A 135,640-nucleotide genomic window follows, 5' to 3' on the forward strand; every position below is an offset into this window, starting at 1 on the left:
CACGTAACGCCAACCAGAGTAGAGAGGGGCATACAGAAGAGCTTACGGTGCTCCTCCATGCAGTGGAGTAGCAGCAGCCACCACCCCTGGAGTCTTGGCCAACTCGAACAAAGGATACTGTCATGAGAAATCCCCCGAAGAGAAACATGAAGACAAAGTCGGCCGTCCTTCCCCGAAAGGAGCCTTCCTCAAGCATTCGGCAATATCTGTACCTGAGAGTGGGAAATGAGAGGGTTTGCAGTATAGGAAAATTAACAGCTGGCTACCCTGCGTCACCGACTAAGCCACAGGGTTTGCTGGCAAGTAGTTTCAGGGGAGGAAGCTGGCAGCCAGCAGCTGTCCAAGCCCAAAGCCAGAGCAGTGAGAGTCATCTTGTGCTACCAGACTTGAGGAGATTGGGTCACCTGCTCAGCTCTGCCCAGCATGGCTGCAGAAGCCACACAGCAGTGTAGTTTCAGGTCAGAGCTCTGTCGTCAGCTAACACTGCCTGTCTCACTGATACCACCCCAAGGCTTTCCTCCAGGGGAGCTGCCCCCACCAGACAGGTCTTTTAGACAGCCCAGCAAATGAGTTATGGACTAAGCTGGAGCTCTGCAGCCGCAAGCTTGGTCATCTCCCATCTAAGACACCAGCAGGCTCTGGAGCAGTGTTTCTTAAACTGTGTTCCATGGCACACCAGTGTGCCACAGAGAACAGAATTAAAAATGGCCACCCTTAAAGGGGCACACGACTTTTTTTTTGGCTCGCTCAACCAAAAATCCCTGGTGTTCATCATTAAAAAAAATTGGTGTTCCTTAGTCTTAAAAAGTTTAAGGAACATTGATCTGGAGTGACCACGTCTGGGAAGTGACTTTTCCGTTCTGACTGGCAGAGACTGGACGAAGGGAAACGTTACAGCCTGGCACTGAAGATGAGACAAGCCAGCTAGATGAGGAAGGTGGGTGTGTGAAGAGTCCAATTTAAAACGAAAAGGGACCAAAGAGTGCTGCTGAGACCAAAGGATACAAAAATATCATGTTGAAAAAGAAACTGAATCCCAAGGGCCCAAAAAAGAGGAAGTTGGTGATGAGCCTCCAAATCTGTAAGAGAAGAGACAGGAAAAGAGCAAGATGGACAGTCATATCTCTTCTCCAATTTGAAAGCTCCCACACACACATCTTCCTATCCCGTATTGCCATTTTGCCCTGTTAATCACCTGCAGGAAGCCAGATGCTTGTATGACATGTCTCCTGTGGTTCCAGCTACCCTCTCAGCACCCCGGTGACAAGGGACATTTCCACACCTTCCCAAAGAGAAGGGACAATTTCTGATCCCAGCTCCCAAGTCAAGACACCTTCCTCTGAAGGCGAGCGTCCCCTCTGCAGCCCCCAAGAGACTTAAATCTCACCCAGCCTTCTTGAAAGGGACTGGAGTAAACAGTCTTAGGGTCTGAGTAGAACAGGAACGGGACCTAGAGAACCCACTCCGGTGTGAGGCAAAGGGAATGGGAAACGAGCTTGGTAACTGTAGCCACACCTCCACAGCTTCTGCTGAGAAAGTGCCCTACAAGGCCCAGCAGCCACGTTCACAGAGGACAAGAGACTATGGGGAGTAAAGAAACTCCTCTCCGGAAGTAGGGCAAGTAACTAGGGAAGCTGGGTTGGCCGGCTACTGGCTCCAACTCCAGATCAGGGAATCTCTGGGCTATCAGGCTAGGAAGAGAGCGAGGGACTGGGCAGAAAAAGGACTCTCACCTGGAACTTCCTGAAGATCAGGTCGGGGTTGAAGTACAGCTGGAAGGGGGTGATGAATTCCAGCTGCTGCAAGGAAGCGAGAGGGGCCAGTTAACCCTGGAGCGAGACACGGAACAGGCCACGCGCACGTTGTGGTCTGTGCAGCGCCCCAAGACACAGCCTGGCCGGCCCACGCGGGGCCACGCGCACGGCACGAGCACTCAGAGCGGGGGCTCTTATGGGGGGCAGGGCACCCGGCCGGGCGGGGCAGGGGGTGGGCTCCGTGTTGGGCCCCCGGGGGCCAGCCCCCCCCTTACCATGACGGCGGTGATGACGCAGGGTCCGGGGGGGGCAGGACCCGGGGGGTTCGGGGCCGGGGCGGGGTTCGGGGGGGCGGGGCAGGGAGGTCCGGGGGGGTTCGGAGGGGCCCGGGGGGGCTCGGAGGGGCCCGGGGGGGCGGGGCAGGGGGGGCCCGGGGGGGTTCGGGGTCCCAGCCCCCTCACCACGGCGGCGGCGGTGATGACGCAGGGTCCGGGGGGGGCCCGGGGGGGTTCGGAGGGGGCGGGGCCCGGGGGGGTGATGACGCAGGGTCCGGGGGGGGCTCGGGGGGGGCCCGGGGGGGTGATGACGCAGGGTCCGGGGGGGCCCGGGGGGGTTCGGAGGGGGCGGGGCCCGGGGGGGTGATGACGCAGGGTCCGGGGGGGTCCCAGCCCCTCACCACGGCGGCGGTGGTGATGACGCAGGCCGAGGTGTAGGCGCGCGTGACGGCCGGCACGCCCAGGAACTCGTGCGCCAGGCCCTGGTAGGCCATGGCCGCGCGGACCCGCACGCGCCGCCGCTCCCGGAACGGACCCTGATGTACGGGGCGGAGGGAGCGCGCGCCGGCAGAGGGAACCAATCGCGGGGAAGCGCGGCAGCCAAGGGCGGGGCGGAGCGGAGAGTGAGGCGCCCCCGGACCAATGAGCGCGCGGGGAGGTCGGTTACAAGATTGGAAGGGGGAGTGTTGTTGTGGCGGGAGACGAGAGGGCCACGTGTCTCTAGGAGGCGACCAATCCGCGCACAGGAGGGCGGTGCAGGATCACATTCGGCCAATAGGAAGCGTCCGTGCCCACGGGGGGGGTATGTGTAGAGGTGGGGATGCAGCAGCCAGGTGCTCGGGGGGCGGGGCTCTGGGCCATCCTGAGGGGCGGGGCCCGGCTGAGACCCCGCCCCCATGGAACAGCTGGGACCCGCCCCACCGCGCAGGGAGGAGACAAGAAGGGGGGGCGGGTCCATGGAGGTTGGGAGGGGGTACGGGTGCAGGGGGGGTTGGGAGGGGTACAGGTGCAGGGGGGGTTGGGAGGGGGTACGGGTGCAGGAGGGGGGTTGGGAGGGGTACGGGTGCAGGAGGGGGGTTGGGAGGGGTACAGGTGCAGGGGGGGTTGGGAGGGTGTACGGGTGCAGGAGGGGGGTTGGGAGGGGTATGTGTCCATGGGGGTTGGGAGGGGGTACGGGTGCAGGAGGGGGGTTGGGAGGGGGTACGGGTGCAGGGGGGGTTGGGAGGGGTACGGGTGCAGGAGGGGGGTTGGGAGGGGTACAGGTGCAGGGGGGGTTGGGAGGGGGTACGGGTGCAGGAGGGGTTGGGAGGGGTACGGGTGCAGGAGGGGGGTTGGGAGGGGTACAGGTGCAGGGGGGGTTGGGAGGGGGTACGGGTGCAGGGGGGGTTGGGAGGGGTACGGGTGCAGGAGGGGGGTTGGGAGGGGTACAGGTGCAGGGGGGGTTGGGAGGGGGTACGGGTGCAGGGGGGGTTGGGAGGGGTACGGGTGCAGGAGGGGGGTTGGGAGGGGTACAGGTGCAGGGGGGGTTGGGAGGGGGTACGGGTGCAGGGGGGGTTGGGAGGGGTACGGGTGCAGGAGGGGGGTTGGGAGGGGTACAGGTGCAGGGGGGGTTGGGAGGGTGTACGGGTGCAGGAGGGGGGTTGGGAGGGGTACAGGTTCAGGGGAGGATTCTGACCTGAAGGCAGACTGCAGGAGGGGTGTGGTGTCTGGAGGGGTGTGTTGTGACCTGGAGCAGAGATGCTTGAGGAAATGCAGAGGTTTGGGTTGTGATCTCGGGCAGGAGGGTTGGAGGGGGAACATAGGGTTGTGGGGGAGGAAGGGATTTGGTTACCTAGGCGCTTCTGGACAGCATCCCATCAGGACCCTCAGGCAGGCTGTCTGCCTGCCACACCCCCACACGCTGCTCAAAGTGGACAGCTGCAGGGACCATGTGCTCTCTGGTGCCATGAGCCTGGGGCAGAAGTACTTTGCACACTGCCTGCACCATAGGTACAGGCCAGGCGGATCCCCGTGGCCTTTTTCCGACCAATTGGGAGCGGCGAGTCTGTTGGCGGATAGAGGTGGGGACAGGGCCTCCCCCCACTCATGGTACTCAGAGATGGACAGGGCCCCCTGTGAGTAGGCTGTGTTTTTGCCTTTGCACAGAGGAGAATGTCACTCTCCGTTCCTATGTCAAAGTAGGTCAATGTAGATAAGCTAAAAAATAGCACACTGGACAACACGTAGGTTTGAGCAACTCACAGAATTGTGTCGTGGAAGCTCAAAGTACATTCAATCTGGAAAATTCAGCAGATGCAATTCCTGCTTTTTATCTCACTACAGGACAACACTCTATCCACTTGTCACTCGCTGGGATCTAAAATAGTCTTTGTGTGGCATTTATATCCTTTTTTTCAAATGCCAGCAGCTGTTTTTTTTACTGTGTTCTCTCTTGACATTTTGCAAGGGAGTTCTCATTGCCACCCTCGAAGGGTATATTAGTAATGTTAGTATTCATGCTAACCTGCTCTTAAATATCTCCAGAGCTGAAGATCCCACAACCTCCCTGGGCAATTTAATCCAGTGTTTAACCACCCTGACAGTTAGGAACATTTTCTTAATGTCCAACCTAAACCTCCCTTGCTGCAGTTTAAGCCCATTGCTGCTTGTCCTGTCCTCGGAGGCCAGGATGAACAAGTTTTCTCCCTCCTCCTTATGACACCCTTTTAGATACCTGAAAACTGCTCTCATGTCCCCCCTCAGTCTTCTCTTTTCTAAACTAAACAAACCCAATTCCTTCAGTCTTCCCTCATAGTTCATGTTCTCTAGACATTTAATCATTCTCGTTGCTCTTCTCTGGACCCTCTCCAATTTCTCCACATCCTTCTTGAAATGTGGTGCCCAGTACTGGACACAATACTCCTACTGAGGCCTAATCAGAGCAGAGCGAAAGAATGAGTTATAGTGTCTTGCTCACAACTCACCTGTTAATGCATCCCAGAATCATGTTTGCTTGTTTTGCAACAGCATTACACTGTTGACTCATATTCAGCTTGTGGTCCACTATAACCCCTAGATCCCTTTCTGCCGGACTCCTTTCTAGACAGTCACTTCCCATTCTGAGGGTACGTCTAGACTACATGCCTCCGGCGACAGAGGCATGTAGATTAGGTTACCAGGCATAGGAAAATGAAGCGGCGATTTAAATAATCGCCGCTTCATTTAAATTTACATGGCTGCCGCACTGAGCCAATCAGCTGTTTGTTGGCTCAGCGCGGTAGTCTAGATGCACGGGGGTCGACATCAAAGGCATTTGTCGACCTCCCAGGTATGCCTCCTGGGATGAGGAGGCAGCCATGTAAATTTAAATGAAGCAGCGATTATTTAAATCGCCGCTTCATTTTCCTATGCCTGGTAGCCTGGAGAGTAAACTTCTGCACCTAGGTCCTTTTTTTTAGCCATGATACACTGAAAGTCTAGTCCTAAATCAGAAGAGCTGAGTAAACTTGTATAGGAACTCCTTATCTATCCCACCCAATTTACAGGAGAGGGTTCATGTGAGGGTTACTTGTTGTGTTCTCTCCCTCTGGGACACCTGGCATTGGCCACTGTCTGCAGACAGAGTACTAGGCTGGATGGATCCTTGGTCTGACCCAGTCTGGCCGTTCTTATGTTCACCCCCAAAATGTACTGTCTATAGTGTAGCACCTGTGAAGCTGGCTTTAATGAAAAGTTCTACCTGCCTTTGCTTTATTTCTTAGATTAGCAGAGGGGCCAGGAATGACACATGCATCTTTGCCCCTTTCTATCCAGGCAGTGGCTTTTGAAAGCTACCCAAAGGCATTCCACGGCAGACAGGCAGAGACTCGCAGCAAGTCAGTGATTCACGGAGGAGACGAAAAGCACTTTCAAAGTTTCCTGACTAGGATGCTCTGTTGCAGGTGAACTTTGCACAAGATCTGAAAGGCCCCCAGGGAGCGCACAGACCATCATTAATCACACTGGAACTGGAATGTGGGAGCCAGAGAGTCTTTTGAAGGGATTCCTGCAACAGGAGAACAGCAGGGCTGTTCCTCGGATAGATTCATAGAACACTAGAATGGGAAGGGACCTTGAAAAATCATCAAGTCCAGTCCCCGGCCCTCACAGCAGGATCAAACTCCATCTAGATCATCCCTGACTGGTGTCTGTCCAACCTGCTCTTCAATATCTCCAGAGATGGAGATTCCACAACCTCTCCAGACAATTTATTCCAGTGTTTCACCACCTGGTCAGGTAGGAAGTTTTTCCTAATGTCCAACCTAAACCTCCCTTGCTGCAGTTTAAGCCCATTGCTTCTTCTATCATCAGAGGCCAAGGAGAACAATTTTTCTCCCTCTTCCTTGTGACACCCTTTTAGGTACTTGAAAACCGCTATCATGTCCCCTCTCAGTCTTCTCTTTTCCAAACTAAACTAGGCCAATTCTTTCAGTTTTCCTTCATAGCTCATGTTCTCTAGACCTTTCGTCCTTCTTGTTGCTCTTTGTTGGACCTTCTCTGATTTTTCCACATCTTTCTTGAAATGTGATGCTCAGAGCTGGACACAATACAGGAGGCCCCTGACTTGCGATGTGATTCGTTCCAGAGGAAGCGTTGCAAGTTGGGGGAATTGTAATTTGAACCCACATTTACGGTAGGCACCATGCACCGTCGTAAATGCGGGCCAAGGTTGTAAGTTGGGGGTTTTGGGCCCCTTTTGTACTTACAAATATGGTTATAGGTGCGGGGACGGGGGGAATCGGAACTCAGACGGTCGCATCTTCGGGGCCTCCTGTACTCTAAGGGTACATCTAGACTACAGGGTTTGTCGACAGAAGCTTCTGTCGACAAAGAGCGTCTAGACTACATCTAGTTCTGTCGACAAAGCAAGCCGCTTTGTCAACATAACAGTGTGGACGCAAAGGACAGTGTAGATGCAATAATGCCTTCTAGCGACAGAACTCTGTCAACAAAAGGCGTTTTTCCTCGTAGAATGAAGTTTATATACGTCGTCAAAACTGCTGAGTTTTGTCGATGTTATGTCGACATAACTCAAAGGCAGTGTGGACACAGGTATAGTTTTGTCGACAAAAGTCCACTTTTGTTGACAAAACCCTGTAGTCTAGACACACCCTAATTGAGGCCTAATCAGCACAGAGGAGAGCGGAAGAATGACTTCTTGTGTCTTGCTCACAACACTTCTGTTCATACAGCCCAGAATCAGGTTGGCTTTTTTTACAACAGTATCACACTGTTGACTCATATTTAGCTTGTGGTCCACTCTGACCCCTAGATCCCTTTCTACAGAACTCCTTCCTAGACAGTCGCTTCCCATTCTGTGTGTGTGAGACAGATTGTTCCTTCCTAAGTGGAGCACTTTGCATTTGTCCTTATTCAACTTCATCCTATTTACCTCAAACCATTTCTCCAATTTGTCCAGATCATTTTGACCCTATCCTCCAAAGCGCTTGCAACCCCTCCCAGCTTGGGATCATCTGCAAACTTAATAAGCATCCTCTCTATGCTGATATCTAAATCATTGATGAAGATATTGACCAGAACCGGTCCCAAAACAGACTCCTGTGGAATCCCACTGGTTATACCTTTCCAGCAGGATTGTGAACCATTAATAACTACTCTCTGAGTACGGTTATCCAGCCAGTTATACACCCACTTTATAGTAGCCTCATCTAAGTTGTACTTGCCTAGTTTATTGATAAGGTCATGTGAGACCGTATCAAATGCCTTACTAAAGTCCAGATATACCACGTCCATTGCTTCTCCCTTATCCACAAGACTCGTTATCCTATCAAAGAAAGCTGTCAGATTGGTTTGACATGATTTGTTCTATACAAATCCAAGCTGGCTGTTACCTATCAGTTTATTTTCTTAAAGATGTTTGCAGATGATTTCCTTAATTACCTGCTCCATTATCTTCCCTGGCACAGACGTTAAACTGACTGGTCTGTAGTTTCCTGGGTTGTTCTTATTTCCCTTTTTATAGATGGGCACTAGATTTGCACTTTTCCAGTCTTCTGGAATCTCTCCAGACTTCCATGACTTTCCAAAGATGATAGCTAGAAGCTCAGACACCTCCTCTATCAGCTCCTTGAGTATTCTAGGATGCATTTCATCAGGCCCCGGTGACTTGCAGACATCTCACTTTTCTAAGAGATTTTAACTTGTTCTTTTCTTATTTTATCTTCTAAACTTACCCCCTTCCCACTAGCATTCACTGTGTGAGACATCCTTTCATCATCACACTTCTTGGTGAAGACCAAGAAGACCAAGGATGTAGTGTGCTTTCATGAATGCCAAACCACAAAAATAACTTAAAAAACAACAAATGGTCTGGTAGCACTTTATAGACTAACTTTAAAGAGCCACCAGACCATTTGTTGTTTTTTAAGTTTATCCTGTACAGACTAACTCGGCTATCCCCTGAAGCTTCTGAACATACCACAAGAAAAGAGGTTACAAACGGTCAACTTCAGTAGATTTGTGAACAGTGCAACCACTTTGGCCTTATAAAAAGCTGGCAAAAAAACCCAAACTGCATGACGCACAATGATTTTGCTCTTGGTAAAGCATTTGGGGGTATATCGCAGAGTGTACTTGCAGGTGCTCAGTGTGCCCACAGTCTGGCCTGCATCTGTCACGGGCACACACAAGCTGTTCTTCATTCACCCCATGTACCTTTTATTCCTCTGCATTTCTACCCAGGCAACACAGCACAGGCGCCTCGTACAAGGAGCTATTCATACCGTTTCCCTCCTCAGCATCTCTCAACCTCAAAGCTTGCCCTTTGCTTTCTCTTCCTTTTACTTGTCTCCTCCAAGTTACATCGTTAGCCCAGTGATTACTATCTGGGTGCTTATAATCTGAGAGAAAGTGTCATTGCTCCCAAGGGAGCCAGCTGCAGCAATGTCGGTGCTCAGGGTGGTGCTTAGCACTGCCATATGGAGGCTTTTTTTTTTTTAAACCATTTCTTACTGAAGGGGAAAAATACCATTTCCTCTTGTGGTGCAGAGGGAAGGCCTCTCACCCAGCTCAAAGGGAAATACGTGGTATGTGTAAGTGGGAAAAAGTTCACTGGAAAAATAACAATCAGACATTTCTACAGCCCTATACTCAGCCCGTGCATTTGTGTGACTTGCTCCAGCACCGCTCTTGGGGATTACCTGAGGATGGTAACAGAGATTAGCAATCACTGCTTGAGGAGGGGGCAGAGACCCTCAGCTCTCTGCATCTCTGTGTCAAATATATCATGAAATGCCCTTGGAAGGAAGATCTGATAAAGGTACAAGCAAACCTCTTGATATCCATTTATGCTGCCACCTGATCCTGCTTTCCAGCAGTCCCCAGCAGAGTGAGAACTAACACTGCAGCCGTGCTGGCTTGAGACACAGGGGAATTGGTCTGGTGTAAAGTTTCTGCGTAAGAAGGTAAAGCTGTCATCGGGTTCTTAAGGAGCCCTGAGATTTCTTTTTAAATCTTCATTAATGGGGAATGAAGTTGTCAGTGGGGAGAGAGAGCCTCTCCTTTTTATCTTCCCCACCCGGATCAGCTGTTTGGAAAAGAACAAAACTCCCTGGGAAATGAGGGGACCATGAGGTGAAACATGCCAGGGCAGGAAACAACCACAAGATGAGTGGGGGACACGTGAAACCGAAGCAGTTTGGTGACACAAGGCCCCTTGATCCAAAGAGGTGAGGAAGCTGTCAGGGGCCGTAGACAGAGAGTGGGGGAAGGGTGAACGTGGACCTGAATTTAACCTGTGTCCATGCACTTTTGTTTCGTTGAGATAGCCACGTGAGTGGGAGTTCAGAGGGGCGTGAGTCTCCTGGTAGGTAACAGCAGCCAAGCCCACTGGAAGACCAGTCCTGGTGAAAGACTTGTTGGGCGCTGGGGAGTGTGAAAACACTGCACCTGGTGCACCTCATACCCGACCTTGCTCCTGCAAAACAGTGACCAAACTCTTCCCAGCCTCATACAAGCAGAATCAGGCCGTCTGCACTGCGGTCGCTCTACGGCACGGTTGCTGATAGCAGTCACGCCGTTAGGTCCAGCGAGCACCAGGAGTGCAGGGTAGGGACAGCGGAACTGGGAGGGCTTCCCTAGAGAACTCTTCATTGTCACGCCGAGGCCACAATGCACAGACTCTCCTAGTACGGGGGGGGGGGGGGTGTAAGAGAGCCACGGGGGGATACCGACAGAGGAGGGCTCTCTGGATAAGTGCTCCTGCACTCCAGCCATTCCTTGGCTGCCACAAGGCTCACGGGCCATGTCAACTCAGCACTGTTCATGGCAGCCCTTAGAGTGAAGCTGTCCTGCACCTAGGGGCAAGCTAGCCCCTGGGAACTCCGGAAGAGCTGCAAGGCACACACCACCCTCTTGCTGACCCTAGGAATTAAGTCTCCCTATTTTATCCCCCAATGTTCATTCTCGTCGGTCTCTCAGCTGCCTATTGACGTCTCCTACCAGTATCCAGACTCTGGGGCAGCATCTTCCTCCAAATGAGAGGGTGCTGTCAGTCACTACGGTGGCCATCTTCCAGCTTTGCCCACAGTGCAGTGTGGCTGGTTGAAGGATGGAGAGACAGCGAGCGGTGGAGGTAGGGGGAATGCATGTTATCAGCTCCGCACAGCACAAAACACAAAGGCTACGCCTGTCTATACTACTTCTTTCTTGCACAAAAGCCTATGCAAATGAAATGTGGATTAGTATATTGCCATGCTTCATTTGCATAATTAATTAGGTACCGCTTTTGCACAAGAGACTCCTTTTTGTGCAAAAGCCCCCTCTTGCACAAGAGCCATTCTTCCCCATTTTTTCAGGAGACTTGTTCTTGCGCAAGGGGGGGGGTTGTGCAAAAAGGAGCTATCTACACAGTCCCTTTTTTGCGCAAAAGCCTCTTGTGCAAAAACGAACCCTAATTAATAGCAAATGTAGTGTGGCAATATGCTAATCTGCACTTCATTTGCATAGGCTTTGCGCAAGAAGGAAGCAGTATAGACATAGCGTGAGAGTCAGTGCAGGTTGTTTCCGTTTTTCTGAGGGGCAACCCCGGCTTGCTTTGAAAAAGGGCGACTGCAATAGGCAGGAGAGGGCTGCATGGAGCTGGAGCCAGTGCAGAATCTGTCCTGCTCTTGGAGTTTGAGACAGGGCTGTGCCCCATGAGGGGCAGGAATGCAAACCTTGCCAACCACCTTCAGAGTAAGGCGGGAGAAAATTGGCACAGCAATCCCCGTGGGGTTTGCCTGCATTTTATGCCTCTCCCCGGAGTTCTACCACTGGAGGTGATGATGCAACCCCAAGTTTTTACTCTGCATTTTGATAGCCTCTTTCACCCCGAGCTCACAAGTTATTGTCTATGGTGCCTAGATACACACCCTAAAGAACAGAGGGAGAGGTGGGTGAATTAGGTCTCCTCCCTCAGGCACAGGAAGGTGAGTGTCCTGCCAAGCCCCGTCCCAGAGAGCGACAGATGGAACGCAGGAGGCCCGGCTCCCAGACCCTGCCGTAACTCCATAGACACTAGCTGCTAAAATGAACAATCTCAATGTCAGAGTAAAAAGCACTGTGTCTTGTTAACTGTAAAGAAGAAAAGTCTAAGAATAAATGAATATTCAGTGACCAATAAAAAAGGTAAGTTCTTGGGGGGATGGAATGTCATAAAAACATAGGAACAGCCAGACTGGGTCAGACCAAAGGTCCATCCAGCCCAGTGTCCTGTCTGCGCACAGTGGCCAGCACCAGGTGCCCCAGAGGGAGGGAACAGAACAGGAATCCTCACATGATCCCGTCTCTGTCATCCATTTCCAGCCGCTGACACACAGAGGCTGGGGACACCATCCCTGCCCCTCCTGGCTAATAAGCATCGATGGACCTAACCTCCATGAACTTACCTAAAGTGCTTTTTTGTCTCATAAGACAGTTTTGATTTTCACAGTCTCATTGTTCTTCCTATTTTCCCCTTATATGAGAAGTAAAAGAGGAATAGTCCGGCTTGTCTACTCTTTCTTGCTTTTCATTTTAAGAGAAGCAGGGTGCGGTGTAGTAAGGAATAAGTTAATGCTCTGAGAAGATTGCCACCTAGTGTTAGAAGAAGCAAAAGATGTTATCTTAGACAGTTTCCTACCCAAATACCAACCCCGCCGGACCTTCCTTCGCTTAAAAAACAATGAATAGTTCTGCAGCGTCTTACAGACTAACAAAAACATAGATGGTACCACAAAAGCTCATTATACCATCTACATTTGTTGTTAACTTTTATTAATTTTACTTTTGTTAACTTTGTTTATTTTTGACGAACACACAGCTACCTGCTTTGCCTTTGAGTTCAGCGAAGGCTGGGTGCATTTGGGCTCGTATAGCCAGAGACAGATTTAATCTTGTCAATGTTTTACGGGATTCAAGAATGATCTCTTTTCTCTCTTGAACAGTTGCACAAAAAAGCCACGCTCACTTTTGAATGACTCAGTATAAAGTTAAAACTAGAGTGGATTGAAAAGAAATCATATTTATTCCAGAATTAACACAGAAAATTCTGCATGTCAAGGGCTCACATGAACAGGAACATCGTCCCAAGGCTTCTGGACTGATTCTCTCTCTCTGTAGCATTGTCCTATCTGCCCATAAGTACTTCAGGCATAGAGTTATTACTGACCCTCTCAGCAATCACTTACCCTAGTTCTCCTGCCATTCTCTTACCCCTTATGAGAATGATTTGTGCAATTGCTGATGCTCTCTTACTGGGCGGTATCCAATTCCAGGGCCTCTGAGAGCTGCTGGCCATGGAGGTTATGATCCAAATTTCTATAAAACCAGCCTGACTGCTAGATCCAGGTCAAATCTGTTATGACATGAAAGATGCATATTGGAACGGGTGGACAGGCTAATGGCCAAACATATCCATCTATAACCCTGACTTGACACATTTGCACAGGAGACAGCCTTGAGAGTGGTACAGTATTCCTAAATCACGCTGCAGTCCTAGCTACTGTTATCAGTTACTCTCAGAAGCTTTACAGTCAGTAAATCAAGCTGGAGAGAAATGCCCCTGTAGCCAAAGTGTCCAAATAACCCCTAGTGCAAGTCCATTAAAGTTATACCTGGGATAAATTTGGCCCTGTGTTTCTAAATGAAATATTTCCTAACTGTGCCGCAGTTTTGAGGATGGGGGCACATCAAGCTCCCCTCTGCTGTTTAACTGGCTCTCGTTCTTAACCCCCTCTCACAATCATGTCTCGTGTTTTCTCTCTGGTGCGCTTTCGAGAAATGTCCGTGTATCTCTCCAAGGTCACAGGTAAGCCAGACCTTTCTATACGACCTCAGCACCCTCCTTTTTCCCTGTGTGTTGGACCCCCAACTAGATAAGAGCTTGAAAACACAAAGCCTGTGGAAGAAAGCCATTAGCCCTCACGAGGTAAACATGCAAACCTCAAGGAACAAAGATATATGGGTCTGTCTCTGAGTTCATCTCTTTTGTTTGTAGTAAATTATTACTTGTAATTCATGTTTCCTGTTCATTAGATACCAGAGGAATTTTAAGACATGGAATCCATTTTAATGTGTTGTTATGAAAACCAAACCCGCTCAAACACCATCTGGAACTCGTTTCAACCACAACTGTTTTGTGTTCTGTAACTATTTCAGGAACATGTCTGCCCTTTCTAATTGCGTCAAGAGCAAACAGATGATCTCTTTAAAGCAAGCAGCTCCCATTTTGCTCAGCACAGCATTCTTGCCAGGTCACGGGGTAAAAGTATCAACGATGAGATTATAGATTCAGGGGTACAGCAATAAGCATCTTCTGCCTTGTGAAGGGATGTCTAACTCCTATGAGGCACATCCCTAGGTGGTGCAGGGGGGAACATTCTGCAGATGCAAGTCTGCGGAAAATATCCACAGAGTCTCTGGTGGCATCGCTCAGCAGGGCGCGGTGGAATCTTCGGTGGCATGGCTCCCTCTGTAAAAGGCCCTACAACAAGGACAACAAAGCTAATAGAGATGGTATTAAAACAAGTCATGCCAGGTGGGTGGGGTTTGATAGCCTTGGTAGGTAGCTCATGTAGGAAAAGGGAAATTCAGCTCTCAAACCAAGTGTGTGAAGCTTGGAGAGCTGACCTGTAGAAATAGATGTGGTCATGTATTCAGGAAGTCTATGCATTACATCTTGTTTGACGATTTATTTTTTTTCTTTCCCAGCCAGGGGTACCTGAGAGGGCTAGTGCATATGTTGCTTGCAGGAGACAGCAGCTTCACTTGATTCTTATACCTGGGTGTGAGGGGCCGGCCCCGTCACTAGCGCCGGCAGCTCGCACCACGAGCGGAAAGCCGGAGGAGCGCCGGCTGTATTGCCGCGCATGCTCAGCGAGCCGGCGTCCGCTTTTAAAAGCGGCGCTGGCACACCAGGGGAGGGGCGATGGACCCGCAGGCAGAAGACAGCGACCGACGGCGGAAGGCCGGGGAAGAGACGCCAAGGAAGGGGCGCGGAGGTCTCGGGAGCCGCCGGCGAGCCCCGCTGAGGGGGGGGTCCACGGCAGGCGGACCCAGCAGCGTCCAGACGACCTTCCGACACCCGGAAGAGCGAACCGACGACGGCTGGGTAGAACGCACGCGGGCGCTGGCTCCACCCCAACGGCCGAGGAGCCACCAGGTGACGTGGGACCCCAGGGAGGGGCACCGGACGGAGGTGGGTCCCCCGGACCAGGGGGAGCTGGACTGGGTGGTTCGTCAGGACCGGTCAGCTGAAAGGCCCCAGGGTCTATGTAGGAGGGTTCCAGCCATAACGGGGGCGACCCCGGCATAAGGGAACCTCGCTACACCCTATTGGCCGAGAGTAAAGGGGAACCGGGTAGTAGGGAGCCCCTCCGTGGAGTGAACGCGGGCAAGCCCTACCCCACAAACCATTCGGGACTAGGGAGGGGGTGGGAGCCCCCCACGCCCCTCCCGTTACACTGGGCAAGAGCTGCTAAGAAAGGAAGTTTGAAGGATACAAACTAAGATTACCATTGCTGGAAAAGGCACGTGGAAGTCCTAACAATGGCTGAAGCAGTGCTGGAAAGGATGTGAAGAAAGGATAAGATAAATGCAGAGTTAAAAATAAAAGCCAGTTGTGACAGCTAAAACTTTGGTCTCATATGATTATGTTTGGTCTCAGAGGAATGGAACCAACCTTTTGAGGTTGTCGGGCGCCAGGGGACGTGGCCGTTTGCCCGCCGGGCGCCAGGGGGCGGGGACACTAGCGCGCCCGGGGGCGGGCCCCCCCCTGCCGCGCGCCCGAGGGCGTCCCCCCCCCCAGCTGCGCGCCCGGGGGCAGGGCCCCCCCATAGCCGCGCGCCCGGGGCCGGCGCTCCTCCCCCCCCCCGCTGAGTGCCGCACGCCCGGGGCCGGCACTCCCCCCCTCCCGCCGAGTGCCGCACGCCCGGCGCTCCCCCCCCCGCCGAGTGCCGTGCGCCCGGGGCTGGTGCTCCCCCCGCTGCGTGCCCGGGGCCGGCACCCGCCCCCGCCGAGTGCCGCGCGCCTGGCGCTCCCCCCGCCAAGCGCGCTCCCCCCGCAAGCGCCCGTGCGCCATGTGTCCGGGGCCAGGCCAGCCCCGAGCACCTGGCGGGCGCATTGAAATGCCCCTGCGGGCACCATGGCGCCCGCGGGCACCGTGTTGGGGACCACGGAACTAGAATATAAGGGAGAAAAGACCATCGACAAACTCATTAAAAGACAAAATGCTGAGAGATGCAAATCAGTTTGTTTATATCAGAAATGAACATGGTCTGTTGCAAACAAACGGTGAACCAACCAACAAAGGCTGGAGTGATTACTTTGAAAGAGTGATGAATGAGAATCTAAGATCATGGTATTCTTAAGAAAGAAAATACTAGATAAATAGTCTAAACGTTTTGTGGTGCCCATTTTTAAACATAAAAGAGACATTATACTATATTTTAATAATCACTCAGGTAAGCTAACATCACTTGCTATGAAACTATTGGAGAAGATTATTGAAAATCTTCTGCATGGAACAGCTGAAATTGGGAAGGTTCAGTGTGTATTTATGCCAGAAGAGAGTATAGCTGATGTCCTATTTGTGCTACAAATTCTCATGCGGAAGTTCCGAGAAAAGGGATGCCAGTGGGTATGGTCTCTGTGGACTTGGATAAGGATACGATCATGGACTGAGAGAATGAGTGCGGTGGAGTTTGCAGCAGAAAGGCGTGTCAAAAGGCCATCGCTGCCTTATCCAGGGTATGGACAATAGATTGACTATGGTAGTCAGAATCAAATGGGGCTAAATCGAAGAATTTACAATGAACACTGTCTCACCTCAGGGGAGAACACCAAGCCCTTTTGTGTTTACAGTTGTCACAGATGTGATGAGCCTCTATGACGGAAATACCGTGGAATAGTCTGTTCACGGAAGATGTAAGACTTTGCAAACCGACTCTGAGCCGTGACAAGATAGGGTCAAGCAAGCAGAACAGAGCGAACACTAGTAAATATGAAGCTCTGATAATTGAGGGAGGAGAATCCGCCATAAAGTATATTACAGGCAGATGGATTCAAAGTGAAAGAATTTAAATCCCTAGATGAGCAGTTGCTGACAACGGTCTGCGCACAGTACCAAAGCGTTATGGTGTAAATGGGGTGAACCAATCCCAGTCCTCTGTAACAGAAAGATGCCAATGAAGTTATAAGGCAGAATGTACAAGGCTAGAATCCAGCCCATCCTCATGTATGGTGCAGAGGCTTGGCCAGCCACAGGAAAAGACCTCAGATGGCTCCCACCACAGGAATGTAGAGGCTGAGAGAGTGAAATGGTTGGACACAGGTGCAGGTGTGAGGCTTGCCCCAACTAAAGGCAAGTTGAGAGAGGCTGGGCAATGTTGGTGAGGCTATGTCCAGTGGGACCCAATTAGTAAGATGGCTTTTGCAATCAGCATGGCTGGAAGACACCCCAGGGGCGAGGCCATAGACTGTAAACACATTGTCACAGACCTTATAGCAGTGATGGGCAAACGTAGGCTAGTGAGTGGCCCTATTTCATCTCAGTGGGCCTCAAGACTGTCAACACCAAGGCAGTCTGCTGGGACAGGGGAGTTTTGCTCACTGCACTGGAGTGCTTGGAATTTTGGGGGAGTGCCGATCAAACCGTAGCAGCGCTGGGATGGGATGTCAAGGGAGCACACGGCTCCCACAGCCAGTGTTGTGTGCCATCCATCCCCTCCCTACGCAATGCCCTCGCTTTGTGTGTGTGTCACTTTAATAACTCCAGTAAGGAAAAAACTCAACACAGATGGAAATAAAGTGGAATTGGACAACCCTGAATGTGGGCACCAGTCAACACGTCTTGCAGATCACACACAGGACCCCCAGGGTGCCCACCCCTGCCCTTATCGTAGTCAATTGCGTGAGAGCCAGGCTGACTTTCAGGAGTTTTGGAAGAAGGCTACAGAAGTCACCACCCCTGAACAGGGAAGGGGCAAGCAAGAGACAGAGCAATAAGCTGCGTCTGCAGTGAACCATTGTGTGTACACAAGCCTCATCCCCTGGCATCAGCCACCTGATAATCTCAAGAAACAGCCCCCCGAACACACTGCGTAGAGGACCCAAACATCAGGACTCGTGCCTTCATTTCAAGACTCATTTGCAAATAATAAATTCAACAACTTCTTGGCTAAATTCCCCACATGTCCTTCCACTGCGAAAAATAGTTCCTGGCAGAAGACAATGATAATACCATGTTTAATTAACTGGAATGTACAGATTAATACTAACATTTGAAAACTGTCTTTGTTTCTCAACCCACAAAGGATCCCCGGTCTTAAGACACCCTCCCCTTGAACCTGGCTGCTCTTTCGACTCTCCTCTGCGGGAAAAGAAAACCCACCCTAATTGAGGGCCCAATGTCGATTTTTCAGCAGGGAGCATGAAGGGACCAGCCTCAGTGCCTAGCTCAGCCTAAGGCTAGACAGTAAATGCTAAATGATCGTTAATGATGGGAAACTAACCCCACGGGAACAACCATGAGAGGGCTCTCCATTGTAGGAGGACAGAGCTGCCCTTGGAATTTTTTCACAAAGAATAGCGGAGGGTCCTTCTCACCCCCCCATCCCTCCATCTTAGAAAGGTAACAGCCATCGGAAATAGCGCCACAGTGATAATGTTACCCAAATATCCTTCACATGTCTGATCAGTGATGTGACAGGATGTATAGTTCGGTGGGTATGAGAGTTCACAGACTTTATGTTGGCAATAAGGGGCCATGTTCACTTAATGATGCTGGAAATAATCAGATAATCTTTCGACCGTGAAAAGCTGTACAATCATAGCCACCTTTCATTTGGTAGGATTTATTTTTAGATGTCTAATGGCCACAAAGAAATTCCTTCCCCTTAATTAGGGGAAATATTTTGTAATCTCTTATCCCCAATTAGATGTACAGGTTAATGGTGAAAGATCAAAGGGAAGTGAGCCATGCAGAATAGGTAATTTCATATGGATTATGTTAAAAATAAAATGAGTTCAAGCCCCAGAAAAATGTGTGGTTTGTTTAGGGCCTTTGCTGGAGATGGAAATTAGCTTTCTTTATTATTTCATAGATTTTAAAGGCAGAAGTACCATTAGATCTAGACTGACTTCCTTATAACACAGCCCATAGGATTTCATTGAATTTTCTAGATTTAACACAACAGTTTGGCTATATCTACATTGGCAAGATTTTGCACAAATACTTTTAACGCAAGAGTTTTTGTGTTAAAGTATTTGCTCAAGAGAGCGTCTAAGCTGGCATGTGCTTTTGCACAAAAGCATCCGGGCCAGTGTAGTCGCTCTCTTGCGCAAGAAAGCTCCGATAGCCATTTTAGCCATCGGGCTTTCTTGCGCAAGAAATTCATGTTGCCTGTCTACACTGGCCTCTTGTGCAAGAACAGTTGCGCAAAAGGGCTTATTCCTGAGCGGGAGCATCATAGTTCTTGTGCAAGAAGCCCTGATTTCATACATTAGAACGTCAGTGTTCTTGCGCAAGAACTCCCCGCCAGTGTAGACAGGCAGCATGGTTTTTTGCAAAAGCAATTGCTTTTGCGCAAAATCATGCCAACGTAGACACAACCTGAATGTTTGATTCATGTATATCATGAGAATATACTAATGGCCGTACTGGGTCAGACCAAAGGCCCATCCATCCCAGTGTCCTGTCTGCTGACAGTGGCCAATGCCAGGTGCCCCAGAGGGAGGGAACACAACAGGGAATCATCATGTGATCCCTCCCCTGTTGCCCATTACCAGCCTCTGACAAACAGAGGCTGGGGACACCATCCCTACCCCTCCTGGCGAATAGCCATTGATGGACCTAACCTCCATGAATCTATCTAGCTCTGTTTTGAACCCTGTGAAAGTCCTGGTCTTCACCAGATCCTCTGGCGAGGAGTTCCACGGGTTGACTGAACGCTGTATGAAAAAATGCTTTTTTTGTTTGTTTTAAACCTGCTCCCTATTCATTTCATTTGGTGACCTCTACCTCTTGTGTGATCAGAAGATAACTCTTCTTTATTCATCTTTTCCACGCCGGTCATGATTTCATAGACCTCTATCCTTTCCTCACCCCTTAGCCATCTCTTTTCTGAGCTGAAAAGCCCCCGTCTTATGAATCTCTCCTATCAATCAGCCATCCAGAAAGGCATCCAATTATAATCTAAAGTTATCAAGAGATGGAGAATCCCCCAGTTCCCTTAGTAGCTCATTGCAATGGCTGAGAACACTGGTGGTTAAAAATTCCCACTCTCTTATGGCCTGTTCCCTTACCTCACAGTCCAGCTTCCTTTGGCATCGGTGAGTTGGATGAGTCTTTTTATTTTGTAGCACTTTATTTTGTAACCCTCATGGGTCCATCATTAGGACTATGGGACCTTATAAAAAGGTTTCTACTTGTGGTTCCAGGGTTGCAACACATAAAATAGTAGAGACAGCAAACTGGTATTTACCAGCTGGAGTACCAGGCAATGCCCACAATGATGGGGAATAAGTAGTGGGCTTGTTGCTTACATCTTTAAAGAAAGGTGGATCTCAGCAGCATCAGGGATGCCGGCATTGTTCTAGCGTTGTAAACTCCAGTGCCACTAGGATAACGTGTTAGCTTGCTCCAGTGCACGGTTCACAATTAATTTTAACAACTGCCTATTAGTTCTCAGTTATCTAGCACCTTCACAGGTTTTCCTGTCTCTCATGCTGGAATAAAGATTCAGTGTTCTTACCTGGCAGTGTCTGTGTTCCTTTCTTTCCTGTAGTGTTCAAGAACAGAGATGCATAGGGAACAACACAGAGAATGGTTTGACTAGATCCCTAGTTCATCCCATGCTTATCCAGTAAGGTACCATCCCTATGACTTTCTGGATGGCCAGCTTAAATTAAGGCATGACTACAGTGATGGAGGCACATAAGGAGTTAAGACAAGTGCCAGAACTCAACAGCTGCATCGCTCAGGCTGTGTGTGGCCTAAGGAAACAGGTTTCAAGTGCCTGAAATATTAGAGCCTTCTGGATGTCCATGAAAAACTGCTTTCCATACGCAGATGAAAATAAAAGCCACTTCCTTCCAGCTGCCCTCTCTTTCGCCTGACCCCGTAGGTGAAAGGAAAAGCCATTCTTCCAAGAGGTCCAGAGACATCTTAGATGACAAGAGAAAGTGACATGTCTGTTGCCAGTAGAAATATGAAACAAAGTCCACCTTGTCAAACGTTGTACCCCTGGGTTTTTTTGTGCTGTCCAGCATCATTTTACGTATCTGGATTCTATGCCTTCCAGAAACAAGCCTGAGGCTGTGTGAAAAGAGAAGCCTCCTCAGTCTTGCCCTGGGAAATCTCCTGAATATAGACCATCTGGAAAAGCACTTAGATCTTATTACCAAGCCTTGCAAACTCTTGCGGCCAGAACGGATTAATGTATTTTCATCTAATACCCATTGAGCAATGGGACTGCAGAATAATGGTATCCCAGTAGGGGACTCATTTTCTCCAAAGAAAATCCCATTTAATGACCAGGTCCTGCAAAATGCTGCTTTCAACCCCAGAAATCTCAGCCCTTGAATAGTAAGGGATGCTGATTTGTAATCTCACTGATTTATCCACTCCCATGGTTGGAAGGACTCGGGAACATGACATAACAGGGCAAAATTAATCTGTGGCGTGACTTCACTGGCTTCCGCGGAGTTATATCAAAGACGGATTTGGTCTGTATTGTATTTGTCCAATGGGCCATTACAAACACATGCAACATTAGTGCTTCATTGCATATAGAGAAAGAGTATTTTTAATCAGGCTAGTGATAATGAAGCTGAAGTAATCTTGTTGAGGGCTTCTGTTTTGACCTATTTTAGTCACGACAAAAATATTTGTGTCTTTAACTTTAGTAACAGCTTCCAGATCATGACACGCCAAACCTATTGAAAAGTGACAATGTAGGAGAATGTGCAGACTGACTCAGCTACCCCTCGAAGCTTAATGTAGGAGAATCATCTTGAGAAGCTGACTGATAACCCACAGGAAATAAAATGTTGGGCTGTCAAGTGATCAAAAAATGTAATCGTGAATAATCACACGATTAAAAAATTGAATTGCGATTAATCGCATGTGCCTCCCCTTTGAAACGCCACGGCGGCATTTCAACGGGGCAGCACTTCATGGAACCCAGGGTTAGGTGGAGTCCCCTGATGATCCCCACCTCTTAATGTGCTGCCCCTTTAAAGCACCAAAATGGGGAATGGCAGGCGTTAATGCAGGTCAATCGACAGCTCTAAAATAAAATGCAACCTCACATTGTGGGTGAAGGAAAGAGCAGAGTGGTTGGGTCTGCCCATGTAAGAGGGGGTAGCTGCACCCTTACTCAGTGGTGAACTCAGCTGTTTGTTCTGTTCATGGAACTGGTGCAGAAGGTAGAACAAAAAAGAACATTTTGTCAGTTGCTTTCTGTAGACATGGGCATGTTTGTAGCACTGATGTACAAAAGTGGGTGTTCAAAATGAGGCCCGCAGATAAGCAGCCTGTGCAATGCAACATGGTTTACAAGCAATGCTTTCGATATACTGTAAGTGTCAAGGGGATTAGAAGAGAGGACTGGAATATCTCATTCCCCAGGGATACCTGGCCAGTGGCTATTGGAATAGAAATCAGTATTGTCCTGTTGTAGTTTCTTGCAGGGTTCCCTGAAAAGCAGGAAGGAAAAATAAAATCAAAGTTCTGAAAGTGTCCATGATGTCATTTACCTTTTGTGTCTTTCAGTAACATGCGCCAATTGCTGCCTAGCAGCTTAATTTTTCTGGGCATTTCTTTTCTATCCCTGGCTCTTAATTCAGAATCTAGACCCTGCCGCTGCCTCCCTAACCAAGCAATAGTGCTTCTACATTTTATCCAAGGGTTGCTGGTTTTTGATAGAAAAGGTCTAAAACGTACAAGCATCTCAGTGCGCCGTGGATCAAAAGGCTTCTTGCTGTAGTGACGGTCTGTTCCTAATGGCAGGATTCCTCATACACTCAGATAATTACAAGCAGAAAAGCTGCCATCTCATTCGACAAATAACTACTCTCCCATGCTAATGGCATCGTATTTCACCTTGATAATGACAGGACTGAGCTCAGTTTAAAAATTTTAAAAGAGAAGAGGTGGGGGGGGAGGGGCTGGAAGCCAGCCAGAGTTTAATAGGGAACTTTTCTAATGCTGTGGTTATTCAGTGAAATGGATGTTCTGGTTTCACTTGGCTTGGATGAGATGACCCCACAGCTGCACAGACACTCTCAGAGGTTATAAGGACTTCTCCTGAGGGAGAGAACATGGGACTGTCTCCTTCACGTTATCTTTTCCAGATAATACATCTCTTTGGGAAGAACCAGCGTGATGCTCCAAACCTCAGAGGCTGAAAAAAAAAAGAGAACAAAGGAAATGGAGAGAGACCTTTTCATCACCCAAGGATTAGTGAAATCAGGCGTCTGGCTGGTGTTCGGAATAAGAGAACACTGAACAGGAGTTTAATGTTTTCTTCCTGAGCTTTCTAACACCCAGATTAGTGTTTTACTGTGATGAATGTCACATGGCCTAGAAAGCAGACTAGTCCCTGCCTTCCAGAGCTAGTGTTGACAGGCGAGCTGAGAACCACACTCGGGGCTGTGTGCGGGTTCACGGGTCCAATGGCGACAGGGGAGATTGGTGCTCCACAGCTAGGTTTCCTGAGAGCGTTAGGGGAAGGATGAAGGGTTTTTTATTAATCTGTGTCCCAGGAAACTCCCACTCAACTATATTGTACCCATCGCTCTCAGTTGCTCCAGACCAGAGATGCCAACCTTGTGATTTTCCCCAGGGGCGCTAGACCCCTGCTTTGCTCTGGCTCCACCTCCAGACAACTCCCCCCCCACACACACACAACCCCTGCCCTGCCTCTTCTCCTCCCCCACCCCCACCGCCTCCTTCATGCCACTGAACAGCTAATCCCCAAGGGCAAGAGGAACCAGGATGGAGAGGAGCTCATGTCCAGCCTGTCAGTGGGTGAGAGGTGGGGGGGTGGGCAGGGAGAGGAGCTGACGGAGGGGTTGCCAGTGGGTGAGAGGTGGGGGGGTGGGCAGGGAGAGGAGCTGACGGAGGGGTTGCCAGTGGGTGAGAGGTGGGGGGGTGGGCAGGGAGAGGTAGGAGCTGGTGTAGGGGTTGCCGGTGGGTGAGAGGTGGGGGAGTAGGCAGGGAGAGGTAGGAGCTGGTGGAGGGGTTGCCGGTGGGTGAGAGGTGGGGGGGTGGGCAGGGAGAGGTAGGAGCTGGTGGAGGGGCTGCCAGTGGGTGAGAGGTGGGGGGGTGGGCAGGGAGAGGTAGGAGCTGGTGGAGGGGCTGCCAGTGGGTGAGAGGTGGGGGGGTGGGCAGGGTGAGGTAGGAGCTGGTGGAGGGGCTGCCAGTGGGTGAGAGGTGGGGGGGTGGGCAGGGAGAGGTAGGAGCTGGTGGAGGGGCTGCCAGTGGGTGAGAGGTGGGGGGGTGGGCAGGGTGAGGTAGGAGCTGATGGAGGGGCTGCCAGTGGGTGAGAGGTGGGGGGGTGGGCAGGGAGAGGTAGGAGCTGGTGGAGGGGCTGCCAGTGGGTGAGAGGTGGGGGGGTGGGCAGGGAGAGGTAGGAGCTGGTGGAGGGGCTGCCAGTGGGTGAGAGGTGGGGGGGTGGGCAGGGTGAGGTAGGAGCTGGTGGAGGGGCTGCCAGTGGGTGAGAGGTGGGGGGGTGGGCAGGGAGAGGTAGGAGCTGGTGGAGGGGCTGCTGGTGGGTGCTAAGCACCCACTAATTTTCCCGCATGTGTGCTCCAGCCCCCAGGGCACCCAGGGAATGGACTCCTGTGTGGCAGACTGCGTGGTAGAGGGAGCACTGGGAATTGCATGGGGCAGCAAGAAAGACTGTATTGTATCAGCAAAGAGTGACAAGTATCCAACCGAGGCATCACTGTCCTCAGCACAGCCGCTTGACCACGCTACAAAGAGAGACAGCAGAGCTGCAATCCCTTCCGCAGTTTAATACCATCGAATGGGGCCTGAATAAGGACTGAGATTGGTCATCTCACTACAAAAGAAGTTTTCCCTCTTTTGCTATTCACACCTCCCCATCAGCTTCTGTGAGCCAGCCACTTCCACCCTTCCTGAACTGGCCTCTCTACCATTGGCCCTACACGCAGGTTGACCACTAAACCCCCAAGAAAGCAGCGTCTAATTCATTGCGTTGATGCACAGTTCCCCCATGGAGTTCGTTAAGAAGATCACATCACATGGGGGGGACGGGACGTTATTCTGTACTTTCTCCCTATCCAGCTCCATGTTTGCTTCAAGATGTTGCTCTTGATCTGTGAAGCTATGACTGGTCTAGCCTACCCTGCCAGGATAGCTAGGATAATTAGGGACCCTGTGACGGACTGTCTGGAAGGGGATGCTCTTGTAATGTATCCCAATCATAGACCTACAGGTGGCTAAGAATTGACCTCCTGTAAGACAGCAAGAAAATCAATCACATCCAGGATAACAACTAAAATGAGGATGGGAATGGAAAGTTCAGGTTCTATTTTTTTAAAATACATGTTGTGACTTCTGCTGAGCTCTGTAGCACCTATATTCTACAGCAATGGCCATTCTAGATGCTTTCAGCTACAGGCTGGTTTTATTATTCAGTGTGTGGAACTTTGTTCTTATTCTGCCATCTAGCGGTGAAAGCTTTGTGCTGTATTCAGTAGAACACCTCTCTCAACACAATGGATAGTCCTGTGGCACCTTGGGCCTGGTCTACACTAGGATCTTAGTCCGAAATACCCCCCTCCCCATTTGAATTTGTAAGTGGAGCATCCATACTACCAAGCCCGTTATTCTGGAATAAAGGGCCACAGAATTCGAACTCTGACCTGCTTTTCATGAGGAGTAATGCTAATTCCGAACTTGCAAGACCAAAATAATACTAGCGCAGATGCTCCAGTGCTACTAACTTATTGGCCTCCAGGGCTATGTCTACACTAGGAAACCATTTTGAAATTGCTAAATTCTCTCTCTCTCTTTCTCTCTTTTATGGAACCCAGAAATTTCTTTTGCGGTAAAAATGACATTTAAAATTGTAATATTTTCCCCACCATGACGCAGTGTTTAATGGATGCTTTAGAATTGGTTTTTGAGTACCTAAATGCCAGGTGCCTCACAAACAAGCCAGAGTATCTGCCAAAATAAAAATGACATATGGTGTTGTTCTGATCTCACTTGGACAAGATGGAGAAGAGGCGCAGCAGAAGGGTGACAACAGTCAGATCTCAGGGTGACTCAGGAAGGCAGCGAACTATCATCTTGAGAGTTTACTTCAGAGTTTAAAAATAACTTTTTGTTGAATATGTTTCTTACCCTTTTCACGGCTTGCTGGCTTCAAGGCCGAGAGGAGGTTTTAGCAGAGAGGTGAATGAGGTAAGTTTGTGCAGCAGTGATAACTTCTCCCTGTGCCCTCAGACCTACGACATCTGTGTCTTTATCACTGCCTGGGTAAAGCTGTGGTGGGGAGGGGTGGCTTACAGCTGCAAAAGGCTTCTGGTCATGCAGGACCATAGTTGCTACCAGAGACTCCTCTAAGCAGTAGCAAACACGGCTGCTCTGTGCATGTCCTTAGCCATGCGGTACCAAGGATAGCAGCTGTGTTCTCACCAACACATTGTGACAGCCACCAGGAGCCCCAGGCAAGGTGTGGGGGGGGAGGGCAGCTCTGTGCCCCCAGGAGGGGAAGAGAGGGGCTCGGGCCCTCCCCACCCCCTGCCCTCAAAGCCATGTGGCACTCTGGTGACAATTTAAAGAGCCCTGGGCCCCTCTGGATGAGCCCCTTTGCCTGCTCCCCCGTTGGCAGGCTGACTGCGGCAGTGAACATGGATGCTGGCAGCAGGGTTGGGAGCTTTCTGTCCCACACTCAACTTTCATCCCATGCGGGGCCAGGACGGGGCCAGTCACCCTGGCCTCCGAGCAGGGTGTGTGCATGGAAGGACTCTGGCCTGGCCAGGCAGTTTGTGCACACTAACCCCATCACACGGGGGAAGCTGTGAGAGCCAGCCCCTGCCTCTTACTCCAGTCCACACGGCAACCTCCACTAGCACTTAAGGAAGAGAGGAGCGTGATCCTCCTCCGCTGTCTGACCGCGTACCCCAGAGAGCGGGGGGAGAGGCCAGCCCTGCCTGCTTTTCCATTCCATGCGACTCAGCCCTGCTAGGCCACCCCCAGCTGAACAGTCCTGGGCATTGGGGGCAGAGGGAGCCAGGCCCACGCCTGCAATTCCATACTCATTCCATCGTCAGCGAGTCCCAGGGGACTTTAATTAGCTGGAGATCTAATGCCGTCTGTAATTTTTTTACATGCTATGGGGCCATTGGGGGCGGGGAAGGGAGAACAAGTCAGGTATTTTTATATTGGATATCATAACAGGAAATCTTATTCCGAGAGTGTCAGCCTTCTTTTAAACCTCCTCTGCTCTTGGCCCTAGTGACATCTTTTGTGGCAGTGAGTTCCACAGGCTAATCACACACCAGGGGGAAACATATTTCCTTGGATCAGCTTTAAATGTGCTGCCTTTCAATTCAATTGGTTGCCCTTTTGCTCTCTTAGTCTGATAAAGGGGGAGCTGGAGCAGCCAGCTGAGCTGTGCTGTCAGTGTTTGTGAGTTTATCATATACCACTTCTTCCTCACAGCCTCTCAGCACTAACTAGTCTTGGACTTTTTACTCTTGCCTTAGATAATGTCATTAATCTCTTACGATGAGCCATAAAACTAAAGTCCAGCGCACCCACCCCTAGATGTCTCCCGGCATTTTCTGCAAGAGGGCTAGTCCTGTTGGGACAGAGCTAACTTGCCATTAGAGCATTTCTGGTGGCTGAACACGGCTAAGCAGCCTCTCCCGTATGGTACCTGCTGCTGACCGCTCGTCTGGCTCTTTTTTCACAACTCAGCCCATCCCTTTAGGGATACTAAACTGTTCAAAAAGTCTCGTGCAAGACCTGTCTGCCACATCTTCAAGGCTCAGCTGCAGCCCCAAACTCGGAGTAATAGTCCTTGCAATGAACCCACCAGCTGTTCTGGGTTCTATCCCATCATCCCTGTATTGACCATGCACTAGATTTTTCCTGGACCTTTTCCTATCTCGAGGCTCTTTATGCTACTTCCCCACAACCCATGACAAGTACCACTTCTCCTGATTAACTGCATCCCTATAGCCTGCCTCAGGCAAATTCCTTCCTTCCCAGGTCTTCCCTGAGCTTTTTCAGTGCTTTTATGAAAACCTGCCTCCAGCTCTTCTCCAGCTGGGCTTGATCACGCCTCATGTTTGCCTCTCTCTCCTTGTGCAAGCAAGTGGGCTAATTGGCCATTCCGGCCCAACAAACCTTTGCTAAGGTGCGGAGAGCTCTCATCCCCCGTTTTATGTCTGTGAGCCAGGTAGGAAATCACAGCATAATATCTACCTCCCTAAATTACTCTGGTTTCAAATTAACATGAGCTCCTTTGGCTCATATCCAAAACAGTTGCCTTATGGTACTAAGATGCTGTATCCCGCACTTGAAGTAGCCGTACTTCAGTGGTTAATTACAGGGTCCCTCTATAGTTTGTACAGTAGTTAAAAGAGCTTTGAGAACCTTCTGGATGATATATGCTAAATGCCCCCGTTATACAGAAATGTCAGATAAATACGAAGTAGCAGCTCTGCTATTACTGTTGATTGTAACTTCAAGAGCCTGGTCCTCTCACAGGAGAAGAGCAGCTCTGCCATTGCTATTGCTACTACAGCTGCCTTATTGTCTTCTGGTACCCAGATGGGAAAATGCAGCCATTTCCGGAGTCATAAAAACTGCTGTTTAAACCAGAACTACTGGCTGATACGTCCCAGTTACTGCATCCTAATTTAATGGTGTGTAACCAATGCTGTCAGAAAGCAGAGTGCAAAACACACGACCCTGGTGAAAAATAAGCCAAAGAGGAGGATGAAAGGTCACATGAGGGAAGCAGACCATTGAAGTGCAGAGTTCCTTGAAGTCAAACTGTCTCTGCTAGTTAGAAGGTAGCTTGAGCATGTCTCTTTTTTTTCCTTCACAGCTATACAACCATTTAATTTTTTAACCATAACTCAGCTGTGTTTTATGACTCAAAATAGAAAAAGGATTGTGCCCTGAGGGTGTATTGCAAAGTAGGACTCTTCCCCAAGTCCATTCAATTTCAGACGTATGCTCCCTCTCCCCTTTGTTGCACACAGAATGTTAGGCCAAGAGTGAAGTGGATATATTTGGTTTCATCTCATTCCTTGGTTGACATTTTTCTGTAAAGCAAAAAACACCACGCTCTATGACATTTCTCAGAAGAGAGCCACGACTGAAATACACACCGCCACATTTTCTGGAGGAAGTTTCCACAAAATTAGCCTGTTGGATGTAACCACAAAAAGGAATTAAATATAGATATTTTACATGCTACACTTGCCCTTCCCCATCAGTGCCTGCCACACCGCCTGCCTGTGCAAGGATTATTTGCAGCATGAGGTTTCCAACATTGATGGAATTTATGATGTGTTTTAAAATACACTGCTAATCTGAAAAGTGTGTAAGTGAAAATGGCACCTTCTGAGTCATCAAATATACCTTTTGTATATTTAATGTCACGCATGCCATGTTAGTGACAAAACAAAGATTTTACTAGTTTTTAGTGCCACTGACTCTGTTGCATCGATAAAGCTGTAAGAGAGTGAGCGGGATTCCATTTCTTCCTGTGTATTAAATAAGGGCCCGCATCTATACTTTATACCTCTCCTGTGCAAATCCAGGAGCAACAGTTAGGTTATGCAGATGTCACTGAGGCATAATTTCATTACAGTAGGGTTGCATACGAGTCACTAAGGGCCTAAATGGGCTTTCATTACTGGTATTCATTTGAGGGGGGAATTAACTCAGCTTTTCTTTGAAATACCAAGGTGAGTTTGCACAGCTGGCAAAACAATGTTTTGCCTCCAATCTGAGCACATGGAATAGTGACATTAGTTCAAGTAATACATATGGAAGCCCATTGTATTATTTTTACTGAATCACTTTTCAAAGTAGAAACATGCTTTATGTAAAAGAGGCAGCAGTGCAGTGCCAGAGATGTTGCCCTGAGACCTTTGTGTAGATGAAAAAGTGAAGATTTGGTAGAGGAGCTAGCCTCTCCCCTGTTCCACGGTTTGTTAAATTGCATAGCAAGTGATTTAGCATTCTTATTCACAAACCACTGATAGCCTTCTCAATGTTGCATGAGACTATTTCTGACCACAGAAGCTTACAGAAGACGGATGTACCATCTCTTGCTAAATACAGTAGCAGTGCCACATTCAAACTTGCACAAATGACAGAGCTCTGAAAAGTTCTTTAATAAACCCCGCTTGGGCAGGAAAGGATGCAAATTTCAAAGGCCTTCTATCCCCCTGACAGGAAGACAAATCTGAAGAAATCTGGGATGTATGCATAAAAATGAAACTACCTCAGTGAACATCAGGCTATTATATGTTTTGATTAAAAACCGACTAACCAACCAGCCTTTCATCTATGATCATGCAACCCCTTTTTGATAAGCAGTTGGCAAGACACCTGCCAAGTCAAGTGTCAGTAACTCAATCTAATGGATGACTAAATACACGCATTCCTGCATTGAAGATTTAAATAATCCTCTACAATTCTTCCCAAAGTGCAAGAGACACTTTCACCGGAAAAAGAGAGACACAAAGCTTACCAGCGAAGAATGAACAAACTGCAGAGACTGGTACTATTTCATATTTTACTATTATTATTTGCTGATTTATGTAGCAACTTCTGCAAGTACCAAAGTACTTTAAAGAAAAAACGGATTAACTGAGGAGGCCATAACTGACTACTCAAAACAAATAGAGAAAGAACTGGCCAACGTTAGCATTGACAGCCCTGTCTTTGCACTGGCCATGGAGAAGAATATTCAGCATAGGCAGCATATTTACTACTTTGGGAAGTTACACTTCATCTCATGGTGTAGCCAACCCTCTGGCTAAACTGGGAGTTGTTTTGATGGGTTCTGAAAGGAGAGCCCTACAATTTTACTCAGACTAGGGAAATGCAGGTCCTGTGGAGGAGAGAAAAGAGAAGACACAATGTGGAATAAAGAAACTGATTTTGAAAAGAAAGCTCTGGAGATAATCAATCTCCAATATTATCCGAATTTGTGATTTAAGAATCCCCTCTTTATCAGGCATGGCAAAGGCTTATTTTCACCTATTCACATATTGCAAATGAAGGGTAAAGGGAAAATTGATGGGGGGAAAGTAAGAAAGCTTCACACACAGATTCTGATTGCTTGTTATTGTGCACGTATAATAGGGTAAGTACTCTGAAGTCAATGGAGTCCCTATGGGTTTGTAGTGATGTAACTGAGATAAAAATCTAGCCCCTTACACCTTTCTGAGAATGTAGGACTTTGCTCTATAGCAACAATGTAATAATGAATTAAGGCAACACAAGCTACTGACAATTGGACAGACGTTTCCCACAGAGATTACAGTACTTTAGACTGTTTTATATTAGAATTTGATTTGAAGGTATTGAAGGACAAGAATTTTCCAATAACGTTTATGGGGGAACGGAGCGACCAAATCTCCCCTATCTGAGTAGCCGATTGGAGTTTCACCTTTAGTTTTAATAAAGCCAAAGTGTCCCATGGGAGTCTGGCCATCTCGCACCCCACTCAGGGACAAAGCGAGGCTGTCTCTTCCTTAGCATCACTCGCATCTCCCGCCAGCTTCACTGGTGGGAGAAATGGCGAGAGGCCCTTGTGCGGAGGCTGGCCCGCTCCGTCTCTGACACGCCGCGGTGTCTCTGCAGCCTGGCGGCGGGGGGGGGGGGGGGGCGGAGCTCTCTCCCCAAAGGCACAAGGGGCTCCCCAAAGCTGCAGCGCGTCTCCGCAGCGGCGCAGGGCTCCCCGAGGGGCGCAGCCCCCCAGCCAGACATCCTGCCGGCTGGGCATGGGCGCCGGGGGCCGGGCCGGTGCGGACGCGCCGAGGCTGCGGGGAGCGGAGGGCGCAGCCCGGCGGGGAGCGGCGCGGGCCGGGTTCCTCCGCCCGGGGGCTGCCGGCGCTAGGGCAGCGCAGCGGGCGGGGGAGGAGCCGCGGGGAGCCCGGCCCGAGCCGCCCTGCAGGAGCCGGCACCAGCCTCCCGGCCCGGCCCGCACCGCGCCCGCATGGAGGAGGAGCAGGAGGAGGAAGAGGGGCTGAGCCACGGAGCACAGGCCCAGGTGACAGGGGCGCCTCTGCCCCCGCATCCTCCCCCCCCCGCACCCTGCAGCCCCCCAACAACCCCCCAGGATCCCCCGCACCCTGCCCCCGCATCCTCCCCCCCGCACCCTGCCCCCGCATCCTCCCCCCCGCACCCTGCCCCCGCATCCTCCCCCCCCGCACCCTGCCCCCGCAGCCCCCCAGCATCCTCCCTCCCCCGCACCCTGCCCCCGCATCCTCCCCCCCCGCACCCTGCCCCCGCATCCTCCCTCCCCCGCACCCTGCCCCCGCATCCTCCCTCCCCCGCACCCTGCCCCCGCATCCTCCCTCCCCCGCACCCTGCCCCCGCATCCTCCCCCCCGCACCCTGCCCCCGCAGCCCCCCAGCATCCTCCCTCCCCCGCACCCTGCCCCCGCATCCTCCCCCCCGCACCCTGCCCCCGCAGCCCCCCAGCATCCTCCCCCCCCCGCACCCTGCAGCCCCCCAACAGCCCCCCAGCATCCCCCGCACCCTGCCCCCGCATCCTCCCCCCCGCACCCTGCCCCCGCAGCCCCCCAGCATCCTCCCTCCCCCGCACCCTGCCCCCGCATCCTCCCCCCCCGCACCCTGCCCCCGCAGCCCCCCAGCATCCTCCCTCCCCCGCACCCTGCCCCCGCATCCTCCCCCCCGCACCCTGCCCCCGCAGCCCCCCAGCATCCTCCCTCCCCCGCACCCTGCCCCCGCATCCTCCCCCCCGCACCCTGCCCCCGCAGCCCCCCAGCATCCTCCCTCCCCCGCACCCTGCCCCCGCATCCTCCCCCCCGCACCCTGCCCCCGCAGCCCCCCAGCATCCTCCCTCCCCCGCACCCTGCCCCCGCATCCTCCCCCCCCGCACCCTGCCCCCGCAGCCCCCCAGCATCCACCCTGCCCCCGCATCCTCCCCCCGCCCCGCATCCTCCCTCCCTCGCACCCTGCCCCCGCATCCTCCCAGCATCCTCCCAGCATCCTCCCAGCATCTCCCTCGCCCCACATCCTCCCTCCCCCGCACCCTGTCCCCGCACCCCCCCCAGCATCCTCCCACCGCCCTGCCCCCGCATCCCCCACACCCTGCCCCCGCATCTCCCCAGCATCCTCCCCCGGCCGCGCCCCCGCACCCTGCCCCCGCATTCCCTCCCCAGCATCCTCCCACCGCCCCACATCCTCCCCCCACCCTGCCCCCGCATCCTCCCCCCAGCATCCTTCCCCCACCCTGCCCCCGCATCCCCCGCACCCTGCCCCCGCATCCCCCCGCATCCCCTCCCCAGCATCCTCCCCCCACCATGCCCCCGCATTCCCTCCCCAGCATCCTCCCACCGCCCCGCATCCTCCCCCCACCCTGCCCCCGCATCCTCTCCCCAGCATCCTCCCCCCACCCTGCCCCTGCATCCCCCCCGCATCCTCTCCCCAGCATCCTCCCCCCACCCTGCCCCCGCATTCCCTCCCCAGCATTCTCCCACCATCTCGCATCCTCCCCCCACTCTGCCCCCACCCCCTCCCCAACATCCTCCCCCCGCATCCTCCTCCCTGCCCTGCCTCGCATCCCCCCCGCCCCGTATCCTCTGCCCGCCCCCGCATCTCCCCCCGCCCTGCCCCCGCATCCCTCTGCGCAGCGCCTGGCTTGGTGCCCTGGGCCCACCCGCCTCTCGCCCGCCTCTCCGCCACTCTCACTCCCCAGGGTCTTGGCCCCTGCTGGCTGCTGCCCCTCCCTGCTGTTCCCTGCGCCAGCGCTGGCTGCTGCCCCTCCTGCCCGCCTGCCTTTTCGGTGCTGAGCCCCGCTACTGGGGCTGCCCCAGGCACGTTACAGCCTGGGGGGGATGGACTCCCAGACAACGAGTCCTCTGCCTCTGGTGCCATTTCCCCCAGAGGAGCACAGAGCACCCCCCACCCGACACCTGATCGGATTCTTCCTGCCTAGGCAGCATCTCCGGCACTGACCCTCCAGCATAGGCAGGGGAAGCCCTGCACCAAGGAACACTGCTGAAGGGAGGAGACAGATTTAAAACAGCAGTAACTGAGAAGTGGGGAGGGAAAGGCACAGAGAAACAGACAAGTACAAAGCTGTACCAATAAAGGGGGGTGGGACTGGGACAATGTTTATAGTTGTGGGTGCTGAGAGCCCTTGGACTAAGCCTTGTATATAATAGAAAACACTTCAAGCTAAGAGAGGTGGTAGCACCCCAAGGTCTAGCACCTCTGCATAGACCTGGCCAGAGCAAATATGAAAAACAGATGGAGGAGACCTTCCCCAAATACAGAATTGCAGATTGTAAACTAGGAGGAGAATGCATAGTGGAAACCTAGAGAATAACTGTCTAAGGGGAGAGATTGAAACAGCATTCATCTCTGCAATGTACAAAATATGGAGCCATGCAACAAGACACATCCTCAAATTATCAGAACAAAAAAGAAAGGACTTTTCATAAAAATGGAGAGAAACTTTGTGCTTGATTCTAGATAAAGGAAAGAGATGTCAGAAAAAATAGCATCCCACCAAATCAGAAATTCACAATATTTGCAAAGGGCCATGGAACAAAATCACAGTGTCCTATGGAGCCCCTATCTGATGGAGACATTTGTCTTCAGATGGATATTGTGACTCTGTTTTAAACTTTGGCAGTACTTATCTAATACATCTGTAATATCAGGGAAGACTTTTATTGGTGGCATCTCAGCATGCGTATGCGATATTTCCAGACTGCTGAACTGACTTTTAGAAATACATTAAATATTAAACTTTGAGCATTCTTAGCATTGCTGCCAAGAACCAGCCTTGAATTCACTTATGACAATTACTTCTTAAAATATTTTGAGGCACCTTAAAATGTGGAGTCTGCTAGTGGGATTATTTTGTCTTTGGAACCTTTCATTTTCAGTACTGTATCCTCTGTCCTCATTCAAACCTTCCAGACACATTATTGGGCCAACTTCCCGTTTACCCATGTTACATTTTAGCAGAGGAAAACTATCATCATTTCCCGACCTTTTAATGTATTTATTATATTTGGGTTTCCCTCAGCTTCAAGGCAAGGTCCTCATTCTTACAATATGCGCTGCTGGGATTGGAGGGACTTTCCAATATGGCTACAACATCTCTATCATCAATGCTCCAACTACAGTAAGTGCACTACTGGTTTTTGCAGTCATCTCCTGAGATGGTGAATCTTGTGAGGTCTAAACTCCGTAGTCCTTGCAGGGATCCTCAATATCCACCAGCCTTGGAAAAAACAGGCATATGTTGCCAAAAACCTTCAGCCAGCTACTACTGAAGCTGGAAAGTAAAGGAAGGATTTGCGTCCTTTGCATAATTAATAATTTAGCTCTTGCATCATAAGAACATAAGAACAGCTCATACTGGGTCAGACCAAAGGTCCATCCAGCCTAGTATCCTGTCTGCCGACCATGGCCAATAACAGATGCCCCAGTGGGAGTGATTACAACAGGTAATCCTCACGTGATCCCTCCCCTGTCACCCATATGCTAGCAGTGTTACAGCTAAGACTCAGAGGAGGTTATTATGAGCACAGATTTGCCAGTCAGAATCTTTTGCAAGTAGTCAGAGCTTTAGCAAATATAATTCTCAAACTTTCCAGTCTAGAAAACCATTTTTACAAGTTAGATCCATTTGTCTTACCTTATACAATAGTATTTTTTAAAACAGTCTACAAAACATATGACAACAACTTACCTGATTCCCTGCTGGCTAGCTCCCTGGCCCTGGGGACTCTGTGGTCACTGCGATGTTCTGTGTGCTCTCTACTAAATGTTCTAATGGATCTGGAACTTGGTGGTATGTTTTGGGGGCCCTGAAATGACCGGGAGAGAAAGGTTAGTTTAAAATGAGTTATGTAGGGAGCATCCCCTTTATTTTGCTATTGGGAGCAATCAGTGTGTAGTGTCCAATCATGCACTCTTCAGAATCAAACTTCCTTACTGAATTCAGGATTGGGCTCATTAAACACCTTTAGAACTTTTTTTTTTAAATATACAAGATAATTTCCCTTTGTAAAGGCAATGTGTCTACTACAGCTTCTTGGCAACTAAGATAAGGGGATGACAAAAACACAGCATTGGAACTGAATGCTTTCTTCATGCTGAGCGTGGCACTCATGACCATGTGTAAATAAGACTAACGCAAAGAAAGCCATTGCTATTTCTCAGCCATCACTATTTTTGCATCCCTATCCAGTGAAGTGACTCTTCTTCTTCGTTTACAGTACATCCAGGCATTTATAAATGAGACGTGGCTGGAGCGCACAGGTGCGTCCCTGGAGAGTGGTGTGATATTGCTGGTGTGGTCTTTCATTGTCTCTATCTATTCTCTGGGGGGACTCACTGGAGCTCTCATTGCAGGCCCCATGGCGATCAAGCTGGGAAGGTAAGAGGCTTCTGGACCTTGAACGTGGTAGATGATTGTTCATTCATGTAATGCCTGTGCCACATTGGGATGTTAAACTAGCAAGAGCCCAACTGCAAATTACCCAACTTGACTGGAAGCCGTGGAATTCATTCTTAATCTAAGAAAATAAGACAGTGCAATCTGGCATTAGCCTTTAAAGGGAGCTACCTTGCATGGTAGCATTTCACTCCTCATCATCCAGTGGAGCACAGTCCTGCACCACCGAAAAACAGTCTAGGTCTGGCTTTCTGCTCAACCAGGATAACACAACATGCTGCAGGAAAGTGTGCTGTCTGCACCTAAGTTGTTGTCACAGTGAAAGTAGGAGGGATACACAGAATTAATGGGGAATGGGAACTGGTAGGAATGCTGCACAAAAGTTGCATCACCTTCTTAGTCAGGGATCAGGTCAATGAAGGTTTGTTGTTGTTGTTTTGGCTTCTCACTTGTGTGTGGCCCCAGCCCTAAAAGGGTTCCCTGCCCCTGGCTTACAGTGTGTGTGATTATCCACCGAGTCTTCCAACCTGTGTTTGGGAGCATATACAAAAAAGTCTGTTTTTTCTTACCTTCAAATTTCACACGTGGTAATGGAACCTCCCACTCTCTCTGGAGAAACAATGCTTTTTATTGTGCAACCGCAGAAGGGACCGGTACGCTGGCCTCTCTGTCCAACTCCAGAACTTCCTTTAGCAAGGTGTGCCAATGCTGTGCTTTTGGTAGAAACTGCAGCTCCCCCTTATGGAAAGAAGGGACCCGTTTTACCATTTCAGTAGGTCATCAAGGTCCAAAGCATGGGGCTGTCTTCCAGAGCTCACCCTGTTCCTCGGGGAGGGGTGTACATCCTGATGTTTTGATTCTTCTGTTGCATTAAAAAACAGATTTTGTTAAGTGCAAATGCAGGAGCAATGAATCAGCCTGGTTCTCCGACTCTGGTCCTGCAGGCATCTGTTGTCTTAGTTCACAGTGGACAGGATTCCACTCTTTGTAGTGTGCAATACAGATGACATCTTATCTGCCAAGGTCAAGCTCAATTTTCATAGCTGGACACTTAAGTTAGCGAGCTCCAGTGGGCCATGTAGGCACCAGAAAAGGGTATTGGGGCTGTAAGGCTACATCTACACTGCAGTGCTATTTTGGGATACTTCTGGTATCCCGAAATAGCTATTCCTCATCCTTTGAGCGTAACCGTTATTTTGAAATATAACGGGCTTGCTATTCCGACATCCCTGTAAACTGCATTTCATGAGGAGTAAGGGACATTTTGGAATAGTGATTTATTTTGAAATAAGTGCTGTGTAGACAACGCCAAATTCTGAAACCAACTATTTTGAAATTGACTCGAAATAAGAAACGCAATTTGCCTAGCTCAAATTGTGTCGCTTATTTCAAACTTCAAGTGCAGTCTATCCACATCCTAAGTGCCCCTCTGAACATGCAAGAGTAGAATAGGCCCCCTGAGTTAAACTTTCAGTTGTAGGAAATTGCACTGCATGAGACTCAGGTCACCAGCCCTGGTGAACGCTGATCCTTCAATCCTGTTTCTGTTCTCTCTGAAGGAAGACGTCCTTGCTGCTGAATAATGCGTTTGTGATCATAGCTGCAATCTTGTCGGGATTCAGCCAGATGGCCAAATCCTTCGAAATGATCATGCTTGGCAGATTTTTTACTGGAATCAATGCTGGTATGGAACAGTGATACTAGGATAATGAGGGCTGTAAAAACACCAATACAAATGTATGTGGCATTATGTATATGATCCCTGGTGCTGTATTTGGCATTGAACTCAGGACCCCTTCAAGGCCCCTTCTAGGCTCTATATCATACAAAATATTCAGAACAGAATAATGCCAGGAATTTTCCATCCATGTGCGGAATAAATGTTTATGTGCACTAAAGGCATGTGTGAATGTGCACCACCAGTAGAAACCACAAACCAGCTGTGGGTTCTCTGCTAATTATTAAATATGCTTGATCTCATACTAGCCCCTTAAAAAAAGGGGGGATGGTTTTGTGGTTAGGCCACTGCTAATCAGCTGGGTGGCATTTTAATCTTTCCTGAGCAGCTGCACAAGCGCACAGCTTGCAGGGAGCAGGGAATGCTGGGAGGGACTTACTGCAGTAGCTTATGTTGTGGTGTGTAGGTTGAACTATGCTGGGAATCTTCCCCACAGCTTACCCACATTTAGGCTCCATTATAGCCCCAGTCTCTGCCTATGCAAAATAAATTCCATATACACATTCCCGCACGTTGCCGGTGAAAACATCCCCGTGGCACGTGAACAGTTTTAGCATCTACTCAACGCCAATGAAAAACGTGCTCCTGCAAACCCGTCTGAAAAGCTTTTGTGTCTACAAATTCCAAATGGGCTTGTACCAGGGTTAGAACGTTTAAAGAGTGTGCAGCCTTTTGCATCTGCATAATACACAGATATGAGCCTATGCAGTTTTGCATGACTCACCTGGAAGCCATTTAGACGTGTGGCAGAAAATGTATCCCTTACCTGCCTCTAGCCAGTATTATTAGTCATTCACCCGCAGGGCACTAAAAATGGGAAATACTGTTGTAGCTTTAATAATGATAATCTATGTAGCCTTCTTTGAAAAATGTAAAGTTGCTTTTTGTTAGCCTATAGTCCTTGCAAACACATTAATGTATATTTAGCAAAATCACAGTGAATTAGTGGCAATAGAAATATATTGGTGTAAATAATAGTCAGTGCAAGCAGCAGTTTGTGTAACAAGCAGAGAGATTACAGCTAACTACCTCATCTAAGGGCTCTTTGAATTTTTTTATGTACATTTTGAGAGTCTAAGCTGAGGTCAGTGTTTGTCTCCTTATACAGGGGTGAGCATGAACATTCAGCCCATGTACCTGGGGGAAAGTGCCCCCAAGAAGCTCCGAGGAGCAGTGACTTTGACTTCTGCGTCATTTACTGCCCTGGGGTTGGTGCTAGGCCAAGTGGTTGGCATCAGGTAAGGCGCACCATGGTTAATATGATTGCCACTATGCTTTGGTGCTCAGCCGGATCCATGTGTACACTGCTATGGCAGCTGCACAGATAAATGGGCAGAAAGGTGCAAAAAGACGGTTTGCTGCTGCTTTCAAACAGGGAGGGAGGGAGCAGACGAATGCATTATGGGACATTGACAATGTGTACCCAGAGCCATTGCTGCACAGTTTTGGTTCCAGCATGCACTAGGACCATAACCCAGGAAGTAAAGGGGCGCAGGCACCGTGGAATAGCTACCCACAATGAACGGCTCTCAAAGATGGCCATAGCCACCTACTGAGGGCATGCTACTTCAAACTGCATCGAATTCTTGCACACACAGGGGACATGCACCTTTGACTTTACAAAGTTGGGTGCTAAAAAATCAACCTTAATACATTCGACTTTATCGCTCAGTGTAGACAAGCCCTGGGTGTAAGTGAGTGTGCTGTTTTCACTTACTCGCTATTCAACGGATGTACAAACGAGCGTAACTTGCATGAATTTGGGATTCTGTGGACCAAATTCTGCAGGGACATTGACTTCAGTAGGAAACATGCCTTTGTACCTCAAGGCTGAAGTTGGCTTTGTGTGCTAGGGGAGAAGATGTATGTGAGTATGTGGGGCAAGACTTTTGTGTTAGTGCTACAACCTCACCACTGCCCCTCTTGGTGCAAAAGCTGCTTTTTTATCGCACTCGTTGATGACCAAAGTGGTACAGTGACTACCCTCGCTCTTTTGGGATGCTGTCCGTTAGTGGTACTGAAAGCACCTCACACCTAGACTATGTCTACACTGCAGGCTTCTTGCACAAGAACTTTTTGTGGAAGAGATCTTCTGCAAAACGTTCTTGCACAAGAGCACATCCACACTGCCATGTGCTTTTGCGCAAGAAAGCGTCCACACTACCATGGACGCTCTTGCGCAAGAAAGCTCTGATACGAATGGCCATCAAAGCACCTGTGCTTTTTGTGATAGGGGTTTCTTGCACAAGCAACCCCTGTTGTCCATCCACATGTGCCTTTTTGCATAAAAGCTCTTGTGCAAAAAGATTTATTCCTCATAAAAAGAGGAATAACTCTTGCACAAAAATCCCTGTCTTCTGACGATCTACTGTACTTTTTCTTGCACAAGAATGTGCTTGTAGTGTGGATGCGCCGTGAGTTTTTGCACAAAAACAGCTGGTTTTGTGCAAAAACTCTGCAATGTAGACATGGCCCTAGTGTGTAACTTGTACCACATTTATGCCATTTTAGCCCAGAAACATCTACAGGAGTTGCACTTTTTTATTCCAGCTTGCATTTTGCCTTGTGTCTAAAGAGGCTCTGCATGTTTTAGAAAGGGCCTCGTGAATTTAGTGAGCTTGAAAACCTGCTGCTCTGTCAATCCCAAAATAGATGCAGAGCTGCAGTGCTCCTGGCTCAGCCCTGTACATGACACTCTACACTGCTTACTTTGATCAGCCAGTCCCGAAGTAGCAATAGAATTTCCCTGTTGCGCGTGACAGTCACTGGCTGGATAGAGTCCTTCCAAGAGGTGCAGAAAAGACAGCAAAGTGTGCACTGTGCCCGGAGGAAAATGCATATGGGTGAAACCTTAAGAGGAGAATGAAAACCCCTCAGTACCAGAATGACTGCAGCAGTGTATCCACAGCCCAGAAAGAGAGACGGCGTCTGCTCTATACCGGTCCTTACCACCACGTCACTAAGCCAGGCCAGCGATGGGCAGCCAAGGCTAGTGAATGGTCCGTCTTCATCTCTGTGAGCTGCAAGACTGATGTTGGTCACGTGCACTAAGCATGACCCAAGAATAAGATTAAGTACACAGCACACTGAATCGTTCACAACAAGCAGCAATGCTTTAATCATTCACATATTAATGGAACTGTCATCCACTTCACACAATAATAATAATAATAATAATAATAATAATAAAGGAATATTTGCACTTACTTTACAATACATAGTATTCAGCGTGGCTTCTGGTTGGATCTGTCCTCCCCAAGTTAGGAGGAAGGGATGTGCAGATGCTTCACAATTCAGCACTGACCTTTCCATCCATTATATCCATGCCCAGCACCTTCCCTGCCTCCTCTCCCTCGCATGTCCTGTCCCTGCTGCTCCCCCTCCCTCTGAGCACTTCTGGAGTGCCATCAATCCGCTGACCCATGGTGTTTGAGCTCTGAAAGGGGCGGGAGGAACGGGGATGAGGTGCCAATCAGCTGGCTCACAGTGCTCTGGAAGTGCTGAGAGGGAAGGGTAGGTAAATGCGGGGCCCTCAGTGCACGAGAGTCATGGGGAAAGGGATCGGGGGGTACGTGGGCCGCACATGGAATTCCAATGAGCTGCATGAGGCTCACGGTAGCAGGTTGCCCACCACACTTTCTAAAAGTGCATTCTGCCTCCCCTTGTGCCAAAAATGCTCAGGGGGGGCCATAGTCTGGAATTGACTCCCCCAGACTCTTCTGTTCCTTAATATCTCACTTACCCATCTCACCCTCTGAGCCAAGTCCTTCTCCCAATGAGGAGACGTGTTAATCACACCCCATCTGTCCAGGTTGATAGGGCTGCCTTGTCTTCTTTTCAGAACGGCTGTCCAATACACAAAAGCAGCAGGGCGGCCTGTAGTTTTGGTGCGTAGGCGGGTGGGGAGGTTTGGTGTAACTCACTGCCCGTCCCCCTACCCCACACCACTGTGTGAGTTTTGGTGCCCCTGACTGTGACCCAAAAGCCTATTCAAGTGGGTTGTGTCTACACTGGCATCCCTTTCCGGAAAAGGGATGCTAATGAGACACTTTGGAATTGCAAATTCCGCGGGGGATTTAAATATTTCCATTTACATGGCTGCCGCTTTTTTCCGGCACGGGGTTTTGCCGGAGAAAAGGGCCAGTCTAGACGGGATCTTGCGGAAAATAAACCCTTTTCCGGAAGATCCCTTATTCCTACTTGAAAGGAAGTAATGTAGACACAGCCATGGAGTTCTCTAACCCATTGGCTGGGACAACCTTGCGGCCCACTAAGATGAAGGAGGTCACTCATGCAGCCCAGTCACTAGCCTTGGTTGCCTCTGGCTACTCTAACCCTTCATTCTGTGGCTGCCATTTTATGCCTCTGGCCTGCTCTCCTGTCGTCTCTCAGCACCGAGCCCACCTGCAGGCAGCGTAGAGAGCGAGAGCAGGGCTGACGGTCAAACCCAGCTCTCCCACAGCATGTGGTGCTGCCACCCGTTCGCCCAGCCAGCTCACAGCTCTGTGTTCTGCCTTCTGAAATGTATGATTGATTGAACTTATCTATGTGTTATTTTTCTTCAGAGAACTATTAGGCGGGGAGGAGAGTTGGCCTCTTCTTTTAGCCAGCAATGTGGTGCCCGGACTGATCCAGTTGATGACTCTGCCATGGGTACCAGAAAGCCCCAGATACCTCTTGATTGACCGAGGTGACAAGGAGTCCTGCATCTGTGGTGAGTGCCAAGTGGTCGTGTTAATGTCTGATGCAGGAGGTAAGATTTGTGGATGGTGCAAATGAGCTGATGATCGTTTTATTGCACAAGTCACATAGCTTAGTCCAGCCTATTTAGCCTGGAGCAAGCAGCATGAACTCTACGGTTTTTCAATATTCCGTCTTGTGGTGCTACTGGCCTCCCGTAATGGTTACCAGATGCTTGTGCCCAGGCAATGTCTATGCCACTTTCTGCGGGACATTTAAGGGGACAGTTTTCAAAAATAGCGGCCCATGTTCTTTGTGCATAAATTGTGCACACAAAAGTGCAGCCTCAGCTGCATTTGCACTTGGATACTGCAAGGTAGGCAGCCACCTCACCATTTGCACATACAGTTGTAATAGTTGTACATGCAAACAAGTGTGCATTTGTACCCAGCCTCCACTGTTTCAGAATTGCCCTCAGTTATGCTGTACGGTATGTTACTGTAAGTGTCATGCAAAGAGCAGGCAGGATAAATATGTGATTATATCTTTCTTCCAAACTAAAGTGCAGTTTACATGATGACTGTTTTTCTTTAACTTGTTAAGGTATTTATTTGTTGCTGCAAATGACTTTTTCACTACATATAGTGACTCTAAAGTGTATTATCATGTAACCTGCTCTCTGTTTAAGGATACCTAGATAACTTCATATGTAGCCTGTAACTATGATGTAAAATAAAGGTTAGATAAAGATTTCAGTGGCCAAATATGAATCTATCTCATATAAAGAAATTTGTAATATACAGATCTCCATATGTGGACCAAGCTGGAATTAAACATGCGCTATGCACCAAAAAAATCTTCACTCCTTCAGGGTACATCTACACAGCAATATTATTTCAAAATAACTTAGTCCATGTCTACACAGCAAGCAGTTATTTCGAAATAATGTTGAAATACTATCAAACTGGAGGACTTATTACTCTGACTCCTGTAACCCTCACTGTACGAGGAGTAAGGGAAGTTGGAGGAAGAGCACACTATTTCGAAATAAGTGCTGTGTGGACGATTCCGATTTTGAAATAAGCTACGCAATTGACGTAGCTGATTTTGTGTAGCTTATTTTGAGTTAATCCCTGCTCTGTAGATGTGCCCTTAGATTCACTGGAGAGCTACCAAAGTGTAAAATTATGAGAGCCATAAGCATGGTTGCTGAAATTGCAAATGGTTAGAAATGCTATCTGCTAGGAAAGTGCCATGGATTTTGTCACGTCTTTTCCCTCAAAGTCTTTCTGATAGCTTCATCATGCAGAGCACATCTTGCCTTCCCTGCTTGTCAAAGAGGATTTCTCATTTCATGAAGTCCTACCACTACGCTGCTCTCTATGGCTGTCTCTTGCCACCCAATCTCTCACTCCCACAAGGAGATGAATGGATGAAGTTAAAGCACTTTCATACAGCAGATAAACCCCATCTTTTCCCTGACAGCCTTGCAGAAGCTGAGAGGTAGCGATGACCTGAGCAGCGAGCTGGAGGAAATGCTAGCAGAACAGGCTGCCATCAAAGGCCAGAGGGCAAAAAGGCCATGGGAGCTGTTCCAGAACCCAGCTGTGAGATGGCAGCTAATAAGTATCATCGTGCTGAGCAGCGCCATGCAGCTCTGTGGAAACGACTCGGTGAGCATAAGAGCCTCCATGTCATCAGCAGGCGTTGGGTATAAGCCAGCGATGCAAGGAAGACTTGTCACAGTTTGGGGAAACGGAGGCCCAGAACCTCCCTCTGTTCTGGAGGGGTGGGGGCAAGTTAGCCACTTTCCTTGTGGAGTTTCTCTCCGGAGAGCAACGTGAGCCTACCCACGCAGGAGAAATGGGTGTCGAGAACTGAAATAAAAGCAGGGGAAATGGTGGCTTAAAAAGAGAGGCAGGTATAAAGGTAAGGTCAGGTCCTTGCTCAGTGGATCTTTCGCCATCCACTCAAGGGCACGAAAGGGTGGACAAGGAGAGACCAGATGGAGATGCCCAAGAAACTAGAAAACAGGAATGCGTGAATGTAAATGCATTTGCAGAAATATGTGCATAATGGTCTTCTGAGATATCACAAATTGAGGAGTGGCACGGAGTGCCTGACATTGCTCAGGAGTGGCCTGTGATGGGGGCTAATTTAGCTACAACTAATCAGGAAAGAGATTTTGGAGTCATTGTGGATAGTTCTCTGAAGACATCCACGCAGTGTGCAGCGGCAGTCAAAAAAGCAAATAGACTGTTAGGAGTAATTAAAAAAGGGATAGAGAATATCTTATTGCCCTTATATAAATCCATGGGATACCCACATCTGGAATACTGCGTACAGATGCGGTCACCTTATCTCAAAAAAGATACACTGGCATTGGAAAAAGTTCAGAGAAGGGCAACTAAAATGGTTAGGGGTTTGGAATGGATCCCATATGAGGAGAGATTAAAGAGACTGGGACTTTTCCGCTTGGAAAAGAGGAGACTGAGGGGGGATATGATAGAGGTCTATAAAATCATGAGTGGTGTGGAGAAAGTGAAAAAGGAAAAGTATATATAAGTATAATATAAGAACTAGAGGACACCAAATGAAACTAATGGGCAGCAGGCTTAAAACAAATAAAAGGACGTTCTTCTTCACACGGCACTTAGTCAATCTGTGGAACTCCTTGCCTGAGGACGTTGTGAAGACTAGAATGATAACAGAGTTTACAAGAGAACTAGATAGATTCATGGAGGTCAGGTCCATAAATGGCTATTAGCCAGGATGGGTAGGAATGGTGTCCCCAGCCTCTGTTTGTCAGAGGGTGGAGATGGATGGAATGAGATAGATGGCTTGGTCGTTACCTGTTCGATTCACTCCCTCTGGGGCATCTGGCACTGGCCACTGTCGGCAGACAGGACACTGGGCTGGATGGACCTTTGGTGTGACCCAGTACGGCCATTCTTATGATCTTATTTGCCAGACCCTGGTACATTGGGCACAATGGAAGGGTCATTTTTGTTCTAGGGGAGAGATCTGTACTCTCTTTGCCTGCGCTGTTGGAATACCATTGGAGTTCGTTCATGGATCGCTTTTGCAATTGTGCAGATTGTATATGGACACGGTGGAGAAGCAGTGTGAATGGCAGCACAAGTAGCCAGTTCTCGGGGTGACAGTGTTACTCTCCAGAGTGGGAGGGGGAACAAGGTGTCTGAAGGGGTGGGACTGGCAGTGGTTTGCGATGCCAAGACAGCGTCTCTGACAGTTCACTCTCTTTCTCTCTTTCCTAGATGTATTTTTATGCTTCCTATGTGTTCCAAGAGGCTGGAATTCCATATGATAAAATCCAATATGTCATTATCGGCACTGGGTGCTGCGAATTGATCACAGCTGTTACTTGTGTAAGAATCTCTAATGCATTTCGCTTGTGAGTAAACTCCGCTGTTGGACAAAGGCAACTTTCATATCTACAAGAGCTTTCTTCCCACAGAAGCACTTTACAGATTATTCATACTGCAATCACTAAATCTGCCCTTGTGCATTTTCGAGTGTTATGACATTGGCATATTTTTATTAAAAGTGCTGTGTTTTGATAAGGTGTTTACTAGAAAAGAGTTGAGTTTGAAAGTGTTTGAGTGGACACCAGCAACGATTTTTGTTTGTGAATTTGACAGTATTGGAGGGTATCAAGTTCTTCTGTATCCTTAGTCTCTGAATACCAGCTTCTCCAATTCTACATACATATTTAAAATATCAAGGAGTCTTGTGGCACTTTCAAGACTAACAGATTTATTTGGTCGTAAGCTTTCATGGACCAAAATCCTCTTAATCAGATACAGGTTTTTACCCACAAACGTTTATGGCCGAATGAATTTGCTAGTCTTTAAGGTGCCACAGGGACTCCTCATTGTTTTTGTGGATACAAACTAACCCTTCTAAGACTTGTCAAATCTTTAAAACATGCCTGGAGCCAGAGTAATTGTTTGTTCTGACAGTTGCTGTGGCCTGTTAGGGTGCATCTACACAGCAGTGTTGTTTTGGAATAGCAATGCAAGCATCTACACCGTCATTCCGTTATTTTGAAATAATTTTGAAATAACAGGTTATTCCAATTCCTGAAACCCTCATTCCACGAGGAATAAGGCCTCTTCTGAAATAGCTGTTTTGGAATAGCAATAGTGTGGATGCTCCACTGCTACTATTCGAAATAGCTCCTGTCCAGACTTCGTATTCAATCCAGCCATACTGATACTGTGCATTGTGGTCAGTTTTCTTTCCCGTAACATAGACACAAAGAGAGAAAATAAATAGCCAGAGACACAGACCCTTTGTCGCTTTGGCTTGCTACTTTGGAGTCAAAAATTTCTCTTAATTTCCCATGATCTTGTGGCAACTCACATTTCTCTTCTGGATGCTCTCAAAGTATTACTTCATTCCCTTGGCCTGCAATCTTGGGGCAGCACACAGCCTGAGAGAGTCTCTGCAAGAGCTTGAACTTTTTGCTCCAATACTGACTTGCTCTGTATTGACCTATTTGCAGCAAAAGGCTGTAGGCTGAAGTTGTGACCAATCCTTGATATCTCCTTGTTGCCCAGCCTGACTCGATCCCATCAACACACCCCTTACTATTGTAATTAATTATCATTGGTTATTATTATTTATTAAATGGGGAGAAGTAGGTTGCCTGGCAAGCTAACTACAGGTGGGAGCGGGGGAGAAAAGTGGGCGAGAGGCATGAATTGCTATGACGTGCCCTGCCTTGCTTTGTTTCAGAATTTAATCATAGAGCGTGCCGGCCGGCGGTTGCTGATTCTGGGGGGATACAGCCTCATGGCTGTATGGGCCATCGTCTTCATGGTTGCTTTATCCCAGCAGGTAACAAAAGCTATCGAATTATCTAAGTCAAGTGGATTCTGGTCCTGCCGCGGATACGGATGGGATATTAAATAGGGGGAGGTGATTACAAATGCCTTAACCTGTATTCCCTTGTTCTCCATGGGAACAGGGCCGGATTAGCTGGATGCCTTACCTCAGCATGGCCTGCATTTTCGCCTATATCCTGAGCTTTGGAATCGGACCAGGTCAGTGATCTGAAGTTTTTTACTCCACCGTTGTGCAACGGCAGGGCTGAAGCATGTTCTCAGCACTCGCATCGCATTGGAATGAAAGGGGCATTACGTTTCACACCCTTGCCACCTGCAGTGTTAGCAGCAGTCCTCAGAGCACGTAGCGACCATCTGTTGTTCTTGGGAGCCATTTCTGTTTGCATCCCTGAAAACAGACAGTGTGACAGGAAACTTGAAGCATAAAAAGAAGTTTCTTCTCTAGGTAGTAACTTTGAGTATGTCTAGACTACATGCCTCTGCCGGCAGAGGCATATAAAATAGGCTACCCGACATAGTCAGTGAAGTGGGGATTTAAATATCCCCGGCTTCATTAAATAAAAATAAAATAAAAAACACCTTTGTTTGCACATTCTTTTCTAGCTGGTGTGACAGGCATTTTGCCGACAGAGATTTTTGATCAAATGTCTCGACCGGCTGCTTACATGATCTGTGGCTCTCTGCTATGGTCCAATCTGTTTGCCGTTGGAATGGCCTTTCCGTTCATTGTGGTAAGTGTGGAAGCGGATACACTATTTTAGTTCACAAACAAGTGTTCCTGCACTACAGCCTCCAGCAAGACTTACTGGAAGAGACAGGATCTGTAGTGTCTGCAAGTCCCAGGCTTTCTCAAAGCAGAGACTTTGGCTAGAAGTTTAAAAACTAAATTAAATGATTGGAGATGCCAATCTCCTAGAACTGGAAGGGACAAAGGTCAAGTCCAGTCCCCTATCTTCATATCAGGACCATCCCAGACAGATTTTGCCCCAGATCCCTAAATGGTCCCCTCAAGGACCAAACTCACAACCCTATATTTAGCAGACTAACGCTCAAGCCACTGAGCGATCCCTCCCACTTGCAATTGGAGTAGCAGGGCTGCCTCAGCCATGAATCTGACTGCTTTCCCGAGCATGATTTCTGCTGGAAAAGGATGAGGTTGGAATAGTTTTGTATCCCCGAGAGCCCAATCTGTCCCCAGCTTGGAAAGGCTGGGAGAGGAAATGTTATTAGCCAGTGGGGGAGAAACCGTGGGCCATTCCAGTGCCCCAGTATTATTTTGTACAGTGAATCTTGAAAAGAGAGGCTGTGTTTACGTCGTACATCAGCATGAGATATACTGCGGGTCAGGAGAAGATATGAAATCTCCCCACTCCCAACCATATCTCCCAAACTTTCCCTGTCAGTAACAGCCGTTTCCCCTCAGGACCAACCTTTGTGAGTAGAGCCTTGAGCAGATAGAAATGTCTACCTGGGCATGTGGAGATCTGCAGATAGATAATCGGGATCCACAGAGCTCCCAGTGGGATGGAACCACATTCCTCTCCGTTGTCTGCAGCGCTCTTGGAAGTAGACCTCTGTGGACCAGTGTCTATCCAGGGGGGTATCTGCCTCTGCAAGGAGACATTTCTCTCCACGCAGGCCCTTACTTGTAACACAAATGAAGCGTGATCGTATTCCCAGAGATATAACCCTTATTGCTAGCCCTTTTAGAGGAGAGCTGCTTCTTCATGTATATAAGGTCCTTAGTACAGAAATATTTAATAAATTAAGCTATTATACATCGGAAACTATTTGTAGAGGGGCCTTGCCTCAGACTGTGGTACATTTCCAACACTTCTCCTTTTTTTCCCCCTGCAGGAAGGTCTTGCTCATTTCTGCTACCTTCCATTCTTCACCGTTTGCGTCTGCACTGCTCTCTACGTCGGCTTTTTCCTTCCTGAGACAAAGGGGAAGACCTTCCTGGAAATCTCCAAGGAGTTCAACAAGCGCAATTTCAAAGCTCAGACATGTGAGAAGTTTTGGAAAGGCCCCGAGGAAATAAAATCCACCAAGTTATAGTCTGGGAATAAGTAGAGATGGCAGGTGACAGGAAAACATCCTGACCTATTTTGCTTTTCTTTTTAGGGTGGAGTCAGAAGAGGTGGGGGTTAAGGAGAACACACGACTTTCGGTAGCATAGTCGAACGTTTTCATACCAAAGCAGCAAGTTCAGTTGATTCTCTTGTTCATTTCATTTGTTAAAAACAGTTTGCTCTGCATTTCTGATTAGAACAGTAGCACTTATTCATTTCACAGTGCTCCTGTGCCATCTCTTGGAAGCATCCACAGTGACGGGTTGCTTTGACAAACTATTTTGAAAGTTTTTTTTTTAAATAAAGGATCATACTATATTTCATAATTCCAGTTATAAATGGCTTATAAAGGGTTAATACACTGTTAACAGCTATTATAACTATGTTGCAGACATGAGTAGAATGCATTATAGATTGTCGTAAGCACATCAGCAGAAGGTGTTCTTGATGGTTAAAAGTTGGCTCTCATTAAATCACAATTGCACTGTAAAAAAATGCCCCAAAACAATGAATGTTAGACAATTTCAGGGACAGAATGAATTTTACAACTACATTGAGTCAATTTCAGGAATAGAATACATTTTATACATAATCAGCTTTAATAAGGGCAGGGTGAATTTTACATGTAATATAAGGGTATATCTACACTGCACAGCTATTTCGGGATACTGGAAGTATTCTGAAATAGCTACCCCATGTCTACACAAGCCGCCCGTCATTTCAAAATATTTTTCGAAATAATGGGCACACTATTTCGGCATCTTGGTAATCCTTTTTCCACAAGGGTTAAGGGATGTCTAGAAATAGCGCATTATTTTGAAATTTGGCACAGTGTAAACACACCATATTTCAAAATAAGCTATTTCAAACGACATTTGAAATAAGATACACAATTTGCATATCTTATTTCGAGTTTAGGATGCTGTGTAGACAAACCCTTTTGTCAGTTTCAAGGATAGACTTAGTTTCCAACCTTGAAATTACCTAATATAGTGGTAAAATTCATTCCATATTCGAAATTCACTAACAGTAGCTGTAAAATTCATTCTATGCAAACTCCATGAAATTCAGTCCTTTGCCATTTAAACAGTTGTGGATTTTCTAAAAAAGAATTGCAATTTACACAGGGCTTTAGTTAAAAGCTACTTATTGACCTTTTGACCTGTGTAATAATCTATCATGTTTGATTAACAAATAATTCAATGATCTTTTACAAGCCCTTCATACATGGAACAGTAAAATAAAGTATGATCAAATAATGTGTTCATTTTCAAAGATGTTTCCCCACCTCTCTCCATGAAACTCATCACTTTTGATTTATTTTTAATTTGACACACATACCAAATAAATCTTTAGAGGACTTTTATTTGGGGAGTAATATGCATCTGGCAGGTGCAAATATAACTTCTCATGGTCTTGTCCTGCACAGTCATCTGTTTTCCTCTCATCTATCTTCCCCCATCTATCTGTGGTTCAGACAATCTCATCCATCTAGAGAAGGGCATTGGCATTGCTTGTGGCAGTGACGAAATTCAGTTATTGATTTTTGTATTCTCACCCTCTCAAGTGCAGAGAAGTTAATCTTTCTGATGGAAAGTTGATTTCTAAGGGTATATCTACACTTGCTCCCTAGTTTGAACATGGGATGCAAATGTAGGCATCCTCAAATGTTACTGCTCAAATCTTACTCCTCAAAAAATGAGGAGTAACGTTAGTTCGAACCAAGGGGTTTGGTTCGAACTAACGCTCCCCGGTGCGCACTTTCACTTTCGAAACAGCTGTTGAGCGGAGTAATGCGCCAGCGAGATCATGCTAATGAAGCGCGGGATATTTAAATTCCCATTTCATTAGCACTTTCGGTCCCCTACATTTGCATCCCTAGTTCGAACTAGGGAGCAAGTGTAGATGTACCCCAACTTTAACATGTTTTCCAGCCACATTTTATGGAGAATATTCCTGCCACTTGAGAGCATGAGTTTATCCAGCTGAAGCCTAGAACAGCACCATATGTTATTATTTTGAACATCATGCATCTTATTCAAGTGGCCTAATATGGATTAAGGTTAATAGGCAGCAGGTTTAAAACAAGTAAAAGGAAGTTTTTCTTCATTCAACGCACTGCCAACCTGTGGAACTCCTTGCCAGAGGATGTGGTGAAGGCTAGGACTTTAACAGGGTTCAAAAAAGTGCTAGACAGATTGATGGACATTAGGTCCATCAATAGCTATTAGCCAGGATGGGCAGGAATGGTGTTCTTAGCCTCTGTTTGTCTGGAAATGGATGACAGGAGAGGGATTATGTGAGGATTACTTGTTGTGTCCCCTCCCTCTGGGGCATCTGGCATTGGCCCCTGTGGGCAGATAGGACACTGGGCTAGACAGATCTTTGGCTGTTCTTAAGGTGCCTGGGTTTAGACACCCTAGTTGGCCCCAAAAGTCTAACACTTTAAAAGGGCCTTCATTTAAAAATCATGGTTTGAAAATTGGTTTCCCCAGAATTAAACATTGTTTGATAAATGCAAAGACCCATCAAACCATGCGTGTTTCTATAAGTACACAGTCATGCCCAGTGCCTCTGCTGCGTGTGTATACTCACTGTTGTGTCACTCACATGAGACAAATGACTGCTAAATCTCAGCGACCATTTAACGATCAGTTGATATTTTTCAGAGCTAAATGGCATGTATTTGGGAACCTAATTCAGACTGGTTGGATATTCTGTTTATCTCTGAGCACTGTCCAGACACCAGTTAAATACTTAACTATATTTCTTCTTCAGCCCTTCTTCGCCCAAACAATGTCTACCTCACTCTAATCCGCTCGAGTCTTTGCCTGTACACCTGATTCTGAAACAAGACAGGCTTTAATATGATTAATTAAGTTTTGATTTTGGAAGTCAAGTGATTCCTTAGTAACTCATCTCAGTGCTCATGTTAATGAGGGTATAAAGTGATCTCACAAAGACCTACCTGTTGAGCAATAGCAGGCTGTTAATAATTTAACAGATTGGGAAGGAAAGCTCTTCCTGGTACTTAATCAGTGACTTGTTATACGCTTAACATCTGGGCACTGCTTTTGGAATTATTCTGGCTTGGTTCTTTTCATGGCTCGCTTATGGACATTTAAAAACTTTTACAGAAACTCCTCTTGCATGGGTTGTGTGAGAGGCACCTGGGGATATCCAGGGACACTCTGGATACCTCTCACAGGGCTTAGCCCTGCGTGTCAGCTCTGCCAAGCTCAGAGCAGAGAGGGGGTGGTCGTGTTGCCACTCAGGCCGTCCCGGTTCTCAGTGACGTGCATCCAGCTAAGTTCAAGCTGTCGTGGGCCGCTCTACCTTACTCCGCCCCTGGAGAATCAGAGGTAGCGAAAGCCTTTTTCCAGCCATTCCATTCCCCTGTGCTCCCGGCCCTCCTTCCTCCCCCTGCAGGGAGTGGAGGTTCTGTAAAGAAGGCAGAGAAGCCAGCAACAGCAGAGCGGCTGCTTCTGTCTTTATGCCCACAGATTCCTAACTTTCCAAGGGCAGTCCCTGGCTGCTTTAGGTAAGCTGGGAAAAGTGAACTTGTCAGTCGGAGAATCTGGCTCAGAGACAGGCGTCCTTTCCATGGTTGCCAGCACTTAAATGTTCGCCTGCCATAATCACTGACATGCTATCGGTTACCCCCTGCCATAAAGGGCCCAAAGGTATCCCTAGTGTAAATCCATTAAGGCTTCATTTGATTTCAGTCCAGTCCACATTGCTGGTGTCTCCCACTGTTTCTGAAGGGCTTGATGAGGGTAAATGCTTGCTTCCAGGATAGTTCTTACCAATCTTTGCTTTAGAGGCTGCAGTGAAACTGCCTTTCCCTCTTCTCCTCTGTGTCCTGCTGGCTTCGTGGGTCTTCCTGAATCCTGCCACCTCGTCAGTCCCTCCCGAGCCATAAATAAAATGCTCCAGGGACATGCTAAGCAGCTGCCAGTGACAGAGGTGTGTAAACTGTATCCTGAGAGCCATGCCTGAGGCATCCTTGGTGCCATGCTTCTTGCTGCTCTCCAGACGTTGCTCTGTTAACCGCTCACATGGTAAAAGGGTTGTGAGCTTCCGCTTGGACTAACAGGAGCCCTGAGGAACAGTCAAGCTCTAATCACCGAGCGCAGCATAGACTTCAGTATGGCTAAACATGATGCACCTTATGTGTCTGTCCCCCAGCACTGGAATCCAGGTCTTAAACGCACCACTGCTTATTAGTCACAGTGCTTGAGACTACCTCTCAGTACCTCTCTGGGGTGTCACATTTTATTTGTGCAGTAAGAAACTTGGTCTTTGGGCTGTAGCGTTTCTTGAAGCTGTATCTACCAGATTTGTTGTAAAGTGCCTACCCCTGTGGTACTTTTTCCCCAACTGGTAGCTGACATGGTCAGGGATCTTCCCAAACAGCCCCACTTCCTCTTACAGTGAATGAAATGGAAAAGCATAGTTAAATGTTCCTGGAAAGCAGGAATCACTGGCCAGACCCCAGAGTGATGCATGATCTGAGGGCCGATGTAGCTGCTTGTTTGTGTTGGGTGCATGGGGTTCCAACAGTAAGTAGAATGTTCCAAACTAGGAAAGATTTCAGGGTAGCACCATAATCTGTACTACCAAGAGGCCCACTGTGCTTTGCTAATCGTTTCAGCAAGCTGAGTGCAGGACATAGTGCACCTATTCCTGTAGCGGTTGGAAACATCTGTGCGTTCCATCTGCTTCTATTAATAGCCTGGAAGCTGTCCCATCCAGCTCTTCTTTCTGAGGTTGCTTATGTAAACGCTGCAGTACTGCTGCCTGCTGGTCACAAAGGAGCATGTGCAATCAAGAGAGAAATTTCTTGCCAAACAGCTTAATTTGTACAATTATTTTTAAAACTACAGCGTTGAAAAAAACAAGCAGTGAATTTAAATGTAAAATCCTGACGTCTGTTATTATCATGCTGGGCATGAATGAAAAGGAAGGTTTTGTTTTGTGGAATAGAAAATGGCGGGACAGCTATTCTATATTTCAATGTCTGATATATGTAATATATAAAAAGATAAATCTGAAATTGGTTTGTCATTAGTGTCATTGTTGAATTGTCTTTTTACAGACTCACGCTATTTATTTACCATGGTTTGCAACATTTTTGCTATTGATTGAACCTCTCTAAACCGGGACTGTCCTGCAAGGGAAAAATCCCTCATCCGGGACTGGTCAGGTCCTGAGGATGCCAGAACAGGGAGATCCAGCCTGTAGCAGACAATGTAAGCAACATGTACATTGATACAATAGGACACAGGTACGGGGACAAAATCATAACTTTTCAAAAAGTGCCGGCAGAGCTCTGAGGCTATTTATGTATTTGTGTTGCAGTCGTACCTCTGCTGAACGATCTCACTAGGCACCATATGGATGTAACATGGACATGGCCTTAGGTTTTAAAGTCACACTGAAAACACTGCCACAGAACTAAACCACATGAAATTCAGGGTGCCTGTTTCAGAAGGCTGAAGGGCTGAAATGCTGAAGGGCTGCGGGAGTAGAGACAGAAAGCAAGATTTGAAAGTGATGGGTGGTCCATAAAGAGCTGCTAAAGAGAGATGCAGGCTTACGGGAGAAGAAGGAGCCTTGGGATATAGAGGGAGGCACCAAAATGTCCAGTCACCTTACTCCAACATAGCAAAAATAATTTTTAAAAGGTGTATTAAAAGGAGTAAAGAAAAATCAACGTTTCTAACTAATTTCCCTCCTTATTTCTTCTACCTATGGCTCTGACGATGTAGTTGACAAATGATTTGGCACCCACAAGCAGAATAGTTGTGTGGTAAAACACAAACACACCTGTTTATGTTACACACCCCGCAGACAAGTGTGACTTCAGGATTTCTACTACAGAAAGCGCATATTAAAATGGCAGGTTCAGTAGATTGAAAACTGACAGGTCTCAAAATGTAACCAGGAGTGGAGAATTGTCACCTAGTGGGTCTTATAGGGATTGGCTCTTGGCTCTGTGCTATTTAACATATTTATCAATGACCTGGAAGAAAATATAAAATAATCACTGACACAGTTTACAGGTGACACAAAAACTGGGGAGTGGTAAATAAGGACGAGTCCCTGACACAGAGCAATCTGGGTTGCTTAGTAAACTGAACACAAGCAAATCATGTGTTTTAATCTACCATATAGTTAAGAAGGTGTGTCTATCCATCTGTCTGTTCAAGAACTCCTCCCAAACGGTAAAAGCTAGGACCACCATATTCGGTAGGCAGTTTCCTCGTACCATAATATAAAAAAGCAAGGTTAGGGTTTGGTTGTGCCAGGACAATGGGATGTACCTGAACTGAGATTGGTTCTCATAAAACAGTTCTCTGCTATTTAATGACCACATGGGGGCAGCCGGGGATATGGGATGGAAAGCAGGGATAGTTATTTTGTAGAATGACCACAGGGAGGCAGAAAGAGGCCAGAGATGGGGACCAGGACAGCTATAAACCCATTGGGGTGGGGGGGGGGGTGTGGAGTGGAGTAAGTGACAGCTATCTATGACACATTTCAGAGCATTTCTCTGTGTGTCTCTCTGTACCCCCAGCTGGGAGGCAGCAGCCATGGACAGGTGTGTCTCAGCTGGCCCCAACTTGCTGCAGTAAGAGAGGGCTGTGGTAGTCCTCTCTCCCCAGGACAGCCTGCACACTGAGCAGTGATGTAAATTAAGATAGTCATGCCAATGAAAAAGTTCTCTCTCCCCAAGCCAGCCCCACCCTGGAGCAATGATTAAAATGAAGAAAAACATAAATGAATTGAATTAAGGACCAGAGCAATGCCAGGTAAATCTTCTAGTACAGCTCTACGGCAAAGGAAACATCGAGAAACAAAGACCGTCGGTCTTACGTACAGCCCTCTCCTGGGACACGGCGACTCTGAAAAAGATTGGGGTGTTGTGGTGGATAATGCTATTGTACTAATGCTATTGTGGGATGCACGAACAGGGAAATCTCACATTTGAATGGAGAGGTTATTTTATCTCTGTACTTGGCACTGCTGCTGGACTCCTGTGTCCAGATCTGAGGCCCACGATTCTGGAGGATGTTGATACCTTGAAGGGATGAGCCGTGGGATGAGCCATGGGAATGACGCAAGAAAACACACCTGACAGCAAGACTCAGGGAGCTCCACCGATTGAGCTGAACAAAGAAAAGGCCAAAGGGTGACTTGGGTACAGTCTGTAGGTAACTGCCTGGGAAATAAATATTTAATAAAGGGCTCTTCAGTCCAGCAGAACAATGTCCAACCTGATCCAGAGGCAAGGGGGCTGCTGGCCCTTTCCTACCGCTCAGGGAGGGGTTTTTGGTTGCCCAGCTCCCAGCACCGAAAGGGACAAGAATCGATGGGAAATCAGGACCCTGAGATTGTCAGTCTCCAGGGGCAATGGAGAGAGGCCAGCTCTCCAGGTCAGCCTGATTGACAGAGCGGGCAGGCTGATGAGGGAGTCAGGAGGCTGGGGGGAAGGGTCCCATCCTCCATAAGAGCTAGGTGGGTCGGGCAGAGTGGGGCCACGGGAGCTGGGTGGGTCGGGAAGAGTGAGGCCCCGGGAGCTGGGTGGGTCGGGCAGAGTGGGGCCACGGGAGCTGGGTGGGTCGGGCAGAGTGGGGCCATGGGAGCTGGGTGGGTCGGGAAGAGTGAGGCCACGGGAGCTGGGTGGGTCGGGCAGAGTGGGGCCACGGGAGCTGGGTGGGTCGGGCAGAGTGGGGCCACGGGAGCTGGGTGGGTCGGGCAGAGTGGGGTCACGGGAGCTGGGTGAGTCGGGCAGAGTGGGGCCACAGGAGCTGGATGGGTCGGGCAGAGTGGGGCCACGGGAGCTGGGTGGTTCGGGCAGAGTGGGGCCACGGGAGCTGGGTGGGTCGGGCAGAGTGGGGCCACGGGAGCTGGATGGGTCGGGCAGAGTGGGGCCACGGGAGCTGGGTGGGTCGGACAGAGTGGGGCCACGGGAGATGGGTGGGTCGGGCAGAGTGGGGCCACGGGAGCTGGGTGGATCGGACAGAGTGGGGCCACGGGAGCTGGGTGGGCTGGGCAGAGTGGGGCCACGGGAGCTGGGTGGGTCGGGCAGAGTGGGGCCACGGGAGCTGGGTGGGTCGGGCAGAGTGGGGCCACGGGAGCTGGGTGGGTCGGGCAGAGTGGGGCCACATTAAGGAGAGCAGGGCCCCAAGCTGAGCTAGGGAGCAGAGGCCTTGCTGGCTGGACTTGGGGGGAGATTGTAACCCCGACGGGGGGGGCTGACACTGAGGAGAAGGGTCTTGCCACTGAGAGCAAGTGGCAACCGAATGTCCGGCCGGCAGCATCCCTGTGGCACTCTCAGGTTCTGGGAGGAGCAGACAGTGACCTGCCCTCGCATTCCAGAAACACCCCCCGCCACAGACGTGCTTCCTGTCTCCTTTCCCGTTTTCTTTTTGTAAATGGATTGCTGGTGAGCAGATTGTTTTTACTTCGAGCCGCAGGCAATGATCAGTGAGTCAGGGAAGCCGCCACTGTAGACCCAGCACCCGGGAGCGGGGACACCCAGCCCCCGCCCAAGGTGACCACAAGAAGGTTGGGCATTGAGCCCCCCAGGAATCCTTGGTCCAGCCTGGTTAGGGCGACGAGGACTCTGCCACACAGGAGAGCTCTTGAGGTCCGGGAGGCCTCTGGGTAAAGGGAGTGGGAGTGGGGACTCAGATTATTTCGTTTGGCCAGTCTCACTGGGGCATTGTTGGAGGCGGGAAAGTTCCCCACAACAGCGAGACCATTCCCCCACTTACAGAACGTCTAGACGCTGCAGTAGGCAAATTGAGACTGGAAATAAAGCATTAATTTTTAACAGTGAGTGTAATTAACCACTGGAACACTTCGCACAACGGCCACGGTCAATTCTACATCCCTGCGGCAGTTTTAAAATCAAGACCACCCGGTATTCTAAGAGATTCTGCTTTAGGAATTATTTTGGGGGAGTTCTACACTCCGTGACAGAAAGGTGGTCAGACTAGGTGACTGCAGTCCTCCCTGCTGGCTTCGTCTGGATTTCGCAAGAAAGCAGCTGTGTTAAGACCAGTCAAGCTGAGGCAAACAAACATTGTTAAATGGTTACATTTTACTCAGAGCATTTACCAGGCTGGTTAACTGTTCATCAATTAAAGAACTCCTCCATATACTGTACACTGTAAGTTATGTACATAGGTCAATATTAATACATGACATGCCCATTGCTCAAGCTTTTGGACACAGGGACACCTTCAAGAACAGAAATACCAAAGAATCTAAGCTTGAGTTAGTGTGTACAGAGAAACGGCAGCGACAAACAAGCGTTCCAAATCAATTTCCAACAACCACGAGAGAGAACAACAGTTACAAATGTTATCACCAACTAGGGGTGCATCTACACTGCACCCTTAGCTTGAAATAAGCTATGCAATTTGAGCTACGCAAATTGCGTCGCTTAGTTCAGGTTAATTTTGAAATAGCTAATTTCATAATTTGGCGCTGCCTGAACGCCAAAATGTTTTCCAAAGCAACACTTAAACCTCATGGAAGAGGTTTACAGGGATGTTGGAATAGCGAGCCTGTTACATTTAGAAATAACAGGCTTGTTTCAAAGATGTGGAATGCCTATTTCGGGATACCAGAGGTATCTGAAATAGCACCACAGTGTAGACGTACCCTAGCTGTCCTTTAGACCCAGCTCCCCTCACATCTACACATGCCCCTGTGAAAAGCTAAACTAATCAGTTGAGCTTCTCCTACAGTGGTTCTCCACATCCCCGGGGAGATGCAGAGATCTGCCAGGGGGGTTCACCGACTCATCTAAATATTGGCCTATGTTTACAGTCGGCTACATAAAAAGCTTCAGTGTGACGTCAGTACTAACTACAGTTTCATACAGGCAATGACCTGTTCATACTGTTCTCTACACTATGTCAGTGTTTCTCAGTCTGGGGCTGGTATCTCCTAGAGCAGGTGTTACAGAATGGGGCATTTTGGGGCATTCTCAAGCACAGGGCTGGCATTGGGGGGGCATGCAGGGTTGCCCCCTGTCTGGGAGCCTGGTGCTATGCTGCTAAGCTACTAGCAGAGCAGCTTGCAAGGACAACCAGCAAGTGCAGGTGGACAGCAGAGCAGTTTGGGGGGATGACCGGTGGGTGCAGGCAGACAGCAGAGCAGCTGGCGGGGGCGACCTGTGGCCGGTAGGAGTGGCAGCAAACAGCCAGTGGAGCAGCTGCAGAAGCAACTGGCTGGCGGCCAGGGGCGTGGACCGAGATGGCTGGCGGAGCCGGACAGTTCGTGGGACAGCCGAGGCAGCTCACTGGACGACAGGTGGAGTGCGGCGGAGTGACTCATGTTGACGGCGGTGGCAAAACCCCACGGAGAGGTGGAGCCATCGGCGGACCACGTAAGGTGTATCGATCCCCGCCCCTCCAGGTTGGGATGGTGAAACCCAGCCAGGTGAACTTTTGAACCCTGGGGCAGCACTGACCTGGGGCAGAGACTTTTGGGGTGTTGGACTTTTGGGTCTTGGGGATTCGTGGCTGGGGGTTGGGTCTTTGCTCATGTTTGGTCTATGAATCCGAATTTAATGCTGATGTCAGTTACCTCATGTTATTAAAGGTTTGCTGCTATACTGAGGCTCTGTGCTTGCGAGAGGGGAAGAATTGCCACTTTGAGGCACCCAAAGGTGTATGTAAGATTTCCCAGGTCACTGGGTGGGGGCTCGAGCCAGTGTTGTATTACCTTGTTGGGAGGAGTCCCCTAGATACTGAACCCAGCCCTTGCTGCTATTAACTCGGCCTGGCTGGAAGGGCTACAGTTATTATGCAGCCTTTGTGCCATTGTCACTTTTTAAGTATTCCAAGGTGAAATGCATTCCAGGCTGATCTTTTCGAATGCAGAGTATTTTCCCTGGAGTTCTGTGTTTTGGGGTCTAAATAGGGCAGAAAAAGGGAAACTGGCATAAGAAAACTGAAGCCTCTTTAACAGAAGAAGACTCAGAAGAGGTTAGCTTGAGCATATGCAAAAGGCAGGTCTATTTTTTCAACAGAAGGTTTGAATTCTTTAATCCATTCATCACCAAAGCTCATGATACCATCTACATGTTTTGTTAGTCTCTACGAGTGCGACTACTCCACACGGCTGTTTCAGGATATCGAAATAGCTACCCTGCGTCTACACAAGCCGCTCATTATTTCGAAATATTTTTCGAAATAACGGGCATGCTATTTTGCCATCCTGGTAAACCTTGTTGCACAAGGGTTAAGGGATGGCTCACAATAGCGCATGATTTCGAAATGTGGCGCTGAGGAGACGCACCAAATTTCAAAATAAGCTGTTTTGAAATAGATTCGACACGAGATACGCAATTCGTGTTGCGCAAATTGCGCATCTCATTTTGAGTTTAGGGTGTGGTATAGATACACCCTATGGTGCTGCGGGAGCGCTCAGGTTTTTATTATTTTTTTCCCCCAAAAAACGAGCAGTTGAACCAGCCTGTTGCATACGGTACTATGGTACCATAACAGTGTATCAGCTAAGGTCACTAATGAGAGCCTGTCATGCTCTGAACATCACCGTCATTACGGGCTACATAAACAGACCCTGGCTATGAATCTGTGCAATCATATACATTTGTATCCCTGGAAGGGTGCAGGGCCTGGGACAACCTTCCCACTCCACCACAAGTCCCACCCCAGCTCACCCCCTCTGCCCCCACTCCAACCCTTCCCCCAAACCCTGCCCCTACCCTGCCCTCTTCTTCCCCTCCTCCCCCAAATGACATGACCCAGAGGGTTACTGCGGGGTGGTGGTGGTGGGGGGAGTTTGAGGTCCCTCTCCCACGCTCACAAGGGCAGCAGGAAGTGGAGCATCCCTATCACCACCTGCTGCGCTCCCCAGACTGCAGATGAGTCATCCAGAGGAGTGGAACTGGCTGGGGTCAAGCGGGGGGTCCCTTTCCCATGGCTCCTGATGCTGCAGGTGAGTGCAGGGAAGAGAGGGAGGCCCAACGCCTGCCACCAGTGCCAGGCCCGCCTGGTAATCCCCTAGGCCCCCAAAGTGCGGGGTCTGGGAGGGCTCTGTTTGTACAGAGAGGAAGCTGTGCCCATGGGGTCAACCACACCTCACAGCAGTGTGAGGGGTACCCTTGAAGCCAATGCTTGCATGTGATCAGCTCCAGGTAGCGCCCAGCTCAGGAAAAGGGAAGGGGATCGACCATTCAAGTTGAGGAGTGGACTCAGAGAGACCCTGGCTCCCAAAGCAAAGAAGTTTCCAAGTAAACTAAGTGTGGACTAAGAGAAAAACGGAGAGAGAGAGAGGAGAAAAAAATGTTTAAGAGCAGGCTAGTGTCTGAGGTTTTTTATCCACAAACCAAGGCACAGCTGCTACATGGGACCCTGACCCTGAAATGCTGGATCCCCTCTAGGGCCGGGGGGGTCCATTGGGAACTTGTTCGAAGACAATGGGTAATTTGTGTGAGAAAATGGGTTTGTTCTAGGATGGCTATGTAAAGCCAGGGGTGGTGTCATGGTGTGGGTTTTCTGCAACACACTCCTAGGCTTGCTTCTCTTCCTATTGCACCTTGGAATTGGTGGCTTTTGATCAAATGTCCTTTTTGTTTATTTTCATCCCAGCTGGTTGTTGGCAGGCAAACTGTGTGGCTGGCTCCGGGTCACAGTGACTTGATAATTGGCAGGCTTGTCTCACATTTTCAAGGGGAAGGGTGAACCAGAGGGGAAAGTCCACGTGTCTGGTAATTAAGAACTCGGAGAAGGTGGATTAAGGAGACCCAGGACTGGAGGGAATGCAGGTGTCACTGTGCCAGAAGCAACTAGGCTGGTGAGCGTCTGGGTGAGACCGTATCTGTGGAGTGGCTCATGACATCAGCAATCTGAACTGCAGCTTGGTGTGGCGCCAATGAGCCCCAAGGTTACAGGACAGATGGTGATGGAATCCCTTATTGGTCGGAGTGATCTCCAAAATGGCCCAGAGAATCACAAGGTGAAGGTAGCTGCATGCTGCCCAGGAAATATGGATTCTATCCCTGCCCCTGTATGCTATTAAGCAATCAAACTTTGCAGAGGTGATCACTAATTGGGTGTTCCTCCTTTCCTGCATGCCGGAAGCACTGTACACTCATAAATGCTGCCAAAGCCAACGAGAGCTGTGCTTGAATATATAAAGTTTTATATGGCCCTAAGTACAGAAGACCCGTGATTTTACGAACACCAATCTTACAAAAGGGACTCGGGACTGGAGGGGCTATAAGAACCATTTTTATCAATGAGGGGGAAGGGGTGGAGAGGGATCACATAATAGAAGTGATGTCTAAGAAAAACAATTCCACAACCTTTCACATACTGATACTTCGGAAGCACTAGAAGTCACTGCTGTGGTTTGAAGGACAAGAGGAAACAAATGCAATGCTCCAGACTGTAACTGATGCAGCATGCCCACTGTGATTTCGAGGCATTCAGTCACAGGAACCTTTCTGTTTTATCAACAGTTCAATCCCCACTTGCAAATGAAGTCCGGGATTTGAATTTCCCCGGCTTCATTTGCATGAAGCCATTTTTAAATGCTGGCAGTTCGAACCCCGTGCCGCGCGGCTACACGCAGCATAGAGTAGCTAGTTCGGATTAGGCTTCCTAATCCGAACTAGCTGTACTCCTCATTCCACGAGGAGTACAGCTAGTTCGGATTAGGAAGCCTAATCCGAACTAGCTACTCCGTGCTGCGTGTAGCCACGCCGCATGGGGTTTGAACTGCCAGCATTTAAAAATGGTGCTGGCCGGCTTCATGCAAATGAAGCCGGGGAAATTCAAATCCCGGGCTTCATTTGCAAGTGTGGTATGCATACATTACCCCGCTAGTTCGAATTAGGAGGGTAGTGTAGACATACCCTTAGTTTGTAAAATAAGGATTTGACGGTGCTCTGAAAAATCAGGTTTTAGGTGTCTCAAGTTGGGCACTCGGAGTTAGTAGATAATTCTGATATTAATCTTCAGTGCTGAGATCTCCATTTGTAAAAGGGGTTAATATCACAGCCCCCCATTCAGAGGGGTTTTATGAAAATTAATTAACTTACATAAAGTATTCAGATATTATCTGATTAGTGCCACAGAAAACCCCTTGTGGAAATTAGTAACTTGGTCTGTAGAGCAAGGTTTGCACAGTGTGCAGTAAATAAGGCTTAAGGCTGCACAATGAACACTGAAAATTAAAAAAAAATACTGAATCGCTGCTCATTAAGGCCATGTCTACATAGCAGAGCTAAATTCAAAATAAGCTGCTCAACTCAAGCAACGCTAATTGTGTAGCTTAAGTTGAAATGGCTTATTTCGACTTTTTTATTTTGATTTTTTTTGACTTGGTGCTGTCAAAATAGAGCACTCTTCTCCCGACTTCTTTTACTTTTCATACAATGAGGGTTAGAGCAGTTGGAGTAAGAAGTCCTCCAGCTCAACACTCTTTTGACATTGTTGAAATAATTGATTGTGTGTATTCATGGACTATGTTCTTTCGGAATACTGTCATTTATTCCAAAATAATGCTGCTGTGTAGAAAATAGCCTTAGTGAGCTCCATCCATTCTGTACAGTGAATAAAAGCAAAAGTCCTGGAAAAATAATAGTAAGTGATAAGTTGTAGAAGGCCCTGTCTTGACTAAACCCCACTATGTCTCCTTTACTCAAAGTATCAACCTCTAACAAAGCTAAACCCAGGCCTGTCTCAAGTCTGGTGTACGTAGCATGCAGGCCAAGCTGGGACTTGGAGTGGCAGGAACATTTTTGCACAGTCATGTGTATCCAGCATAATTCAGTGTGATCATGCGAAAAGAAACTGGGAGTAAACTGGTACATTTTATTTCTGATAAGCAAAAAGCATAGACAGCCATAGAACTGTTAACTAAGCATTTTGTTTGGCAACATCCCAAGTAGCAGGATATATCCCAAATAAGGGCACAATAGGTTCGTTACACAATATGTAATTAATTGGTAGGTTTTATTAGAAGGACCAAGTCTCGCTTTGCTATAATATGGGCTTAGTAAGAAGAATCGATGGGAGGTAGTGAGTAGGATTGACACAAGGGTCCTTCTTGTTGTAACTAGAAGTAAAAGCCTCTTCACACTGGCTACCGCAGGGCACGGTGTACTGAAGCGTAGGAGTCAAAGGGTGCACCAACCTCCTGCCTGCTACTATAGGCAGCATACGGGTAACGTGTAAGTGACCTAGCATAATTATTGTATTATAATAAATCTTCTATTAATTGCTTTTGTATTGTTTTGTGCTGTACTAATTGTTTTCAAAATTTATAGTATTTGTGGTTTAAATTGCGTAGTAATTGTTTTTAAGGCTTGTAAAACTTAAACCACTGTATTAACTGCTTAAAGGCTTGCAATAGATGAGGAAGTGGTTAAGTCTCTCTGGAGTGTCCCGGTCTCCCTCGGATCTAAAATAAATCGAACCACACAACATAAGTACAGGCTCATAATAAAGCATATGCACAAGAGGATCAATTTAAGAGTCTGGCATGTCCTAACTTTTCAGTGTTTGACTTGGCTGCCTTCACAATGTTCTTTTCACAGTTTTTGTGTGTAATATACCGCAAGAGGTATAAATAGTACATGACTGGATGTCTTTGGAAGCGGAGGCCTGGATAAAAGAGTTAGCTTCCTGTACTCCAGAGGCCAGATTTACTCAGATATTTAAGACGTTAAGATGAAGATAGGCATCCAGTGAGATTGACTAAAGCTCTTAAGAAGATTAGGTGACTAATTCCTATTGAAAGTCCATGGGAGTTAGGTACCTGATTCACCTAAGGTATTTTTGAAGGCTGTAGATTTTCAAAGGTATTTAGGCACCTGAAGATGCAGTTAGTTGTCTAGTGGGATTTTCAAAAGCACTTACATGCCTAACACTTTTTTAAAATCTGGCTCCAGGTGCCCATTTGCATCTTTAGGCACCTAAAAGCCTTGGTCAATCTGTGCCCACATCTGTGCATTTTGGACCCACTCCTGCGAAGTGCTAAAGCATCTTCCTCTCCCTTGGACTTCTAGGTTAGGTAGGGCTCTGAGAATGAAGTGAAATAATCTGTGTGAAGGGTCTCCTTTAGTCTGCATTGCATTTCCTGGCATGACACAGCAGCTGTACACAGAGCAAGATCAGGTAACGTGTCACCATACAGCATGCCATGTGATTTACATGATCCCAGCCTTGCTCATCCAGTCTCTCTAACTTTTCACCTACTTTCCCCATGTGAACTTGATCATCAAGAAATGTTCTGAATAACACTAAGGGGCTACGCCTACACTGGCATGATTTTCCGGAAATGCTTTTAACGGAAAAGTTTTCCGTTAAAAGCATTTTCGTAACAGAACATCTAGATCGGCACGGATGCTTTTCCACAAAAGCACTTTTTGCAGAAAAGCATCCGTGGCCAATCTAGACGCGCTTTTCCGCAAAAAAGCCCCAATCGCCATTTTCGCCCGAATGGGAGCAGCATAGTATTTCTGCAAGAACACTGACAATCTTACATGAGATCGTCAGTGTTTTTGCGGAAATTCAAGCGGCCAGTGTAGACAGCTGGCAAGTTTTTCCAGAAAAGTGTCTGATTTTCCGGAAAAACTGACCAGTCTAGACACAGCCAGGCTGTGTCTAGACTGTATCCCTTTTCCGTAAAAAGGGATGCAAATTAGACATATCGCAATTGAAAATGAAGCGGGGATTTAAATCTCCCCTGCTTCATTAGCATAAAAATGGCTGCCGTTCTTTTCAGGCTCGGAGCTTTGCCGGAAAAAAGTGCCAGTCTAGACACAGATCTTTTGGAAAATAAAGCCTTTTCTGAAAGATCCCTCTTAAAATAAAGGATAAGGGATCTTTCAGAAAAGGCTTTATTTTCCGAAAGATCCGCGTCTAGACTGGCGCTTTTCTCCGGCAAAGCTCCATGCCGGAAAAAAGTGGCAGCCATTTTTATGCTGATGAAGTGAGGGGGATTTAAATCCCCGCTTCATTTGCAATTGCGATATGTCTAATTTGCATCCCTTTTACGGAAAAGGGATGCAGTCTAGACACAGCCTAACACAACCACCAGCTAAACTGGATTTTGGAACACAGGTTAAGTGACTGCTCATAAATAGGAATCGGCTCCATGGGAGAGGCAGAAACTCGAATTTACCTGCATTTCTTGTGCTTGATCAAATGGGTTGCATGTCCATACAAGATATAGCTAACAACTTATAAAATGTAAATACTACCATGCCAGGGAAGGGTTAGTGGCCACAGTATCAGCTTTGGAAGTTCAGAGTGCAAGGGTAGGTGTGGGGAGAAGATATAAGCGAGCCATTTAGATGAGGTTTGGGAGGCGTAAACACAAAATGAAGAGGAGGATGAGGGAACAGAAGCAAAGATGAAGGGAGCTCGGCAGGGTCTGAAAAGTGAGGCAAGAAGTTTGTAAGTTGAAACGGGCTGAAACAGGTTGAAACAACAATTACAGAGATTAGGTCTGAAGATGATATTAAACTGCATAAACATTGCATGAGCCTTTAAATGAATGTTACAATACAATGCACCTCCAAAACCAAAAAGAAACAACCTCTGAGCAATCTCTCATGCCATGTCAGAGAATCAGAGTATGTGACAATAACTGCAACATCATTTAGCTTTGATGTCTGAAATAGCTGCCTGCTTTCTGTCCCACATCAGCAAGAACCCGCCACATAAAAGGGGAGGAAAAATTTCTTTCCATATTGGATTTGGCCTGGCATATCTTGTTTCTTGAAATATTTAATCTAATAGGGATGTGTCTTGCCCAATGACTAAAAATAACATAATTCATTGAAAACAAAAAGTAAAAATTAACTTCAGTCCCATGATCCTAGCTCCTTGTTACTTAAATAACATGCTTGAGTAAAAAACGCTTAGAAAGAGGATCACACACTTGACAGGGACTTGCCGGTGACTAGGAATAGCCGAGCTTTCAGTAGGAAATGGCCAGCCGCCTCTCAGACCTGGTGAGTACCATGCCTTTCGATCACATCAGATAACAACAGGAAGGATCCACTTTCCACTTTTTACTCACCATTACCCGTGCTGGAGAAGATGCTGCACTTTTCCAGCAAACAATCTTTAAAAAACTTTGATGGGGCGATAAAAGAGTACAACATGGGGGTAGCTATTGGTCTTTTGGGCAGTGAGTATGATGGACAGAGCAAGCAAGCAATTGCTGTGGCCAGCAGTGAAAGCAACTTAACCTTTCTTACAGGTGCTGGCCTGTTGTAATCCAGTTCTTCGAATAGTTCCCTGTGGGCTTTTCCTGCAGTGTAGCCGGCTCTTGCTGGAGCTGCGCACCAGGGTGCACCCGCTTCCTTGCACCTCTAGCTGTGGCAATATCCTTTTAACAAAAGTAGGGAGGTACTGTTGATAAAGGATGATTTCCTCTAGGTGCTGGGGCATCTGGAAGTACAGCAAAGCTGGGAGGAGACACAGCAAAGCGCGGTCACAGTGAGACACACAGAAGCTTTGCCTCTGTTCTGAAGGGCTCAGGAGGAGGCAAAATTTCCTGAAAATGTACAAGTATAAATGAGAGACAGCTGTACATGAAGTGATGTGGGAAAGCAGGAGAAACCAAGCGCTGGGAACAGCACAGAGATTGAACTGGTGTGTGAAAATTCGTCTAAAAATGCACTACCGCAAGTATGAGCACATTCTTCCCCCTCATTGAGAGTTCAAAAATGACAATATAGACACAAAGAACCAAATTTATTTTAGAGTCTCATTATCTTCGTAACAGTCTCATGGGATTTTTAAAAATTCTGTTTTATAACATTTGAAGTTGTACGGTTGGCAATGCTCACACAATAAGGGTTATGGAAGCATAGAGCCGGGAGGGACCTCCAGGGTCACCCAGTCTAATCCCCGGCCAAGATGCAGGATTTGTGTCTCCACCATTTAAGACAGATGCCTATCCAGCCTCTGAAACCCTCCTCTCTCCCACTACCTGCTAAGAAGTGTTCTTCCTGCTAAGAAGTTTTTCCTGAGATTTCATCCAAATCTTTGTTCAGTTTCATGGTTCCACAGTTCTTAAAATAATACATTTCATGATTTCAGTTATTGACATCTGAAATTTCAAGGTGTTGTGATTCTAGGGGTCCTGACCCAAAAAGGAGTTCTGGGTGGTCTCAAGGTTATTGTTGAGGTGGTTGCAGTACTGATGTTTTACTTCTGAGTGGCTGCTGATGGTGGCACCGTTTTCAGAGCTGGGCAGCGGGAGGCTGCTGGCTCGCAGCCCTGCTCTGAAGGCAGCCACCCACACTCCAGCCACACAGCTCTAAAGACAGCAGTGCAGAAGTAAGGGTGGCACGGTATGGAATTGACACCCTTACTTCTGCATTGCTGCCGACTCTCTGACCCCCAGCGCTAAAGAAAGTAGAGAAGCAAGGGTGGCTATAGAGTAAGCCACCCCATAAAATAACCTTGTGATGCCCATATTGGGACAGAGCCCCAAATTTGAGTAAAAATGGTATCCCCTGTAAAACAACGAGTATCTATGCAGATTTCATAGGTGGAGATGAGATTTCATGGCCTGTGATGCAGGGCCCTACACATAATAGTAAATACATAATACATAGAGGTAGGGGGAGGAAAGGAGTGTGTTTAACGAATGTATGAAAAAGATGTTCTCTGTCTTGTCTTTCTTATTGTGTGCGTGTGGAGTCAGGCAGAGTAATAGTTAGAATCATAGAATAGTTGAACTGGTACGAACCTCGAGAGGTCATCAAGTCCAGTCCCCTGAATTCATGGAAGGTCCAAGCACTTTGTAGACCATCCCTGATAGACGTTTATCTAACCTGCTCTTAAAAATCTCCAGTGATGGAGATTCCACAACCTCTTTCTCGGCAATTTATTCCAGTGCTGAACCACCCTGACAGGTAGGAAGTTTTTCCTAATGTCCAACCTAAACCTCCCTTGCTGCAGTTTAAGCCCATTGCTGCTTGTTCTATCCTCAGAGGTTAAAGAGAACAATTTTTCTCCTTCCTCATTGAAACACCCCTTTAAGTAATTGAAAGCTGTTAGGTCCCCTCTCAGTCTTCTCTTTTCTAGACTAAACAATCCCAATTATTTCCATCTTCCTTCATGGCTCATGTTCTCTAGACCCTTTTATAGAATTATAGAATCTCCTTGCCCAAAGCAGAACCAATCCCAATTCAATCAACCCAGCCTTCAAAACCTCTAGGGTTAGAGATTCCACCTCTCCAGGGAACCAGTCCCAGTGCTTCCCCACCCGCCTAGGGAAAGACTTTTTCCTAATATCCAACCTAGACGTCCCCCACTGTAACTTGCGCCCATTGCTCCTCGTTCTGCATCTGTCACTACTGAGAACAGCCTCTCTCCATCCTCTTTGGAACCTCCCTTCAGGAAGTTGAAGGCTGCTCTCAAATCCCCCCTCACTCTTCGCTTCTGCAGACTAAACAGACCCAAGTCCCTCAGCCTCTCCTCGTCGGTCATATGCTCCAGCCCCCTAATCATTTTGGTTGCCCTCCGCTGGACCCTCCAATGCGTCCACATCCTTTCTATAATGGGGGGCCCAGAACTGGACACAACACTCCAGGTGTGGCTTCACCAGAGCCAACTAAAGGGGAATAATCACTTCTCTGGATCTGTTGGCAATGCTCCTCCTAATGCAGCCTAATATGCCATTAGCCATCCTAGCTACAAGGGCACACTGTTGACTCATATCCAGCTTCTCATCCACTGTCAACTCCAGGTCCTTTTCTGCAGAACTGCTACTTAGCCAGTCAGTCCCCAGCCTGTAACAATACTTGGGATTCTTCCGTCCCGAGGGCAGGACTCTACACTTGTCCTTGTTGAACTTCATCAGATTTCTTTTGGCCCAATCCTCCAATGTATCTATCTCTTCCCCTAGTTTAGTGTCATCTGCAAACTTGCTGAGGGTGCAATCCATCCCCTCATCCAGGTCATTAATAAAGATGTTGAACAAAACCAGCCCTACAACTGATCCTTGGGGCACTCCACTTGAAACCAAGCACCAACCAGACATCAAGACATTGATCACTAGACTTCGGGCTTGACAATCTAGCCAGCTTTCCAGTCACCTTACAGTCCACTTATCCAATCCATACTTCCTTAGTTTGCTGGCAAGAATATTGTGGGAGACCATATCAAAAGCCTTGCTAAAGTCCAGGTATATCACATCCACTGACTTCCCCGTGTCCACAGAGCCGGTTACAGCATCATAGAAGCTAATCAGATTGGTCAGGCACGACTTGCCCTTGGTGAATCCATGCTGACTATTCCTAATCATAGAACACTAGGACTGGAAGGGACCTCGAGAGTCATCGAGTCCAGTCCCCTGCCCCATGGCAGGACCAAATACTGTCTAGACCATCCCTGATAGACATTTATCTAACCTGCTCTTAAATATCTCCAGAGATGGGGATTCCACAACCTCCCTGGGCAATTTATTCCAGTGTTTAACCACCCTGACAGGTAGGAACTTTTTCCTAATGTCCAACCTAAACCCCCCTTGCTGCAGTTTAAGCCCATTGCTTCTTGTCCTATCCTCACAGGCCAAGATGAACAAGTTTTCTCCCTCCTCCTTATGACACCCTATAATAATCACCCTTATAATCACTTTCCCCTTTTTCAACTGCTTCAAAATAGATTCCTTGAGAATCCCCTCTGTGATTTTTCCAGGAATTGATGTAAGGCTGACCGGACTGTACTTCCCTGGATTGTCCTTCTTCCCTTTTTTTAAAGATGGGCACTACATTTGCCTTTTTCCAATCATCCATCATGTGGGGTCTCTTCCGATCTCCACAAATTTTCAAACGTAATGGCCAAAAGCTCTGCAATGACATTTGCTAACTCTCTCAGTATCCTCTGATACATTAAATCTAGACACATGGATTTGTGTATGTCTAATCATTCAGCTGATAAAGTGGAATTAATCATTTTAATAATTTTGGTTGCTCTTGTCAGTACTTTCTCCATTTTCTCCACATCTTTCCTGAAATGTGATGCCCAGAACTGGACACAAATCTCCAGTTGAGGCCAAATCAGCGCAGAGTACAGCGGAAGAATAACTTCTCGTGTCTTGCTCACAACACTCCTATTAATGCCGCCCAGAATCATGTTTGCTTTTTTGCTTCCCTCCACCCCAAATAGTTTTAACTCATATTTAGCTTGTGGTCCACTCTGACCCTTAGATCCCTTTCTGCCATACTCCTTCCTAGACAGTAGCTTCCCATTCTGTGTGTGTGAAACTGATTGTTCCTTCCTAAGTGCATTTGTCCTTATTTAACTTTGTCCTATTTTCCTCTGAACATTTCTCCAGTTTATACAGATCATGTTGAATTTTGACCCTATCCTGCAAAGCACTTGCAACCCCTCCCAGCTTGATGTCATCTGCAAACTTAATCAGCATCCTCTCTGTGCCAATATCTAAATTGTTGATGAAGATATTGAACAGAGCCGGTCCCAAAACTGGTCCCTGCACTCATTATGCCCTTTCATCACAACTGTGAGCCGTTGATAACTACTTTCCTGGAATGGTTATACAACCAGTTATGCACTCACCTTATAGTAGCCCTGTCTTGATTGTATTTCCCTAGTTTATTTACAAGAAGGTCATGAGAAACTACATCAGATAATTTACTAATATCTAGTCCAAGAGGGGTAGCCTTATTAATCTATATCCTGCAAAAACAACAAGAAGTCCTGTGGCACCTTAGGCTATATCTACACTGCAACACTATTTCAGGATACTGGAATATGCCGAAATAGCTATCCCGCATTTTCACAGCAAATCCGTTATTTTGGGCTTGCTATTCTGACATCCCTGTAAACCTCATTCTACGAAGAGTCAGGGATGTTTTGGAATAGCATAGACAGCACCAAATGACAAAATAAGCTATTTTGAAATAGCATTGAAATAAGATACGCAAGGTATGTCTACACTACAGGCTTCTGTCAAAAAAGACTAAGGGTACATCTACACTTGCTCCCTAGTTCGAACTAGGGATGCAAATGTAGGCTACAGAAATTACTAATGAAGCGGGGATTTAAATATCCCGTGCTTCATTAGCATGATCTCGGCAGCGCATTACTTTGCTCAACAGCTGTTTTGAAAGTGAAAGTGTGAGCCAGGACGCGTTAGTTCGAACCAAACCCCTTGGTTCAAAATAATGTTACTCCTCAAAAAATGAGAGGTTTGGTTTGAACTAATGCATCCCGGTGCGCACTTTCACAACAGCTGTTGAGCGGAGTAACGCGCCGGCGAGATCATGCTAATAAAGCGTGGGATATTTAAATCCCCGCTTCATTAGCAGTTTCGGTCGCCTACATTTGCCTCCCTAGTTCGAACTAGGGTGCAAGTGTAGAAATACCCTAACACTTTTTTTAGGGAATAAGCCTTCTTGGGTAAAACCCATGAAAGCTAATGCCCAGATAAATCTGTTAGTCTCTAAGGTGCCACAGAACTCCTCGTTATTTTTATTAAAGTCCCGGTATACTGCATCTATCACTTCCACCTTATCCCACAGGCTAGTTATCCTATCAAAGAAAGTTATCAGGTTGGTTTGATATGATTTGTTCTTTATAAATCTATGCTGGTGATTGTTTATCACCTTATTACAGTAGACTTCCAATAATCCGGCATCTTTGGGACCTAGGTGGTGCCAGATTATCAGATATGCCAGAGTACCAGGAGGTGCTATAAGCGGCCATACTCCCAACCCAATCCCCTTCCCTCCCCCCATGCTTGGGTCCCGGAGCCGCCAGTACAGCCACGCATCTCCCTCCAGGCGCTGGGGCACATGCGCTGAGCGACCGGCTTTTCAATGAGCTAGCCGGGATGCCATGCACAACCCAATCCCCCTACTCTCCCCTCCCCTTCCCCAGAGCCAAACACCTCCCCTCGCTGTAGTCACTCAATCCCCCTTCTCCCCCAGCCTTATATCCGGGTCCCGAAGCAGCTGCCTGTGCTCAGCGGCCGGCTGCTAGCACGTGCTGGTTGGACGCTGTGTGTGCTGGGGACCGTGAGTGGAACGGCGCAGGTCACAGTGGCCTGGCCATGAGCGTGGCTGACCTGAGCAGTTCCAGATTCCAGTTGATGCCGGACTATCAGCAGTGCCGGACAACTGGATGCTGGACTAGTGGAGTTTTACGGTATCTTCTAGATGGTTGCAGATGGATTCCTTAATTACTTGCTCCGTTATCTTCCCTGGCACAGACGTTAAGCTGACTGGTCTGTAGTTTCCTGGGTTGTTCTTATTTCCCTTTTATAGTTCTAATTTTTCAGGTTATAGTTAGTTTACAGTTGTCTTAGCTGTATGGTTGCATTGGGATGGCCAACAGGAGAAGGTAGAATCATGACAACTTTATGTTCCAGGAGCAAGGAGGAAGGATAGCACAGCCTGTTTGCCACTAGTCCTTCCCAAAGTATGAGGCAGAATGAAAACAAACTTGACTAGGGTGTTGGGTTCTCTTGTGGCTCAGAGGGGTTTGCAGATCAAAGACTAACAATTCGTTCAGGCTATGTCTCCATTAGCGTGCTGCCAGTGGTACAGCTGTACTGATGCGCAGCCGCGCTGTGTAGACAGCAGCAAACTCTTCTGTCAGCATTAAAAACCCCAACGAGCGGTGGGTGGTAGCTATGTCAGTAGGAGAGGATCTTCCACCGAGCTGGCACTGTGTCCACTATCAATTACACAGGCAGGACCCATGTCTCTTGGGGGGTGGGAAGGGTGATATAAGTTTTCCCAGCATAAGTGGTGGTGTAGATTTGGCATCTGTGTCATAAGCCTCATGCGAAAAGGCTTTCTTTTAGAGAATTCCTGCGATACAGTTTTGGCAAAAGGGACAAAGAAAAAACAATTCCCACTTTACAGAAGTAAAACAGGTGTGTGGGAAAAGAGGGGATGAAACGCTGCCATTCCACGCATCCAACCCCAGCATCATCCGTAAGCCTTTAGACAGCATACTTAACGTGTTCATGGACAACCCCAGGGTATGTCTAGACTACATGGCTCCATCAATGGAGCCATGTAGTCTAGACATACCCCTATTGTCCTGAACGCAATGGTCCTTCCAGTGAAGTGGGCTATAGCGGGTCTTTGTCTTGTCTCTTTAGATGAGATTCCTAGGGAATGTTGGTTCTCTCTCACCTCCTGGCTGGGATTGGGGGTGCCTGTGAATGGGGGATGGCACCCCTTTGGGCTTGAACCTTGCTTACTGTGCAAAGGTTTCTGGGGTTGGAAGTGCCTGCAGTGAATAACATGGTTCCGGAAGGAGAGAGCTGTATTACACATGGATCTGAGGACCATACCATAAACTTGGGGTGTGTTTTATCATCTTTTTGCAGATTCAGTACCGGGGGCTATTTCAGATGATGTTTGTCCTGGGAATTGGTGGAAGCTTCCTGCCAGGTTTTCACATGTCTGTGATCAGCTACTCTTCCATGGTAAGCACAGCCTTCATCGAAGACCCCTCCGCGACGGGCGCTGGGTCCTCGCTTGAGGATGCGCCTTTAAAAAATCCATTGTGTGTGTCTATTGAGACTGTTCCCAACACTCTCCATCCCCACCCTGTATGTCCAGCAAAGAAGAGAGTCTAGACGAAGCACAGAACTTCACAGATACCATTCCATAGACATGGGCGGTGGGTGAACGTAGCACAATCCCCCTTCCGCCCAGGCTCATGGGAGTCAAGTACACCCTCTCCCACAGGGACAGGCCACCCCTTCCCCAGCCCTGGCTGAAGGACAGGAGCGGAGGTGGCTGGCAGCCCCAGGGTTCTCTGGAGCATGGGGAAGGAGGTTCCCCTGCCTATTATACCCACTGCCCGTGCCAGCAGGGAGAGCACTGGGAAGGGAGCGGTGCATAGTCTATTGCTGACTCCAGCCACTCACGGAGGGAGTTCTTGGTAAAACCCTCTCTGCTCCTGCCTTCTTCCGTTCGAAACAAGTCACCCAGCATGGACTGGGGAGGAAAGGCTGTGTGTGTGACACAGACACCTGACTAACAGAGAGGGTACATTTCAAGATTAAAAAGTGGTGGTGTAGCAGAGCCTCTAATCCCCCAAAAGTCCTTTGGCCTCACTGAAGTAGGAATACAGATATGTGAAAGGAACCCATCAGATGACCTGATATTTGAGTGTGGAAATTTGCACAAAATTTTCCAAGTGTCAGTGGAGGAGATGGTGCATTTGACCTGCTCAGCAGCCTTTCCTCTCGCAACACTTGGGATTCAGAGGATGTGTGAAAACAAGTTTGGTTTCTTATATAACACCGTCACCGAAAACGGGGCACAATTTTCTGCCGTCTTTGCTTAAGAGAGGAACCCTGGACTGGAATATTAATTAATTAATAACACCAGCATGTCAGGGATTTGGTGGAGGGATATGAAAATGCATTTGTGTGTAAAAGTGTAACCACTGACATTGTCATGGGGGGGGGAGGTTTTTAAACCGGCTCCCAGTGTACACTGGCTTCTGCAGAGCCACCTGCGTGGACCCCCGCCTCATGCTGCTGTATCAGAGGCAGCAGCACAGTTTGGGTGGGGGAGGACAGACAGGAGCTAGTGCTTGCAGGGAGCTGACTTTTAAGCCAGGGATGGCAGGAGGCTCCCTGAGAGCCGGTATTCACAGCGAACCTGCTTAAAAGGGGCAGCGGCATGTGGGGCGTGGGGAGGTGCTTGCGTGTAACCAGGAAGGCTCATCGGGTCACCGTCTAACCGTGTACACTGTCACAGCTCTGTTAGGTGTAGTATCAGAATTTACTGGGGAAAGTTCACATTCTACTAGTCTCTTGCTTCTGTAAGCAATACATTCAATCAAAACGTTAACCAAAAAGTAACAAACAACATTTCTGACATCATCTCAGTTCTACTGCTACTATTTGAAACACCCACAGTCGTTAGCCCCTCCTTTCGCCCTGAAATCAATACACAGCATTTCAAAACGGATTTCCAGAGACAACATTGGTAAGAAGAAGAAATGTGGCTATGTGGACTTTTCCTAGACTTTTATTTGCCAGTCTCATGTTATCGTTTCTTTAAATAGTAATTATTGGTTACTATTGCAACACCTCCCCCGCTTTAAATATAATGGAGCATGCATTGAGTCATAACGACTGTTACTGAAAATCCCCTTTTCCTTCTCAGCACATTAAGAGGTTTATCAACAAAACCTGGCTGGAGCGACATGGCTTTCCCCTCCATCAGGAGACCATCACATTGCTGTGGTCCCTCATTGTGTCTATCTACTTTGTAGGGGGACTGCTGGGGAGTCTGTGTAGCGGATACCTGTCTGAGAAATATGGAAAGTACGTATCTTTTCTGAACAGCTCGCTAATGGGAAATTGTAACAATGGAACCCGCTAACCAACCAACTAATCAGTTTGCTTGGGCTGCCATTAGTTAATTTCACACTAAGACACATGCTGCGGAAAGGGAAACAAAACACATCTTAAATAAATAAATAAATAAACCTGTTTAAGGTCCCACATCACTAAAAGCTCAAACTAGGATTCATTGAAGCCAGTTGCAAAGCTACGCCTGGGAATAGGACGGAGGGCGAGAGCACTAACTAAATGTAGCCCAGAATCTCTCCTGTTTTTCACCCATTTCAGCCAGGGCAGAGCAGTGTGCAGGGTCCCATGGAGCAGTGCCCGCCGCACAAGTCTTCAGAGCTGCTCGCTGAGAAGAGCGTGCCCAGGGCAGTCAAGAGATAAATTAATTTAGTTGCTGCCTGTTTCAGCCTCCACAGGCAAATCAGCTAGAACGCCTCTTGTGGTAAGGGAAGATGCTCTCCTGTGGTAGAGCCCCTGAAGGGAAGTGGACTTAAAATACAAAGGTAGATACGGCTGTCGACACACACAGACTCACAAAATATTTGAAAATAATTTCCCCATTTATTTGCTACCAGGGCCAAGTTCATTATTCTGTATTCCCTGCAGGAGCAAATATCAAACCAGCTGCAGATTCCTTTCAATCGACACCATATGTACTGCTTTCCACATACTACTTCCCTACTGCATTTCTTTGTATCTCTGCTTCTTTCTGTTCCCCCATCCCTGTTCACTCTCCAGTTCCCGCAGCAGCTTTTTGGTCCACTTCTCTCTTTCTCTCTTCACTATCTGCTTCCATGCAATCTCTCTTCCCTTGCTGGTTTCCCTTCCAACCAACTCCCTTGAACATACACACACCTGAACACACACACTTGAACAACAACTCCCCAGATTAGCTTTTCTGCCACTTTCAGCTATCAGAAAGTCTCTATAAAATCTAGGGATGTCATCGTGTAAACAACTACACAATTAACCGATAAGCCAGGGCCTGCCATGGACAGAGGCTGCTCTAGGCAACTATATGCATGAGGAGTTGCATTTTAAACTGATTTCCCTGATGGACCAGCTCACTCTGCCACCCCCCGCTGCTGCCTCTGTATCAGAGGCAGCAGCATGGGGAGGCAGGGGGCTCCTCGGGAATGGGGCCAGGAGTGCACTGACTGCCTGCCCTGCCCCTGGGCACTATTGAATAAGTCATATAACCACTAAGATTTCATGCAGTTACACGACTATTCAACTACATATCTAACACCCCTAATAAAATCCAGACCAAGTTACCTTACCCAGATGCCAAACTTTCCAAAGAACATTTAAACTAAGCTCACTTAGGCTACGTCTAGACTGAAGGCTTCTTTTGAAATGAGTTTTTCCAGAAGAGATCTTCCAGAAAAGCTTCTTTCGAAAGAGAGTGTCCACATTCATTGGATGCTAGCTCTCATTTAAGTTGTGATTAGTCTGGATGGAGCGGCCACCAGGGCACCTGTGTGGTTCCTGGAGGCCTCTTCTTCCAAAAGAACTCCCTCTTCTGCCTCCACACACGCCTTTTTCTGGAAAAGCTATTTTGGAAAAAGACTTCTTCCTCGTTGAATGAGGTTTACCGCCGTCGGAAAAACCCCTCTGTTGACTTTCTGTCAAAAGAACTCAATGGCTGTGTGGACGCAAGTAGGCTGTGTCTAGACTGGCCAGTTTTCTGGAAAATCAGCCGCTTTTCCGGAAAAACTTGCCAGCTGTCTACACTGGCCGCTTGAATTTCCGCAAAAGCACTGACTTCCTACTGTAAGAAATCAGTGCTAATTGCAGAAATACTATGCTGCTCCCATTCGGGCAAAAGTCCTTTTGCACAAAACTTTTGCGCAAAAGGGCCAGTGTAGACAGCTCAGATTTGTTTTCCGCAAAAAGCCCCGATCGCGAAAATGGTGATCAGGGCTTTTTTTGCAGAAAAGCGCATCTAGATTGGCACAGATGCTTTTCTGCAAAAAGTGCTTTTGTGGAAAAGTGTCCATGCCAATCTAGACGCGCTTTTCCAAAAATGCTTTTAACGGAAAACTTTTGCATTAAAAGCATTTCTGGAAAATCATGCCATATTGTTTTTTCAGAAAAACAGCTGTTTTTCCAGAAAAACACTCCAGTATAGATGCGCCCTAATTAGGGCGGAGGGTATGTCTACACTACCCCACTAGTTCGAACTAGCAGGGTAATGTAGGCATACCGCACTTGCAAATGAAGCCCGGGATTTGAATTTCCTGGGCTTCATTTGCAAGTGCGGTATGCCTACATTACCCTCCTAGTTCGAACTAGGAGGGTAGTGTAGACATACCCTAACTTACCACTCCTCTCTTTTGAGGAGTAATTTCTCTCCCATTCAATATGGCTGTTTAATGTGGCTTTCACAAAGCTGACCTTTTCTTTCTATATTTTGGGATACGTGTCGTATTTTTTTTCATGGGAAATAGGATCCTGGAAAGGAAGCAAAGCTTACAGTTTAACTAGTATTTCTCTCAGCGCTTCTCTCTTCAGGAATCCACTATAACTGTAATGTAGTGCTCCCCTTTGGTGTCTGTCCTGCCATGACATAACACCAACTGCTGAACCTCAAAGCAGCCATGGCTTGGTCTGTACGTTCACTGGATGGTGACAGAGGAGATAGTTATGGAACACCTGGTTCACCTCTGTATTTCATTTGCGGCTACAGAAAGAAGTGTCTCTTGGGCAACAATATGCTCTTAATAGTGGCTGCCTTGCATGTGGGCTTCAGTAGGACAGTCCAGTCTTTTGAGATGATTCTGATTGGACGCTTCCTCTACGGCATCAGTGCAGGTAGGATCTTACTCTATTGTACGCACACAAGCTCGGCGCGCAGGAGAGCACAGGGACCACTCTCAGAGCTCCGCAAGGAGCCCAGGAAGGGCCAGGGAGGAGGAGGGGGCCATGCCACACCCAGCGTCAGAGGAAGCAGGCTGCGCACATCTATAGGACGGTATAGCTCAAGCAGAGTCCTCCTCCATATTAAGCCAGCTGGAGCAGGATTGTGCAATAATGGACCCATACTCAGGAATCACTATGTGGGTATGTCTACACTAGAAAGTTAGTTCGAACTAACGGACGTTAGTTCGAACTAACTTTCCTATGCGCTACACTAGCGCTTCGCTAGTTCGAATTTGAATCGAACTAGCGGAGCGCTTAGTTCGAACTAGGTAAACCTCATTTTACGAGGACTAACGCCTAGTTCGAACTAGCTAGTTCGAACTAAGGGCTGTGTAGCCCTTTAGTTCGAACTAGTGGGAGGCTAGCCCTCCCCAGGTTTCCCTGGTGGCCACTCTGGCCAACACCAGGGAAACTCGTCTGCCCCCCTCCCGGCCCCGGACCCCTTAAAGGGGCACGGGCTGGCTACGGTGCCCGTGCCAGGTGCAAGCCTGCCAGCACCCAGCCAGCAGACCCTGCACCTGGCACGGCACAGAGCCACCCACCCGATGCCCCCCAGCCCACCCCCTCTTCCCGGGACTAGGCTGGCGGCTCCCGGGAGCTTGCCCTGGACCGCAAGAGGCGGGCACCTTCCTGGGCTAGTGCGGACATCGTGGACCTCGTCCACGATCTCCGCACTAGGCACAGGAAAGTGGCCGGCTAGGGCAGGAGAGCTGCCAGCCTGGCCACCCAGGAGCAGGTTTGCATGAAAATCAAGGGGGTCCACTGAGACCCCCGACCCTGAGCCCTGAGCTTACAATGGCCGTACTGGGTCAGACCAAAGGTCCATCTAGCCCAGTAGCCTGTCTGCCAACAGTGGCCAACCCTAGGGACCCTGGAGGGGATGGACCAAAGACAGTGACCAAGCCATTTGTCTCGTGCCATCCCTCTCCAGCCTTCCACAAACTTTGGGCAGGGACACCACTCCTACCCTCTGGCTAATAGGACTCCATGGACCCAACCTCCATGACTTGATCTCACTTCCCTTTAAACTCTGTTCTAGTTGTAGCCTTCACAGCCTCCTGCAGCAAGGAGTTCCACAGGTTAACTATTTGCTTTGTCAAGAAGAACAACTTTCTCTTACTAGTTTCAAGCCTGCTACCCATTCCTTTCCTTTGGTGTCCTCTAGTCCTTCTTGATGGGAACTCAGGAAGAACTTTTCTGAATGCACCCTCTCCACCCAACCCCTGCTTTTAGAGACCTCTATCCTGTCCCCCCTCCGGCTCCTCTTTTCTAAGCTGAACAGTCCCAGTCTCTGTAGCCTTTCTTCATCTGGGACCTGTTCCCAACCCCTGATCATGTTAGTTGCCCTCCCCTCTCCCAGCCTTTCTCTTCCCCTCTCCCACCTCCTTTTCCCAGTCTCCCCCAGTTTTTTTCAATAAAGACAGAGTCAATGTTGGAAGAAACGTTATCTTTATTTTGTACATCAAGAAGAAGGGGGGCTAGGGAAGGGCAAGTGGAAGGAGGTGAGGGAGGAATGGGGTACGAGCCCCCGATGGGGAGGACTGGGCTGGCTCTGCGGGCTTCTGGGGGTGGAAGCTCTCCTGCAGCCCCCCAATTACTCCCTCTCCCCAGATGGCAGCCTGCGGCAAGTGCAGCCGGGCTGATGGCCGAGTGGTGTGATGTGCCCAGTGTGGGCACTCAGGGCACTCCAAGCCAGAACTTCTTTGCAAGCGGGGCACCCCTTAGAACTGTGTGTCCGGGGTGGGGGTCGGGACCCTTTAAGCGCAGCCCTCGGCTAGCCTGAGACAGTATCTCCATGCTCTAAGTCCTCCTTTTATGCCCTGCCGGCACTGCTTCCGGCCATCCTTAAGCCCTGTTCAGAGTCCACTCAATGTGGACTTACTAGTTCGAACTAGCAAAACGCTAGTTCGAACTAGTTTTTAGTTCTAGATGCGTTAGTTCGAATTAGCTTAGTTCGAATTAACTAATTCGAACTAAGTTAGTTCGAACTAGCGCTGTAGTGTAGACGTACCCTGTGTGTGTGGCGGGGGAGAAAGGGGGTTGTGAGCTGTGGGAGGGACTGGTGGCTGCCCTACCCCCACAGCCTAACCCCACCCCAGCCTCTCTCCTGGGAGCGGAAGCAGGGAATCAGCCAAAGGCTTCCCCAGCCAGCCAGAGCAGGTGGGGAAAGAGGCTGAGGCAGGCCCTGCCTTTCCCAAACTGTCCAGAATTGGCCCCATGGCAGACCATGAAGGACGGGGGAGGGGAGGAGGGTGAGTTCGGGCCTGAGTAATAAAATAGAGCAAATCACAAACTACTTCCACAAGGTCTCAGCTGAAAAAACAGTCGGTACTGGGAAGTAGTGATGGATTACGTGTCTTCCTCTAGAAGATGCAATCTGCCTGTTGAATACTTTCTGTAAATGTTACATAAGAAACCATGCAAACAAGGAGAGTGCCACAGTTTGGCAGAATGTGATTAGAAAAAAAAAGATCATTTTTCTTTCTAAACATACAACTTTCCCATTTCTTCTCCCCATTCAAGGTATATGTCTGAATGTACATAGTCAATACTTAGGAGAAATTTCACCCAAGAAGTACCGTGGATTTGCAAATACAACTGCTATGTTGTTTTTGACACTAGGAAAAGTTTCAGGACAAATTGTGGGATTAAGGTATCTGCCCTATTTTGCTGTTTTACAAACCCTTATCACCAGTATGTGAGCACACCTCAGTTTTTAATATATTTCACCTCACAACACCCTTGCGAGTTAGCTATGTGCTATAATTCCCATTTTTAAAAAGGGGGACTGAGCACAGAGAGGCTAAGTGACTTGCCCACCATTTCGCAGAAACAATATGTCAGAAGACAGCATCAAATACTTCTCTCCCAAGTCCTAGGTTAGTGACATAACTATTAGGCTAGGAAGGGAACTTCTTTGGGTTGGGGGGGCTGACCCATAGAAAAATTACAAGTGAGAAGGAAAAAAAAAATCTCATTGGCCTGATTCCCAACTGGGAAGGAGAAAGACACTCCCCACGTTCCCCTCACACACCAGAGCCTTGGGGGGCCAGGGGAGTAGATTTAGTGAGCTCCAGCCCCATGGTGGGGCAGTGAAAGGGCTGGAGTGCCAGCATGGGCTCCCCAGTGCTGGGGGGGGGGACCCTGAGCCTCAGAGGCTGGGTCCACACAACTTGGGAGCCCCATTCAGCCCTCCTTCCCCGACCTGAGGTTCCCCTCCTCTGTATTAGACTAGAGGTCGAATATAAGTACTGATCAATGGACCATGCTGCCGTCTCCCCCATTGTCTATGCGTATTATGTCAGTTTCTCTACTTATCACACAAAAGGAAGTAGCTGAAGTTACTAATCAATAATTTCACAGAGTTGCATCTCAGAGAGTTGAATCTCGCTGAATTCTTTTGTAGAATTGCAGCACTGGCCTTGATAGTAGTTGCACAGATTAACAAATTCCACTGCCTGGTTATCTCCCTCTCTGTATAGAAAAAGCTTTTCCTGCGGAACGACAGAGTGATGTCATCATGTCTCTCTGTGTTCCACTGCCCCTCCCTTCACCCTCAGCATCCCTGCCTCCTCCCTCCCACCCCGCCCCCTCGCTGGTTCTCCCTGGTACTCCGGCCACACGGCTTCCTTCCTTCCCCATCGGGGGGGCCAGAGCTGCACACCCTCTCCCATTTTGGGGAGGAGGGGCTGAAGCCACACTCCCTCCCCCCTTACAGGGAGGCCATAGAGCTGCACAGCCTCCCCCTTCACAGGCGGGATGGGGGCTGTGAACTGTGGGCCCTCTCCCCTCTGGGGGAGAGATGAAGGTCATGCAGCCTCCTCCATCCTGGGGGGACCAGAGCCACAAGGACTCCCCCATACCCGGTAAAGTTAGTCAATTTTATTGCATTGCATCACAAATATATTTTATATGCTCTCTACAGAGAATTATTAGGAACCGAATCCTTGTGGTCTGTGTTGTTGTCCATATGTGGAATTGCAGCATTTTTCCAGCTGGTCTTTTTGCCATTCTTCCCTGAGTCTCCCTCCTACCTTTTCGTGCAAAAAGAAGACACCGAAGGCTGTTTAAAAGGTAAAATGGGAGAGCCCTTCTGCAAATCTCTGATGTTTGTATATTGATAGCCATATAAAGGGTGGGTCTGGTTGTTGGAACCAAGCTTCCCATAGTTAGAGCCCTGCACAGATACAAAATTTTGTTATCTACATCCGTATCTGCAAAAAAGAGCCTCAGATAGCTGCAGATTTGCAGGGCTCTCCCTATTGCCCACCCATGATCTTTCTTACAAAATCTAATCAACCAGGATCTTGTACTGATATTGGTGTAGATCTACATCAGCATAAAAAAAATTGCTAATTTGCAATTAGTAGAGATACTCTACAATATTACTTCATTACGCAAACAAAAGATAGACATCTACCAGCTCATAACAATGTATATCAGTGTGTTCCAGTAGGCAATAGCTGATTGATTTCTTCAGTCAATGATTAATGGATCGATAGATGGACAGAATTTGCTTACTGAATAATTAATGAATCATCTAATCACTAGTTTATTAGCCAGTTGAATGATGGAGGCATCAGCTGATGGATAGGGTTCCAAGGCATTCCAACTTTATAAATAAAAACCAATACTATTAATAATTATGAAACAACAAACAGTCCTGCAGCACCTTAGAGACTAACACAAAATGTAGATGGTGTCATGAACTTTCGTGGGCACAACCCCCTTCTTCAGATGACCGGATGAATCAACTCCAGTCATCTGAAGAAGTGGGCTGTGCCCATGAAAGCTCATGACACCATCTACATGTTGGCTGTGTCTAGACTGGTAAGTTTTTCCACAAAAGCACTTGCTTTTGCGGAAAAACTTGCCAACTGTCTACACTGGCCACTTGAATTTCCACAAGAACACTGACAGTCTCATGTAAGAAATCAGTGCTTCTTGCGGAAATACGATGCTGCTCCCGTTCAGGCAAAAGCCCTTTTGCACAAAAGCTTTTGCACAAGAGGGCCAGTGTATACAGCTCAGATTTGTTTTGCGCAAAAAAAGCCCCGATGGCGAAAATGGCAATCGGGGCTTTTTTGCGCAAAAGCGCGTCTAGATTGGCACGGACGCTTTTCCACAAAAAGTGCTTTTGCAGAAAAGCGTCCGTGCCAATCTAGACGCTCTTTTCCGCAAATGCTTTTAACGGAAAACTTTTCCATTAAAAGCATTTGCGGAAAATCATGCCAGTGTAGACGTAGCCGTTTTGTTCGTCTCTAAGGTGCTGCAGGACTATTTGCTGTTTTTAAGTTTTTCCATTTACAGACTAACTCGGCTCCCCCTCTGAAATGAATAATTATGCTTTGCTTTTTCTCCTCCGCAGCCATGAAGCAGCTTTGGGGTCATGGGGATTATAAAGTGGAGATTGACGACATGAGGAAGGAGAAGGCAGCAATGAAAAGCACCAAAACCATGAGTGTCCTGGAACTGGTGAAAGAACCGTCCCTGCGCTGGCAGCTGTATATCCTGATTGCCCTTATGATGAGTTTCCAGCTTTGTGGCTTGAATGCAGTTGAGTATCTGACCTCAGAACTGTTATTGGGCAGCACTGAGACTATTACAGGACTCCGGTTCCTATTTGTTACTTCCTCTTCGCCCTCTTTTCTCCTCCTCACAGACGGTTCGCTTGTGGTATTAACATTCACCGACGTTCACACTACTGGACTTCTCAGCACTCTAACGTGAACCCATTCACTTTGTACCGCACCGTGGATATTAATAAAGAATACTGTCCCATTTATTTCATTTCTGTTCTCGCTAGAAGCTCTTCTCTAGGACAGATGGCTTGCGGCTGGGTCTCCCTGGCAGCAGGGTGGCCTAGTGGTTAGGTCCTGGATTTTGCTGGTAGAAGAAGGGTGCAGACCCTTGCGGCTGATGCCCTGGGCCTATGAATTCCGGCCTACTATCTGCAGACAGTCCTTAAGTTTGGGGTGGGGACCCACAAGTCCAAATTTCCCACGCCTCAGTGAGGACTCTGAGTAGGTTCCCCCCTTTGGCCCCAGGGGATGGCATTGGAGGCTTTCTTGCGCCTGCGGCTGGCCAAGTGGACGGGCTTTGGCTTGGGTCCTGAAGTCGGCAGAATCCTTAAGTTCCTCAGTTTTCCTAGAAGCAGATGTGTAATTCCATCTACCCCTTTATCTCTGTGGTGTCAAGGGATTTCCTTCCACCAGCCTCTGCCAAGCCAGACAGCAAGGACCCTTAGAACTTTTTTTCCCTCATCTCTCCTTCCCCGGACCACTCTTCTTTCTTTTGGATCCAATCAGCTCCGTCTCCCAATTCCCCTATTCAATCCCTCCTTTCTCCAAATGCAAAGCTTCTTGGAGATCCATTCTTTTCGTGACCCTCAAAACCCTTTGGTTACTCCTGAATAGACCCTGGAATGTCAGACTTCAAATAGCTGCCTCGGCTTTTCTTTTGTCCAAATAGATCCCAGGCCCCTTCTTTTTCCTTTCCTGGCCCCTTAATAAATCCAGACTCGGTGATACTCTCCTAGGGAAGGAGTCGAGATCGGAATGCCGCACACCCCTCACTTAGCTTCATCGTTAACATTCCTTTTCACCTCATTTTCCAGATCTATTTTTATGCCTTTGAAGTGTTCCGCACGGCCAGGTTGGATGAAGACATTATTCCGTATTTCCCCATAGGAATTGGGATCTGCGAACTCTTCTCTGTCATCCTGTGTGTAAGTCAGACCTGACTTGGGTTTGGAGGGTGAAGGGAAATGCGAGTTGAGCCAGTTCCTTCGGACTGCCCTTTTGATACATGAGCCAAAGAATCTGGTTTGGGTCACTGCCTTGCCACATAAACCTGTGAAAGACGACTTAAAACCTGCTACCGGAAGGGGTCAAGGAGTTTCCCTGGGCTGGAACGGCCCCTCCTCATTACACCTGCCAGTCCTGTTGAGCTTGGGAGAAAAGTCTAAGATGAGAGAAGTGCAGCCCAGAGCATGCCTCTCCTGCGGTGACACAGACACGCTGCTGCAGTGATGGTGCAGCAGGGCCACTGTGTAGGGATTCCCACATCGACGGGAGGAGTTTTTCTGTCAGTGTAGATCATGGGTTTCCAAACTGGGGGACGTGCCCCAAACTGGGGGGGCATGAAGAAATTCCAGGGGGAGGGATGAGGTGTCCCAGCCCCCCCCCCTCCCCCCGCCCTATTAAGTTTTGCTGTCCTGGACAGTTCTTTTCTTTTTTCTTTCTTTTTTTTTTTTTCTTTGCTCAACAAGTTTTGCTGCTATTTTGGGGGGGTAAGGGGGACATGAGGGTTTTCAAAAATGAAAAAGGGGGGTGTGATGCTGAAAAGTTTGGGAACCACTGATGTAGATAATCCAGCTCTCTGCAAAGCAGTAACTAAGTCAACTGGTCCATCAAACCGGCAGTGTCTACGCCAGGAAATAGGCCAACCTAACAACAGCACTGCGAGCGCACACATGTTTTCTTAGCTCTCGGTGTCATAACTAGGTCCATTTCATTTTTAAATATAGACCAACGGGGAGGGAGGAGGGAAATGGGGCAACTACCCCAGGGCCCGACAATTCGAAAGGGCTCAGGTCTCCTAGCTGTTGCAACTGCAGCAGCCTTGATTGCCCCAGCTCATTTAAATCGCTGCTGGAGCACCGCAACACACCCTCTGGGCAGTGCTGGGGGGACGGGCATGCTGTGGTCCAGGCAGCGAACCTGCCCCTTACACTGAGGCCCCACTCCTTTCACTGAGGCTCCGCCCCTTCTGGGAGCGTGGAACCACAGGACCCGTCTGCTCCACCTTGCCCAGGGGCCCAACAAAGCTGTCAGCTCCCCTGGCGCGACCCTACAACCTGCCCAGGGCCCCTCTGAAGGAAGAGGCCAGTGGCCAATGGGGACTGTCTGTATATTTCCTTTTCCTTTCTTTATGTTGCTGTTTTCATGTTGTTTGTTTTTTCCCTGGGACTCTGAAAGGGGTAAGCAGCCAGACGATTTAGCAGGGCGGCTCTGAAGCCATCTGCTTCAGAAGGCTGAGTGCCTCCCCTTGAGAAAAACCAGGACTCAGACACCTGCCCATGACCCCCGCTGGGACGTCATGGTCCACAATTTATTTGAAAAATCAAGGCTTAGGGTTATTTTTAAATGGAGTTTATATCATGCTCCCATTGATAAAATTGTTTATATGCAGGTGAGAGCTATGTGAGAGATCAGATATGGCTGAAGTTGGAAAGACAGAGGGGAATCCTGCCTCTTTCTGTTAAAAGAGTGGCAGACTGCAGCAACTGCATGCAATATTTGATTCACTTTTGAAAATCTGGCTTCCAGGCTATTATTTGGCACATTTTATACCTAACCAGAAAATCTATGTGATAGTTTGTCAGGTACAGAGGTAGACTATAACCTCGACTTATAGTTTCATGGTAACTCATTTGCTAAAAAGGGCATAGGTGAGTCATTTCTTTAAAGAGAAATGTCCAAGTGCTAGAGAAAGTGATGAGATTCAGCAGGTAGCACTCAGAAACTCAGTCATGATCCAATGCTGCCAGGGGACTCACCACACTGTTGGACTCTGTCCACTCTGCAACGTTATTTAGGGATGCTGGAGTATCCCGAAATAGCTATCCTGCGTCTTCACAGCCAGCTTATTATTTCAGACTCAGTATTTTGACGTCCCTGTAAACCTCATTCCATGAGGAATACGGGACGTTTCGGAATAGCGCTTTGTTTTGAAATTTGGCACTGTCAATAAGCTATTTCGAAATAGCATCGAAAGAATATACTCAGTTTGCGTAGTATCTTATTTCGAGTTACGGTGCAGTGTGGATGCACCCCTTGAGATATGATGCCATCCCCTCTAAATGAGATGTAACATGGAACCCTTGAATACTAAACTCTCTATGACATGTTTTGCAAGGCAAAGTAGGCTAGCCGTGGTATTCACCCATCTGCCAGAATATTTCTGAAAATACAGAATCCACAGAATCTGCTTCACCCATCTTTGCATAGATCCTTGGCATCCATTTACGGCCACGACCATAATATAATAATCTCACCTTTATCAGTGACACGAGGGAAGGAATTAACATGGTTAGGGGAGAGAGAGCCTTATAAAACGCATGGTGATTTGCCTTTTTTTAATTTGAAAAGAGACAAGGGTTTCCATTTTAGGAGACTTTTCTGTCAAGGCCATGACTATTACGAGAGCAGAGTCAGAAATGCACATTAGGTACAGACGCGGCATGTGATTCCAAGCCAACGCCACCAATAGCTGACATATCAGCATCTCATTACCCACAGGTAAAGTAGAATAATATCCCCAGTTTGACTGTGTAGGAAAGGGAGGGTCTGAGTGAAGCAGAGTCATTCCAGAGATCCAAGCTGCCCTTTATGGCTCAAAGACACACAGAGTTAATCAGACTAGCACCTAGCAGTGCTTTGCTTAGTCACGGGGCTAAACGACACCTCGTAATTCTGAGAGAAAAGGATGCGAGATAGCAAGAGAGTGTGAAAGCCAAACCCATTGGACAGTGAAGACTGGAACTTGCCATGCTCCTAGTAATGTCTGTGTTTTCTAATCCTCAGAGCTCCATCATCGACCGGTTTGGCAGGCGGACGCTGTTGTGGGGTGGCTATGGGGTGATGGCAGGGTTCCTGGCATTCCTAGTCACAGCCCTCTCCCTGCAGGTAAGGAAGCTTCTCATTTTGGGGCACGGTTTCCCACTTCCACAGAAGCTGCAGTTTGTTGGGCTCCAGTTAAGCCTCAGCCCCATGGGAACATGGGGGGGGGGGAGGGAAGGAGACAGAAACATCATGAGTTTGGCACTCTAACAAATGCAGGGCTGCACGTCACGTAACTCATGGCTCCTCCTATGAGGACTTGGTCCGTGTCCTCACCTGGAGGTGTCCATGTGCTGCCCCCTCTTAAACAAGCAATCCTGGGGCCAGTGTAACGGTCCTGTGAACAAGGTGCCCTGATCTCGTCTTTCTCCAAACTTCCTATTAACTAATCCCTCCCATATCCCTCTGCAATGGGCAGATCGTGCCATGTGGTCACCACAATCTTTGAAATGGGCATCCCTGCAGCCTCCTTTCTCATTCACCAGTTCCCTCAGCCTCCTCTTCGCTCTCCCAGCATCTGCCCAATGACCTTTTCGGCTGCTGAAAAACTCTTTTTCCCTCGGGGCAAAGCATCCAACACACTTGTTCAGCCCCTGAAACTTTCTCTAGCAAAATGAGTAACCCACTGCCTCATCCTGCAGCTGTTAAACTCTCCTCCATCCCACCCCTTGATACACGGGGCTTTACTCTCTCTATAAAGAAGACCCTTGGCAATTGCCAAACAGATACTAGAAAGTAGTGAGAGTGTTATTCTGCCCCCATATTAATTCCCACTTTCTCTCCTCACTGTTTCCTCTGTAGAATCAGTTCTCCTGGATGGCCTATTGCAGTGTGATTCTCATATTCTTGTTCATTATCTCTTTTGGGATTGGACCAGGTGAGTACATCGACTTGGGCAATGATAGGAACCCTCTGAGTCCCATCTGAGCACAATATGGGCAAGAACTAGACTTTCTAAAAACATCTTCATAGACAAGGAAGTGATGCAGAATCCGACAACATCCTCAACTCAAAAATAAAACCTCAGTTCCATGCAGGATTGTTCACTGGGGCATATCCAGTTTTTTCTCATAGCATCCCTTCAGCCTTTCTTTTCCTTTTTTTTTTTTTTTTTTTTTTTTTTCAATCTGAATCAGATATAAACACAATACTGGAACCAGCTCACAACTCCCTGTTAGGATTCTGGTCCTCACTTAGGACCAAAGCTAACATTAGGTCCCTGACAAATGGCAACCTTTTGTGACCGGAACCTCAGATATTATTATGCTGATATTTTGTGTGACACCAATACTGGGTTTTTATTTCATAGTCAGAACCATAGTGTACGAGTGTCATGACAACCTATTTGGGCACTAGCCCCCAGCAGAAGCAGGAATTCTGCATGTATGCCAGGAGGGGGGACACATATAATCACTCTTCAGGCTTTTGCTTGACCAAAATATTGCTCCTAAATATTAATTGTAGGCATTTGCATTTTTTCACTTTGGGGGAAACAGGTGACTAAAGTTCGTAGGGAAGAAACCCACATAAATGTCTTTGTTATTTTTTATGGTGTTTGTTCAGCTGGGGCAAGCCTGTCTATTGTGGCAGAAATCTTCAACCAGTCAGCCCGATCATCTGCCTTTGTGATTTATGGGACCATTGGCTGGACTGGCCTCATCATCATCGGGATGACATTCCCCTTTGCTGTGGTAATGCTGCTTGAATTTCTTCTTCGTTGCTTCCCATTTAAACCGACGTGTATGACGGTCTTAGGCAGCAAGGCACAACAAGTGCTTTGTAGTGGCACATAGCTGACCAGTGTTTTGAACCCACCACAAAGCCCCTGTTCCGTGGAGGGCAGCCATGCGGCCCAGGGGGCATACCCAGTCTTGAGATAAAAGGTCTGAGCTGATCCAAATAATCAACTGCCCTTGGCTGTTTTAGAAATATCTTAAACTTTCTTCAGACTGAAGTTATGTCTCATGCCCAAGAGGCAAAGCAACCTTCAAGGAGTTAGGGGTAGATCTACAGTAGGGGACAAAGCCAAATTAAGATACGCAACTTCAGATACATTAATTGCGTAACTGAAGTCAAAGCGCCTGAACTCGACTTTTGGCGCATCTACACTACAGGAAGTTGAAGGCAAAACATTCTTCCTCTGACTTCCCTTACTCCTTGTGGAAGCAGGACTATCAGGATCAACCGGAACGCCCCTGTCACTTTGAATTAGCTGTCTTCACTAGACCCGCTAATTCGAACCCTGGAAGATCGACAGGGGCAGCTTCGATCTTCCTCTGTGGTGCAGACGTACCCAAAGAGAATAAGTATCAGTCAAGGGTTCGTTCATCTTTTTCTTTTCTATTTTTGTCTTCAGGAGGCCCTGGGTCCCTTCTGCTTCCTCATCTTCATGGCTGTTCTTGTCATCTCAGGGATTTTTTTCTATCTGTTCCTCCCAGAGACAAAGGGGAAGTCCATCGTGGAAATAGCAAAGGAGTTCAGTACAATACATTTTGGAAAGAAACTTTTACTGACTGTGGGGAAGAAACCCACTGAGGAACATACCTTCTGCACCAAACTCTGACTGGCCAGCGGGGTCAGATTTCATTGATACGAAGCATGGTTAAGATGGGAAGCTGAAGCTAAAAGAGACTCTTTTTTAATAAAATCTTATTTGAAAAATAACTCACACATGTCTTCCCTCCTATTCCCAGTAGTCCCTTTTTATATTTGGATCTTTGTTTTTCCTGCTCACGTGCAGCATCTTTGCATATGATGCTTTTCTCCCAACACAGCTTTGTAAAAGCGCCTGTAAAATAAGTCTGACTGATAGTTTCCTTGGATGACTGATAGATCAATTCATGGATTGATTGAACAATTAATGAATGATCTAAATAAATGAGCATACCAGGCAGCAGAAGGACAGATCAGTTGTAGAATTTCCATGCTTTGTCCTTTCCATAGGGGAAGTCTGGGGATAGTTAGATCATTTATTTGAGAGGGGAAAGGCTTCAATGAAAAGCATTGAAAGCAAGAGAATCCTGGAAGTGGAGGAAGACTCACCCTTGTGCTGGCAATTGCACATTTTGATTATCATCAAATGCAATTAAGTTTCTTCCCCCAGTTAAAACCTTAGAACTATTCTTAGGTATGATTGAGGAACGTGCCCTTTATTCTTTGCAACGTGCTCTGCAGGAATTAGCAAGTTGGTTAGGAGTCGGCAGGGCAGGAGTTCTGTTCCTGCCTCTGCAACTAACTCGCTGTGGGCCTCTTTGTCTTACTTCCCTCACCTGTAAAGTGGGGGTCACAATATTTACCCCCCTGCCACATGTGGAACATTGAAGGACGAATGAATGGTGTGCATAGTGGCCACTGGGCGTTAATACTGTATATACGTAGTGTGAAGGGTTGGATCACAGGGATCCCCTTGGGGCAGTCACCCAGTGTGCTGATCAAACCACTGATCATGCTCATCTCCTCTTTGGGATCCTCCTCCCCCCGCATCCTGCTGGACCAGAAGCTCTGGTCTCCCCCCTCAACCAAGGCACGGAGTTGGGGTCACAGCCCCCCTAACAGAGCTACACAGACACTGAATCAGCTCAGTTCTGGGAGAGCTTAGCTACAGCCACTTGCCAGCACCCAAGAGCATAGCCTTCAAAAAAAAGCAACCCCCTCCAATACATCTGTTTTTCTCTGTATAAAAGTTTTACACAGAAGAAGCTTACAAAATTCACCCTCTTGATCAATGAGAGAGATATACAGCGGTGGCACTGCCCCTCTCTAGCTCCTCCCTAACAGTTATTTACACTGGGCTTTGTAATAAACAAACGTATAAAAAACGGGATTGAAGTGATGGCAAGTGAAAGCAGACAGATCAAAGTCAGTTACTAAGCCAAAATACACAGAACACGCCAATTAAGCCTAATACGCAAGGAAATATAGTTACAAAGCATGATTTCTCACCCTAGATCTTATCTTGGGCAAATCCTTCAGGTCAGAACTGATCTTTTTTCTGGGGCTGCTTCTAAGGGAACATCTATACTGTAAGGCTATTTTGGGATACCAGAGGTATCTCAAAATAGCTACCCTGAGTCTTTTGAATGCTTCCACTATTGCAAAATATAGTGGATCTGCTATTTCGGCATCTCTGTAAACCTCATTTCATGAGGAATAAGGGATGTCTCAAAATAATGTATTATTTTGAAATCTGATGTTGTGTAGACATGCCAAATTTTGAAATAGTCTATTTCGAAATAGAATCAAAATGAGATACACAATTTGCTTAGCACAAATTGCGTATCTTATTTCGAGCTAAGGGTGCAGTGTAGATGTACCCTAAACAGCCAATAAAATAATATAAACTCAATAAAATACCTTAAAACCATGGGTGATATTGGCACTCTCAGACTGGAAAATAAAACAAACCCAATTCATCCACTTCCCGTTATTGCCACTTTGCAGTGACCAGTATTTCTTCATACATTCAGATTATATCTTCACAGTAGGGATGTAATAGTGTAGTTAATTAACCTACTAACTGATAAGCAAAAGCATATAGATGAATGGTACAGACTACATGCATCCTCTCCTCCTCCAGCCAGTAAATGTTTTAGCAGGCTGGCCAGCACCCTGGCTTGCACCAGGTCCGGGACCTACCCCCGCGGCAGCTCTGCATTTAAAGTGTATTAGGAGCCTGGTGGGCAGGCTGCCTAGCTCAGTTCTGGCTCACGTCCGGTAACTCAGACCACCCCTGGACAAGGATTGCTGCCACCCTGTGCTGCTGCCTCTGAATCAGAGGCAGCAGTGCAGGGCAACAGGCAGCTGGTCTGTGAGGGGAGCTGGTTTTTAAACTGGCTCCCCACGCCAGACAGCTCCCACCTGGCACCCCACACTGCTGCCTCTGATACAGAGACACCAGCACGGGATGACAGGGGGCTCCTCAGGAGTGGGGCCAGAGCATGGACTACAGAATAGTCGACTAACTGATAAGAATTCACGAGGTTACTCGACTAGTCAATTAATCGATATTGAACATCCCTACTTCACAGTAGCTGGTCCCTAAGCAATGGTGAAGCATGATGATATTAGTCAGGAACCATGAAGTTCCGTCATTGAATACACGTTAAACGTGTAGGTTTCACTTTGCAAGAGTTTAACATGAACACTTTCTAGCTGCGGTCCACATGGCTCTGCTCCTTCGAATTTCACAGTGAGTTTTAGGCTAGAATGACCCCCAAATCTTACAACAAGGTCAGCAGAAAACACCGAGTTTCTCAATGTGTACCTACAATAATGAGGTTTGCATGTAAGGCCAACTTTTTTACTGTCCCCCTGTACCACAAAACACACAACAGAGATGGCAAATCATTGGTATGAGAGTGGATTCAGGGTCACATTATGATATATTATGTTAGAAAGTGAAAAGCAGCAATAGGGCCCAAAGGAACAAGGGAGGGGCATGAACTGTATATAACTGGTATAGTAAGAGTACACCTACTTACACATTGGATTTCTTGAGGGTTATGTTAAAATATCAGCCTCAAAATTCCTCTTTTCCCCAGCTAGTGTGCACTGAATTTCATGGCATGACACAGCTGTTTTATGCTGGGTCAGAAGCAGGTACGTGTCTCCTACAAAAGATCAGGTGACTGACCCATCTGATTCCAGTTACTTATTTGGTGCTGCTGACTTTTTACCCACTTCCCTTCCCTAAATGACCTTACTGGCAAGCAGAAAAATGCTCTGTGTAACATTAACAGAATCAGCGGCTGGAATGGATTTTGGAGCATAGGTTAAGGGCCCGATCCAAATCCCATTGAAGTAAATGGAAAGATTCACATGGAAGCCAATGGGAGTCTACCACTGACTTTAATGTGAGTTGGACTGAACCTTGGGGAACCTATATTCAAATCAATTTCAGGGCAAAAGGAAAAGCTGCCCCACTGACTTCATGTTTCAGCAAATTAATTAGCAGCAGTTACCTGTGTGGCTGCCCAGTGGTCTGCATATCTTCTGCTGTTCCTGTCAGCCGTCAGCTAGAGTGCCTCAACCACACCACCAACCTAGGTGCTAGTTCTAGTACCCTAGTACCTGCACCCTTCTTCTCTTACCTAAGAACCACTACTAAACCCACACATTTGGTAGGGAAATGTGGGGGTGATGAGGGAGTCTCTTCAAATGTGGCGAAAAGCTGGATGGAACCCTACACATCTTACCTCATCAAATCCCGACAAATAGAGCACCTGGAGCCATCTGTATCACAGATGCCGTATGAATACAACCATGCAATACTGGCCAGTTTTTATACTTAAAATATATTTTTAGTTCTTAGATTTAAAACATCATGGATACATCTACACAGTGGGGCTATTTTGGGATGGCAGAAGTATCCCAAAATAGCTACCCCGCGTCTTTGGAATGAGCCTGCTATTTCGAGATAGGCCTCGAAAGAGTAGATGCGCTATTTCGATATCCCTGTAACCCTAATTCCATGAGGATTGAGGGATGTCTTGAAATAGCATGTGATTATGAAATTTGGCACTGTGTAGGAGAACCTGATGGGTATTTAACTTTCTGTAGTATCAGAGGGGTCGCCGTGTTAGTCTGAATCTGCAAAAGTGGCGAGGAGTCCTGTGGCACCTTATAGACTAACTGAAGTGTCTTTTTGCCCACAAAAGCTTATGCTCCTACACTTCAGTTAGTCTAACTTTTTGTAGTGTCTTGGGACAGGTCTTGGTTGGTCATTGCTTGAGTCTGTAAGGGAGGAAGAGAGACAAGGAGCCTCTCCTCCCCTTCTCATTCCTCACACCGGGCCTGCTACAGACTTTGCCTCTTTGTTCTCCAAAGCACAAGGCCTGCTGATGCAGCTGCTAGAGAGGAGCAGCTCTCCCCCCACGCTGCTCAGGAGGTGGCGAAAGCCTGGTCTACACCTGCAATTTGGTTGATTTAGCTACACATCTCAGGGAGATTAAAAAAAACAACCCACACCTCTGAGAGATGTAGTGATCTAAGACCCCAGAGAGACACTGCTAGGCCAGTAGAAGAATACTGTCAGCCTATCGACCACCTCTTCCAGGAGTGGATTTACTACAGCCATGGAACTGCCCCTCTCATTGCTGTAGCTCTGTAGCTTTGCCACTGTAGCACTCTACAATAGAAAGACAAAGTAGAACCCAGAGTGTAAAGAATGGTCTTATTACCAGCAGAGGTGCTGACACTAAGAGTGCTGGCCACGCTGATGCATCCCCTCTCTTGAAATGGTTTCCATGATATACAGTGTTTATAGTTTGGTTCAATGACTCTCAGTACCCCTAGTATTCAAATTGTTCCACCTTCCCCTCTCCCCCATCACCAGTGAATGAAAATGACTGTGATGGTGTTATACTTTCAAAAATTAGGTCACAGGTTATGCAAGCATCACCAAGAAATTTAAAAAAAACTCTGTAGAAATTAAAACTTGTAAATGAAAGAAAATTGTTTAAAATCTCAAGCCAATAAAACAACAGGGCTGTGTCTAGACTGGCAAGCTGCTTTTGCGGAAAAACTTGCCAGCTGTCTACACTGGCCGCTTGAATTTCCGCAAAAGCACTGACGATCTCATGTAAGATTGTCAGTGTGTCTTGCGGAAATGCTATGCTGCTCCCGTTCGGGCAAAAGCCCTCTTGCGCAAATGCTTTTGCGCAAGAGGGCCAGTGTAGACAATGTGGTATTGTTTTGCGCAAAAAAGCCCCGATTGCGAAAATGGCAAAGTGCTTTTGCAGAAAAGCGTCTGTGCCAATCTAGACGCTCTTTTCCACAAATGCTTTTAACGAAAAAACTTTTCCGTTAAAAGCATTTGCGGAAAATCATGCCAGTCTAGACGTAACCCAGGTGTTTTCAGGAGCTTCTAAATCCATTCCCACTGCACAGCAATGAAGGGTTAAGTTGTTGGTAAGCAAAAGGAGATAAATGCAAAAATCACTTGCAAACTTTAGGGCTTTGTCTTCACTGTGAGGTCTTCTGGCAGAAAATATGCTAATGAGGGACTCATTAGCATAAGTCGTGATCTCATTAGCATATTTTCTGCTGGGTTTTTTTTTTTTTTTTTTGCACAAGGGGTTTTTGCACAAAAAGCAGCAGTGAGAACTTGTTTTTTTGCGCAAAATCCCCGCTTTGCACAAAATCCTTATGCCTGTCCTGGAGAGGCATAAGGATCTTGTGTAAAACGGGCGTTTTGCACACTGGAAAAGATTAAAGAAATTGGGCATAACCTCAACCTGCCGACGTGTGAAAATTACAATCTGATTTGTCTACACAAGTATGCGAATGTACATTAAAATTCACTTTATTCCTAGTGTATATGTGATCCACATGTATGCACAGTGCCCAGTATAGCACAACAGGAGCCAATAAACTCCCCAGTCTTCCCAGTTTTAGCACAATCCCAGGAAATAATTTTACCACTCATCTCTTCCAGAGAGCTCCTCTCATTATCCACCAACTGGGGCTATCATCTTCCGTCTGTATTAGTTAGTGTATCCTCTGCATTTGCTAGCCATGCAGCAAAGGACCACTGCAGCTTTACCTATATCTGCACTCAATTCCTTTGAGATTATCGCTGTGACCGGGAGAGTTAATGCAGCTGGCCAGGAAGCTCGGAGCCCTCAGAGACACAACTAAATCGTTGATGAAGATATTGAACAGAACCGGCCCCAAAACAGACCCCTGCAGAACCCCACTTGTTATGCCTTTCCAGCAGGACTGTAAACCGTTAATAACGACTCTCTGAGAATGGTTATCTAGCCAGTTATACACCCGCCTTATAGTAGCCCCATCTAAGTTGTATTTGCCTAGTTTATTGATAAGAAGGTCACGCAAGACCGTGTCAAATGCCTCACTAAAGTCTAGTAATAGAGATGAAGCCATGTTAGTCTGATCTTGCTGAAACAAAAGGAAAAACTATGCAGCACTTTAAAGACTAACAAGATGGTTTATTAGATGATGAGTTTTCGTGGGCCAGACCCACCTTCCTCAGATCAAATTCTGGAAGAGGGATACAATGAAAAAAAAGTGAACACATTATAAAACTGACAAATCAGATTTAGAACAGAAGGGGAATGAGGGGGGGGGGGCTTGTATCTATGAGATAGTGATAGTAGGGGTAATAATTGGGGAAGTATCTTTGTAATGGGTAAGGTAATTAGCACCTTTGTTAAGGCCCATTCGTAAAATGTCAAATTTAAACACAAATGACAGTGCTGAGGTTTCCCTTTGTAGTCTGGTGTTAAAGTCTCTTTGAAGTATGATACATGTAGTAAGGTTGGTTGAAAATCTAGGTATCCCACGTCCACTGCTTCTCTCTAATCCACAAGACTCATTATCCTGTCAAAACAAAAGGAAAAACTATATAGCGCTTTAACGACTAACAAGATGGTTTAATAAGTGATGAGCTTTCATGGGCCAGACCCACTTCCTGTCAAAGAAAGCTATCAGATTGGTTTGACATGATTCATTCTTTACAAATCCATGCTGGCTGTTACCTATCACCTCATTTTCTTACAGATGTTTGCAGATGGATTACTTAATTATTTGCACCATTATCTTCCCTGCTCTGTAGTTTCTTGGGTTGTCCTTATTTCCCTCTTTGTAGCGGGGCAATGTATTTGCCCTTTTCCAGTCTTCTGGAATCTCTCCTGTCTTCCATGACTTTTCTAAGATGATAGCTAAAGGCTCAGATACCTCCTCTACCAGCTCCTTGAGTATTCTAGGATACAATTCATCATCAGGTCCTGGTGACTTGCAGACATCTCACTTTTCTAAGTCATTTTTAACTTGTTCTTTTCCTATTTTAACTTCTGATCTTACCTGATTTTCACTGGCTTTCACCATGTTAGGCATCCAACCTTCACCAACCTTCTCAGTGACAACCAACACAAAAAAGTTGTTAAGAGTCCCTGCCGCTTCCACATCTTTTGTTATTTATTTTCCTTTTTCACTGAGCAATGGATCTTCCACTTGCTTCTCGTGTATTTGTAGAATGTTTTCTTGTTACCCTTTGGCTGTGTCTATACTGGCAAGTTTTTCCACAAAAGCAGCTGCTTTTGCAGAAAATCTTGCCAGCTGTCTACACTGGCCGCTTGAATTTCCACAAGATCACTGATGATCTCATGTAAGAAATCAGTGCTTCTTGCGGAAATACTATGCTGCTCCCGTTCAGGCAAAAGTCCTTTTGCGCAAAAGCTTTTGAGCAAAAGGTCCAGTGTAGACAGCTCAGATTTGTTTTGTGCAAAAAAGCCCCGATTGCGAAAATGGCGATCGGAGCTTTTTTGCGGAAAAGTGCGTCTAGGTTGGCCATGGATGCTTTTGCGCAAAAGCACTTTTGCGGAAAAGCATCCGTGCCAATCTAGATGCTCTTTTCTGCAAATGCTTTTAACGGAAAACTTTTCCGTTAAAAGCATTTGCAGAAAATCATGCCAGTCTAGATGTAGCCTTTATGTCTATAGCTAGTTTGAGCTCGTTACTAAAGTCTCCCATCTTGAAATTCATTATCTTTAATTTGCTGTTCTCCCCTCTTACTTTCCTTAGAATCAAGGGTGGCTGGCAGATGTAGGGCCAGGGGATGCAAGCCCCAAGCCCCACCCCCAGCCCTGCCCTTTCTGCTAATACCCTGCCCCACATGGGAGCCAAGCCACAACTACGCACCCCACCACAGCAAGGTGGGGCAGTGTCTGGTGTGCACCTCCCACCACAAAAGAGAGCAGGGAGGGCTGGCAGGCCCATTTGTGCGCCCTCTTCTTCCTGGCCACGGAGCACAGGGTGGGAGGGAGAGAAGCACATGGCCCCAGCTTCCCCAACCCCAGAGCAGGAAGAGCAGATGTTGGGGGCAGCAACACTCTGTCTCCAGAATGTCTACAGTAGGCGGCGTGTGGGCAGGGCCAGGCAAGAGGTTTGGGAAGTCAGAGCCTTCCCCCCACCTAGGATCCCAACCTCCCATGCTTAGAATCATGAACTGGTATCATTGCATGGTCACTTTCACCCAAGCTGCCTTCCACTGTCATATTCTCAGCCAGTTCCTCCCTATTTGTTAAAATCAAACCTAGAACAGCTTCCCCCACCCAGTAACTTTCTTCATCTTCTGAATTAAAAAATGGTCTCCAGTAAATTCCAAGAACTTTTTGGATAGTCTGTGCCCTGCTGTGTTATTTTCCCAATAGCTGCCTGGGTAGTTGAAGTACCTACTGAATAACAGAATGAACACAGACAAATTTTAGGTGTACTAAACCTTATCTAATGGGCACACACAAAACCCCTAAAAACAAAGCAAACAGTACAAAGTAAAATTTAACTTTGACAGATCCAAACGGACAAGCTTCTTTTAGTCACTGGATTATACACTTAGAGAGGAACGTCCGAAACCAAACTGCTAATTCAAGAGACCAGCCACAAAATAAAGAGCTAAAAAACTCTTAAACTGAAGATGGGTGACTTTCTTTCAGACGTGGTGAGTTTTCTGTCATTTATCTATGTGCCAAATACTTCATAATTCTATCTAAAAATTCAGCAGGGTGGCAGGGGAAAGAGAGAACATTGGGCAAGCTCTGTTTATTTTCATGCTTCCTGGATTTTTAGAATGGACATTAAATTTAATAATTCCATTATTTTAACCTTTTTCCCAAAATCAGAAAAGTAAAAGTGATACTTGATACAATTTGCCCCTAACATTTTATTTTTCTAAATTCATATTATCCTGTTTTCAGCAATATGCAGTCAGTAAAGAATTGGCTTATTCATGCGATGTAGATAGTGACCCAAAGTTAGAAAACAAAATAAAAAGTAAATATTTTCAATCCTTAATATCTATATTTGACATAGTCCTATACAGCTGGAGAACACTTCCACTCTCAGAGAATGTCTATACTAGGAAATTATTTTGAAATAACTAAATTCAACTTAATAACTCTTGAAATAACAACATCAAAATAGTGTGTCCTTACTATGTGGAAGCCTCAAAATTAACCCGAGGCAGGCTCTATTAATGAAGATGAGCTACCTCGACTTAGCACCCGGGGAAGCACTGGGGAGTGATTAGTCAGAATGACTCTGGGGAGTAGTTATTTTGAAATAGCAGCACTGGAGTGTCTACACAACCGCTGTTTGGAAATAACTATTTCAAATTAGCGTTATGCCCCAAGGAAAGCAGGCGTACAGATTTCGAAATAAGTGGCTAACGTAGACGCTTTGCTTATAAATTTGACCTAAGGGGGTTATTTCAAAATAAGCCCTTAGTGTAGACTAAGTGAGAAATGTCCCTCTAATTCAAAACATTTCAAGTAACAATTTGTTGTTCAAATTCCCTGTTAACACATTCGAAAATCTGCTAATTTCTAAGAATTTTGTATGTGCAATGTGAGGAAGCAAGGCCAAGAACGTCCTAAACATAGTAAAAACTTCTCTTCCATCTTCCAGGTTCAGTGTCGGAAACTATTTCTACTGATCTTTCTATTGGGAATTGGGGGAACTTTCTCATACGGCTTCCAAATTTCTATGATCAGCTATCCTTCCATGGTAAGCAAAGCATCTGCAGCAATTAATTAGTGTCAGATTCTGGCCTGGGAATGTTCTTCAAGACACCTTGAAATTCTTTCAACTCTTTCCTTTCTCATTCTGACAATAAAGAAGGGTAAGAATAGTTGGTAAAACCCCAAGGGATGGCCGCTTGGCAGAATTTATTCAGGGTCATGGACTTTTGTAAAGGAACCAGAGACTAACAGCACCAGAAACTTTTACTAGAAGATGAAGGCTCATGCGGACTGGCTGCTCTTTAAAATGCTTCTATTTCATTGCATGTATCCATATTTATAGGAGTCTCATATGGACCTTGATGGCACAAGTGTCCTTTATAATGAAAGAAGCAAAAAAGTGAAACAATATACAAACTAAAGCACTGAGCTATTAAAGCAAATTAAGAGCCTTCATCTCCTATACCAAAATCATCATAATGCTTCAAATGAAGGAAGACAGTTCAGAATATGGAAAGAATTGATCGAACATACACTATATTTTTTTTCTACAATAAAAATTGTAGATACAATAAAGACTTCATTGTCACAGTTAAGGATAATGGGGCCTGTAATCCCCCTCCATGTTCCAGCATGGGCATTCAGTCTAAGGATATTAAGGACTAGTCGACTAGTCAATAAGCAAATACTTATCACATAGTCGAGTTGTCTAGTCAATTCCCCCCCTTGCTGCCTCTATCAAATAAGGGCAGCAAATGGGGGGGCAGGAGAGGGTACTTCAAAGGGGCAAAGTTTCAAAAGGGCAGCGCCGCACAGCTGATCCCGCACTCCGTACGGCGCTGCCCCCTTGAAACACCATCCCGGCGTTTCAAAGTGGCAGCACCGCATGGAGCTGATCACAGGCTCCATGAAGCATTGCCCCTTGGAAACCACATGACTGCAAGCATGCAGGCTGGGGACAGCTAGGACTCCCTAGCTAACCCTGGGCTTCCTGAGGCATTTCCCCAGAACCTGGAGACAGCTGGGGAGTGTGGCATTTCAAAGCAGCAGTGCAGCATGGAGCCCGGGTCAGCGGGGGACTTTGAGTCCCCCGCTGACCCCAGGCTTCATGAGGGCACTTCTGCTCTGAAATCCATTCGGTATGTCTACACTCCACCCTAGTTTGAACTAGGGTGGCTTATGTAGGTATTCAAACTTGAAAATGAAGCCAAGGATTTAAATATCCCAGGCTTCATTTGCATGTTCCTGGGTGCTGCCATTTTTAAATGCCCCGTAGTTTGAACTACCTGCCTGCGGCTACACGCAGCACGGACTAGATAGTTCAAATTAAAGCTCCTAATTCGAACTACCGTTATTCTTCCTGCAAGGAGGTTTAACGGTAGTTTGAATTAGGAGCTTTAGTTCGAACTACCTAGTCCGTGCCGCGTGTAGCCCCAGGCAGATAGTTCGAACTACGGGGTATTTAAAAAAGGCAGCGCTCGGGAACATGCAAATGAAGCCCGGGATATTTAAATCCCAGGCTTCATTTGCAAGTTCGAATGGCTACATTAGCCACCCTAGTTCGAGCTAGGATGGCAGTGTAGACATACCCTAAGAGTCTCCTCCGCCCCACCCGAGGGGGCTCTTGTGCATTTCAAAGGGTAAGCGCCCTCATGGAGCCCAGACTCCGAAGGACTTCCTGGTGGCCCTGGGCTGTATGCAGAGTTCCGCATTCCTCCTTTGAAATGTAGAAGAGCCGCAGTGAGGCATTTCAAGGGAGGAATGTGGAAGTGCCTATTGACTAGTTGACTAGTTGATGGAAATTCCATCAACTGCTCGACTCGTAAATTAGTCGCTAGTTAGCATCCTTAATCCAGTCTAGAGTCCCAGATCTTCAGCCATCAGCTGCCTTAGACAGAAATGTATTTTTCTCCCTCCATCCTGACCAGGATGCAACACCCCCATGCTGAAACCATGATACTCCCCCAGCAAGGCAGACTGTCTACACAGCCAGCTTCAGCACTGCAGCTTTGTCTTCAGAAGCTAACAACACTGTAATTGGCAACACTTACACGTCACCACACAGCTCTTAATAAGCAAGAACACTTATTCATGAGGCAAAAGCATTACAAAGAAGACCTTAACAGCACCTACCCGCATGTTAATAAGTTTACCGAAGATCGCCCCATCTCCAACACGGGCTCTGGCAACTGAACAGTTTTTCAAACTTACACAACGACTACCTATTCATCCCAAAATGTTTTTGCTCCAAACAAGAATGTTCAGTCTTATGGGGCCCTCTGTAACCCAAAGTCTTCCCAACTTTTCCATAAATATTGGGGCTCCCCTTGGATCAGAAGGAAGTCAGTTTTAACTTGGGCTATTTAACCCAAAACCCTTTATTTGTCATTTGGTCCCTGGCAAATCCAATTTGAATCAGTATATGCAAGCCTTTCTCCAGATGGAGGTAATTCATTGGAGAAATTACAACCTAAGTGAACATGTCTGACTACACTCCACTATTCTTAGTGGATTATGATCCTTCAGCCCCATAGCCATACATATAATCTTTCAATAGCACATAAATATTTGCACTAATACACTGAACTCCTAAAACACTTCAATTTAATTCAGTGAAGGAGGGGACTTGATGATTTCTCAAGGTTCCTTCCAGTTCTAGTATTCTATGGTTCTATGATTCTATGATTTCTCAAGGTTCCTTCCAGTTCTAGTATTCTATGGTTCTGTGATTCTATGATTTCTCAAGGTTCCTTCTAGTTCTAATGTTCTATGGTTCTGTGATTCTATGATTTCTCAAGGTTCCTTCCAGTTCTAATGTTCTATGGTTCTGTGATTCTATGATTTCTCAAGGTTCCTTCCAGTTCTAGTGTTCTATGGTTCTGTGATTCTATGATTTCTCAAGGTTCCTTCCAGTTCTAGTGTTCTATGGTTCTGTGATTTAATTCAGTAAGATCTGTGCAGCATATTATCATATTCAGGGCTCAACAAACTATAGAATCTATTCGCCCGTGGTGAGTAGATTTCAGCCGCGTGCCCCGTTTACCAGCGGCGCGCGCATGCGCAATGTGGGTCTTGCACATGCGCAGTGCGGGGCTGGCAAGCAGCTTTCGCCACCATTTGTCAAGCCCTGATCATATTTGTCGTGCTTGTAACAAGGGAAATTAGTATTGAAACTCCTTCTCCTCCACCACCAATTTTTCTTTCTAGTACATCAAGAACTTCATCAATGACACCTGGCAAGAACGATACCACACTGTCGTCGATGAGCAGATCCTCACATTACTGTGGTCTTTCATTGTCTCTATCTTTAGCATTGGGGGATTACTGGGAACCATCAGCTCAAGATTCCTGTCTGCAAAATATGGAAAGTCTGTATCAAGTAAAAAAGCACTTTTTAAAACTGACCACTGTAGCAAGGTAGAAAAAATATGGTTGGCTTTGAGATTATTGTCCCTACAGAAAGGAAGAACAGTCCATATTTTCCCTGCCAGAATGTTGCATTAATTCACATATCCCTCTAATTAATGTTGTTCTATACAGTTCAGTGACAAGTTCCCTATTTTCCTCTTTTATCTAAGTTTTCAGTCCGTAATATTGATTAATACATTCACAGAGATAAGTAGATTAAAATTGACTGCGGTAAAAACAGTCTGGTGGCCCAGGACCCTGTAGTCCCATGCAGGAAATAAAATATTAATGGCTGTCAATGCTGCAAAACAGGTTGAACCTCTGTAGTCCAACACTATCAGGACTGGTGGCAAACCAGAGAACTTGCCAGACCACAGGAAGTCAATATTGTCTAGCAGCACTGGCAACACTTTTATAGCTCACTGGGCTCTGAGAAGACTCTGAGGGGTAAATCAGAGCTAAAAAACAGCACAGAACACTGAGAGCCAGGACTGGCATCTGTAAACAAATTTTATGGGATCACGGGAAACTTGGCCTCATCCATGATAAGTGGACTAAAATCATGCCGGATCACAGATATTGCCAGACTACAGAGTGCCGGACTAATGAGGTTCAACTCGTCATAGGTGCATCAGCTGCTGGAAAAGAATACTTTATGTTACTCAACTTTTTCATGAGTGAATTAAGGAAGGCACTGACCTACTCCACATGGAATACTGACTAATCCTCCTTGATCCAAAGTCTTATAGGACACAAAAACAATTGGAGAAATATGACACGCATCAACAGGGAAATTATTGTCCACTACTTCTAAATTCAAAGCAAATACTTTGGATTCCTCAGATGCTGTAATTCAACATGGTTTAATAGACTTCATCACACTTATCATACTTTTTAATAGACTTTATCATACTTGCCCTTATTTGATTATCTTCACTGGCATAAATTAGCATCTTTCTTGGAAGTCTCAGCAGAAAATGAGCAGGAATGAATTAAAATGGAGATTAAGTGACTTTTTGGTCCCTCCTAAACATGGTGCAGATACATTAATGGAATAGGGTAGAGAAATTTGCACCGCAACTGGCATATGTGTGTGTTCAGTAGATAAACAGGATACTACCTATTATAATCACCAGATATAATCTCTTTTATGAGCACTATACTCATATGACCAGAAAACATAATATCCAATAATGGATTTGACTCAATAGAAGTTGTTATGTTTCTAGGGAGGAAAGCTCTAAACTAAGAAGGATTTAGAAAATAAAATGCATATTTATGAAATCTCCAAGGAGAAATGACTTACCAACAGTTAGAGAGACATATTGGGTGAGGCACTATCTTTTATTGGACCAACTTATACAGATGGGAAAGACAAATTTTTGAGCTCTAGTTGGCAATGACTCATGTTGGTCCTGGGGGCCTGCAAAAACCCAAGATGGGAACAACCCAGTCTCAAAGCTGCAGAGAGCCAGCTCTGCAATGAAATGTAAGTTCCACGCACTACTTCATTTTTCATCTTTTCCACCGTAGGAAAACAAACAACTACAAATGTAGCTTGAAATTTATGCAAGACGTAAATTACTTTTAAAAGAAACACATTTATAAAAGGACAAAATTCCTTGGATTTGTCCAGGGTTTGTTTGTTTGTTTTTTAAATATATACACAGGAATAAGATATGGGGACTCCAAAATATATAAAAACATAAGCAGTAAAAGGAAAAATAGAGGCACCCTGAAAAATTAAAATTCCTAGAAGGCAAGAGGGCTTGGAGGCCCCTAATTTATTGATGGAGGTTGTGTGACATCAGTACACTCTGATTATCTCCTGGTCCTGGATGTCACTGATCACAAACTTGCTATCACAGCACATTTATTTCACATGAAATCAGCCTTGACCATGACGTCATGATGCAATATGATCAGAATATAGCAATCATACACATATGTTTTTTTAGGAAGAGTAGAGCTATGGATGACTCTGGTGGAATTTCATCACTGTCTTTGGAAGTAGTATAGACCATTACCATGCCATTTTAGAAGAAAAAAAATGAGTTCTCAAATTCAAGATGACTAGGATGAATGAGTCTCAGAGAGTTTCTAGTATAAAAATCTTTCCTTTCATCCAGTGGTACGGTCCCCAGGCACTTTTCACCCCATGAGACAGATTTTCTGATATACATCCTCATAGCACTGTTCAATTTTAGAGCATTTTTGAGGGTGGTGAGCTATTTCTGACAATTGGATAATACCAAGAGAATAATACATGCAAAACAGGGAGGGGGAAATCATCCCAAGCCTTCCTCCTTCGCAAGCTGATTAAATATGCATGAGCCAGGGGAATAAGCTCTGACTTCAGTAGGAATGCTTTCTGATTTTGCTGGGATGCTTTCCCCTTTGCAGGCATTAGACCAGTGTTTCTTAAACTTTTTAAGACCGAGGAACCCCAAACAATAATTTATTTTGTGAGGAACACCAAGGATTTTTTGTTGAGCCAAAAAAAAAAAGTTATCGAGAAAAAAAAGGTCTCCTGCCCCTATAAAGGCAGCCATTTTGAATTCTGTTGTTCTCCTTGGCACACCTCCAACTACCTCACGGCACACTGCTGTGCCGCGGAACACAGTTTAAGAAACACTAAATTACAGGAAGTTTGGGAGAGGGAGGCACTAACTTTGAGTATCAATTTAAGTAATGTCTCAGCAGCACAGAATAAGCAACTATTAGGTCCCCCTTGCAAATTCTGAATTCAGTGATAAAATCACCACTATCTGCATGTTCAGAAGATAAAAAACAGAAGGCATTAGGGGAAAGCAAGAGCGGTGGTGTTACCTGTTTTGTGAACGTCTTTTATGTGCTGTTACAGAAAGAAATGTCTAATATACAATAACCTGGTTCTGATAGCAGCTGCATTACTCTGGGGCTTCAGTAAGATGGCAAAATCCTTTGAGATTATTTTGATTGGACGTTTCCTTTGCGGGTTTAATTCAGGTAGGTTGTGCTTCATTTTTAATTGTATAATAATCATGCGGGATTTCCCTGGATTTTGCATGGCTGTAAAGCAGAGGCAGGATAAACATTCCTAAGTGTCCAAATGAAAGGGGTCCGTAAATTGTTATAGGGTGAAAGAAAAGAGACGATAACCCAAGGAATGTGGGATGAAGGAGTTAAGAGAGAGAAATGAGAGAATGTGTTTGACTGCTTAAGACTACTTTTCCACATAATAATATTCCAGGCTAAGGGAAAACACCCTGGAAGGGTGAACTTTAAAAAAACAGATAATAAAACTGACTACTAAAATATTGCAGGCTTGCAAATAATAAATAAATACAATGCCAAATATATAAATAAAAGGTTCACTTCATATAGCTAGTATCATGCCCAGATTGAAAAGTTTTGCCTCTTTTATCCTTTATCTCTCCCTATGTTTATCAAAATTATGCTTTAGTCTGACTACACTCTGGCTATGTCTAGATTACATCCCTTTCCTCGAAAAAGGGATGTAAATTAGACACTTCAAAATTGCAAATGAAGCCATGATTTAAATTTCTCACACTTCATTTGCATAATGGCGGCCGCAGGGTTTTTTTCGAAAAGGGGCTTTTCAAAAGAAAAATGGCAGTTTAGACGGGGTTCTTTCTAAAATAAAACCCTTTTTGAAAAGATCCTGTACTCCTTAAAAAATTAGGTTTACAGGATCTTTCGAAAAGGGGTTTTTTGTCGAAAGACCCCCATCTAAACAGCTGTTTTTCTTTCGAAAAGACCCTTTTCGAAAAAACCTTCATTATGCAAAATGAAAAACCTCCATTATGCAAAGGGAGCACAGGAAATTTAAATCCCGGCTTCATTTGCAATTTCAAAGTGTCTAATTTACATCCCTTTTTCAAGAAAAGGATGTAGTCTAGATACAGCCAGAGTATAGGAACAATATCAGTTACATTTGTTATTTTTTAAAGAGTAATCCAGAATTCACTCTATTTTTTAATTTGTAAAAATGAATTTTGACCTTTCTTATTTTCCACTCAGCCAGAACAATTCTCCTTTTCACATTAGTTTGTGATACACAGAACTAAACCTACTTCCATTGACATTAATGGCGAAGCCACTAATTTCTGTGGGACTCCAGTTCCATTCCCCCTCTTTTAAACAACTTTGTCCTTTGTCTCTTCCCCATTCAAGGTTTGGGTTGCTGTTTACATGGCCAGTATGTGGGAGAAATTTCCCCTAAGAAGCTGCGTGGATTTACAAGTGCCACTCTCACTCTTTTTTTAATCATGGGGAAATGCACAGGCCAAATTGTAGGACTAAGGTAAAATAAATGTATTAAGCTTCACATCTACATTCCTGGGGCTGGTGGTGGAGAGGGGTTTCTATTCATTCTTTATCTATCCATTGTTATCCCGTATACTTTAACTCAGTCACCCCATATATCACTCAAATATATTTGGTAAGGTTCCCAGAACTGTTTGGATTCTTGTTTTAACCCTATGCTCTCTAGAGAACTTTTCGGAACGGAATCCTTGTGGCCTTTACTGATGTCAGTCAGTGGAACCGTAGCACTGGTGCAGTTGGTCATGCTTCCATTTTTCCCTGAGTCTCCACCCTATCTCCTGATGCAAAAGGGAGATATGGAAAGCTGCCAGAAAGGTAACATGGACAGTCTTATCTCTCACTTTTTTCTAGCTCCTTCTATGCATTTACTCAAGCTGGAATTTTGGGAAAAAATCCTATATGTATTTTGAAGTCACAAAATACCATGTGTACACTATCAATTGTCATTCTGTTGTCAGGAGAGTTCAAATACAAGTTTCAGAGGGGGTTAACATGACTGTTAAAATTAGTGACCTCTAATTCTTTACTCTGATATATAAATCATGCAACATTAACATTAAGGCTATACTGAGTTGTGGTTATACTCAGAAAAGTGAAAGAATGGCATCTTATTACTGAACAGAAATATGATTTCTGTGTGTTTTCTCAGCTGCGGAATTTTTTTAAATTTTGTTGGGAAGGCCTAATATGCATCATCCTGAACAGCTAACCAATAATAACACTTCACAGCACAATCAATGGATAGTAACTATGACTAGTGGTGGTGAAAGTAATTTAACATTTCTTACAGGTACTCTCCTGTAACAACCCAGGTCCCTGCCAGCTCTTTAAATAGCTCCCTACGGGCTTTTGCTGCAGCCAGCTCCTGCCAGAGTTACACACTAAAGTGCACCCGTGTCCTTTCACCTCTGTTAAGACTGAGGAATGAATTAATTTATTTCAAATTAAACACTTTTATTTTGTATAGTCTTTCATAATAAAAGTATCCCAAAATACTATCCCAATAGACACTAGATAAGTTAAACCAATGAAAGAAGAAGAGAGAAACAAACAGGCACAGCCAACCAACAATTTTAAAAATAACATGATATAAAGGCAAATGAAAGAGGCAAAGAAGTAAAAGAAGACAGGTTCAGCAAGCAGGAAATGGAAGGGAAAGGGCTGTTACACCAGCAGTGTGAAGGCTGTGAAAGGAAGCAGAACAGATATTGTTAAACAAAGTAGCTAGAGGGAGAGAAGGAGCGTAGTAAAAATGGATTAAATGTGGGAAAATTATAATATAGCCCACAGTGGGAAACACTAATTCAATAGTGAATGATGACAAAAATTAGAAAAAATAAATGCCAAAAGAGACACATGGAAGATAGTGGTACAGCAAGTGAGATAACCTGAAATAAATACTTATCACCAACATCACACCCCACAACAGAAACACTAACCCAGGAACTAAGCCCTATAATAAACCCTGTTGCCAACTCTGCCTACACATCTACCATAGTGACGCAATCCCAGGACCTAACCACATCAGCTATGCCATCAAGGGCTTGCTCACCTGCACATCTGCTAATATGATACATGTCATCATGTGCCAGCATTACCCCCCTGCCACGGACATTGGACAAACTAGACTGTCTCTATGCAAAAGAATAAATGGACACAAATCAGATGTCAGCATTAGTAACATTCAAACATCGGAGGGAAGCCCTTTAACCTGCCTGGACACACAGTTTCTAATTAGCAAGTTGCCATTCTTAGGGGAAAACAAACAAACAAAAACTTTCAAAAACCTTCAAGGGGAAACCGCTGAGCTGGAATTCATATGCACACTTGATACTGTCAAAAAGGGCCTGAATAAAGACACAGAATGGCTCCCTCATGACAAATAATTTCCCCTTCAAGTATTCTCATCTTTTCATCACTATTGGAGGTGAGCCACATCCACCCAGACTGAATTAGCACTAATGTTGCACTCCCATCTCTGTATCCTTGCCTTTCTGTTGTTATAAGCATCTGAGGAAGTATGCTGGATCTTACAAAAGCTTATGCCCTAATAAATTTGTTAGTCATTAAAGTGCATCTAGATTCATTGTTGCTTTTATTCTACTTCCTGACATATAAATTATATATCCTTACACATAATTTCTCATTTTGGCCCCTTTGAGTGGGACTGTGTTTGACTGGTGTATAATACACAGCAAGGAGATAAAAGAAGGTGTGTGTAACCCTCACCGTAAGGAAGAATCCTTCATCTTAATTTTAAATTAATTAGATTGATCCTCCTAGTAAGCATTTTTTGCATCTCTTTCCACCCCTTGGCTGTGTCTAGACTGGCCAGTTTTTCCGGAAAATCAGCCGCTTTTCCGGAAAAACTTGCCAGCTGTCTACACTGGCTGCTTGAATTTCCACAAAAGCACTGACAATCTCATGTAAGATTGTCAGTGCTTCTTGCGGAAATACTATGCTGCTCCCACTCGGGCAAAAGTCCTTTTGCGCAAAACTTTTGCGCAAAAGGGCCAGTGTAGACAGCTCAGATTTGTTTTCCGCAAAAAATCCCCGATTGCGAAAATGGCGATTGGGGCTTTTTTGTGGAAAAGCGTGTCTAGATTGGCACAAATGCTTTTCCGCAAAAAGTGCTTTTGCGGAAAAGCGTCTGTGCCAATCTAGACGCTCTGTTCCGAAAATGCTTTTAACAGAAAACATTACATAGCCTAACCCAGTTGGGTTCATGTCACAGATCTACCATTCTCTTCTCCCTTCTTCTCTTCTTCTAACCCAAATTCAAAAGATCTGGACTCTTTTGGCACCTAGAAGGAGAGAGGATTTTCACTAACTGATCCATGGCCACGCATGGAGAACCCAATGAATCCACTGATGGGTTGTTAAAGGACCAGGAGGCTGACAAAAGCAGATCAAGGAGCAAATTTAAGAAGTTCACCTGTTCGTTGCCGAATAATTTTGAGATTTTTTTCCTTTACAGCTTTGAGGCAGCTTTGGGGGGAAGGGAATCATCAAGGAGCTATTGACGACATGGTGAAGGAGCAGGCTACAATGAAAAAAAACAAACCCATGAGTATCCTGGGCCTCATAAAAGACCGGTCTATGCGATATCAGCTATGTTTATTGATCGTCCTGACGGCTTCCATCCAGCTTAGTGGCGTCAGTGCAGTTAAGTATTCTCCTCTCTTTAAACTTTAGTGTATTGCTGAGGAATAGGGATGTGAACGGGTAACCTGTTAACCTTATCAGGCGCTGGTTAACCAGCACTTAGGAGCAGCTCCCCAGATCCGCCAGCCCTGAAGGGCCCACTGCAGGGCCAGAGGAGGTGGCAGCTAGAGCTGAGGGGGCCAGCAGCAGCCCCACATGGTGGGGGGAGAGGATGGAGGTGGCCCCATGAGGTGGGGGCTGCTCTCGGTGGGCTGCAGCAGTCCTCTCCCTCTCCCACTGAATCGATTAACTGATTAAACCCAAGTTTTAACTGGTTAAAACAGGATTTTACATCCTTACTGAGGAACCAACTTATTGTAATATCAGGTGTATTCAAAGATATGAGGCGAACTCACATAGTCTAGTGGTTCCACAAACATTAATGCAGCCAAAAGCGGCGACCACACGGCTCTGCCTCCCCTGAAGATACAGACCGGCATGTGTTCCATCCGCACGTTTGTTCCATTTTCCAGTCCCCTTCACCTCTTCCAAACCGTGCCCACCAGTGACTCAGCAAATCAGCGGGGAAGCTCATTGCAATTTGCACACTTAGGAGGGAGAGGAGTATAAAATGAATTTGAAAGGCATCAAATCTAAAATGGACCGAGGCATTATTTTTAAAATAATGCATCATTAATACACTCAACTCACTGCCACATAGCATCATAAGTCCAAGAGCTTAGCAGGACTAAAAAATGACTGGACATTTATATGGATTTATATGAAAATATCCTTGGTTCAGTATATATATTTGCAATTTACAGAGTTACATATAACCACAAGTTTCAGGATATGTGTCAGCAACTAAATGATGGGATTTAGGAAGAATCTTCTGTTACCAGCATTTTATACTATAATTGTCCATTATATGGGCTTGTATGAGGAATAAGGGTTATTTTGAGAGAAGGGTTTTCTCTCAAAATAACCGCGTCTTAACAGCGGCTGTTATTTCAAAATACTGCCATTTCAAAATAGCGCCATAACGCAAATATGCAAATGAAGCACAGGATATTTAAATCCTGGCTTCATTTGCAATTTCAAATGTCTTCATTTGCATCCCTCTCTCAAAAGAGGGAGCAAGTGTGGACATACCCTTAGAGACTAACAAAAATATGTATCGTACCATGAGTTTTCATGGGCACAACCCATTTATTCGAATGAGATGAGTGTTGTTAATTATACATTTTTTTTCTTCAGCCAGAAAACTTGGACCAGATCTGATGTGAATCGATTCAGCCCCATTAACTTTAATGAAGTTATATCAGATTTACACCAACTGAGAATCTGTCCTGTAGTCTTTCTAAGGGTGACAGGCTTTGTACCCTTGCATTACGGGAATCTGACATTTAGCAAGCCTGCAGTTAAATGTCCACGTCTCAGTCTTACTCACCTCATTTATCCACAATGCCCCTGAATTCCAAGGAGAGCTGTGAATGAAAGCAGGAAAAGGGTTGACCTTTCCATTCATTTTTCCTGATTCTCAATTTTTTATTTACATTCCAGGAGGCCACTTAGAAAGACAGGCAAAGTTTACTGAGCTCAGAATGGAAGGTGAACATGCCTTAGAATTACAATATTTTTCTATTGCTATCTTACCGTAAAATGTCGAGTATAATGCGCACTTTTTTCACGATCAAAGTCGGGGTGCCCATTATATATAGGAGTTAATTTTTTAAGTTTTAAGCTGACAAACATGTAAGTAGTCCTGGGCCAGGGAACTCCCCCTGTCCTCTGCACAGAAACATTCCCACTGCAGTGCGGCATGGGGGCTGCCGCCTCTCCAGGCTCACGGACAAGGCAAGAAGCCGGCGCCGCCGCCAGACTGCAGCGCCCTGGCTCGCTGTCTGCCCGGTGCTCCTTCAGGCTGCGGCAGGCGCAAGCTTGGTGCAGTGCAAGGGCAGCTGTCTGGAGGGCAGGTTTCAAACTCCGCCACCAGCTCCCTGGGCTGCACGCGCATTTTCGGGGTGAGCCTGCAGTGGGAGCAGCACGTCCCTCCCTCCCGCTCTTCTGCTGCCCGGGGCCGGCTCCGGAAAGTGGGCGAGGCTGGGCTTGGTGCTGGTGGGTCGGCTCCTGGCTGCGGGCTGCACACAAGCTATATAGGAGTATAGATATATAGGTGCTGAGTAGGTGCGCATTTTATATAGGAGTTCAGATTTTTTCATTATGCTAAGATTCAAAAGTCAGGGTGTGTGTTATACATCGGTGCGCATTATACTCGAGACTTTACGGTAATTCAAAACCACTCAAGTAGCTTGTAATTCCCCACCTCCTGCTTTTGTGATTCGTCATAGTAATAGACTTTTGTATGTCCACAAAGCTGGAAAGCTCTTTCAGTAACAAAACTTCTTCCACTGAAGCTATTAAAATCTGTTCCCACATAAACAGCCTGACATAAATGTAGAGTAAGAGCTGAATATTAACTTGACTATGAAGTACAAACCAGATAAGCGGTCAGTAGGTGAGAAGCATTCTCTCCGAAATCTGGCCCATTACTCACAGGTGTGCATCAGTGATGTTTTTTAAAATGCTGTTCCTTTCATCCCAGATCTATTTCTATGCCTTTGATGTGTATCAGACAGCTGGATTTACTCAAGATTGTATCCCCTACATATCACTGGGGGCCGGGGGGTGTGAGTTCTGCGCTGCCATAGTGTGTGTAAGTTACATTGCAGTGGAAATTGACAGATGGAAAATTTCCACAAAATGGGTGAGGGGTGATTCTCTGAATCAACGAAAAGGGAGATTTTATTTCTGCAGAAGGTGTTCCCCCCTATGAAGTGGTGGACTTCTCTCCCATTCTTTAGTTGCATCTGGATAGACAAGGCCACCATTTTGATTAACTCTTGGCCCAAGCAAGTTTAGATGACACGACAGAATAAAAGCCAGCAGACACAAGTGCCTGCCCTACCCTCGTGCTTCCATCATCCTTCTTGCTGGAGGACCTCCCCTCGTGGCAGTGCAATGGAGGGAAATTATAATTTAAAAAATGCTCTGGCATTGGGATCCACAAAGGGCATTGCATGCCCAGCTAGCAGTAACACAATTTACTAGAACACCTGTAGGACAGGGAGAGCTTCCTCAGAGATACGGTGAAGTATGGTAAGTGGAAAGAAGAGGTGGCAGAAGAACCTCAATAGAACTGAGGCACAGGTGAGGACCAGGCCTCTCGCGCCTCGTAACTCCAGGTTACGTGCCCCTGATTCTCTGACAATCTCTCGACCGGCATGCTTAGCTCATCCCATGGTCCCACTCGGTGTCTACTCAAAGAGAGCTCAGCCAATGGAATTCACCTTTCTAGGCATTCCAGGGAGGAATTTACACAACAAAGGGCAGAACGGGCACTGGGAAAGGACATAATTTCTGTGCCACATCTCTTCTCATGTGGGAGGGACACCCGTTGCCAGTTCCATGAGGCACTTGCTAGGAAAAGATTTGGAATCAGTGAGAACTAGAGACATTAAATTTAGATTAAACAGCTGATCGAGTAGTCGATGGAATTTCAGGGCATCCCTTCTCTCGCCTTCCTAATGCCAGAGGCTGCTCCATCCCTTGGAAAACTAGTGTTGGCTGTCCAGCTGCTCCAAGGGTGGGCAGGACTCAAGCTTGCCACTCTGTGCTCCCCAAACATATATCCTAGCTGCTAGGCCATTTCAGAACTTACCCCACCACTTCACCTTCAGGCCTTGATAAGGAGAGACGGGCACTTGCTATCCCGCTGTGCCTCTGCCTTTGAAATGTACAATAGCTACCCGCAGGTCTTGAACATTGCAAAGGAAGAGGTGCAGCGGGGAACCCACGCAAGGGGGGACTGAAGCAGTTCCCACTCACACGGGGTCCCAACTGCTGCGCCTGTCCCTTTGCAATGAACAAGAGCTGCCCGGGGCTCCTATCCCATTGTTTGATAGGTTGTTCCACCTTGCTTTCTATTACACTCATCCTTTCCCCTGCTGCACCTCTGCCTCCCCTACCTCCCACTCCTGAAGAGATAGTGCTGGGGGAACCAGCTTTTAAGACAGCTCTCCCTCAACACCAGCTCCTGCTCCCCCCCTCCTTGCTGCCTCTGTTTCAGAGGCAACAAGGGGGAGGGCGGGGAAAGGCTAATTGAGTAGTCATCCATTGACTAGCTGAATAGTCACTTACATCCCTAGTGAGAACTACAGAAGAGACAGGTTCTGCACCACGGTTCCACTAGTGCTCTTTTCCACAGATTACAAGGCCAGAAGGGACCATGCTAACCCTAGTCTGCACTCCTGCATAATACAAGCAATAGGACTTGCCTGAATTAGCTCTTGTTTCACCTACAGCATCTCTTTTAAGAAAGACTTCCAATCTCGATTTTAAAAAGTTTCCAGTGATGGATCCAATAATTAATTAACCTCACTATTAACAACTAGTGCCTTATTTCAAATCTAAATTTGACGCGCTTCCCCCGCTCAGACGACCTTTAGGCCATTAAAGCAGCATGGAGAAAGCAAAGTAAGAAGCTGCATTCAGAATGGAGATTTGCTTGATGAGGTCAAATAGCTTATTGCGCCATTGCAGTTAAGCAACATGTTATCTTTGACACTTTTTGTAGGGATTATTTTTCCTGTACCACTCTAGTTTTCATACTGGCAGTGGCTATACGGGAAGCCAGACACAGTAAGAGGAAACAGAAAGAAAGGCCTACCCCAGCATCCCAAACCGAAACACAATGGCAGGATGTAAAAAACCCCAATTAAGGCCGGAACCTGATTACAAATTCATGGCCCTATTACATGCAAGATAGATTAATCCTGTTTATGTCGCCCCAATCCCCCCAAAAAATAGGAAAGGTAGTTCTAATGTCTGACTGTTACTTTTGCATTTTGTGCCCTTCAGAGCTTCATGGTCGATAAGTTTGGCAGAAGGATGCTGTTCTTGTGGGGATATGGACTAATGGTTTTGGTACTCGTGCTCCTCACAACAACTCTCTCCTTGCAGGTAAAAAACCAGCTCCCTTTCTCTGTGTCCTTTACCAATAACTTTCCCAGCTGGGATTCTTGTCTCCGAGAACACATGCTGTCTACTGCGGCACTCAGTCAGTGTGTTCTCTTTGAGGCTTGCAGAACAGTCACCTCCGAAAAAGGAGAGACCTTGAGATCCCCTTAAGGTTTTCCAGATCCTGCTGGCAACAAGAAGTCAGCCTGGAAGTCTAGGAAGGTATCAACAAAGACTCACCACTATCCCTTTGTCTTCCCCTTTAGCATCAGTTCTTCTGGATGCCGTACTGCAGTGTCGTTCTGCTTTTCCTGTTCATTATCATCTTTGCAACTGGGCCAGGTTAGTACCTGGACGTGAGGAGAGAGAGAGAGAGACTGAGGAATCCAAATACACTAACATGGAGGGACTATACGCAGATAATGGAAACAATGAGATGAAATAGAATCTGATATTTTGCACAATGACAGCCGGAGTTTGGTACTCGGGTTAATACTAAGTACTATCACTCACCCCTCCCCCTCAGCAAGGCCAAATGGCCCTTCAGGCACCATGTTCGAGCCATGTTCCTTCCTTTCCCAAGGTGTCCCCCATACAGGGGGCTGGCACAGCAAACAGCCATCTTAGCGGCTCTGTATTGCCTGGGAACAAAGCGGCCCCAGACGCCAAGCCCAGGGTGGCCTGAGGGATTACTTGGGGGCCTGGTGTGGGGTGGCAGCAGGGATCGCATGCACCGCCACCCCCCTGCCCCCACTGTGGCCGTGAGAGCCAGAGCCACTCTGCAGCCTGCCCCGCCCACAATACCACCCTCTCCTGGCTAGAGCAGCGAGAAGCAGGTGCCCCAGCTCCGGCCCAGGGTGCTCCCCTCCCCACCGCCACAGTGAAGCGGAGCACAGCAGAGTGGGACAGGCTGTCTGGTCGCTTCAGCTCCCACTGCCGTGGTGTGTGCAGGAGGGGGGGCCAATCCCAGCTGTCACCCCATGCTAGACTCCCCAGGAATCCCCCAGTTTACATCTGGGGGGGGCTTTGGGCAAGGGAGGGAGCAGGGGCAGAGCTTGGAGAAAGGGGTGGAGTGGGGTTAGGGAGGGGTGGGGCATAGCCCGCATTAAGGGGGCTGCCCTGGGACCCACACCTGGGGCACCGAGGAGGAGATGTCCCAGGCCCCACATCCCGCTAGGGACAGCCCTTCCTGGGAAACACCCTTACAATAGAGCTGTTCTTTGAAGGCTAATTCTACTAACTATACACTCCTAAGACTCACTGTAGAGCAAATATGAAGCATGAAGGTTCTTACATTATAAATGTTACTGGCATGATCTTGATTTGCTCACACCTTTATAAGTTAAACTTAAAAAACAAGGAATAGTCTGATAGCGCTTTATAGACTAAAAAAACATGTAGATGACATCATGAGCTTTCGTGGGCACAGCCCACTTCTGCAGATGACCAGAGTATTGGATGTCCAGGACCAAAAAAAATAGGGGAGAAATGGGGGGGGAAGGAAAGGCAAAAATAGGAGAGGAGGACAAGAAGAGGCAGTGGGTAAAAAATATATCAAAGGGAAAGTCGAGCTGGAATGTAATAGGAAAAACAAAAAGTTTCTAAGTACCTAAAGGATGGATAGTCAAAAGAGGCAGTTTCTAAACAAGTTGCACTGTCATAAGTTCTTTCAAATGACACTGATCAAAAAGGAAGTTTACGACTGGAAAAATCTGAGTTCCTCCACTAGGAAAGACAGAAAAAGAACTTGCCACTGAAAATACTACTGGTTGTGTATGGCTGATGAGAACTGAACACCTCTGATTCTTTTTTCCCCATCTGAGACCAGTGTAAACTAGTGGTAATGCCACTGATGTAAATGGAATTATACCAGTCTAAAACTGGAATGAAATTAGAATCCGGTCTGATATCTGTAAACATTACACTAACATGTCACTGGATTTCAATAGCTTAGAAGTGAATGAGCATTTTATTTTTGTTACTATTTAATTATTATTCTGAGAAATCTGCTCTTCTCCAGCTGGAGCGTTTTTCCCAGTCATGGCTGACCTCTTCACCCAGTCATCCAGATCATCCGCATTTGTGATTTCCAATTCTCTCCACTGGACAGGACTCTATGTGATTGGGATGATTTTCCCTTATGTAGTGGTAAGTGAATCTAAACTAAGCTCTTCTTGAGGGGACCTGATTAATCTTTTTTTTTTAAAGGAGACTATTTATGTGCCATACAGTGGCATCCCAATACACTAGCATACCATTTGCCGGGGTTTTGGAACAATCATAACACCCTGGCTTCCTAGCCAGGGACAGACGTACCTTATCACTGATATCAGCCCCTGTCCCTGAGGTGAAAAGTGTGAATTTGCTCACTTCATCCAGTGCCTTGTATTATCCTATCAATCACCATTTGAAATTAAGATAGCTCCTTTAAAAATTCCCAAGCCAGAACAGTCCAGAATAAACAAGGAAGAAAATTAACTTTTTTTTCTCCTTTGGTTTCAGAGGAGCCTTGGTACTTTCTGCTTCCTCCTTTTTATGGGCTTCATTTCTATAACATGGATTTTCATCTATCGGTTCCTTCCAGAAACAAAAGGCAAATCTCTCATGGAAATCAAAGAGGAATTCAGTCATTTACATTTCAGGAAGAAATATGTCCAGGGTAGGGAAGAGAATCCTGACAGGCATGTCACATGCACCAAACTATAACTGGACAGAAGAGTGTTTCTTAATAGCACAGAAAATAGCGTTACTCTGAGATGACTATAAAAGAGGATTAGCTTACATATTTTACTCCTGTTATTCTGTATTCCATATGCATTTCATCATGCACCCAGACTTACTAGCATATCACCCCCATGTGATTCAGTAATATGAGTATCAGAGGAATAGCCAAGTTAGTCTGAATCTGCATATACAATGAGAAGTCCTGTGGCACATTATAGACTAACAGATATATTGGAGCATGAGCTTTCATGAGCATAGACCCACTGCGTCAGATGCACAAATAATAATCATAGTATATATTTTAGAAATGTGTGTCTGTCTGTCTGTCCGTCTATATGTGTCCATTTATTCAAGAACTCCTCCTAACCCGTAAGAGCAAGGACCACCACCTTTCATCCTAACTTAAAGCAAGGTCAGGGTTTGCTTGTGCCAGGACAATGGGATGTGCTTGGAATGGGATTGCTTCTCATCAAACGGAAAGAGGGGAGTGTGATAGCAGAGACAGTTATACTCACGCATGACCCCATGGGGGGGCAGCAAACACAGAGGACACTTATGAATGACTAGAGAAGGACTCATGAATGACTATAGCGTTCCAGCCCCTGGGAGCAGCTGCTGGCCAGCAGCATGCCCTCCCCTCCCCCCACGTCACAATTGGGGCATAGGGGCTGACTGTGCCACGTGGCCCCCACCTCATCCCAGGCCAGACCTGGGGAGACCCCAGAGGGCAGGCTGTGCTTCCCTTCCCCCAGCCCAGGGAGAAGCCGGCAGGGGGTCTGTGCACTCCCATCTGTCCTGGCGGGCCCCGGGAGAAGCCGCCAGCCACTCCCACTCCCTACCCTAAGCCCTCCACCCCTGACTCTCTACACCCTCTTCTGAACCCTCCCCCCTGCCCTGAGTCCCTCCTTACCCCTCTAGCCTGACTACTGGGCCCTCCACTCCTCCAGCTTCCTGCCCTGAGCCTGCTACACCCCAAATCACTGCCCTGGCTCCCACACTCCCCATACCTCCAACCCCCTGCTCTGAAGGACTTCAGAAACACTGGGCAAATCTTCCAGTAGGAAATAAATAAGTATATGCCTGAATGTGTTGCCCTGTTGGTCTCTGTGATTATGCTGTCCTGTGGTTCAATAACCATGTTGATGGAGCACACTTTCATCCAAAGTGAGTAACTTGCAGACAATTCTGGAGCTGAGAGCCCACGTTTAATCCAACAGAATATCACTTACAATTTGATTCCTGAAGCATCATTTTTCCTATCCTACAACGCAGACATAACTGTGCTGACACACGTCCTCCGGCCATGCTAACCCTTGTCCAATCACTGACAATGAGAGCGGCCAGGAGCTTACTGACAATATTTTTTGATAGAAAACACCCATTTGTGGAGAAGGTTTATCAGGTCCAGGATGAGATTTCTGCAGTGATTTGAATCTGGGTCTCCAACGTGGCAAGCAACTGCCTTAATCAATGGGTGCTATACCAAGTATTCAAATCGGGGGCTTCTATATCCCAGGTCAACACACCAACCACTGAGCTATAGAGGGAGGGGCCAACAGACTTGCCAGGCCACTGAGCAAGGAGGGGGAGGCCAGCTCCATGGTCCCAGAAGGGGGGGGCCTTGGATGGAAGGGGTGGGGCTGAGGGCAGCCCTCCATACTGTGCAGAGACGCCCCTCCCCCACCCAGCCCTGAGAGCTGCTCTGAGCACACTGCTCAGTGCTCCAGCGGCGATTTAAAGGACCCAAGTCCCTGGCCGCCACCAATCCTGCACCAATCCTGCAGCGGCGTCAAGGAGCCATGGGCCCTTTTGCCATTGTCTCCTTCCCTCCACCGCCCATCGGCAGCCGTGACTATAGAGCCAGTCTCTCGTGTTCCCCATTGTGTTGGAACTGCTCAATTTTGTATAAATAATTAAATATTCATTGGCCAGACAAAGAAAGACACTGAACTGGAACAGAGATTTGTACCAGCATTCCTGTTTTGTGGGGGCATTCACCTACCATTGGGCTATCAGCTATTCTGTGGTCTGTCTGTCTGTCTGTCTGTCTCTCTCTCTCTCTCTCTCTTTCCCCGCAAAACATTTCAAAAGCTCCTGTTTCCATTCTCCACTTAAATAAAAACAAAGTTCTTAGAGCTCCATTTTTTAAGAATCAACTTTTCTTTTCCATCAAACTTCCTGAAAATATTTTAATTCAGTGCAAACAATACCAATACCAGGAACAATTTTATGCTGAGTCACTTCCCTAATCGCAGATACTCAGAATTCCCTCCCCTGCACGTCGAACACTGCCCTTTGGGACATTAGCAAAACTACTGATTGGAACTGACATTTGGAACACAGGTCAAATCTGAAAAATGCTCATGTTTTGGCAGCAGTTTTCTAAGAAAAGTGTGTTCAGGTGACTGGAATAGCAGGAGGGCATAACGCATGTATGCTTGTTGGACAGCATGACAAACATAAATGTCAGAATTCTTAAGTATTTCAGTGTTAAAGGACCTGATCTTTCCTTCCTGGCTTAAGTTCAGCAAGAATAACAGTGAAATAAAGCCAAATAAATCTCTTAAAATCTATTAAAACCACCTTCCCTCCTTATTTTCCTTCCTTCCTCCTTCCCTTCCTTCCTTCCCATAGCAAGTCTAGAGCACTGAGAATCCACACTGTGCTGCAGTGGAAGCATGAAGAGGACTACAAATTAGATAGCTACTCGAAAGTTTCAAAAACATGAAAGTAATCTTTAGAATAAATTTGTGATGCCCATGCTAGAGACCTACGCTATAAATTTAAGTCTTGTGAATGTGACCAGCTAATACAAACTAAATTTTTTATTAAAAAAAATTACAGAGATTCTAGTGGGAAAAACCTGAGCATTATTGTGACCTGGAGTTTGGGAGCAGAGTGCACTAGGATGGGGATTAATTTGGCTACAACTACTCAAGAGAGAGATCTTGGAATCATTGTGGATCGTTCTCCGAAAACGTCTACTCCGTGAGCAGTGGCAGTCAAAAAAGCAAACAGAATGTTGGGAATCATTAAAAAACGGATAGAGAATGAGACAAAGAACATCTTATTGCCTCTATATAAAATGATGATACGCCCACATCTTGAATACCACATACAGATGTGGTCACCTCATCTCAAAAAAGATATGTTGGCATTGGAAAAGGTTCAGAAAAGGGCAACTAAAATGATTAGGGGTTTGGAACAGGTCCCATATGAAGAGAGATTAAAAAGAGTTGGACTTTTCATCTTAGAAAAGAGGAGACTAAGGGGGATATGGCAGAGGTCTATAAAATCATGAGTGCTATGGAAAAAGTGAATAAGGAAAAGTTATTTACTTATTCCCATGATATAAGAACTAGGGGTCACCCAATTAAATTAAAAGGCAGCCGGTTTAAAACAAATCACAAGAAGTTTTTCTTTACTCAGCGCACAGTCAACCTGTGGAACTCCTTGCCAGAGGATGTGGTGAAGACTAGGACTTTAACACGGTTCAAAAAAGAGCTAGATAGATTCATGGAGGTTAGATCCATCAATGGCTATTCGCCAGGATGGGTAGGAATAGTGTCCCTAGCCTCTGTCTGGAGATGGTGTGATGAAGTGTTGGTATCTTGCTGGTTGCTGTGCTGGGCAGTGGGTGACCCCCACTGGCTGCTGTCTGTACCACAGCCCAGCAGAGTAGCTGATGGGACAAGGAGGTAACCTGTTCGACCGGTTACCTCCCAGGGAGAGAAACAAAGGAAGGAGGGGAGGCCAGCCTCTGGCTGGGGGGGCAGGGCTGGAAGGGACGTTTTTAGTTTCTGTCTGGTATCATGGAGGAAGCAGCCTAAGCAGGGGCTGGGATTTAGGGGCCCAGTCTCCCCCATCTCAAGGGGGGCTGAGGCATCCTAGGCCTGCCCTGGAACCAGATTCCATCTGTGCTGTGCTGTATCCTGGAGAAGCAATAAACACCCTCTATTCTACTGGCTGGTGGAGTCTGTTCGTGCCACCACAGTGGTGTCAGAAGTGGGATGCACTGCACCCCGAGGATGGAGCTCCCAGCAGTGAGTGTCAAGGTGCAGTAGAAGCCCCCCCAGCTGACTGGCTGCCGGAGCTCATTCCCGCACTGAACCAGGAGGCTGCCGGGGTGCTCAATCAGCTGGAAGACCTATAGCCAGGGGATTACCAGTGGGTAAAAGAGGCCCTGCTGCACAAGTTCGGGCTGACCCCCGAGATGCATAGGAAGAAGTTCCGGGGGGTGCAGAAGGAGCCGTGGGAGACCTATGTAGACCTGGCCTCCCGCCTGGTGCAATACTGCTGCAAGTGGCTGTCCGGGGTCAGAGCCCAGACCGCAGAGGAGCTGCTCAAGCTGGTCATGATGGAGCAGTTCTATGAAGCGTGCACACCCAGCCTGAGGCTGTGGCTCAAGGACTGAAGTCCGGAGAACCCCCAAGAAGCCAGGAGGCTGGTGTACAAGTTCACAGAGAGCTGGTCTGGGTGTGAATGGGAGTCCCAGAGAGAAAAGGAATCGCACAGAGACCGGTTCTCAGCTGAGTGACAGACAGCGGCAACTGCGAGGCAAGCCCAAGAGATAAGGACCAGTCGTCTGCGCCCCAGAGAACCAGCCAGGGCCCTGGCAGGACCTAACTTGCAATCTCTGTGGGCAAAAGAGCCACAAGAGGGCTCAGTGCACCAGGCACCAAGACCTGGGATTTCCCAGGATTTACTGGCTGGGGCTGGAGGAAGGGCAGGCTGCCCCAGAGGCAGGGGCTGGCAGGCAAACCTCAGCTCAGAGTGGGGGGAAGGATGCTCAGTGCACCTCCCCTGGGAGGTCTGACCCTCGGGAGGTGGATTTCTCCGTGTACCGGGTGGGGGCAGGACGGCCCCGCAGAGCAAATACCTCGTATTCCTGCAGGTGGATGGCAAAGGGGTGACGGGCTACTGGGACACGGGGGCGGAGGTGACGCTGGCCCGATCCGATATAATGGCCCCAGAGCAGATACTACCCCACACCCAGCTGACCCTGAAGGGCATAGACGGGTCCCCGTTTAAGGTGCCTGTAGCCAGGGTGCATCTGAAATGGGGGGCCAAGGAAGGTCTCAAGGAAGTGGGGGTGCACCCGCACTTGCCCACCGAGGTGCTGATGGGGAATGACCTAGAGGAGTGGCCCCATGAATCCCAGCGGGCTCTAGTCACCACCCGGAGCCAGAGCCAGCGGGGGGCTGACAGCCTGGATCCAGGGAAGGACTCCCGGCAGAGTCCTAAGGGTCCCATCCCAGTGGACACGGGGTCCAGCCAGGCTGGGACTCCGGACCTAGGTAAAGGTGGGGAACAGGTCCCAATCCCTGCCCCAGTGGCTGAATTCCAGGCTTAGGTGCAGGCAGACCCCTCCTTGCAGAGGCTGAGGGACCAGGCTGGCCTCCGTGCAGCTCAGCCCCTGGGGAGAGGTGGCCAGGAGAGATTCCTGTGGGAGCGTGGACTCCTGTTCCGGGAATGGCTTCCCCCCAGGAAGGTGAGGGCATGGAGGGTCCAGCGGCAGCTGGTCGTCCCCCGAAAGTATCGCCTCAAGCTGCTGTATTTGGCCCACGACGTCCCCTTTGCAGGCCACCGGGGGATCCGGAGCACCCGGCTGAGTCTGCTCCAACACTTCTACTGGCCGGGGATGTTTACAGCCGTGCAGCGGTACTGCCGGTCCTGTGACTCCTGCCAGAGGGGCGGGAAGGCCCAAGACAGGAGGAAAACGGCTTGGGGGCCCCTACTCCATACAGAGGAGCCTCTGGGCTTGCTGAGAGAGTTATGGGAGGGGAAGACCCCCCCTGGATGGAGCGTTGGGGGTGGAAGCTGCCCTGCCTGTCCAGGAAAGGCTCGCTGGGCTCATGGCCCCGGCCCAAGAGACCCTGGCCAGAGATCAAGGCCAGTGGAAGGGTGGGTGCGACCACAGATGACAGGCCTGTGCCAGTCTGTGCCAGGCCTGGAGTGGTGCAGTGAGTGATCAGAGGGAAGCCGATTCATGTGAGGCCTCGCTGCGGCTGGCCCGAGACAAGGGGAGCACCCATGGCCCCAGGACGGGTTCCCACGCAGAGGACCCGAACTTCCCTAGGTCACGAGCGGAGAGACCCTGCTCAGTTCACTCTCGGAGCGGGGAGAACTGTGACGTAGTGGGGGTACCTTGCTGGTTGCTGTGCTGGGCAGTGGGTGACCCCCACTGGCTGCTGTCTGTACCACAGCCCAGCAGAGTAGCTGATGGGACAGGGAGGTAACCTGTTCGACCGGTTACCTCCCAGGGAGAGGAACAAAGGAAGGAGGGGAGGCCAGCCCCTGGCTGGGGGGGCAGGGCTGGAAGGGACGTTTTTAGTTTCTGTCTGGTATCATGGAGGAAGCAGCCTAGACAAGGGGCTGGGATTTAGGGGCCCAGTCTCCCCCATCTCAAGGGGGCTGAGGCATCCTAGGCCTGCCCTGGAACCAGATTCCATCTGTGCTGTGCTGTATCCTGGAGAAGCAATAAACTCCCCTGTTCTACTGGCTGGTGGAGTCTGTCCGTGACACTATGGGGGTGCAGGAGGCGGGGACCCCGATGCGCCACCACAGATGGGCGACGGGAGGGATCCTGTGAAGATTCTCTGTTCGGTTCCTTCCCTCTGGGGCACCTGGTGCTGGCCACTGTGGGCAGACAGGACGCTGGGCTGGATGGGCCTTTGGTCTGACCCCGTCTGACTGTTCTTATGTGCAGGCTCTGGGCGGGAGCAGAGGACTGGAGTGTAGGAGGGAAGAGGAGGGGCTGGGCTTTGCGAGGGAATGCGGGTGTCGGAGAGGGCTTGGGGTGCAACTCTGGGACAGAGCTTGGGTGCTGGGTGCCAGGTGGGGGGCGAGGGGTGCAGGTTGTGGGAGAGTTTGGGGACTGGAGGAGGTGCAGGAGGGGGTGGAGAGAGCAGCACTTACCTGGAGCACTCTCTGGCAGCAGCTCTCAAGCAAGGGGGACGATGGGTTTCTGTGCACAGGCACCGGCCCCTGTAGTGCTGGCAGCCACTCAAGTTCACTGTGCTGCCGGTGGTGGTGGAGGGGACCCAGGCCATTAAAAACCTCCTGGAGGCAGCAGGCAGGACCAGGGGATGTGCAGGGTGAGAGGCACTTGTGGGGGTGGCAGGCAGGGCCACGGGAGAGATCCGGCTCTGAACTTTGGTGGAGCGGGACCCCAGTGCTCAGCAATGCTCCATCTAATCTTTTCCATCTATGTGCAGAATAAATTTTTCCTTTTGCAGCCCAGGCATGTGCCAATGTGTACCATTGCTAGAAACACAAACCTGGCTGCAGGCGCTCTGCTAACCAGCTAGGTGGCACTGGAATCTCTCCTGGGTGGCCGCTTACAAGGAACACTGTCGCCCAGCCACTATGGGCCCATCCTTGAGTGCTGGAAAAAGGTCTCACACTGTGCTGCCGCAGCCTGGGGGTGTGGTCCTGTCCCTGTCCCCAGGCTGAAGGAGGCTGGAAAGCTGGGCTCAGTAACTAGGATTACGGGGTTCCCAGGCTATCAGAGAAAGCAGGCTCAGTGATGTCTCGGCCCATGACGTAACTATCCTAAGGGAGTCCTGACCCATCACAAACACAACTTGTGACTTTTTCACACTTTGCAACCTTACTGAGAACCGAGTGAAAACAAGTCACCCACAAGAAACAAAACGGACTTTGAAAAGAGCAGCGGTGATTAGCAAGAACAGTGAAAACTATGCTCTTCAAATTGGTGTTACATCATAGTGTTAAAGCAATGAAAATGAAGGGTATCTCATTAAAACGCACACTGAGGCACAAACAGAATAAAAGGGTGAGTCCACATTTGATTTCCACAAGTGTGGAGGTAATGTAAACACAAAAGGTGTCCAAACTCAAGGATAGCTATAATAAGAGAAAAGCAAAAGGTCTACAGAAGGGAGTTACTCTCTCCACAAAGTAGTGCAAATCAAAATACGTTCATAGACAGAACCGGAGGACAAAATTCTGATGAACAAGACACAAAAGGAGCTTTGTTGGGTTCTTATTTATTCAAAAAGAGTGTATAGTAGATTGGTTTGCTGTACTGAAAATAAAGGAACAAAATGGTGAATGTCAAAATGTGTACTAAAGCACAATACAGGCATATTAAGCAAATATAAAAGGGTTCATGAACAGGGCCGGCTCTATGCACCAGCAAAAGAAGCAACATGCTTGGGGCGGCACATTTTCAGGGGCAGCATTCTGGCCCACAGGAGGAGCAGGTGGGGAGCCCCGCGGAGGCCACCCCAAGCTGAAAGCCCTGCGCCTGGCAGCTTGGAGCCTGAGCCTGGACCCAGGGCGCTGGGAGGCCAGGACAGGGTGGGGCGCTGGGACGGCAGGGTGCCTGGCCCCAGCACAGGGCAGCCGCGGCTGGTGACGCTGAGCCCGGCAGCCTCTTCTTCACATGCGTGAGTGCGGCCCCCTCACCCATGTGCCCTCTCCGCAACTCCCCCTCCCCACCCCTCCCGTCCACCTGTGTTCTCTCTCTCACAACTCCCCTGACTGTGAACCCCCCCTTGCCCAGCTGTCCCCCCTGGCCTCTGTGCCCCAGCCCACTGTCCCATGATCCCCCCCCCCCGCTACCGCCCCCAGCTCGGCCTCTGCCCGGCAAACCCACCTCCTGGCCCACTGCAACCCTGCTGGGACCCCATCTCCTCTTCTCCCTCCCCCAACCCCCGCCTCCCACCTGGATCCCCATCTGTCTGTCTGGCTCTCTAAATAATCCCCCCTCTCCCTACTCTCTGGGCCCTGAACCACCCCTCTATTCCCTCCCCCCCCCCACACACACACCTGCCCCTTGTGCTGTGTCCTGACAACCTCACCCCTGCCTGGGACCAGGCGATTCCCCGCCCCCCCTTTGTCGGAGGAAGGGGAAATCGGGTGTTCCCGGTGCCCGTGTCCCCAAGTCCCTTCCTGTCTGGGGCAGGAGAGCATCATTAAAATTGGAATTGTGATCCCATTGAAATAGGCTTTGTTTTAAATACTAGACCTTTAAAATTCAATTAAAAATTGTTATGGCCTAAATTTATCATAACCTATTTAAATAACATATGAATTAATTTTTAAAATTAAATAGAACATGTCTCCTGTTAACTATTAAAGACATTCTACCAGTTCACTAGTGTAAGTATGCAGAACCAGTGTTTACATCAGCAGTAGCTTCTTCTGCAGCTGAAGAGAGAATTTTTTTATCACTTTGGTTTATTCAGCTAGTTCAATTCAATGATTAGTTCATTCACCGTTGCAAAACTGAGAGTTGACGAAGCAGAAAAACTTGTTTTCCTCTTCTCTCAGTAAAAAACTGGTTATGAGAGTGTTCTAACATCTTGAAGAACATGAGGACTAGATTCAATCTGTTAAATTCACTATGGATATTTCCTTTGCTTAATAAATGAATTTTAGATGTAAAATGTGTTTGGATACCTTTTTGTTATGTGTCCTTCACATTTAAGGTAGTTTTATTTCATAAAAAAATTAAATGCTGGTTTTGTTTATTTTGAATAGAATTTCTGTCCAGACAGAAGTAGATGCAAATCATAAGTTTTAAAAAAAGTAGCCACCACTTAGCAAATAATAAATGGGGTAAAACCTGCCTCTTAAGTGTTCCTATTACACACCACTTTGTAATAGAATAGAAATGTAAAAATTAAGAATCTGATTACATGTAAGTTACACAATTATTTGGGAATTTATTTAATTGGTAGCTATACTGAGTGTATTCTCCTGGTTAGTAAATAGAAGCATCAAATTTGGCATAAAGGTTATATTTAGTTATAAATCAACATGTTTTAAAGCTTGCTAATCAATAAGACTCAACCATCCTTTAGGAAAATATTTTAAAAGTATAATTTAAATGATTAATTGCTCATTTAAACCTAGGTTTTTCTGATTGCCGGTTTAAATCATGATTAAAATTGGAGATTTAAATCAAAGCTATTTAAATCAATCCACCCTGCTTCAGAGGCTGTTTGGTCCATCCCTGAAGGAGAAAGCACAGGGCTGCGCTCATGGAATAGGTCCTAGGGGTTTTGTTGTCTGCTGCCTGTCTTGTTCTGTACAGTTGAGCTGGGAAGTTGAAACAAAAGTTCTCTTAATCCCTTTGAACTTTTTCATTGTACAGTGAGGCTGATTCTTGTCCATGGACTCAAAGAGTTAGACAGCTTATGTGTTGGGGTTGGAGTCTGAGTGATTATAAGACTTCTAGTAATAAAATCCCTTTGCAGAGTGAGGAGTGGGACCAGGACTCCAGCACAAGGTGATGTGAACAGCTGCCTGCTTTGGAAGTCTGTAACTGGCTTACTGTGGATGAACCTGCCCGCCCACTGTCCTCACATGGGGAGTCCCTGGCACTCTCCTAGGAGATGAAAATGCTCTTGGGTTTGGGCTGCCCCTGAAGCATGAGCCCCACCTCCCAGGAAGCCGCACAAGCTGCATTTGCGCGCGTCTAACCCACACACCTAGTGTGGATACTGAGCAATGCAAGTGGTACCTAGACCACAGCAACAGTTAAGATCAAGAGACTCTATAGCATGGGCTGGGAGCCAGCTGGCTTTTAGCTCAGAGGGTAGAGGCTCCTATACTCGGCTTCAGAGGTCACAAGTTCAAATCCACCTGGTGGTGGTTACACACACCCCCTTCCCGAAAAAAAAAAGTTGGGGGAAGCCAAAAAATTTTTTACATGGGGTCGCAAAAAACCTAGAGCCAGCCCTGTTCATGACAAACCCAGTGGTAATGGGTTGTAAGTCTGTTTGAGACAGAAGTCACAAAATGAGCCCACGTGGGATGTGGCAACACTACACTCTCATTTCTGTACCAAGAACGAGGTCATTCAGTCACATCTGAAATAAAGATGCTGCGTCACATCATGATCTCCAGCATCCAGCATTACCACCAATTCATGCTCATAGGAACAACTGCTGAATTTTCAGCACTGTTTCTTAAAGATTCCCACTTCATGCTTAGAAATCCCTTTGGAGCAAAGAGAAGGTATACCCAGACTGGCTGGCAGGCAGGCCAAGACAGCATGGCAGAGACAATACAATAAAAGGAAATAAATTCAGAGCACAATGTCATAGGAAAAGAAGTTGGAATCTGATTCATCTTTATCAGTTAAGATGCAATAATTAATATTCCATCATGAAAAAATTGCCATTCCAGATCAATCATGCCTTGCCTAAAAGAAGACCCTTTTTACAGGTTTTAGCTCTATAGCATTGATCTGAAGCCTTAACTGAGAGCTGGACCCCGTATATCCTTCACAACCAGACAGGGTTAGTTTTGTTCCTGCTTGGCTCCAACTCAAAGAAGAAACAACTATAGAAGCTGAAGCCAGAAATGGAGCCAGAAGACCACCTAGAGGCAGGATACAAGAAAGCCAAGGAATTGTTTTCCTTGGTGAAGGGAACAGAGCTCAGTGGAGTAGCCGTGTTACTCTGTTTCAGCAAAAACACGGAGTCTGGTGGCACTTTAAAGACTAACAAATTGATTAGGGCATAAATTTTCATGAGATACAACTCAAAGAAAAGAAAAGAAAAGAAAAGAAAAGAAAAGAAAAGAAAAGAAAAGAAAAGAAAAGAAAAGAAAAGAAAAGAAAAGAAAAGAAAAGAAATCAGGAATACAGTTATGTGAGTGTGACATCAGTGCTAATTAAACCAGAGTTGATGTGGCTCCTCTCCAACAGTGATGAGGAGGTAAGAGTACCTGAAGAGGAAGTTACCTATTGCAATGTGAGAACCACTCCAAAGGTGTATCTGGACTACAGGGGGGTTTTTTCCCCTGCATCTAGACGTGATGCCACATTCTTTTGAAAGTAAATCAAAAGAATGCGGCAGTTTTTTCGACCGCAGAAAACCTCATTTTATGAGGAATAACGCCTTTTTTCAAAAGTGCTCTTTCGAACAAAGGCGCTATGTAATGCAAACTGTGCTTTTTCAAAAGAGAGCATCCAGACTGCCTGAGTGCTCTCTTTCAAAAAAGTGGTCTTGCTTTTTCAAAAATACTGGTTATAGACTAGATGCCCTCTTTCGAAAGAAGCTTGCAGCCTAGACTTAGCCTAAGTATGTGTCTAAACTACAGGGTTTTTTCAAAAAAAAGTGGCCTTTTTTTTTTCCGAAAAACTTCCCCTGCATCTAGACTTCTACCATGTTCTTTCGAAAGTAAATCAAAAGAATGCAGCAGTTTTTTCGACCGCGGACAATCTTGTTTTACAAGGAATAACGCCTTTTTTCGAACGTGCTCTTTCAAAAAAAGGTGCTATGTAATGCAAACTGTGCTTTTTCGAAAGAGCATCCAGACTGCCTGGGTAGTGCTCTCTTTCGAAAAAGTGGCTTGTTTTTTCAGAAGTACTGGTTATAGTCTAGATGCTCTTTTTCGAAAGAGGCTTGCAGTCTAGACGTAGCCTAAGTGTCTATTTAAATCTCTTTTTGGGCTGTCAAATTTGCATATGAATTCCAGGTCAGCAGTTTCTCATTTCAGTCTGTTCTTGAAGATTTTTTTGCCTGAGAATTGCAGCTTTCAAGTCAGAAACTGTGTGCCCAGGGAGGTTAAAATGCTCCCCCACTGGTTTTTGTATGTTGCCATTCTTAATGTCTGATTTGTGTCTATTTATTCTTCTGCATAGAGGCAGTCGGGTTTGTTCAATGTCCATGGCAGAGGGGCATTAGGAGATGTGCAGGCGGACGAGCCTTTGATGATGTGCCTGATGTGGTTAGGTCCTGGGATGATGTCACTTGGGTAGATGTGTGGGCAGAGTTGGCATTGGGGTTTGTTGCAGGGATTGGTTCCAGGGTTAGTGATTCTGCTGTGGGGTGTGACATTGAAGGTATTTGCTGCAGGTTGGGGGGCTGTCTGTAAGCGAGGACTGGCCTGCCCCCCAAGGGCTGTCACAGTGAGGGTTCATCATCTAGAATATGTTGTAGACCCTTGAGGATGTGTAATAGAGGGTAATGGTTAGTGGCGTTCTGTTGCTTTCTTTGTTGGGCCTACCCTGTACTAGGGGACTTCTCCAAGATGCCTGACTGCTTGAAAGAGCTTTCCCATTTGTGAGCTCTGTATGGAAGTTAATTCCAGGGTAAACCTGTTTCCGCCTAGGAGACTGAAAACTTGCCAAGGTTCACGATCAGACCAACAAAAGATTTAAAGTCAGGAATATGAGAGCTCCTGATTCTAGGTGAGAATGCCCCAGACTGTCCCGTGAATAACTATGATTGCCTGCTTCCAGGGGTGAATTCCTACAACTGCAATGGGTCTTGTAAAAACTCTGGGGTTGAAAAAAGTGGGGAGGGAAGTAATACAGGTTGAAGGGAAAAACGGAAGAAGAGGGACTGTGGAGCAATCAGCATATGCAAATAAGCATTGCGTAGAACAGGGGTAGGCAATAATTTTTTGCCAGCTCTGGACTGCTCCGGAAGGAGCGGAGCCTCAGATGGCAGGGGCAAGGCCACAATGCTGCCAGGCTTCCCCACCCACAGACCATGATCCGTCTGGGGTGGGGAAGCTCCACCCTCCCCTCTCCCCACACCGCAAATTTCCTTTAGGCACCCATGCCCCTGGCGGCGAGAGGAGACTTCGTGTGCTCCCCCACCTGTGGGTTAATTAGGACCCTTGCCTCACCAGCACAGGGTTTGTACAGGCTGGCACAGGGAGACAGACTTAAAAAAGAGCTAGCAAAGCAAGCAGCAAAAGTTGGAGGGAGAGTAGTAAATAATGAATTGGCACTGAATGCTTAGCTGGTAGACCCTGTGTAATGTAACAGCGGCCTGGGGGCACTGTTGAGGGGGTTAAATCAGGGCAAATTCCTTAGAACCAGGGCTACTTACAGCCCAAGACTGGGGCCCCTCCCTGTAAGGCACCAAACCAATCACACCGAGTACTCTAGTGACCAATCTGGCCAGCAAGAATTTGCACAAGCAAATCCCCTTAGACATTCCAGCTTTACCTGTGCCACAACCAGCCCCGCTCCTTACACAGAGGAGAGTTATGAAATCCACCCTCACTGCCTTCAAACAGGTTCTTATGGTCTCAAAGGACCAGCCACAGTCCCAGGCCAATCTATACCTCAGATTTGATCCAAAAGAGCCTGCTGGCCTAGTTCTTTAGAATTGAAAACTGAAAGTTTTTTCAATAGAAAGACAGAAAAGGTGGAGAGTGAGATTGTTAAAGAAAGCCCATGACACACATCAGTCACCAAAACAAAACACAGGACTATGTAGCACTTTAAACACTAACAAGATGGTTTATTAGATGATGAGCTTTCGTGGGCCAGACCCACCTTCCTCAGATCAAATTCTGGAAGAGAATTGGCACAACCATATATACCAAAGTGATGCAATAAAAAAAATGACCGCATGTGAAATTGACAAATCAAATTTTAGAACAGAGTGGGGGTGAGGGGGGAAGGTAAGTTTCTGTGAGGTAATGTCATTAGGGGTGATAATTGGGGAAGCTATCTTTGTAATGGGTGAGATAATTAGAGTCTTTGTTTAAACCCATACATAAAGTGTCAAATTTAAGTATGAATGACAATTCTGAAGCATCTCGTTGAAGTCTGGAGTTAAAGTCTCTTTGAAGCAATATGCATGTTTTACGGTCATTAAGGGAATGATCAGTCTGGCTGAAATGGCAGGCGACAGCTTTCTCTCTCATCAGTCACCAAGCTCCTGATGCCGGCTCTTCGCAGAAATGTTACAAATGGCTAACTTAGACTCTCGGGAGTGCACCCTGCATTCGGTGGGCTGACGCGATTTCCCTGCCTTCTGTCCTTGACAAAGGTGCTTCTGGAGTGGAGAGCAGGAGTGAAGACAAAGATGGAGGCTCCCTCCCGGATGCTTTTATCACCTTGCCTGTGTGGAGGGAAATCCCTTGTTTTGATGGGACCTCCCAAACGGGAGCTGATCACATGATCCAGTGACCTGTCCACGTCTCCCTAGCCTAGAGCCACAGGGTGCCTGCTGTTCTGCAGGTTCCCAGCCACATCCCTCAGGTGTTTATTGGCAACCTTGAGAGCCATTGTCTGTGCAGCATCGCTAATCAGCACAGTTCCTCACGGACTAACCACTCCT

General features: G+C 47.2%; 4 protein-coding genes and 1 long non-coding RNA gene across 8 annotated transcripts in view; 3 read left to right on the forward strand and 2 right to left on the reverse strand.

Annotated features, from left to right (window-relative positions):
- LOC102446161 (derlin-3) overlaps positions 1-2,591 on the reverse strand; it is an 8,275-nt gene extending 5,684 nt beyond the window's left edge. Inside the window, exons 1-4 of the mRNA XM_075897938.1 lie at positions 2,431-2,591; positions 1,734-1,799; positions 1,006-1,079; positions 119-212 (exon numbers count right to left, since the gene is read on the reverse strand). Coding sequence (XP_075754053.1) covers positions 119-212; positions 1,006-1,079; positions 1,734-1,799; positions 2,431-2,523 — 327 coding nt within the window. The 5' untranslated portion in view covers positions 2,524-2,591. The remainder of the gene's footprint in view (positions 1-118; positions 213-1,005; positions 1,080-1,733; positions 1,800-2,430) is intronic.
- Positions 2,592-18,091: 15,500 nt separating this feature from the next.
- Positions 18,092-41,318, reverse strand: LOC142818456 (uncharacterized). Its single transcript, XR_012895928.1, has 4 exons — positions 41,143-41,318; positions 36,767-37,059; positions 35,490-35,607; positions 18,092-22,929 (listed from the first exon to the last, which is right to left on the reverse strand). It is a non-coding gene; the product is annotated as an uncharacterized LOC142818456 (long non-coding RNA).
- SLC2A11 (solute carrier family 2 member 11) lies at positions 30,171-54,614 on the forward strand. 2 transcript variants are annotated; one of them, XM_075897939.1, is made up of 13 exons: positions 31,439-31,806; positions 34,821-34,919; positions 36,019-36,179; positions 37,757-37,881; positions 39,044-39,173; positions 42,501-42,649; positions 44,101-44,288; positions 45,894-46,004; positions 47,377-47,478; positions 47,609-47,684; positions 48,090-48,217; positions 49,344-49,494; positions 49,611-54,614. In XM_075897939.1, exons 1-13 carry the CDS (start codon positions 31,753-31,755, stop codon positions 49,658-49,660), a joined length of 1,524 nt encoding a protein of 507 aa, XP_075754054.1. In that variant the 5' UTR covers positions 31,439-31,752; the 3' UTR covers positions 49,661-54,614. The 2 variants fall into 2 exon arrangements, with proteins under 2 accessions (XP_014432596.1, XP_075754054.1); XM_014577110.3 differs by lacking the exon at positions 31,439-31,806 and adding an exon at positions 30,171-30,309 and having other exon boundaries at positions 49,344-54,614.
- Positions 54,615-67,474: 12,860 nt separating this feature from the next.
- On the forward strand, positions 67,475-92,147 carry LOC102444768 (solute carrier family 2, facilitated glucose transporter member 11-like). 2 transcript variants are annotated; one of them, XM_006130240.4, is made up of 12 exons: positions 67,475-67,574; positions 74,945-75,043; positions 76,743-76,903; positions 79,620-79,744; positions 82,376-82,505; positions 83,778-83,926; positions 85,221-85,408; positions 86,469-86,579; positions 89,440-89,541; positions 90,277-90,352; positions 91,039-91,166; positions 91,832-92,147. In XM_006130240.4, the coding sequence occupies exons 1-12, from the start codon at positions 67,551-67,553 to the stop codon at positions 92,036-92,038; spliced, it is 1,500 nt and encodes a 499-aa protein (XP_006130302.3). In that variant the 5' UTR covers positions 67,475-67,550; the 3' UTR covers positions 92,039-92,147. The 2 variants fall into 2 exon arrangements, with proteins under 2 accessions (XP_006130302.3, XP_075754055.1); XM_075897940.1 differs by having other exon boundaries at positions 91,914-92,115.
- Positions 92,148-100,786: 8,639 nt separating this feature from the next.
- On the forward strand, positions 100,787-121,660 carry LOC102445010 (solute carrier family 2, facilitated glucose transporter member 11-like). Of its 2 annotated transcripts, XM_006130241.4 has the most exons (12): positions 100,787-100,933; positions 101,899-101,997; positions 105,159-105,319; positions 108,223-108,347; positions 109,536-109,665; positions 109,855-110,003; positions 112,666-112,853; positions 115,438-115,548; positions 117,753-117,854; positions 118,118-118,193; positions 119,872-119,999; positions 120,354-121,660. In XM_006130241.4, the coding sequence occupies exons 1-12, from the start codon at positions 100,910-100,912 to the stop codon at positions 120,555-120,557; spliced, it is 1,497 nt and encodes a 498-aa protein (XP_006130303.1). In that variant the 5' UTR covers positions 100,787-100,909; the 3' UTR covers positions 120,558-121,660. The 2 variants fall into 2 exon arrangements, with proteins under 2 accessions (XP_006130303.1, XP_075754058.1); XM_075897943.1 differs by lacking the exon at positions 115,438-115,548.
- The last annotated feature ends 13,980 nt before the right edge of the window (positions 121,661-135,640 follow it).

This window comes from Pelodiscus sinensis, chromosome 15 (assembly GCF_049634645.1).
Source record: "Pelodiscus sinensis isolate JC-2024 chromosome 15, ASM4963464v1, whole genome shotgun sequence".
Taxonomy (NCBI): domain Eukaryota; kingdom Metazoa; phylum Chordata; order Testudines; family Trionychidae; genus Pelodiscus; species Pelodiscus sinensis.

Bases quoted from the DNA above. Each gene is read 5' to 3' on its own strand.
- SLC2A11 (XM_075897939.1), top strand. From the start codon at position 31,753: ATGGAGGAGGAGCAGGAGGAGGAAGAGGGGCTGAGCCACGGAGCACAG. The intron at 37,882-39,043 runs GTATGGAACAGT...CTCCTTATACAG, and splicing joins TTTTACTGGAATCAATGCTG to GGGTGAGCATGAACATTCAG. The intron at 39,174-42,500 runs GTAAGGCGCACC...ATTTTTCTTCAG, and splicing joins GGCCAAGTGGTTGGCATCAG to AGAACTATTAGGCGGGGAGG.
- LOC102444768 (XM_006130240.4), top strand. From the start codon at position 67,551: ATGGCCAGCCGCCTCTCAGACCTG. The intron at 67,575-74,944 runs GTGAGTACCATG...ATCTTTTTGCAG, and splicing joins CCAGCCGCCTCTCAGACCTG to ATTCAGTACCGGGGGCTATT. The intron at 79,745-82,375 runs GTAGGATCTTAC...TCCCCATTCAAG, and splicing joins CCTCTACGGCATCAGTGCAG to GTATATGTCTGAATGTACAT.
- LOC102445010 (XM_006130241.4), top strand. From the start codon at position 100,910: ATGGGTGACTTTCTTTCAGACGTG. The intron at 110,004-112,665 runs GTAACATGGACA...TTTCCTTTACAG, and splicing joins TATGGAAAGCTGCCAGAAAG to CTTTGAGGCAGCTTTGGGGG. The intron at 112,854-115,437 runs GTTAAGTATTCT...CTTTCATCCCAG, and splicing joins AGCTTAGTGGCGTCAGTGCA to ATCTATTTCTATGCCTTTGA.